This window comes from Eucalyptus grandis, chromosome 4, assembly GCF_016545825.1.
Source record: "Eucalyptus grandis isolate ANBG69807.140 chromosome 4, ASM1654582v1, whole genome shotgun sequence".
Taxonomy (NCBI): domain Eukaryota; kingdom Viridiplantae; phylum Streptophyta; class Magnoliopsida; order Myrtales; family Myrtaceae; genus Eucalyptus; species Eucalyptus grandis.
This window is the reverse complement of record NC_052615.1, coordinates 5,135,092-5,278,199: the sequence shown is the minus strand read 5'-3', so window position 1 is coordinate 5,278,199 and position 143,108 is coordinate 5,135,092. Positions and strand designations below refer to the sequence as shown.

The window sequence follows — 143,108 nt, the reverse complement described above, 5'->3', positions numbered from 1 at the left end:
ACAGCATGTTTCAGTACTAGACCAGGGAACATTGTCTCAAGATCAAGGTCTTCGCGATGCAGTTCGTTCAGCTGACCTTCAAGAAATCTCCAAAGACCAGCCTCTGCAATATTGATGAGACTAAGAGATGCATTAGTGTGCATGTATTTGGTGATAATAAATCCAGCAAGCATCTTCTGATCTGCCTTTACAAGTTCACATATAAAGACAGGGAAGAGGATTCTTTCGAAAACAATTAAGGATGGCCTCTCATCTTCATTTGAATTTGTTTCTTTACGTGCAAGCCTCAACAAACATGCTTCTTGGCACTGACGTGAGAAGTATCCAACCAAATAGCAGATATAAGAGAAAGAATTGTCATATAAGGACCCGGAAATTATCTTAGAGATGACCCCTGAATAGAGCACGAGAATCAGGACATCAAGATCCGTGCCTACTCTGTCTGTCATGCCTCCTTGCTTCAGCTTTTCTTCAACTGCTTTCAGACAATTCAATTGCAAATCTCCATAAGGAAGCAACATCATCACCTTGAAAGCCCATAGAAAGTCCCTTCCCAGCACCATCTCACACAAGCTCCGAGCATTATCTTCATCGACTAATATGCCATTTGGTTTTGACAGAGACAGATCCAAGTATTGTAGAACGTCCCCATAAAGGGACAGGGCTACATGTCTTTGGATTAGCTCAGACCAGCAATCGTGCAAGGGATGGAAAGAGAAAGAACTTCCTTTGCTTTCTGTGTTAAGTGGCTCTACTTCCTGAAAGCTTTCCCAGCCTTCATTCCAATCGTCATTGTCCCAGTCATTTCCTGTATCAGTCACTTCTATGGAATTCTTGTCATCTTTTCCAACCACAAAAAGCCCTTCCCACTCTCCCAAAACAGTGACCAGAGCTTTAAGATGGGAGTCTGTATCAGCTGCTCCACATAATTTTGAGAAGCAAGAAACCGCTGTGCCAATGTCCAAGAGATCGTCTGGAGTTATCTCTAGGCTGGGGCAGACAGGTGCCATTATCTGTGATGATCTAAGGGCAACCAAAGTGCTCGTAAACCTATTTGAAGAATCAGAATAATCAGAAACCCCTCGACTTGGGCTAGTTACTCTCCTTTCACCTGTATCATGCAACTCATCCCATCCCTCCCATGGTAAAACGTTTAACTGTTGCTCCGTAAAGGCACTCCTAATAGGTCTACCAATGATTGACTGCATAAGTTCAAGAGCATAAACTCGAACACGGCCAGGTAACTGCAAATCATTTGAGTAATTAGCCATTCTTTCCCAAACCACATGTCTGACCCTTTTCTGGTTCTCCATATCACCTTCCAGCTTACTCAAAGACGACAACAAATTGCACAAATTCTGATATTTGGGGACTTCACTAGCTAGGCCTTTTAGAATTGGTTCCAATATACTTAAATATAAAGCGGGAAGACCTTGCATTTCTTGCTCAGCTTCCAGACTAGATGAGCACTGCGATACTGCTTCAGAAAATACTTCTGAAATCACTCCAAACCCACAACCCGAAAAAATCATAGCTCGGCAAAAAATTGATGATTCAGCAGCAACACCCCCCATAAAATCAGAGTTGATGCAACCAAGGATAGTACCCCATCCCTGACTTGGGGAAACACTATCCTCAATCACTAGCCTTGTAAAACTTTTAAGACACTTCATGAAACATGTTGGGTTGAACCTAAGAATCTCTCTTGATCTCATGAGGCATAAAACCTCCTCTATATCTTCAGTCAATCTGATAAAGAAGTTCATGAGGAGGATTAGACATTCTTGCGAAGCTGACGTATCCAGTAAACTTCCAGGAGTTACAATATTAGGTACAAGGATGATAAAGAACTGCTTCATTATATCATAAATATCAGAATCTGTCAAGAGCTTTATGTACTTTCTGCACATCTCATATTTGTGCTCAACCTGACCAATAAATCCCTGATATGTTTCAGGTATTTCGACAGTGAAATTAGTTCTCTCATTACCCACCAATGGCTTCAACAAGATGAGGATGTAATGTCTGTAGACGTCCTGCCATGATATAAGTCCCTCAGGTGGGATGCCAGCATACAAAGTGACAAGAGCTCGTACCATGTTAGCTAAGGCTTCCACACTATGTTCATCTATGTTCCGATAGACTTCATCCCGGAAACACTCTAAATTCAACCCACCTAATCTGACAATGTTTTTGAAGTTCAGATCTTTCACAAAAGAAACATTTCTGCATTCTTCCTCAATTACCTTGTAGAACCTTGCCAACCCAGAGGAAGCTATGATTGCTTGATCTGGGTGGATCAGTGGCAATGACTCTTTCTTTTCGTCCAACTGCATGCAGCAGTCTGAGATCAGACTATATAGGTAAGCAAGCCGGTGTTTTTTGTGCCCATCAATAGCAGGATAGGCCATCATTAAAATAGTTTCAACAGTTTTCTGACCATAGCTAACAATTTCTCCCCTAACTCCAGCTATCTCAGCTGTGATGTCTTCATTGGTCCATATGTCAGAAACAAGAACAGAACTAAGGAACCTTAAAAGCACCTGCGGGGGGAAAAAAGAAAAGAAAATCGAGAAACAAATATCAGTCCCTGACAAAAACATGCATCTCATCATCTCTAATAATATGAATGAGCTCTGACTACCTCAGACCGATTCAAGCTATATGTGTTTGCTAATTTCAACAAGTCCTTCAAGATGTGCTTCCTCTCCATTTTCACACTTTCAATCAAGTTAAAAACAACACTTTCAATGTAGTCAGTATCACCAGACAAAAACCGTGCAGTATCAACACCAGGAATAATCTGTTCCAGCACTCTAGAATGATCGGCTACATGCTTTCTTTCTTCCAATTTCAGTTTCCATTCCCTCCAGAATGTTGACTGTACATTTCCAAATTTTTCCATTTCATCTGCAAAGAAGTCAACGATAACATTAGTGTGTGAAACAAGGAAAGAGAACACAGTATTCTACGCATATTTTCTGCATACTGATCTTATGAAGATATAAAGTCAATTACCTGAGCTAACTGGCATGTGCTTCTCCTTGAAAAACCTCAGTAGCAGCTCCCTCCTCCGATTGAAATCCTCACACTCCACTCCAGAGTTGTGCAATAAACCATATTTCATCCCCACATTCATAATGCTACATATTTCTTGGTAATTCCGCCTTCTTCTCAGCTCTTCCTCAATAACTTCTACACCATTAAAGGCATCCACAAGGTTCAAAAGGACTGAGCATCCCAAGATATCTTCCCACTCAGTGGCCTGAGATTCTATGACTGACTTTGCAAGAGAGACGATCAGATCATCTCTGGGAGCAAAACCATTTTTTGTTAGCCATGACAGTATGGTGACCACAGCATATGCTCTAACATTTACATAATTTTCTCCAAATATTAAACCAGAATTCAATTTTTTAGTGGATCCCACTGTCCTACTTAATTGAATCAACCAGGGAAGTTCTGAAGCAGCAAAAGATGATACCCTCTCATTCTCCAGAAGAAGAGAGTCCCACATACTCCCAGTCTCAAGGGGCAAGTCTCTAGCAATGCTAAGAACTATATTTTCAGTAGTACTACGATGACCTACTTGATCATCTGTTGTACTTCCATTAATAGGAACTACGCCAGCAGTCGAACTAGAAGCTTCTTCTGTCTGTTCTACTGAGTCTGAGTTTACCAGGGCACTTTTAACTGAAAAATTAGGACCAGTCCCTGTCAAAGTCATCAAGGTTTGACACTGGCCTTGCATATCTAGGTCTTTCCATGCATGGAGCAGCTCACCAATTGACTCCTCATCACAGTTGCTTAGAGCGAAACCTAACAGCAATTTTCGGGAATTAACATCCATGTTTTCAAGGCCAGGACCTCTAGCTATAGCAGCAGATAGATCCCATACGAGACCATGTCCTTTCTTAACCAAAATAAGGCATAGATCAAATGCCAATTGCAGATCACCAGCAACTGCAGCTTCTCTAGCAATAGCTTCCTCAACAGCTGATATGTCATCCTTAGACCTTAGTCCAAGAAGCTTGGAAACCTCAATTATTTCATCTACATCCAGATAGGCTCCAGGCTGACTTGTTATCACCATTTTAATAATCTCCATCGGATCTTTTATTTGCCTGAATTGCAAAGGTAGAAGAGACACACCAAACCTTGGAAGCTTGATTGTAAGGGCATCGATTATATCATTCTCTGCTTTAACTGCGCTGCTGCCAGGAAACAGATTCAAACATTCCTTGGCCTTCCAGATCTAAGAATATTTTCACAAAATAATAATTTAGATGGGATAGAATATAGACATGTAGCAAAAATTGCCTTAGAACATCTACACGGCATGAGCTCTCCATTTCACTCTTAAATGTTGGGTCCAAAAATAGAAAAGTAATTGAGAATCAATCCTCACTGAGGTATAAGATGTCCTAAAAACTTGCAAACAAGAGGCTCATTTGCATATGTTTGCCCAAGGAACATAAAATAATAGACATGGATGCATATCCATGACTTTGTCTTGTTGCGAAATTCATCACATGCAGATGAAAAGTGGAAACATAATCATATAGAATAAATGAAATGGCAAGTTTTTCTGGAGGTTAGACCATCGCAAGGGCATACAGTGCACAGCAAATTCCTCCGTTGCATGTATGCCAACCTCCCAAATTCATCTTAAGGTACAATGTTTGTTGCTAACCAAGGAAAAAAAAACAGTAGGTTGTTTGAAAAATTGCCTTCATTTTTCTCAAAAGTTAACCAGTAACTGAAAAGTTATAACAAACAAGTCAACCAAAATAGCCTCATTGACTTTTCCATAAATAATTGAACTACGTGCTTACTTCTGAGGAAGCAAGAGTGGATGCAGAGAAAAAATACTCTCTGGCTGCTTGAATGACGAGGTTCTCGGCTTTTTCTGGTGCCAATGCAACTGTACTTGTACCCTTCAAGTAATTTCTAGCAAGAGAGAACTTGCCAGCCTTCAGCAGTCCTTTGCAAAATTCAATCAACATATACTCTGCATCAAGAAAAGTAAATGCCTTCTCACGCAATGATTGCATATCACGCCACATACTTGCCCAATCATTATCTGATTGGCCAGCTTGGCGGCGAACAAATTTGGACAGTATGAGGCGGAATATCTGCTTCACAACTTTCTCATCTGAATGTGCCTCCAGAAAAAAGCTTATCGGCTTTGGAACCTGATGACAATAACTATAACATCAACATATGCTACCGAGGCTTCGACTGTTTTATTTTGTCAGGATTATCCATCATCATGACAAAATTTATGCTTAAAAAGAAAAAGGACACTCATTTAGACTTGCATATAAGATAGAGAAAATGAACAATTTTGGTCATATAGGCCTAAAAGTTTTAGAATGATGCACACATTACTAAGATTTCCTCTTTGATGAGAAAACCACAACATTAACTAACAGTAGGGCTATATTTTCCTCTGACCATGCCTCTCATTGATGGATTACAAGTTATATATATTATCCACATGCAAACTCACTCAAGTGTAAATATGAGTGGAGTGCATATTTGTAACCACCATTGGTGCAATTTTTCTCTAATTAGGGATGAAGAAACACATGGCCCTAAAATTTGTCTATACAGGCAGTAAAAATTGAGATGTTCATCAACAATTTCATAATGAGCTCATTACTCAAGGACGAAAGATGTATATGCTGCATGGAGTAAACCCAAATGTCTAAACACAACTAGAATAAACCCATCATGCAAGTTACCCTCCAAAGAACTTTCCAGATAATCTCAGCACAATAGAATGATCAATAAAAACCTAAGAGCCATAAGGCTAATGCATTGGTAAAGACTGAGGTACACAAACCTGGTAAAATGCCAATATTCTCCCCGCTTCTATGTGGGCTTCTGCCAGCTTGAGTCTTCCCTCAAGATCAGCATTACCTATTTCATTAACCTAAAATCAGTTTATTATGGATATTAGAAGGCCTGCTATGACCTTACTACCCTACATTAGTAAGAGCAAGCAAATCCGGCTACTCAAAATGCACACTCATCAGTACGATATACCAACAGCCTAGTCCGATGTCAAGAACATAGTTATAAGAATGAGTCATTTTACCACCATTTTAATCTGCATTCACTGAATATTAGTCATCGACCCTAAAAGCTTTACAATATGAGAACCATTACTGCATGGAAAAATTTGACAAATATTTTCTTTAGTTCACAGTGGGTCCTTGGGGTGAATAGCTCCGCTCTGCATCAGTCACACATCCCAACAACAGGCAAAGACCAAGATTTTACCATCAGCTAGAAAGTTATGGTACCTTTGCAAGCAATTGGCTACTCAAAATGCGCATTCGTCGATCCAATATACCAACAGCCAGGTCCAATGTCAAGAATCTATAAAAATTTGGCCGCTTTACCCCAATATTAATCCGCACTGAATTTTAGTTGTCAACCCTAAAGCTATACAATATGTAAGTCGACTGAATAAAATTAAAAATAAATAAATAAAATTCTTTACTTCACAGCGGATCCCTGGGCTGAGGCCTCTGCTCACCTAATCAATTGCCCATCCCAACAATATGCAAAGACCATGATTTTACCATCAGCTAGAAGGTTATAGTACCTTTGCAAGCAAATTCAGCTACTCATGCATCATGAGTACTATATACCTACAGCCTGGTCCAATGTCAAGAATATAGCTATAAGAATGAGCCGCTTTACCACCAAATCAATCCACATTCCTAGAATACTAGTCATCCACCCTAAAGCCATACACTATGAAAGTCAACTGAGTAAAATTTGACAGATGCTTTTTTTACTTCATGGTGGGTCCTTAGGGGCAGAGGCCTCCACTCACCTCATCAATCACACATCCCAACAATAGGCATAGACCAAGATTTTACCATCAGCTAGAAGTACCTTTGTTAGCCCTGGCCTAAGGTCCACATTTATCATTTATCTTTCTATATGTCTTCTAGGCTATTCTAGTTGACAGCAAAAGCACTGGCATAAGGCCTAATGAGCCATTCTCATTCATAAAACAAGTGTTTCCCATGGGCTCTGTTAATCTTAAGTTCTAGTGCTGACGCATCCAAGCTTCAAGATCTGGCTTGCGCTTTGAGCACAAAGGAACTAGCTACATCAAATGAGATATTCCAGCCTCTGATTGTTAAACTTGCAGATCCCATCAACCAAGCACAGGATGGATGGTGCATGAATCCATTTCGCCGGGAAGATGGCAAGGATGAGAGGAGGAGGAGGAGGGAAGGGGGGGCGGGGCGTGGTGTGGTGTGGTGGGGGTGTTAGATAATTATGGGATATCCGCTAGCTAAATGCCTGAAGATCCTTGTACAAAAGGGCCAGAGATATTTTACAAATACATGAAGTGATTAGTATAAGTATTCATCAAATTCACATACAGAGAGATAATTTTGTTATCCACCACTACCATGAATAAAAATTCTATCTAATCTTATTCTATGCTTCATATAATTTTTGTCAAAACAAAGGAAAATCAGAATAATGCATGGAATAAAAGGGAGGATTGCAATACTTTCACAAACAACAGTAAATTCCATAAACAATTAGATCAATCCTGCTGGTTTATATATTTTGTTGGTCCATCACAACGAACAATAAAACCCTCCAGAGAAGCTTTGTTTGCTCTGTACATCTTGTCTTATATATCCAACTAAGAAAAATAATAGTTAAGATATATGTAATATGTGAAATATCTCTAATTGGTTTGAGTGAAAAAAAGGCTGGTTAAAAATTTATTCAGAACATCCGATAACACAAAGATATGAAGAACATGAACTCCTAACTTTTCTAAACGAGTCTCAGGGTGAGCTCGCCTCTGCAGTTAAAAAAAAGCTTGCCACTAAATTTAAGTTCAAGTATCTAGCTCATAAAAGCCCGCAATATAATCCCACTAGCCTACTGCAAACCCCAATGAAACCAGTTGAGCAATCATAATAACATCAGCTTATTCTGTGTTTCCACTAACCAATAACAAAATCCAGAAAACATCATCCTAAAAACAGAAAATTGTAAGTACAACAGGTGATGTTACATGCATTATTCAAAATACACAGTTTGATAGATTAATTTACTCAAACAGAACAAAGTTATTATTCTAAAATTGAATTGGCTACATTTAGCTCTACGTAATTTACTCATGTCATTGCAACATCATTGTGACAGCCCAAGGAAGGGGAGGGGTCCTCTCTAGTCCCACATCGCTTAGGGGGGGAGTCCTAGGCTAGTTTATAAGGCTTGGGGTCCCTGAGAGGACCCCTCCCCTTCCTTGGGCTGTCACAATCATAATTCAGTTTAGATCTACCATATCCCTCTAAGTTTTAGATATCATACTCCATGGGAGTCTAAATCTACAGAAGCCCCATTACAACATGTTGTACTGCATCTCAAGCGGTTTCCAAAGCTGTTAGTCACATCCTTCTTGTTCCCCTCAAAAAGGTAACAAGCACAAAGAACCAAAAAGGAGATTATATGCCACCCCCAACCACCCCCATCCCTTCTCTTTTTTCCATTAGCTCATCTACCAGTTAGTAACATTCATTTATTGGGATGTTACGAATACCTTTTACGGGGAGACAAACTCACCTAGCCATTAGAATGATCAACTTTTGTTTCTCACAAATCATCTATATGAAAAGACAAAAACTCACCTTGCAACTGTGGAAGCTTTGACAATATGGTAGCCATGTTACTCCACTGATCGGTACTAGAGCATCGATATATGCATTGCAGAGCGCTATCCACAGCTTCAACCTCATCCTTGAAAAAGCAATTATGTCCAAAATCTCTGCATCCTTCATCAATGACCACCAAGCAAAGATCTAACTTATTTTCCAAAGCTATCTCCCTTAGCCATCTAACCAAAAATGACTCAACCTTATCTTCAGAAAACAAAGCTGCTCCATGTAACCTATTTTGCAAAAAGGGCATCGCTTTGTTGTGTAACCTCTCAATCACAGTTTCCACCTTGACCCCTCTGAGCATCATTTTGAACTTCTCATAATCAGACAAGTCCTCCCATGCAACAAGACTCAGACTAAGATTCAAGTCACCATCATCTGTGTAAATGAGCTGATTCAAGTATGAAATATCCTCATAAAAGTGCTGCAATGCATTGATGCCTATGCTCCGACCAATATCAACTAAGCAGAGGCAGCTGTCAAGCTGCCCACTGAAACTATCAATATCTATAGCCCTCTTCTTATACCAGCTTAAGATTTCATCAGCTGGCAGCCAACCATATGCTAGGCATTGCTTGACAATATGTTCAGTTTTAAACTTGACAGCAGTCTCATCATCCATTGGCAATTTCTGAATGAAATTTACCATCTTCTCACATTCAACCCAATCTTCTTCCCTCAAAACAATATTAGCAGGAGGCCGACTCCCTGGAAGAAGCTGCTTATATGTCTGCACTGGAACAGTTTCAGGAATTGCAGATAGAATTTCCAACATGAAAGGAATTAAAGAATAAGGATGACGCTTGAACAATAGGTTGAGGGCACCGATTTTCCCACTTTCAGCTAGTTTAACAGCTGCATCATTCAGAGGCATGTCACGGAATTTAACATACTCCTGCACAGAAAACCTGCGGAAGACTATGTCATTGGAAGTCAGTAGAAACCATCAGAAAAATGGTCTAAATAGTATTGTGTTATAAAGATGATAACTACATGATAGTAGCCACCAGATACAGGCATCCAAACAAAATTCCAGTCACAAAATAAAGTTTTTAGTGAATGGGGAACTTCTAAGTTTGTATCACAACCACACGAAAGAAGGAGAGCATCCCACATATTGGATAATTCCCACTTAGTGGGATCAGCAAAATGTACCCTATCATGCATGTGCTAGGGTTCATACAGAAGACAGGCCCACATGCATGTGACTGTGGTTTGTAAAGAGCAAATAGGTACAAGATCTCAATTAAAGCTGACACATCTACAATCTAAAGAATTTTTTCTTATTCTAGCAATCAATACAACTGGAATAGAAATAACAGTCCATGAAACAGTGCTGTATGACTCAAAACATTTGAATAGACAACCAAGCAAAAAAAATCCTGGATCTTCCAACATAAACACACAATAACTAGATAATGCCTTCACTGGGGGCTAAAAGGATAAGTAGAAATTCCTGGCTAGGCCTCCATCATCTATCTACAATAACCACACTAGAGTTACTGTTTCCAAATAGATAACTCTGTGTTAGGTAGGCACTGATAAAAGCCAAACACATGAGCCCCTGAAGTGTGAGGGACACATGTCTTCATGTTCACATTTTTTTCTGGTGGGAGAAAATTGAAATTTTTGAACCACTAGAATAAGAAAAATTTGGCACCACAGCATGAAATGCAACATCAAACATACTCATTCAAATTCCTAACTCCAGCTCTTACATACAGAGGAAGTGCCAGCTAAAGCATGCTCAGACAAAAGGACTCCACACTTGCTTCCCAAAATAGCCAAGATCTAAGGAGTGGTAGACATATATATCCATAAGATAGGGCTCCCACTTTTGACAGTAACAATACTCTTGACCATGCAATGCATACTGGCGTCATAACATTTGAAAGCTCAAGTCGCTCTAACAGTCACATTTCCCTTGAATTGTTAATATTGTAGCATAAAATAAACAGAATACTTCATGGGAGAAAAAGGAGGTCATAGGCTACATAATCCCTACTTCTTACATAAAGCAACTTTAGGCTTTTAAAAGAACATGTTACCTGCCCATGTTGATCCCCATAAATGTCTCCAACCTGTCCATGTATTGCAATAACTGAAGTCTGGTCATACGGCGATCCCAAATGGCACGATTTCCATCCTCTGACTTTGAGAAAACATATTGGTCAGTGAGGCGCAGACCGTGCTCGATCAAGGCCTTCGCAGCATCTTCTGTTGAACCAACTTTCTCAACACATTGAGATAGTACAAAGTCTTCATCTGTGATCATAATCAAGAAATTTTGTATTGCATGCTTTCCTTGGTCAGAGTGCAACCACTGTGACTTCATAACCTCATCCCTATCCAACCCATGATGATGTGCAAACTCCATGGCAGCCTCATACTTCTTATTGAAAATTAAGATTCTATACATCTCCTGGATAGATTTCTCTGAAAATGATATCAAGCTCCATTGGAGCCTAGATGGATCGAATTGATCAAAATTACATTCAGTAATCTGTTCTACGATGTATGAGCCATTTTTCTCCCTATTAATAGCTGAATTGTCAGATGGTGTCATCTCTATAAGAAATAAATGTCCTTCAACCTCCTGCACTCTTTGTAAGACTGAGATACTATATGCAGGATCACTATCCTTTACTCTTAAACCATTTTTCACATCAATCATAGTGGTCACTCCACCCCTTTTTGCAAGAGTAAGAACGTGATCAGACCACCAAGTAAAATCCAGTATACCACTGAGGAGTTCCTGTACTTCACTTCTTCCGCCTAGTGAGCTATTCACCAAAGAAAGCCCTTGAGTATCCCGCCTAAAAATGTGCATCTCTCCTGTCACATCCAAAGCAGCAGCTAATGTGCCTCGCGGTGAAATCAACACCTTTGGATATGATTGGTGACATTGGTAACCTTTTGGTAATAAATAGACACCCTTAAACTCAGTAGAGTATAGATGTTCCAGATCCGATGTGGCATTTCTATGCCAGAAAGAGAGCAAATAGCTACCTGCAATTTTAGTGTTTCCGAGTTACTAAAGAGACTTCGCATGATACAATCAGATTGCACTCTAAAGCAAGCTGTCTGGGAGTGACTGGTAATCTGCTCCATGATTCAGAGTTCCACAACTTCATTAAGCAAGGAGAAAGCTATACTTTGAACCCAAACCTTATTTTAAATATTTTTAAGTGCTGATCTATACCTCTATTGAGACCTACCAACCATTCTAGTGAAAAAGTCAAGACAAGAGTCAGGTTTGCAGGGTTTAAGACCACCATCATTGGCATGAAATGCAAAAGCATTTGCAGTTGTCAGAACAGATGGCTGATCCTGATTTATAAATCATGCCTTTCCTTCTTGGATACAGATGTAGAGGAAAAGTTACAGCCTTCTCTTTTGGATTTTAGGTGTGAATAACATGTCCAAAAAAATATCAAGTATGACTAGTAGATATTGAACAAAAATAATGGTCGTAGAAATTATACCAGAGTTACCCTTGGACAGAGACAAGCCCCCAACATCTCTACCCACCACAGCGAGCAAAAAAAGTTTAGGATGGTAGTCGAGACAGATGATATCATGCAATTGCCCCTTTAGTGTTGAACTATTATTTGAGTATTGTGTGGAAGAAACAGAGGCAGTTGAATCTTGACAAATCTCAATATGCTGAAGGGAACCATCACATGTAACAACTGTAAAGCCGCACCTGGAAAAATTATCTGTTAAACCTGTGATGTCAAACTTCAGTAGAGCTGTTGAACAACAAGGAAGTACTTACAAGGAAGATTTCTGCATATCATGATCGTCGGGCGCAATCAAGCTAATTATTGGTAGAGGGACTCTCAGGTTTCTTCTCATAATTCTCCCTATCTCATCACCGTTTGATTTGATAAAGTATAGTGTCTCAGAGTCATCAGCAACTCCAAGAACATCATGATAATCTGACCAGGCTCCAGCAGTAAAGGTACAGAAGCTTCTGTCTGATGCATGGAGCAGAAGTTAGGGAAAAAGGTTTTTCATTCATTACATTGCTAAAGTACTGGTCAAGCTTCAAACCAACTCAATAATCATGTTAAATTGGCTGTATAGTAGGAAGACAGACTGTATAATTTTGCTGATCAGGCGCTTGAGCAACAAAACCACATTAAAATAGCCACGGAAAAGATTTATTAGGAACATAAAGACTGGCCCTATCAAGTAAAATCTAATCAAGCCCAGAAAAAACATCATCTACTGCCAATAGTAAACCAGTTTCATCAAGAAATAACAAATCTTAGAGGATGTCCTGCTTCATAATGTTGAGTTCATAAGATGTGGTTTATTCCCTCTTCTTGATGAGACAGAATTTAGCGGATGTGACATGGAAAATGCTGCATTAACAAGCATTGGTCCTTCTATCTGTGCTCTGTCCACACAACATTCTATAAACCCTTTTCTGATCTTCGTCAATTCACATGACAGAATAACCTGCCCTCCAAATCAAGAACTTTTGACACAAGACAAAGCATGTCTCCTAAACATCATAATCCCCCAACAAATGTTTTTTCAATGGGAGGCATCTTACTGATAAAGATTCCGCAAGGTTCCCGATAATCATCCTTCCTGCGCAGGATGGTTATGCGGTTCCCGACGGCCACCGCCACGTGCTCCCCACTCGGCGAGACGAACAGCGAAATCAGCCTCTTCGGCTTCCTCGGCTCCCTGTACTCGTTCCATCTCTGTTTCAGTCGGCTCACGCCTTCACGGACACGTAAAAACAGGAACACCCATTAAACCCTTTGCAAAATCCCAAACAGAGCCAACCCATTTAACTCGAAAAGCATTGCAATGCATCAAAGAAATCTCGCCACACAACCATCATCGCTCACTCTCACGACAGCTAACGAAAGCGACCGAATCGGGCTTCCGGACGGAAAACGAAGACGTACCCGAGATTAAGGAGAGCAAGCTCCCGCCCGGGGCCTCGGCCACCTGGAAATTCAGAAGCAAACGAGGAAGAAGAAGAAGAGGAAGAAGATCAGGAACCCGGAAAAAGAAAGGCGTAGAATTCGCGAGAAATAGGGGATGCGAGGATCAGCGAATGGGACCTGCTGAGGAGGGTAATTGGAAACGCAAGGCCCCGATGCGTGGCGGCGAATCTCGTAGAGCGCCGGCCCTTCGTCGTCGGCCATGGTCGGCTCGCCTCCTCGTACCTCGAATTTGCAGAACGAAGAGGAAGACGATGATGCCCCCAAGAGAAGCAAGGGGTGCGATCTGATTCCGGGTTGCGACCTCCTCTGGTGGGTTTGAACTGAGCCGGACCGGTCTAGAGATCTTCTTTTTTTCTTTTTCTTTTTAAATAATATGAATTTCTTTTTCTTTTTTCTGGGCTATCCAATGTTATTTCTTTATTGGATTGATACGACTTGTTTATGTGTGACCTCTTATTGCTTATAAAGGGCAACAATGATTGAAGTAAAAAGTAAAGTGAGTATTTTGTGAAAATTCTCTAGCTTTCTAAACTTCTCTTCTTCTCCAATTTGGTAGGATCCTTTAAGAAATGTAGTTCGGATAATTAGAAATATTATCATCTCGATTCTATCTACGTGTCTCTAGCTTTGAATTAAAGGGTAGGGTGATTTTCTGTTAAAAAGCTATCCCTGAAGGGCTTAAATAGGAGGTTGAAGGTATAATTATAGGAAACTAACTCCATACAGGAGGTTGAAGGTATAATTATAGGAAATTATCTCTATCTTCCCCGGTTCTAAGTCTAGGTCCATTTCAATGGTAAACTTATGCAAAATTAATTTTTTGTTATCAAAAATACCAATACACATATAACTAATTTACTTTTTCATCAAATTTTACTATTAAATTTGTTAACGTGGAAGTCCACGTAGAAATCCATAGTGTTAATACAATGAAAAATTATAAACTAATAAAAATTTAGCTCAAATTAATTTTTGGGTCACCAAAAATCTTAAATTGGTATATCCTTGACACATTTACCCTCCTTTAATACTTCTAAGCATGGCCAAGTTGTCATGTGCTGTTGAGTTTATTTTCCATAGTTCTCTGACAATTCCACTATATCATCAATGCTTGAATTGTTTTTTCTTTCTAATTCATTACAAAATATCACCAACATAAATAGAAAAAGATTTGCTATTAAAGTGAAATCAGTGCAACTATTCATGATTGGAAACATCCTAAGGTAAAGAACAACATATATCCTTGCAACCATAATTTGCACAATGAAGAACGACACCCTCCCGCTCGCATGTACTCTGTCTTTCCATTCCCGGTGCGATGCCAGATGAACGCCATGCTTATGCTCGCCATGCTTGTGCTCGCCAAGCTTCTTTGCCTCGCTGATCCGGACGTCACCTTCCTCAACTCCGACTACATCCAGAGCCGCTTGCGCCGGTTTTCCGACATCAAATCCCGTTTCGAGTGATCTGGGTTTCTGGTTCATCGTGATAACAAATGGGTTGTTGGAGGGCCACCTGCACTGTGGTTACAAGGCTCGAGAGTTGTTCCACCTAATGAAGGCAGTGACGAGGCCGATGTTTAGGGAGATGCATGCATGTATAGAAAATATATGATATGGAGATATACGATGTTGGATACTTTGAGCACATTTGGTAACGATTCCGTTCAAAAATTGTTCCAGAGAACAGAAATAGAAAAAACTATTTCTACTCCGGGGAACAATTTTTGAACAGAAGAATGCGTTTGGTAAACTTGTTCCGAAAATAAAAAATGAATAGAAACACGTTTGGTAAATTTGTGTTCTTTTTTGTTTCTTTTAATTTTTAATTTTTTAATTTTTAATTTTATTTTTTTCTCTTACGTTGGCTGGTTGCCGGCCTCGGCCATGGCCGGCAACCGGACGACTAGGGCCGGCGGCCTCGCCGTGGTTGGCCGAGGCTCGGCCTCGCCTTGGCTGGGCGAGCTCGGGCTCATCGGATGCGGGCGAGCCTCACCGAGCCACCCCGCCGAGCCGACAAGCCTCACGGGTGGCTAGGCAAGCTCGAGCTCACCGGATCTAGGCGAGCCCGAGCTTGCCCAGCCAAGGCGAGGCTAAGCCGAGGCCCGGTGACGCTCCGGCGAGGTCGCCAAACCTCGACGGCGTCGCCAGCCCTCGACGGCTGGTCGCCGGCCATGGCCGAGGTCAGCGACCAGCCAAAGAAAAAGAGAGAAGAAAAAGAGAGGAAAGAGAAAATTTGTTCTTAAAAAATTGTTTCAGAAACAATAAACATGTTTTTCTTATTTCTCGTTTCTATTCCAAATGTGTTCCCGAGAATAAAAAAATAGATTTGGAAAAAAAAAAAACGCAAACAAACACGTTTACTTCTTTTTTTGTTCCCTGAAACAAAAAATAGGATTTTTGTTCCCTGGAACAAAAAATAGGATTTTTGTTCATAAACAGAAAAAAAAAATGTTAACAAACAGGGCCTTTAATACCTCTTTATATGTGCAAATATGATTGAGGACGACACGTGGAGTTGGCATATGAGGAGGCTCATTGCAAAATGAATCCAAGACAAGTAGTGGCTATAATACCATGCAGAATATTCTATATAATAACTTAGACTATTTAGTTTAGGGAGACTACATGCATCTATGGCCTCCATGAGTCTCGTGGACAAACAATGTTAGATAGTTTAACACTATAAAGAAGACATCGTATGGAAATTGGTTGCTAAAGTACACGTCCACATTAACACTACACGTATAAAATGAACTATTCCAAGCATATACTCTTTGACTTAGCATAGCACATTAGGGTCTTTGAAATTACTAAAGCATGCAAGCAAATTGGCTTTATCGCATTGAAAAGTAAAGTCACACTAGACGCATTGTATAAAATTTTGGGGCTAGGATGAGCTGCACATGTCGAATAGAGCCAAGTTAGATTTGACAACTAGATAGCATTGTCCAATACCCAAAAGTATCATTTGAGCCCATGGGTTGTTATGTTAAGTCATGTTCCTAAGTCTCACATAAGAGAATTAATGTGATGTGAAGTAATTAATATATATAAGTTGGCTCATAACTAATTATTTTAAGATTTTTTTTTTAAGTGAATTGAACTATATATGTTAACGAGGCTGGACTTGGACTCATCTCTCATGGTAATCTTGCCAAATAAAGATAATCGGTCTTCTACTTTGCTCTCAACAAATGGTATCAAAATCGATGATTGATTAATAGTCCACTATCATGTATATTAGTGTTTTGTGAATATATTTTAAGGAATAAATCTCATGACCTACATTTTCTAGCAGCCTTTATGGTTTGGTCTAGCAAAAGAGGCACAGGGTGAAGGTGGGCTTATGGTGCAGTCTGGAGAAAGAGACTAGGGCTGAATATGACTATTGTTATTATTACGGCCCTCACAAGGAAACAAAATAGAGATTTGAATTGAGACATGTTGATATGGAAGTACACATAAATTAAGGGAGCGTAAATTTCACATTGAGTTCACACATGACGGGGGATTATTGAGATACATATGTGAGTTGTGTTAGAATAGTCTTACGTTAGAGAATTAGTGTGGTACAAAGTAACTAATATATCAAAGTCGATCCAAATTCATTGGTTTAATTTTTTAAGTAAACGTGAGTCTAATTGGATATGTTAACAAATTCAAACTTGAGCTCTCTCTAAGTGATTTCCACAAATGAATATATCAGGCTTCTACTGCTTGCCCCCAAACACATCATGCATGTCAATCGCTAGGCACATGATGAGGTCTAATTAACACCATCACCACCACCTCTGAGCCACTTCTAGGTGCCACACCACCTCAACGAAGGGATTCTATTGCCATCATAGCCCCAAGTATGGCCACGGAGGAGCTCCAAGGGTACCCAGCGTCGAGCTTTGCCTCCTCGATGGCCGCAAAAGAGCCAGCCTAGATTAGAGCCGAAGCGGGGGACAATGCCAAGGGACACAGAGGCAATATGAGAGGCGGTGGTGGCAATTGGAAACGACGGCATCTTTTGCCAGTGATAAGGGATGCAACCACCATTGGACACAATGGCCGACGAGATAAGCGAAGGGAGAAACTAGAGCGGTCTACGAGTGGGTTTAATGGGAATCAACTGAAAGTGAGACCCACTGTAAGACGGACATTCATCACAATCTTGGGGTGGAAAAAATAGAAGAGGAGTTGGATTTTGGAGTGCAGATCCAAATGCGCGTAAAGAAACGCCCGATGAACGATATGAAAAAAACTACACAAAAAAAAAAAAAAAAATGCACATAATTTCTTGGACTTCAAAGTGAATCGCTAGGGTTTCAGATGAACTAAAGAACAAAAGACAAGCTGGTCCGAAGCCAAGCCAAGGCGCTTCAATTACACCTCGTACATATAATATCTACGTACCATTCGACATCTGCTAACAAATCACCCTGGAAACATGCATATATACGAGACTTCATAAAGTAGCGAACAAAGGCCACTTGACTGTTGAGTCGTCAATCACCACCACAGGAGAAGTTTCAGATTCTTTCTTGCGATTTTGGCTGAACCGGCTGACCACAGAAGGCGAACGGCATGTGAGAGTCGACTCTTTGACGGCATGTATTATCCCCGCCTCTGCCATTTTCAGCCATCATCATCTCCGTATGTTGCTGTAAGTGAACCCGACAAAGAAGGAAAAGGAAATGGAATGAGAATGTCATATGGTGTAATGCAGGCGCTGATGTATGTGCCATATGGAAATCTGCATCTTGAATAAAAAGCTAGATTTAGCTTTGTGGATGAGGGACCGGCGTATCTATGCTCTCTTTCCTCCCATGAAATACATATAAAGATATGAGTGCTCAAAGACATTATTTCGAGATTTTCTATGCAACTGCATGTAAATTTCAGTGATTAATTACTCGTTAATATACTCCCTTCCAAAGGTTCCCGCAAATAGAATATCAAGATCTTCAGTCCATGTTAAATTAGTGTCCGGACGCACCTAAATTAAGGTGTGGAATTTCAAGTTTTTGTGATTAATATACATCTGAACCTAATGTGTTCATATCGACAAATAATACAAAAACCATAACTCTAATTTAACGCGTTGATGCCCTCTATCGATCTATCTATCTATTCTATAATTGGAAAAGACATTCCCATTTGAGGGATAATTTTTCTGTCCATTTCGGCCCTTATTAGCAGGATTTCTTAAATCTATTAGATTATTGGGGATAATGAGTAAAATAAGGTTTTTTTTAGAAAGTCATGTATAAGTTTCTCCTATTTTTAAGGAGCTGCTTTACTCTATTTGCAGCCTCGAAATATGTTTTCAGAATATCCTTGGACTTTGGAAGAAATAAGGATAAAGATGCAACAAGAATTATCTACTTCTTAGGCTTTTCTAATTAAAAAAAAAAATTGTCAATTTCATTTTCTCAAAGCTTTGGTTATATATAATTTATTTTGGAAGAGAAGTTCCAAATAAAAAGCAATAATGTCGTAGCCAATTTTATCACTAATATTGGACTAAAATGTAAAAAATAAATAAAAATAGTCACACATAATTGTGCAAGTGTTGGGCTTCTAGTGATAAAACAAGGACCAGTTTTCCGATAGATAAGAAAGTGAATCTTGTTTGATGGTTTGCTCTGTCCAGTTTTCTTATGCATTATCTTCCCTAGCTATGCAGCCTAGCAATTTTCCATAGTATAGTTTTAAACAGAACCTAACACATGCCCTTCTTTGACTGGTAAATTGCATTGATTGCGCAACTTGAACAACTAAAATGTCAATTTCTAGATAAATTAGTAGAATTCAAAAAGTTCCCTAAGATATTTATACAAAGTGCCTCTAGAAAATACTTGCAAAATTTGTAATTTCTATTTTTCAAAATGGGTACGAAACTCTTTATTCTTGAGGATTCCGATCGTATGCGCGATGTTATTAACATTTATATTATCTTTAGCATGAAAGAGATCTTGTACAGCAAATTGTTAAAACATCTCACTTCATTCATATATATATATATATATATATATATATATATATATTGTTTCCTTCACCCACAAACTAGTTTTTGTCTCTTTGTTATGTCTTTTAATCGATCACAGAAGAAAAAGATATTAATTAGAGTTAGCATAGAAAACGTAGAAAAAAAAAGGAATTGGACCACCTACATAAGAATGAGACAAAATTAATCACCAAACTCTAAATAATCTTCTGGGGGACCATGAAATGAGGTTCAGGCCATCTAGCCCAATTGATAACGATCTTACTATCACCAAACTCAGCTCCATCCTAAACCCTAATCTATATATCAAGTTAATTAGAGTTGGTACCGAATGTTATTGCCCATTTACCCTTTTTGTTTCTTTTTTATCTCTCTCTCTCTCTCTCTCTCTCTTCTTGTTAATTACTTATTAATGAATATGCACACGCGTCATCAAGTTGAAGGTCGAAGAAATTACCCCATAGAGATAGAGCTCCTTAGTTACCTCCTCCTTCTGCTTCAGCTGTAAAAGTAAATTCAATAATAACAGAAAAATAAAAAAGAAGTAAGAGAAAATAGTTTCTTTTATCTCCCAAAATGTAAGAGTTAAATAAAACAAAATTTGGGATTTGAAACAAACATTTCTCCTTTGCGTCGTGACAGCCTCGTCCTGCGATACACACAAACGGAAGAGTTAGGAAAAATGTCGGAAATAGCAATATATATATCTTCTTGTGAAATATAATTAAACAATAAGAAAGAAACAGTTTCTTGGAGACTTTGGAGAGGCTTACCTTTTGGTCTCGAACACATGCGAGGCCATTTTCGAGAACATCTTCTAGGACCATCAACTCTTTATAATTCAGTGATGTTACGTCTTCTCCTTTTAGGTGCCTATTTAAAAATTAATATAACTGTATTATTTGCAAATCAGTATTGTTTTACTTACTGAAAAATAAGTAGTAAATCTGAGGGAGAGAGACAAACCCGAGCTGCATCTGCAAGTTATCGTTCGCCTTTTTTATCCTATCAATCTCATTGCTCAAATTCTGAAAAAATTCACATTATTACAAGAAAATTCTAACACTCTTAGAATTGTTTCCAGTAAATTAAATTAAAAAAAAAAAAAAAAACTATGAAGGAGCTACATTTCCTCAAGACACTAAATAAATAATTTAGAGTGCCTCTCATTTGAGATTGATGGCTTGTCATGAAAAGAAGATCGATCAAAATCTAGGGAAACCAACATGACTTTGCCAACAACAATAAAGATCTTCTCAAAGAAACTATAGCTAACGCAATAAATAAATAAGTAAACAGACTTTTGCATGCAACATAAACATATTTGGTGCCAGATCAACAGTACTAGGTTTTCTTTTGTTTTTTTTTCCTTTTCTTGAACTAAAATTATGAAATAATTCGATTTAAAGGAAGAAATAGAAGAGGCCGGTGAAATCCAAATCACAGATTTTCTCTCAAAATACTTTCTTCTTTTTTCCCTTAGCATCCTTCTATTGGAAAAATGTGTCCTTTCCTCTTGGATATTTTGTATTTTGAAAAATAAAATAAAATAAACCATTTTTGCCTGGAAAATTGGTAAATATTAGCTAGGGTTGGCAAACATTAAAATCTAAAACTCACAACAAATTCAAAACCCACCTCATGCTTCGCATCCCAAAGCCTCTTCCCACACTGTGTGTGATACTGGTCCAATATATCAACCAACCTTATAAACCAAGGAAAGGAAAGACATAAACAAATTACAAACAATCAAAGCATCTGTACAGCCCAAGAAAAAAAAAAGGGGGGGAGAGAGAGAGAGAGAGAGAGAGAGAGAGAGAGAGAGGGAGGGAGAGAAGATCCGTACGAAGCTTTGGGGCTGCAGTATTCATGCATCTTCCCGGAGGAGCCGAAGATGACGACGGCGACGTGAGCACCGCAGAGAACAGAGATCTCCTTGGCCTTCTTGATGATCCCATTCCTTCTCTTTGAGTATGTGATTTGCCTGTTGTTCGTGTTCTCTATCCTCCTGATCTCTATCTTCCCTCTTCCCATCTCTCTGATTAATTCTATGGTCAGTATTCTCCTTTCTTGTGTGAAATTCTGTTGGGGCCTTCTCTCTCTCTCTCTCTCTCTCTCTCTCTCTCTCTCTGCGCTCTGATCGTCTGCAAATGAAGCTGAATATGAAGGAGGGAGAGGGGGGGTGGAGAGAGAGGAAGAGAGAGATTAAAAGGGGAGTTTGGTACAGAAGTGGAGAGAGAACTTTTTTTCCATTTAGGGTTGAGGGTAAGTGCCGCTTTCCTGTGACAGAAGAGGAGGTTGAAGGTTTCATGCTAATGCCTATCGTTTCATTAGGTTCTTATCGCACTCGTGCGACCATCGGTCATTATCGCACTTCCTGACATGTCGTGCTTGACGCTATTTAAAACGACGGATTTTCGTGGGTGTGTTCATCACGTTTTAACCGCAGCTGGGTCATTTGTCCTTCACAAGTTTGAACCGATCAAAACCAAACCAAGACTCTTTCTTTTTTGAGTAGATCGAGTCCATCACATGCCAAGTTGATTTTGTGTCAAACCTTCACTGGAAATGGCTGAGAGGGACTTGACCAGGTGGACTTTGGATTCATGCGGATGAGGAGCAATATTCTTATGAGGTAATAATACAAAAGGTTCCAGAGCTTCTAATTTGTTCGGTGTACTTCTTCAATTTTAGCCCAAAGTGTAATGTGATTTTTAAAGTTTTAATTTGTTCAATTGATCTCTAAACTTTTGATACATGTTCAATTTAGTCCATGAATTATAAGAAAGCGTTCAATATTGTCATTCCATTACTACGAGTTTAGAGATAATATTTAACATTTTCATATAGATTAGAGGCTAAATTATATATATATATATCAAAAGTTTAGAAATCACATTAAACAAATTAAAAATTTAGGTACCTCATTGTACATAACCTTACAATTCAGGAATCAGATTTCAGATTAAGTAAATTATAATATCATAAATTGCATTGTATATTGGGCTAAAGTTCAAGAACTATTTATGTTATTTTCCCTATTCTTATTTAACCTTATGTTTATTAGTGTCGTCCAAAAAGTTCTAAATTTATTACACTTTTACCAATTTGGTCATAAATCTTTTAACTTTACCACTTAAGTCATAAACATTTTTTACTTTTTGCCAATTGAGTCCATCCGACTAATTTTGGCCGGAATCTACAAGCGGACAAATTTTATTAATTTCTTAATTTTTTTTTCGAATTAATTTTTTTTGTTTTTAATCTCTCTCTCTCTCTCTCTCTCTCTCTCTCTCTCTCTCTCTCTCTCTCTCTCTCTCTCATTTCTTTCCCTTTTATTTCTCTAGCTAGTTGCCGACATTAGGCAAGGGGAAACCTTGAAAAATATCACGAATTTGTCTAAGAATGGTTTGAACACTCTATTCATTAGGTTCGTAAAAGTTGTTGGTGCATTAGTTAGTCCAAATGGTATGACTAAGAACTCGTAATGTCCATATCGAGTTTGAAAGGCCATCTTAGGGATATCCTCCTCCTTTATTTGTAATTGGTGGTATCTCGCCCTTAAGTCAATCTTGGAGAACACTAACGCTCCCTGCAACTGATCAAATAAATCATCGATTCTTGGCAACGGGTATTTATTCTTAACCGTCACTTAGTTCAGTTGCCTATAATAGATGGAGAAGCGTAATGAACCATCTTTCTTTCTTATGAATAACATTGGTACACCCCATGATGACACACTTGTAACAATCCACATTGGTCTAATGAATCTCTTATCAAGCAACTCTTGTAGCTACACCTTTAGCTTCTTTAACTTAGTTAACGCCATTGGATATGGGGCTTTCGATATGGATTCCATACTAAGAGTCAGTTCAATGACGAACTCAACTTCTCGCTCTGGGATACAGAAGGGGTCGTCTTGCCCTCGTAAAATTCAAAACTCAAGCTATCCAGTGGGTTGAACTAGATTATCTTCTTATAACAATCCACATTGGTTCATTGCCTATGGAGCCAATCCACTCCTAGGATTATGTCAAAATCATATATAACTAATACCATCAAATTTGCAACTAGATTTTGTCATCCTATAATAATTCTACTGTCTTTGCACACCGAGGTAGATAAAGCTACATCTCTTAATGGTGTGGAGACACTAAAGGGTACTTCCAGCGACCTAGGTTCCATCTTAGTCTATTGCACAAACTAGGCATACACTAAGGAATGGGTCACTCCCATATCAAACAAAGCATAAGCATTTGGATTGGATAAGGAGATGATACTTGTAATAACAAGTTTAGAATCTTCTACCTCATCTTGTGTAATCACATACTTCCTTGAGCTAGTGGTCTTTGGCTATTTCCTTATTGCAAAGCTCCACCCATTACTTGTTGCAATTGTGGCTGTTGTGTCCTCTTCTAAGGACATTACCTAATGAAGTGTCATAGTTGTTTACAATCATAACAAGTTTTCGCTGATTAGCATAGTCCATTGCCATGTGATTGACCACATCTATGACATTCATTACTTTGGTATTGCGGCCGTCCTATAGCTCGATTATTCCTCATCCTTCTAGGACCTTCAGCTTTGTTTATCTTATTTGCGCAAATAATCGTCTCTTAACTTGGTGAGGCCTTTTGTCATTATGGAAATTGTGTGGAGCAATTCCAGGTGGTGGTCTAGTTTGACATGCTTATGTTTGTCTCCTTATTATCAAATCCCATTCCATTAATTGCACCTGCTTATACAGTTCATTGTAGCCTTTCAAGTTTAATGGTACCAATTGTCCTTTAATATCCTACCTTAGTCCATTTAAGAACCTCTTAGCCTTGTCTTCCCAATTTTCAACTAACCTAGGGGTAAACCTAAAGAGTTGGACAAACTTTGCCTCATATTGGTCCACCATCATGTTATTCTAATTCAACTGCATGAATTCCATCTTCTTATTGTCCCGAGCACAATTGGAAAAGTGTTTTCCAAAGAAGGCATTAACAAATCCAGTCCAGGTCACCTCCATACCTTTCAAAAATATCATTCTTTTCGTTGCTCTCCACCAATGATTGGCATTTCCCCGAAGCTGGTACTCTACTAGAGATGCCTTTTATGCATCCACGCAATTCAACAATGCAAATATCTTCTCATTTCATCTATCTATAGCTTCGCTTCTATGAGATCTTCCAATCTAGCAAATTTTGATGGCTTCAACTAAAGGAATTGTTCCACCTATCCTTGTATTTTGCGTTCACCACGTGCCTGCCGTCAGGCTTGCCTTTCCAACAGAGCTCCCACTTTAGCAAGTGCTTGTAAAATTCCTTCCATTCAAGGGTTCATCCTTGAGGAAGAAGCACCCGAAGTCATTCCTCCTCCAGTTCCTTTCATTCTTGCAACTTCTAATTTTTGCAAGTCAGTCACTAATCATTAGTTGACCAAACAGCCCTATGTATCTAATAAGTAACAATCATTACTAATGCTCATTAATAACAATTGTCACTAATACCCTATAAGTAACATAAGCTACTGGTTTCATCAAAAATAGCAACAAAAAACATATAGTCAATATCCTAGTGCATTAGTCCTATTTCTCTAATACCATAAAGAACCCAAGCTATGACGCCCTAGTAGCGTCCCTTACTAAATCGCAAGCGGAAGACTATTACTGATGCTAGCAAGGGTTCATGAAAATAGTTGTGACATGCAAGGTAGTTCACCCCTATTAATAAGCATGTATAACATGAATATTATAGGAAATGGAACTCTCTAATGCATGATCATTACATGTATTCCCCTAGTATAATTTTGTAAGCATGCACAACCAATAAGAAGTGGGCATTGGATCTATAACATGCATTTCATTTCCATGCTTACTTCACTCACACGAGAGCTTATATCATCATATGAACACATATGACATATCTACAAGTCATGTTCCAAAATGTGTATGCAATAATATGTATGGGAAAAGGGTCAAAAAGGAGCCTAACTTATCTACCTAGCCAACTAACCCATATCAACACAAAATTAGTTGCCATGTGTTTCGACTACCTTAAACACCAACTGCACCATTGCTGGTTCCATCGTCCTCGAAACGAAGTGGTCCAACTAACTCTCCATCATGGATAATAAACCATGTAAGAAAACACATTAGTATCCAATTAAGGCGTTCATCATCTATCCACATGGTAGCCTCATAACGGATGTAGTTCAGGCCGAAATCAGGGTTAGGCATGTCATGGTATGAGGTTTCAACGTATGCAGTGACCTTATATCACACTAGTAGAGGAACATCCATGCTATTGGTTTGAAAAAAACGCATGATCCATTCATCACTAGGGGAAACACATGATCCGACAATAAACAGCTCACGTGGACAAGAATAGATCAATACATAGCACATTCATTCGCCACAACTTACCATCTTCATACGTGTTCAAGCAAGGCACAATACATAACTCAATTTCATGCACATGGTTCCCATTCAAACATCCAGGCCAAACAACACGCAAACTCACACGCCTGATGTATTTAATTTATCGTGTGTTCACAATATCCACCATTAAGTTGGATTTACACCAAGTCACCAATCAATCTGCTCAAGTCACTTTTGGATCACCAATCGAACTCTCATAGACTCCTCACCATGGGCATCTCACTTCGAAACATCTCGGTATCATAAAGCCGAGGCATCCCTATCACACATCGGGGGCATATCACTTAGAGGCATCTCGATATCACAAAGCTGAGGCATCCTAGTCACACAGAAGGGGCATCTTGGTATCACAAAGCCAAGGCATCCATGATCGCACAGCATGAGCATCTCACTCCATGAGGCATCAGTATCATAAAGCTGATGGAAATTTCTTTTCACACAATTCACACATCCACACCTTGGATTAATCACATCACATCAGCATACTTTTCACTCAAATATCTCTTGATCATGCCAAAAATCAATCCTCATGCAATTGCACAAGTTTCTTAGTGCAAATCCATTCAACACACAAAGCACTCGCGTGGGCATTAAACTTACCTTAGTCAAGCAACACACATCACATCAAAAGAGATGTACCAAAGATCAGTTTATAAATTGCCCGCATGATCATTGAAAGGTCGCAAAAAGAGTCAATTAATTTCCCTTTAGTATTCACAAAATCATACCAAGGCAGAAAATGGACATAATTGCATGATTGGAAATATCATAACCAAAACCATAATAAATCACCTTGAAAAATTATAATTTTTTAGTATGTTATAGAGGAAATTAATAAATGTTTTTTTTTTTTTGTGAAGGACACTAGACCTATTTCTCATTGTACAGAGAGCAATAAGTCATGGACTCGACATATGAACTTGTAAAATTTTCCAAAACCATTACACACTGAAGAAAATGCATTTCGACACTCAAAACTCAGCCAATTTCTACCAAATTTTAGTATGTTATATGTGAGGATATACTCTATGATTTCATGAAGAGAGCATGACCTGAATCTATCCCTAAAGTTATAGAAAAATCAAAGAATACATTGATGTCCCCTTGTTGAACATCTCGGTAGAACATCACCACAGAGAGAAAGCATATTTTCACTACTTATATTATTAGCCATATGCCCTAAAGCAACCATATAATAGTTACATGTCAGGGATAATTTAACAGCAAATAAATATTCATTCATCGTCCAATTTATATGAATAAGTCCAAAAGATCAGTTATGATTGATCCTATTCTTAAGGTGTTTATAATATGTGTGATAGGTTTACAATTGTACTGAATCTTTAAACAGTTCCCGATCGATGGATATTAAGAGGATATTGGAGCTGAATCTTATAACAGTTCCCGGTTGATAGATCATTGAAAGGATATTGATGATCCTATTGAAACTTGTGTGTTCTCATGTTTCACCATTCAATATTGGATACTAAAGGGATAATGAATCACAAATCATTGAATATTGTGATATCTGAGCTAGAACACAGATGCTTTGGTAGCCAAAATGATCAAATTACACGGCCACTAAAGCTAACAAGTTCATTATATTCGTGAAACATTTTACACTGTTTTGGTAGCCATGATATATTATTAGATGTCACTTATGGTTTGTAAAAACAAGAGTTTGATTTGGATAATCAGTTCTCTTGGTTGTGCTAATGTGTTAGTATAAGTCTTATTGCTAGCTCAGTTATGAACCTAGGAATGCCATACACTATAACTAATTAGAATGATATTTGAACGAAAGAGATACTATTTCAAATGTGCTTGTAGTTGAGCCAATCAAATTGATTAGGCTAAAAATAAAAGATCTAACAAGCATTTCGGACTTTACAAAGTCGAAAGCGAGTTTCAGATTTTACGATCGAATCAAAAATATGAAGCGTATTCAGATTCAATGATTGAATTAATAGCCTAAAGCGAGTTCAAAATTAATAGTTACATTAATGATCTAAATTAAGTTCAGAATCAATGGTATCATTAATGATGTGAAGTGAGTTCAAAATTAATAATCAAATTAATGATCTGAAACTGTTTCAAATTTAATGGCTAAATTAAAGATTTGAAACGATTTTAGATTTAAATGACCATATCAATATTTAGATCGATTTCAAACTTAACGGCTACATTAATGATCTAAAATGGTTTCAGATTCACTAATTAATATTCTGAAATGCTTTTAGATGTAACGGTCAAAATTAAATATTTGTAATAGTTACAAAATTAATACCTAGAATAAAGGCTTGTATCAATTATAAATTAATGCCTAGAATGATGCTTTTTAACGGTTATAGAGCTAATGCCTGAAATATAAGAACTTATGTCCGTCAAATGTAACGGCCGAATTAATTATGACATGGTTTTAGAGTTAAGGAGCCGATTTAAATGTGATTTAAAAAAGTCATGAGAGAGCATATCACAAGATGATCAACAATTGACAATTGAGAGTGTTGATAGTGTTACACACGAGAACAATTGCTAGTATAATTGCAGTTGTGAAATATTTCAATTTCTCTCTTCCGTTCAACATTAGATTGGTGGTGTGTCTGAATTTGAGACCTAACACTTGTGGGGCTCAATCTGAAAAATATCAGAACCTACGTTACGAAGAGATTAGACGTTGTGCATATGAAGAACATCAAAACAAGAATTACGAGAAGACATCAAACGTTCATCGTCAAAATTCCAAGAATGTCAGAACCAGTATTATCAGAAGATCAATCGTTTATGGTCAAAATTTCAAGAACGTTAGAACCAGTTTTACCAAAAGATCAAACATTTGTAGTCAGAATTTGAAGAACGTCATAACCACTGCTGTGAGAATATTATACATTCATGCTCAAAATCCGAAGAACGTCATAACTAAATTTTGGAGCATGATACAATGTTAATATGATTAACCCATTTATTTCTGCTATGTGCTTTTATTAAAATGCATGAACAATGCTTTGGAAATACATGTATGAGTATTTTTACTTCTGCTGCGATTAGACTTTGATCTTAATTTACCTGTGCATGTATTATTGTTTATTAAAACAAACACCAATATATACTAATCTAGGAAATTCCATGAAAAATATATGTTGTAGTATAAGGTCTCTAGAGCAACTTTCATGGAGACAATGTGACCTAATTCTCAACATATTAAACAACACAAAAATCCCCAATGGCCACTCTTCCAACTTGGAAGGGGAAGGTGAGAGGTTCAAATCCCCACCTTCTCGGGAGGGATTGGGGTGGGGACGATTTCATTTCAAGAGTGGGTTTCAACTCCCACGCCTTGCAAGGAGACAGGGCAAAAGTCTGAGAGTGAGTGTTAGAGTAAGATTAGGGTAGGACCGACCAAAAAAAAAAAACAACACAAAATCGTCAAGCTAGAGAACTTGGTAAAACTTGATTTTGGAACAATGATGATTAACCATGACATACTTGCAAACTTAGCACTTGCTACATACATAACTCACATGCAAGTCTATTTCAAGCCTCAAAGCAGAGCACCGACCACAAAAAGTCCATCCTAAACGCGAACAAACACAAGAATCCATATGCAAGCCATCAACTTCCATAGATTGACATGCAAGCCTACTTTCACAACACACCTAGCCTTCTACTAAGCAAAACAGCATACCGCAGCTTTCTTGCTAAGTCTCTGCATGTATACTAGCCACAAATTCAACATGCAACTCATGAAAGATGCGTTACAAGCAAAGTTGAACCAAAACATAACTCAAGGAGAGGAGAATCCAATAGATAACATGCGACCAACACCTCGTGATGGGGATTGAGAGGGAGCGACGGTGCTCAGGGATAGTGGTGCATCCGAAGGAGGCACCGGTGAGCAACGAGGGGCACAGCGAATATTGGAGGCCGAGAGGGTGTTGGCGCGAGGGGGGGGAGATTCAAGGGGAAGAGAGAATTTTCTGCAAAATGGCATCCTTTCTTCATTTTGGAGGGAAAGTTTGTTATATAAGCTAATTGTAAGATGCAATCGTAGCCCTTGGATTGATTGATCTTCTTAGCCTAACAAACTTGATTAACCCCCCAATTATCCACATGTTAATTTGAACAATCACAATGCATCTTCAATGAATGGTAATAATTAATTTTCGGGCTAACTTTGAAATTACAGCTTAATCGAGGGTATTTTCCTAAGTTCGCAAATCCGAAGGATAATTGCATAATTTTGAAAGATGAAGGTACGAATGCATTGGCCACCAAGCAAGCCACCTCGTGGTGGCTGCCGACCATCGTGGGCCGAATGGAAAACGGCCAAACCGGCCATTTCCGCCAATGACCGATCAAATCGAAACGCATTCAAACCGTTTGACTAGTTTGATCGGTGATCTCTTTTCTATTCTTTTATGCAATTTAGTCATTGTATAGAATCTTTGCTCAATTAAAGGTCTAAATGGGCAAATTTTCACATTGCTCATCTTGAAATGCAAATTGGTTAAAATGACAAGATATTAATCGGTTCAATTGCCCATATTTGAGATGGCTTATCGCTTTCAAATTGATATCATAACAAGGGTACAACCTTTACATCAAAATTAAATCAATGATTAATGTCAAAATTGGATCTCAATCTATCAAATTAAACCTCATCCTATAATGGGTCAACTTGAATTGCACTAATTGGAGTTCATCAACTTGGATTTCTTAAATTCAATGTAGCTAAATTCATCAAATTAGTGAGTCCCTAAGTGAATTTGCCAAAATTGACCCCATATTTAAATTTAATTCGAGAAAATGAGTAGGACGAAGTGTCACAAATCATGTAGAATTGATTCGAACCCCTGATTAGGACTAAAAAGAGCAATTTGCAATCATACATGTCAAATCTCAAAATTAGCTACACGAATGAATGGGTAACAATATCTAGATCAAATAGCATGAAAGGAACTAAACTAAAATATGAACAAAATAAAAGCAATTTTTATTTTGGTCAATTTTGAACCTAAAACCAAAAAATTTAGAAAATGAGGTTCTTAATCGATTTTCACAAGTTTTCGATACCAAAATCAAATTGAAGCTAAAACAAGTTTGACCAAAATTCAACATTTTGGTTGACTTTTTTTAACACGTTGATTTTATGATCAAATCTTTGAAAATTTTGAAAACTAATGTGGCCAAAGTGATATTAAGGCTAAAAGGAACATTTTTATGTAAAAAGTCAATTTTTGACTCTGGCTTGACTATTTGAATCAGACTATAAATATTTGTATATATGATTTTTAATATTTTTGTACTCTTCTTTGCACATTTCTTTGACTTGTTGGTCTACTTTCCCTTAATGTAGTCAACACATGTGTCATAATCAGTAAAATCTAGAATACTAAATGTTTTATCATTTACAAATTGCTTAATTCTATTGATTGAAATATGTCACAATCTACCGTGCTACAACATAAAGGAATCCTCATGAACATTCATCGCATTATCATGAACGTGGCTTTTAAAATAATTTTTTTCTCTAACATGGCTTTTTAAAAAGACATTGAAGTCCAACATGGAATTTTTTTTTTTTTGTGCACCCTAATAAAATAAACAAAACGATGTAGTTTCTATATTCAGGGAAAACTCCCTCCCTTCCTCTGTCTCTCTCTCTCTCTCTTCATAGCTGAAGGAACGAAGCTCTGTTTTCAATTTGTGAAATGTAGCTCTGTCTTAGCCAGGGATTCGCCTTTGTGACACTTCAATTCTCGTTCACCACTACTCAAGTAATGAAATATATAGCATGGGCGAAGAAGGGACCCTTTCTTTGAGCTTAGAGGAGGAAGAGGAGGCCTTGCGAGCTGGCCGCAAATCCCGTTGTTTTGCTCTGTTTCTCAATCGAGAAACTTGAAGTGCTTCAAGCTCGCTCAGTCCTTACACTTTTCAGGATCCTTGTTCTCTAGCTCGAACACCAATTCAAGGCCAACGCCTCCTTGCTCTATTTTAATGAGCTTAGGTCCAACAGTTGTGGTTGAGGTTTGAGTGAAAATCAATTCCAATTAAGCATCAACTAGTAATCTAAACATACTTTGTTGTGACTATGATATTCTAGATTTGAATTGGTGCTTCAAATTTGGGGGAAAAGTTTTGATTTAGGATTTATATTTGAGACAAAACGTGTAAACATTGTTGTTTTAGGGCACATGTGCTTATCGGACATGTAGGCGAGCCACCTCAAGCAAAGAAACTAATGATATATGGCCACATTGAATTTCTGACAATCCAAATCAAAATTAACACTTAAGTAATCCGAATTTATACTAAAGCGAATGCCATAGGAAACCTTTGACATTTCCAATGTCCTTATGTTGGGATAAATTTTTCATAAATGTACTAATTTAGAGTATTTTGTAGAATTAATCTGAAAATAAAATGTTGCGACCTTTCGCTGCTTGTGACAACGTATTGTTTAAAATTTGTTAATCGTCGCAACAAAAAAATATTCGATTTTTTACAGGCTCTTGCCCTTCGCGAGGACCAAGGTCGCGGACCTTTGTAATTATAGGGAAAAATAAAATCCAAGTCTGCAATATTCTGTTATTGGTTACTACAAGAGATGGTGACGTCTTTTTTCAATGCTTTCAGGAAAGAGAAAATGTCCTGACAACATTTTCGTCTTACTTTTGGCTTGTCAACCTTTGTGAACCATTTATATAAAATCTTAGGACGTTTTGCTCTTCATAACGATGTATTGTCTTAACTATTCGAAAAATCGTCATTTTACGATGCACTATTATAATTTTTTTGTAAAAGGATAATAACACAAACACTTTTTACACTTTAGCCTAATGCACAGTAATGTAATTCCAGAAATTTTAATTTATTTGATAAATTCTATAATGTTTTAAATAATATTTAATTTTTCATATAATCCAAGGATTAAATTGAACATATAGCAAAAGTTCATGAATCACATTGAATGAATAAAAAAGTCATGGACAACATTACACATCGGATTAAAGTTTAAGAACCACACTACATGTTGAGCCAAAATTCATAGATCATCTATATCATTTTCCCCAAATGTAATTGTATAATTCATTTTGGATTAGGTTAATATCACGAAAACAGTACATATGTAATAAATTTATTATAAATTAATTTTTAAATCACTAAAAAATCATAAATTAATATATCAATGACAAATGTATCCTATATTGGTTTCTATTAAATTTTACCGTCAAATTGCTGAGTTAATTGGTGTGCCAATGCGAGGCTTTACCCTCCATTATCAATTTACAGTTTTTTGTGGATTTAATATAATTTAACCAAGACTAACGAATGATAAATTATCATAAATGTATTATTTTAGGTAAATTTATTACGAATATATAAATTTGGGAATTTTTTTGTGTCATTAACCTTTTTGGAAATCCAAAATATTTCCCCATAGACTTGTGGGTGTATGGTCCCGTCTTAGTACCTTTGGAAGTCCCCGTGCATCTTGGGTCGCTCCATCTCCCTCGATCGCACTGCTTCTCCAGTCACAGCCGTCGTCGCCGCTCCGCTCTCTCCGACTCCGGTGGCAGTCAGGTAAACGAATCTCCTCAACTCCCAATTCCGCGAGTTTACATTCCCAGTGGAATTGGATCTCACCCAGCAAATCAAAACCGGGCCTTCTGATCTGGGTCGCCGTTCTTGAGAATTGGGTAATCAAGAATTCTACTGTATTTTCAGGGATTCGACTTCGTGGTTCGATTTTCTCTTGCTAGTTTCCGGATCCAGCTGATTTAGCGTTGTCATCTTTGTATTCGATTCGTGGGCTAATACTTTGATGGATGCACTGGGGGATAAATCTGATCTTGGGATGTTTTGCTTCTTGCTGAATCCGATTCATTGTGGTTTTGTCGAGATCGGAGTTGAACAGCTCCTCGAATAAATTAACGACTGTGAAATATTTCTGGGTTCTTGAAAAGATTCTTCTTTTACTTTGTTCTGGGTTTCTTGGTTTTAAGATTGATTGTGTCGTTTTAGCTGCAAGTTTTCGGGTGATATTGACTGTGTTTGCTGCTTCTTTTCGTACCATAACACTCTCTGCTGATGGGTTGCCGGGCTTTTTTCTGTTTGTTGGTTTGTTTAGTCCAATGGCAGGGTCAGGGAGTTCCATGGTATACTCCTTCCTTCTGTTTACCGTTGTTCTTTCCCTTCAAGAAATGTACAGAGGGAAGTTGGCGTCATCGGAGTTGTTCACGATACTCGGAGGGTTCACTAGTTCTATCCTATTCCTTGTCCTGCTTACGGTGAGTCCTAATATACTATTTCAGCTGTTATTGTAACGTGTTGCTGCTGGGGGAATGTATGGATGGTTGATAAATAACGTGCCTTATATGACTGTGATTGCACCTAGTGCAATCATGAATTTATAGTTTTATATCAAATCTCTCTTTTTGGCACTCATGAAATGATGTTCTTGCAGTTCATTGGCAACTTCCAGGAATCGTGTGGCACGAGAACTGGTTGGGGTGCTGGTGAGTGGACCATGGTTTTTTTTTTCTCATTTGTTGTTTTCACTTATTACTTTCGTCAAGATATCAACTAGAGAATTGGCAGATTAGATATGGAGGAATGCACATGCTGTTGCATTTCATCACCTGGCATCTCTCTTGCGCTGTAAATGAACTTTGAATAGCATGAGTGTCTGAAGTCACTTGGCCAATTAAATTTCTTTGTCTATTGGCTTTTTAAGGCCACTTCTAACATTAATTTTTGGGCATCAGCATCAGGACACTTTACATTGATGAAATGCGTTGACAAACATGACATGGTCGGTGGCCTTTGAAGTTACGTGGTATAGGAGTTTAGAACTTATCATGCTGAACAGTTCTTGCCCATGTATATTTCTATACTTAAGAGGAGGATGTATGTACCTGTTTTACACCCTAGCCACAGATTGTCCACTTGTGCACACTCAGTGATTGTTATACAATTGAATTGTAAATTCTGTATGAAGTAAGTAACGCACCTTTCTTACTGGAAGTAATGCTTCTTGACGTGCTCTGTGTGGGTTCCATGTTGTTTTCTTTGCCTGAACATAAGTTCTGACTATCTCTACAGTTTGTGTGTTTTTCATGTTGTAATTGGCATGTGAGAATGATGCTTTCCTCATTGGTTGTTACTACTCTTAAAGCTCACCTGCTAGAAATTACGCATATTTTCCACATGATGCAGCATTTACATATTTCACATGGAAGTGGAACAATTGTATTCATTCAAGTCTATATTTCCTCTCTACTATTTGCAGTTATATTGGCTGAAGCAGTGGCTCTCATAGCTGCCGGCACTGTTCACCGAGTTTGTATCACAACATGGTAATTTACTGTCATTGTTAAGATTGCACTCCTTTAATCAGAAGCTCTTAGCATAGGTTTTATTCCTTATTCCCCATGCAATGGTGGTTTTGATGGATCACACCTCTAATGGTCTTCTTTACTTTTAGGATTTAAACTCGTTCCTTCATATGCTTGTTAAAGTGCTTCTGGATTACTACCTTTTTGCAAACCATGATTTGGTTACACCTGACCTGCATAATTAGTAAAGGCCTATATAAATATAATCGTGCTAGCTCTAAAACATAAATTTTGGGCTTTTGCTATCTTTGAAAAAAAAAAAAAAATTCTGAGTAATGCTTAGTATTACAGTGTATTTTACTCTTCTAATTGTGATTTTTCAAATAGAAAACTACTGTCTCATGTTTATCATATTCAAATGTAGTGAGTGGCTAAGTAATGGTCTAACCCTTACAAGATCCAAGTTGATTTAGGTTCAACATTTATCTTTCCATACACATTTTACATTTTAATTTTTCAGAAGAAGAATCAGTAAATGACCCCAAAAGAATGCTTCAAAAAGTATACATTGACCTGAGTTTGGAACTGTAACACTTCATTGACAAGTAATCCCCATATGGTTCAATGACCAGAGTATATGCACCTCTGTGCTTACTTGCTTTAAAACTTGGTTAGTTCTCTAGAGAGCCAGTGTAGGTAAAGTATTCCTCATGCTACCATCACCATCGCTATCCATTGTACCATGTAATCTCCGTTCATTGAATTTGCAAAGTTTATGTTCCAGCCGGTTGCTTTGATTTCCTTTAGTGTTTCATGGCCAGCTTGGTGTTATACCATTAGTTGGACAAGGTATTGAGCCAAAAACGCAAGCAAATGTGCGGTCCCCTAACCCACCCAAGGAGCTTCAGGTTTCTTGGCATTCCTGCCAGGAAAAATGCCTTGTTGGAAACTGCAATTATAATTCATTCCAATATCCTTTGTGCTAAGGAAAGAGGAAACCACCGAGAGAATCAGTTGAATATGTATAGAATTATTTCAGCATTTGTGATACTAAGTATGAAAATTTAACTGCATGCAGACTTTCTAGCCCAGAAGAAGGTGCTGACGTGTTGTGCTTTATTGCAGCTTCTTGTTCTCAGGTGCTCTGCTCTATGAAGTCAACAAGATTTCGGGGTCAGTGCTTTTGAAGAGTGAATCGAAGTCAAGGAGGCACTGAGTTGTTCCTCTTTCTAGGTTTTGGCAGAATATTGATGAAAATTCCCTTAAGCATTAAATACTGCAAACATGATAGATGAGAACTAGAATATGACCGTTTGGATTTTCTTTCTTTTCCTTATCTTTTTTATGGCGATGACCCACGGTAGAGGGCACAAATCATGTTTGTACCAGAGTCCTAGATTCTCATTTGAGCTTCTATATGCGTATTTTTATCTTTCATCTGTCTCCTCTTTGGTTATCAAATTTCTGTTACTATAATTGTTTGGTTCTTCCCTTAAATACTTATGGCTACGGAAGAAGTTCATGTTTCCAGTAAGAGATTATTCAAAGCTCTTAAAGAACTTCTGAAGAAAAACCGCAATTCAACTGAGGATTTCGTTGATTAGGCTCCAATAGCTTGATGTATATCAACGCTCTTTTCAGTGGGTAAATTGTAGAGAGTATATGCTTTCAACATAAGATTACCTACGAAAAAACAAAGGATCAGCTCATTAATCTGCAAATGCTTGTATAGAGTTCTACAGAAACTGAATGTACTCAAGTAGAGTGGAGCTAAAGAGACTCCTGTATTGTAATCCTTTCGAGGTTGAGGATTGTTTTCTTTGCAAGGACTAGGCAACTGGACGCAAAGTGTTTGAACTAGGGAGTCGATGGATTGGAGAATAACCGTACAAAGCAGCATTGTGCACACTGATTGGCTTGAGAAGGTGATTTTGGCGGGTGAGCTCTCGGGCGTTTTCATTTCGGTCATCGAAATAGAGTCCAAGAAAAAGGGTTCCTATCCTATCGGTGAATTCTCTGTGTCGATATGGTTTGGCTTTGCCTTACCATTGAACAGGAATTTTAATTCGTTGTTGAATTCTTTTGGAGGATATAGTTTGTATCGATATGAGTTTGCTTTACCTAGGAATGGATCTCGTCCCTGTGGATATGGTAATCTTCTCAACCTTTTCAAAATTTGTAACGTTTAAATGTCACAGGCCCGAGCTTACTTGTAAATTCTTTTCTTTTTTTTGGTAAAGTTACTTGTAAATTCTTCTTCGCTTCTTGGTTGAATTAATAATCTACACATTTTGCTAAGCCAAAGCAACAATCAGCTATTCATTCCCTTCCCCAAATGGATACAGTTTCCAAGCCTAGACGCCGAGTGAGCGCTTTTAAGGACTTTTTCTGCATCATGAACTCGATCGCAAGAACTAGTAATTACAAATATGGTAAGCGTATTAGAAGAATACACAAGAAGAAATCTTTAACTAAGGTTTTTGAAGCAGCAAAATTCAAGTCGTGTCTAATGCCGCCAAAACTAGAAATTGTACTAGTTTAATTAAACCTTGTCATTCAATATCAATATGATGCACAAGATGTTATAATTCAACCAGACTCCTTAGTCTATATTAGGAACTCATCCGCAATTCAATTCCACTATTGAACATTATTCAACTTGGCAAATAATACCTAATGAAGAAATGGGGAAAATTACAAAAAAAATCTCATGCCTATTGCAATTGTACCAATTCGGTCTTAAACTTATTTTGTTGACCAATTCAATCTATCCGGGCAATTTAGTCGGCTGACACTGACATAGAAGCCGACGGACGATTTTTAATATTATTTTATTATTTCAAAAAATTTATTAATTTTTAATCTTTTCTTCTTCTTTTTTTCCTTTTTATTCTCTATTCTTTTTTTCTTTTTTTTTTCTCTCCTCCCTCGTTCCAGCTATCGACTAGAGGGGAGGGTCAATCGCCAAACTAAGGTGGCCGGCCAGACTGGACTAAGGGCAAGCTTGCCCCACCTCCACCAAGCGAGGGCCACCTAGCCACAGGTGAGGCAAGCCCTTGCCTAGATCCAGCAAGGCGAACCCTTGTAGCCAAATTCGACGTGGCTAGGTGGCCCTCGCCCAACAATAAGAAGGGCTTGCCTATCCAGTAGCTATGCAACCCTCGGCCCTCACCCAATAATAACAAGGGCTTGCCTATCCAGTAGCTATGCGACCCTCGCTTGGCAACGGCAAGGCAAGCCCTCACCGGATCAAGGCAAGGGTGAACTTACTGATCCACTAGCGAGACTAGCATCCCTCACCCAACGACAGCGTGGCAAGCTCACCCTCAGTTCGGCCTCAGTTCGGCATGGCTAGCCACCTCAGTCTGACAACTAACCCTCCCCTTTGGCCGGTCACCGAAAGGAGGGAGGAGAAAAAATATAAGAGAGAAAAAAAAAAAAAAGATTAAAAATTATTTAAAAAATTTGAAAAGAATATAACATTAAAAATTTAGCCACCGGTGTCCACGTCAACTCACCACCGGCCGGCCAAATTTGGCAAGATGAATTATATTGATACAATTACAAAAAATTTAGAACTTAATTGGCAAAAAAAATAAGTTCAGACGAATCGGCACAATTTCAATATGTTTAGGACTTTTTTGGTTATTTTCCTGGAGAAATGTCTAGGGTGGACAGGCCTTGACATGGCAATGTCACACCACAGAATCTACAAAATCTGGCTTAGAGAAGGGAAACGGCATGTGATTTGCTAGCACAGTGAGCAAAGCGTGCTAAAACTAAAAGCACAAACCTTCAGCTGAGAATCAAGAATCTCTCTCTCGAATAGCAGAAGTTATGCACAGAAATGCAGGCATCAGCATTCAGTAGCAGGATTTGAGGCAAAAATGAAGTTAACAGAAATTACCATTCTCCGTCGAAAAAATTATGCCATATTACAACATATTTCGACTCATGTCCTTCGAAACAGGAACAAAAGCCAAGCAGAAAAGGCACAAGGTGAGAAAGAAGTGGAATCCTGGACCACAGGGTATATCATCGGATCTGAATAATCTATTTAAACCAAGAAAAAGAGAATGAGAGAACTCCGTTGAGACAATCAGGTTGCCTTCTTCCTTCCCTCTCTTCATTTATAGGAAAGCAAGCTCTGAGCCACCAATTCTCACGGGATGGTAAAGCTACAACGGGCAGGAAGATAAATTTAGTTGAGAATGCACCACAAGGAACCATCACCAAATTTTGGACTATTACAACATGCTTCATCAACGACGATAAGTTTTATAAGCGAAACAGAAAAGATTGTTCAGAAGGAGCACCCACGCACTTGCTTATCTAATGTACAAGAAGGGCCAAGTAGAAAACTCTCAAAAGTAGGGGAGACAGAGAACATAGCATGATAGAAGCATACCAAACAAGATTATACTCTAATGTCTATCAGAAACTCAGCCTGAACATTCTCAGGACTGGCATTTAGTGACCACATCAACAATGGAGCATAGGTGGACTGTAGTGAGAACAAATAAACAGTGAGAAGTAACTTTTTACTGATTTGTCCACCCTACCTTTCGAAACGAGTGAAATTTGCGCATAGTTGGTCTACCTTTTCCAAAGCATATTACTACTAGTGAAGAAACAGAGGGATGACACACCTTGTCAGGTCGTTCCTTCTAAGTGTAGATAGAGACCTATCCAGCCCATTTACTTCTTGATCCCATCCTTTTTATCATGATGGTGATGATGTTTGCTTCTCTTGTTGTCTTTTCTCTTCGTCTTGTGGCTTTTGTGCTTCCTCTTGCCCTTGTGTCCATACTTAGCAACTGCAGTGTTGGCCCTCTCCACTCCCTGTCAATATCACAACATTCAGAACTCAATTTGCATAAGAAATTCAAAAGCAATAGCATGATTCATGAGACATACCAATGCACGCACAACATTCTCATGCTTCAAAAGGGAAAAGGTATAGAGAAAACATAAAAGGCATCTTACAGGGAATAGGCATAAAGATGGTGCTTGTCTAATCTCAAAAGCTTCCCAGAGAACTTTCATGTCAAAAGCATGGATTTGTGAGCCTCCTTTCTTTACATGAGGCGGGGTTAGAGATAGCTGATCCGAGTTTAGCCTTTCTGCTTTCCTAATTTCTCTATCTCCCACCACACTTTTGAGATAATTTGTATCTGAAACTGATATAGGAAGTGGTTTCTTGCAAAAGAATTCATGGTAAGGTTGAAGCCTGAACCTGCTTATAAGATCAACAGCACCACAAAGCTCCTTAGGACCTGCAATTGAAACATATTATTCAAAAAGAAAGAAAACATCCCATAACACCACCTTATAGCAACACCTAAGAAAACAAAAACAATGAAATGTGAAAGACTGTTGAAAAATTAAAATTGAATGCTATAGTACATTAAACAAAGGAGGAAAACAACCGACATCAGGGATATGCCTGGAGACTTTTCTTAAAGGGGGCAAACTCCGTATTAACTTAGAGTAATCAAGTTGATCGATTCCAATGATTTCTATAGATAGGATTCTTAAGCTAGAAAAATTAGATAAAGAGCATACTAAGTAGATTTACTGTGTGAGTAGCAACTGAACATTCTAATTGTGTAACTATCGATTAAGCTTTCCAAGTAAATCAATGATTTCATCATATATATTTCCAAAAACCACCAGCCAGTCCACCCTCCCACCCACCCACATTCCCTAGTCCTCAGCCCCCCACCATTGAGAGAAAAAACCACAGAAAAGTTCCACAATCAAAGCACAATCTACCACAATTTAGAACAACCTAGATAAATTGGTAAGATCCTACTTTTGGAAATAAGACATTAATTTTGTTTGCATATTGCTGATCATACATAACATTCATGAACGTCAAGATATAACCTTTTGCATCCATGTTTATTCCTGTGACTTTGATCTTGCCTGTTTCACATATATAAAGTTTTAAAAGAGAAAAAAGAAGAGATGATGCTGCAGCATGACTCTTGAGGGTAGTACCCATTAATGCACATAAAGAAAAACATGCAGTATCACCAGGCAGTTTCCTTCTCCAGATATAATCCACAGAACAATGAGGAGAAGTGATAGTATTCTTTAATCGGTGAAACATTGTTCTACGATGAAACAGCAAAATTTGAAAATGCTGACCCTCATCAGCTAGTTCAAGATTTACACTATATTTGGAAGCACCCTAGGGGAAGAAAATGGAGAGAAAACACCCACAATTTTAGATTTTTCCCTCTCATTCTAATGAAAAATTTTAATTCTTCAAAGTTTTCCACTCAAATTTTCATTCCTCCCATTTTCCTGCATTCCCCAAACTAGCATTAAGGATTCCTGGAGAATGTTGAGTGAACAGCTCTTGGTTATAATCCTTTCTATCCGAAACTTCTCTGTCTAAGACACAGACTTTCCCAACTACATCAGTTTTCACAAACCAAAATGATGAGACAATAGTGATAAGAATTTTCTCTAAGAAGAAATTTTCATGAATACAAAAATCAAGACTGGAGCATAAAATAGATTCAATCGTCTTCAAACTGACATACTGTAATTACAAAGAGACCGGTTGTATCACAAGTAAAGGAGGTGGACCCCCAAAGGGCCTTTTACTATGACTGGATAAAGGACGCTGAGTACTTTGTGATAACCCTAAAGATAAACCAAATTGACCGTGCTATAAATTGCCAAATTGTTGTACAAAATATAGCTCCCAAATATCTTTCAGTTTTCTGAACAAAAAACCTCTTGGCAACGCATCTTTCGTGTTTGAGGCATACCTTTCATAGAACTACCCCACCTATCTATTCCTGTCCAGAAGGGGCATATATCCTCGAATTGTTATTCCACTGCGTTTAAACTTCACGCAAAATTCTTCAAAACGTGAAGCTCCAGAAAACAGTGAATGTGGAAGAAAAATAAACAAATGATGGAAGCTAGGAGATCTAGCATTTACTGGTAGAGGGAATGTAAACATGAAAGTTGAAGAAATACAAGGCTGTTGCTCATAAAATATGCCCTACATCAAGTGTACTGATAGGATAAGAACAGGGAAAAAGAAAATAAGTAAGCACACTTCAATGTTTCCTTCTTTTTTTTCTTTTTTTTTTTTAATTCCCCATGTTCATATCATCCCTCACAAATCTGGAATTTGATTTTCTTGGCATATTGTAATAGCAATGCCTATGCTATGTAATTTGATGTAAAAACCAAAGGAAAAGAAAACGCCCCAACAGAAAGACGGCATTATGAAATGATTTCTCATAAAGAGGTACTAGTAACCAACATTAGTAAGAACATAAGCTAAGAAAAGTAGCAATCTCCCATTGTAGGAACTAGAAAGTCATATCAGCCCTAGATAAATGTAACTCACCACTTCCAAACCTTCTATCCACCTTGCGATCCATCATTTTATCAATGTAGGGACTACTGACCAGCAGTCTCTGCAATGAGAAAGTCCAAAAGTTCCATTGGAAAGAGAGAAGAAGATAAAGAATTCTTGCCAATGATTATATAGACATTCCAGATACTTAATCTCGAAAACCAAATTTTACCGGAGTCATCATAGAAACTGTCAAATTACTTATCGTCAAGATGGAGCCAAAAAGTTACTTATATAGATCATTACGCCATCTATTGTGCTCACTATTTGTGGATGACAAACATACAATGGCAAACTCGGTCATGATCTCCTTAAATACAATTTGAAGGAAAGCACCAACAACAGTGAAAGGTTCTAAGAGCCCCGATACTATATGCTGAGTAATGCCACTCGTTCCCACAAAATTGGACTGCTAAAACAAGCCGGCCACTCACAGGAAGGTCAATAGGTAGCTTTGGGCAACTTCAATGGCACAGGTGATTTGTGGGCAAGCGTCTCAGAGCACTAAGTCAAAACAGGAAGTATTTTCAGGAAGGAGGCAAATGGTCATTGAGGATTGATGGTAAAATGAACCCATAAAAGTTTCCACGACACAAACAACGGGTAAACGCTAGCATCCAATGGCGATACTTAAACCAAACTTTTCACATTCAATTCTTTGCACTCCCAACAAGTACCCATCATTAACAGGCAGATTCTTTGGGAACCCCTCTCCTCCATTCAGGACTTGGACCAAAAATTATACTTGCTTCGAAGTAATTTACCCAAACACCAAACGGGTGCAAAATTTGATACAGACCCAGCAAATTATACACTCCAGAGATCGAGCAAAACGCGCCACATCAAGCGTCATTCCGAAATCAACTCGATACATCATCAAGAATCACCCAAGAAAGAACCAAAAAAGTGGCGAACTTTGTACCTAACTTGAAGAAGAGAGTGCCGGGTCTCGCTACCACGCCATCAGCAACGGCGCATTGCGCCGAGAAAGGGAGGATTATGTCAGGGTTTTGCAAGGGATTTAGGGTTTTAGACGAGGAACTCCGAAGGGGTGCTGATTCCGATTCTAGGCGAACAAGCAATATAACACTCGCCGCCTGAAGTCGCTATAAAAGCGGTGGTTTACTGCTGTATGAAATTTTTTCACCAAAAATATTTCCTTAAAAATCATCGTTTAAAAAAATAGAGATATAAAAAATGTATTTATTATCTACGATCATATTTATAAAATTATTTATTTTAGTGAAATAAATGAATGTTAAGTAATATAATTTTTAAAAATATTTATTTGAGACGTGGGCTATTTGTTTGCCGAAAAATTCTGAATTAGTATCACTCTAGTAATATCTGATGTTATAAATATAGGAAATGGAGGCATCAATCCCACGTCAAAATCGGTTGAAATGTAGGAACATCTCGATTTAACATGAGTTATTTTTTTAGTGAATAAACCTAACTATTCATGCGATGGTCTTCCTATTTTGGTTTCGAGGTTGAGCCTCCAATTCAATATAGAAGTATGCAAAACGAACTGCCCAAATCAAGATGTCCGGTTTGTAATTCTTAAAAGTAGAATTGGTGTTTGGTTTAATTTCCAATTCCAAAAGGAAACCAGATTAGACCAAACAGACTACATATATTTTTTTATTATTTTCATTTCTTCAAACAAATAGTGGGTTTCATCTATTGTTTTCGAGAAAATAAGAGCTTGTAATTAGACAATAAAATATCTAGACGGAGGCATAGAATTTATCTCTAGCTCTAATTTGTTTCTAATCATACTTTGGATAATAAAATATTCTAATAAAAACATTAAAATAAATAATAACCAGTTTTAAACAGATATTAGTCTCTAGTTCCCAATTATTGCTAATTTAAGATCAAGTGACCTCAAATAAAATGTCGTGACAACTTTAATTTGAATTGCAACTTTTGATTTGAGACTCCACCCCGAGAGAGAGAGAAAGACGATGATATTTATCACGACAACAACTTAACAAGCATCAATACCCACATCTACAAACATTGCTGACACAAACAACACATCGATCCACATTTTGAAAGTTAGGGTGTTTATTTGAATGAGAAAGCTCTTATACAAGCAAAATTCAAATACTAGCGATGTGTGCGTCCCTTACATAGAGAGGAAAAAAAGAACCAGCACTTCAAGGCTTTGAAAAGTAAACATCGTCATCTTCTAGAAAAGAATCGGGAAAAGCAACAAAATTTGAGAAGCGAATGCCATACTCATTGCAAAGGTAAGCTCGGCCAGTCCAATTTTATCGTGCGGCCCCACTGTACACGGAGTCCGACCAGGTCGCAGCTGGATTGACAAAGCCCCTAAAATGAAGGCCCTTCCCTAAAATTGGTTGCTAACACCACCTTTACCTCTATGGAATCTCTTACGTTGGGAAACCCACAATCTATGTTTTCCTTATAATGTTTACCAAATGAAATGCTTCGTTTTCCTTATAAGGTTTCCCAATGTAAGAGATTCCATAGAGGTAAAGGTGGCTATAATATATATGTATATATATATTACATACTCCTCAAGTCTAGTAGTACAGGTCCTTCCATATTAAAAACGAATTAAGTGATGTAAATTGAGTAATGGGATTAAGGTTCCGTTTGTTTCACAAAAAATCACTAATTTGAAAGATATTTGTGTAAAATTGATCGCTTGTACTAACAACAAAAATGAATAAACGCAAATTAGTTTTTGTCATCTCTTGAAATGTTCAGGAACGATTACACACAAGAAACCTAAAATTATATCCTAACGTTTTCTCTCATTTCTCTCTTCTCCTTCCATTGGGAAAATTTTTAATTTTTTTTTTAAACTTATTGCATTTGTATCAATTCAGTCCTAAATATTTTAATTTAGCATATTTAATTCTAAACCTCTCTTATTAAGTCCTAAATATGTCAATTGTGCCTTAAATATTTTGACAATTTGTCAATTTAATCATTCAAGCCAATTTTGGCCCATAAACACCGATGCAACGATCTAGTCAAGTTGATTGTCTCACGTGGTATAATTAGTGCTAATGTGGACAATTTCTTTATATTTTTAAAAACTTTTTTCTGGATTATTTTTTCCTTTTACTTTAATTTTTCCTTCTTTTCCTTTATTTTTAATTAACTCTTGGCTGGCAAAGTCATTTGACTTTTGATGGTCATCTCCGTACCCTCACCGGCCAAGAGTTGGAAAAAAAAAAAGGAAAAGAAAAAAGAACAAATAAAAAATGCAAAAAAAATGCAAAAAAAAAAAGCCCCATATTAGCACCGGTCATAACACATAAAACAATCAACACTCACTAAACCATCACGTCAGCATTTTCTAGTTAAAATTAGTTGAAATGACTAAATTGACAAATCATGAAAAAAAAAATGACTGCATTAGCATTTTGTCAAAATATTTAGGATTAAATTATTGAAAGATTTGAGACTCATTTGACAAATCATCAAAATATTTAAGACTAAAATGATATAATTGAAAAATTAAAAACTGAATTAACATAAATGCAATAAATTTAAGATTTTTTTTTTTTTGGTAATTTCCCCTCTTACACTCCACTAGATCTATTTGTGCCTAGCTGAACGGGAATTGGTACATACAATATCCCAATCACCTCTCGTGGATTTTCTTTAACACTTCAAGCACCATGACCTCTCCAGATTGAGAAGACGAGAAGTACTTATAAGGTCGACCGCCACCTTCAGCCTCAGGTCTACCTATAGCCGGAGGAGTCGAGGCCATGGAGAAGCAGAAGAGAGACGGCGGAGGATATGTGGCCGTGATGGTAGCGCAATGGGCAATGGGGAAGCAATGACCACGACGACTATGCCGACGTTGTAGATGACGATGGAGGGGCGCGGCGGTGGTGTCGCCGGCGATTAAGAGGGGAGAGTGGGGTGGGGAGAGATTGGTTTGGTGGTAAGGTTGGTGTTTATGGTTTTTTGATTGGTACGGATTGTTTTAGGTGGACCTCTCCACCTTCACGATCCTAAGTTAATGATAACTTTATGTTATTAAGTCATAGGGAACATGGAACACTGAGGCTATCCTTGGTGCATAGAATAAAAGTCAGGATATGATAAATCTCATAATATATGTTGTTCAGTTGCCATTATAAAAAAGGATATAATCTGAATTCTCATATAGGTGTGGAATAATGATGAATAAGATTTCTCGTATCTATGATATATAATGAACCATCAGGTGAGGACGACCGTCTCGACAGCCAATCATTGTTACCTCCAACCACTACTAATCGTCATCGTCAGCCAACCGATCACCCTCACCGGTCAATCAATCATGTTCTGTGTTACCTGTTAACATTTACCGGGCATCATATAGGATATCACAAGTCTCATCGTTACTTTATATTTTATCTGACTTTATCCTATTCATCTTAGGCGAGCAAACTTAACTTAAGCGTTTGGAGAAGTTGGGACAAGTTGAGGTTCAAATTTGACGGTTCCTAGACTCAATTCAATTTCCACATCACCACCAACTCTTTTGAGTCTGTTGAGATGTTTAAGTTGGCTACAGAAGTTTCTTAATCTTAAATTGCTTGAATCACACTAATTTAACTGTAACAGCGATGGACCTAAGTGATGGATTTGATACACACCACCAACCCCTCATCGCCCAACTCCAAATCTTGCTCCTCTTGACCCCTCCCTCAATCATTGTACGCTCTCAAACTATATATACACCAACCCGTTGAATGGATCGATTACAAAAAAATAAAATTTATATAACATTGTAGTAAATTTGAAAAATGCCATATTAGAATTCAATTCTTCGAACGCAATTTATGTATAGTCCAAATACTCACCTAAGTTTAGGTCAAATTCTTGGGCCCCACGACATAACTTTGCGTGTGAAAATTCTTTATTCACCCTCCCCCCTTATCTTCCAATGAAATCGATGTACTTAAAAGCCACCCATCCATAAATAAATAAATAAAAATACTTCAAAGGCCGGTCTCGCCAAAGTAGATGCTTTGACAAAATAAATAAATAAAAGTAAGGGCAACAAAAGGGAAAAAAAGGAGGAAAAAAGTGTTAAAAATCGGATATGTCAATCTAAGCCCATCAGGCCTACACCGATGGGCCCATCAACCGTCACGCCCACATCCAATCCCTGCTCCCCTTCAGTTGATCTGACCAATCAGATTCTTCCACGTGTAAATACAACGTCAGCACGGAAGCGTAGAGCATTATGGCATTGCTTCTGTTGCAACAAGCATTTCTGTCACTACAATACTCGTACTTCTACAACGCAAAATACACGTTATTTCAGTAATTTTAGTACAAGAATTTCCCAAGCGTTGGTTGAGTTTCCAGAAAGGTACTCTTTTTTTTTTGTTATAAATAAAATGAGTCATACACATATGTAAATTACAATGCGTGCATTCTCGGGTAAAAATACTCATAGTTTCGGACTTATCTCATATTTTTTTCATCACTAATTAAAGATTTAACTTGTTGAGTTTCTTTTCTGTTTTTGATTTCCTCCCAGATGGAGATAGGGTGTGATGGAAATTCGTACAAGTATCATCTATCAATTTAAATGGTTCCATCGTAACATAACGAACGTTTTATATTTATAATACAATTAATTTAAACTAATGGTCACATTATCCTAGATTCCATTATACAAAAATCTAATTTTGTCATGTACTTTTATGGAATGACAAAGGTATCTCGTACTACAAAATACTATACCTGTACATTACTAGTAGATGTAAATGCATATTCCTCTTATAAAGATTTTGGTTTGCATCATGAGTAATGCGAAGAACTCTCAAACTGACATACTGAATTGGTACTTATATTGAGCAATACTTCATATTGTAAAGTTATTCTATAAGAGAGTCATAGCCAACACTTAAAAGAAGATTTGTTACATCATCTATTGTATCAAATTTCAATATATGTAACATTATTTCCGTACTATTAAATTGTGCATTGTTTCCGCCCACTCTAAAAGTTATCATACTCAAAAAATTGATAGGGCAATCATAGAACCTTAAAATTCCATTATTCGGGTAAAAGAATTGGTTGAAAAATGGTGAAGTTGGGACTAGTCGTTGCACTAATCCTCCGCAAGCATATATGTACGAGAGTTCCACGCCTCTTTTCAAAAGCACTCGGTTCGTACTGAATATGTCAAATTTGAGTCAAAGATAATTTTTTTCTTGAATATATAAATCAAATATAAGTTATATAGGTTCAGAAGGAAGGGTTACAATTACCACTGGTACTTTCTTGTACTCTTTTGAAATACTTATCTGGGGATCGAATTTGCCCTTTTGTCTTCATTCTTTATTCACCCGAATGAAAAGCACAGCTCTCGCCTTGTCTTTTATCACGTACATATATACGGATTCCATCGGTCCGGCGACGTGCACCCGAGCCGATCCCGCCCCCGTCGCTCCGCTCAAAGAGAGTTCTCACAAGCTCTCGCCGATGACCCGCCGGAATGCTTCCGACATTAAATCGCGAGGCGGATGTATAGCCGGTGTATGATCTCGGGGAGCAGGATTTCAAACAATAGGGTCGGGACTACTCCGATGAGACCGTGCACGCCGGACGTCGGCCCGGCCCCCAAGTGTACGCCGGAAGCGTGTCTGCCCCGCCCCGGGTTGCTTCCTTCCTTGGACCGTCGGCAACCCTTCTCTCTCTCTCTCTCTCTCTTCTCTGTGCTTAGCTGTCAGCACAAGCTCAACAGACAAGTCAACACACGTGGCACGCCTCCCATTGGTCCACCCGCGGCCAAAGAAAGACACGGCACACTACACTTCTAGAAAATATACTTCCATTTCCATGGTCTCTCTCCCTACATCTCTCTCTCTCTCTCTCTCTCTCTCTACATCTCTCTTTTTCTCTCCATCTCTCTCGCACCGTCACATGCCTGTACTTGACCAGGAAAACAGAGACCACTACGCCCACTCCACACGCTACGCACGCAATCCTTTGTGTCGGCAGAGCAAACCCCGTTTCATTCAATGCCTTAGCGAGAGCGAGAGAGAGAGAGAGAGTCAGTCGCACAGAAGTCGTCCCCAGCATTTTCTCTCTCGCTTTCCCGAGAAAACTGCCTCGACCCAATTCGGAAAGCAACGACGAGGAGACGACGTGGGAAGGGGGGCAGAAGAGATGATGAAGAGGGGGTCGAACGTGTACGGGAGGGTCAGCGAGAGCTCCTCCGCGGCGGCGGCGGCGGCGGCGACGTCGTCCTCGAGCGCCGCCGCAGGCGGGCACGAAGGGGTTGAGTGGGAGAGGCGGCCGGGAGGCATGCTGGTGCAGAAGCGGGACGAGAACCCGGATCTCCCCGCCGCCCCGAACGTCCGGGTCCGGGTCGCCTACGGCAAGATCCGGTACGAGATCTCCGTGAATTCCCAGGCCACGTTCGGTACGGTCTTGAAAAGATGCGTTTTTTTTTTTTTTTTTTCATTCAAATCGCTCCGTTCTTCGGTTCTCTGTTTTTTTTTTTTTTCGCGATGCTGAATCGACCCGCATTCCTGCCTGCGCGCCGGGGCACAGGGGAGCTGAAGAAGCTGCTGGCGGCGGAGACGGGGCTGCAGGCGGCGGAGCAGCGGCTGGCGTTCCGCGGCAAGGACAGGGACGACGGCGAGTACCTGGACAAGTGCGGGGTCAAGGACCGGTCCAAGCTCAGCCTCGTCCAGGACCCCATCAGCATCGAGCGGCGGCTCGTCGAGACGCGCCGCAACGCCAGGATCCAGACCGTCCACCGCGCCGTCACCGACGTCGCCGCCGAGGTCGACAAGCTCGCCGACCAGGTAAAATTCTTTAACCATCGATGCCGGTCTCTCCACCGGTGATTCTGACTTTTTAGGGGGAAAAAGACCGCCGGAAATTAAATATTTTGGGAAGAAGATTTTTTTTGCCTTTTGTATGTTAATAATTACGCAATACTAATTACTAAGGAACTAAAAAGCCATCGAATAATCAGACAATTTAGATCTTTGTCATGCATGCACTTTTGTAACTGGTTTTACGGTTTTGCCATTGCTCTTTAAGGTCATGCATTACAACAGTAGGTGTCATGGGTAGTTCGATCTTGGTCGATGCCGGTTTTAATCGTTCGCTTTAAGGGTGGTATTGATCCTGTGATTTAGAAAATCTATTCATTTTGCATGTCACGCTTTCAAGCATTTTTTTTAATAGTATTTAAGCGATCGATTGATTTAGAAGTGAAGAGTGAGGCAAATGTTTAATAGGAGGATCGGTGTTTTTTTCAAGAGATCTTTTCCTTAAAAAATTTCACATTTTCATTGCATGGGTAAATTTGCAAAGTTGAAATTGAAATGTGGGCAAAACGTGGATTGTTCAATGTAAGCTTCTATGAGCAGCAAAATTAGTTCACCTTTCTTACCAGAAAGGAAAAAATTAGGGGTCTGGGGGCAACATTGGAAAAAGGAAGTCCTATGGAAACTTTTGACTTGATATGATGGAGCTGTAATGACATCTATCCTCCCTCTTGGGGCCTCCCAAATTGGACAAAATCCATCAATCCAAAGCGATCCTAGTGGTTGGGCAAATTGAGGTAAAATTTGAGACCCACACGGGTCCATTCTAGGAGCTCCGCACCACCATGGGAGAGCCGAAATCGCCGTCAAGGGGCGAGTCGGAACCCTTCACGGGACGAAAGCCTAGACTCAGTACCGCTTGGCCTTACTTGGAAAGGGATGCAGTCATGGACCGACATGTTCAAAATCTATAACGCTCTATATTTCTAATATCCTTCAATACCACGTCGAAGTATTAAAAAAAAAAAAAGTACTTATCAATAATCCGAATAGTCATAGCTCAAAATAAATATTCCATAGCAATTTGCGAGGCTCTTGGGCGATGTAGCTCGGAGTTCCTGCACCGATTGCTCTGTCTTCTTCTTGTTTTTTTAATAAATAAAAGATACATAAATCTCTAGAATTGGGAGATGATGGAAAGGGACAAGGGTGGGTGGAAAACAGTTGCATAGTCATGATCAAGCAATAGCTGGCAAGCTTGTTTTGTTGTGGGGGCCAGTGACAATGGAAGCAACCACATAGGTTGGCTTTTCTGCTCCATCAATATCAATTAAGAACAATTTTGGGTATGCATCGAAAGCATGCGAAACCACTCCATCTCGGTGTTTCAATACTGGGAGCTCCATGTGAGATTCATATAATCCAATAGTTCATATAGAGCGGGCTCACATAAAATGGGTGCATGCAATATTCAGTTTTTGTGAAATCGAAGTCGTATTTTGACCCAAAAAAAGTTTGTTTTTAAAGTGGAGTCATGTGTTGGCAATTGCAATTTCCGAGTGGCATGTAATTGCCCTTGGCCGAGAAGGAAACAAGGCAGTGCATGGTGTATACCTGATCATAAAACGAGCAGCTCGATGTGGGCCACGGCCACACTTGGCAATGTCTGTCGGGTGGGTCGGGATGGTCTGCTTCGAATATCTTCCTTCGACATGGTGGGTAGTGCTTAAGCAATCGACTCCTTTTGAGGACTATTATCTTGTCGTCCAGACCCTGTCCAATCCGGTCACGGATTTTAGACGCGGGGCAATCTGTCCCGGTCCTTTTCGTCTCTCTCTCTCTCTCTCTCTAATCAAGTATAAAATGTGGACCGTGCATAGGGTTCCATATGATCCCTACTATTTCAAATGGTTTCTGCTGTGTGATTTTAAGAAAAATGATGCGATTGTTCGTAATGTGACCAGGTCTCTGCCATGGAGAAATCGATCGCCAAGGGAAATAAGATGCCGGAAGTTCAGATCACGACGCTGATAGAGATGCTGATGAGGCAAGCGGTCAAGCTCGATAGCATCTCCGCCGAGGGTGACGCTGCTCCTCTCAAGAACTTGCAAGTACGCGCCATGACGACCCGTTTAAATCTCCTCTCTTCCTCGTGTTCCTATCTAATTTGATGCTTAGAAGCTGCGTATAGTTTCGAGATCGACCTATATCTTCATGTTGATTATCTGTAGGTGGCTTATCGATATGTTGAATTCACGGTTCACAAAATGTGGATTTAGGATGATGACTCGAGGTGTGTTTCTCGAGTTAACGAGGTTTTTACCTCATGACTCGGTCTCCATCCGAAACAACCGAAAATTGATAACTAGGCTCTAGGAGTTTGCTCAAGATATTAGCAAGTGAAAACGGGAATAAATGTGTCGGGGGTGTCGACCAACATGGACGTCCATCTTCCAAAATGCATGCCTTATGTACTAGCACTAGAATTGGATTGAAGATTACATGATTCTCCATGGTTGTTTTTACAGGGAAAGAGAGTACAGAAATGCGTCGAGACTCTCGACATGCTGAAAGTGTCGAATGCCAGAATAAAGCCCGTGATCGTCACGACAAAGTGGGAGACATTTGATCATCCACCACCGGCGGCGGCGGCGGCAGCGAACGCCACCAACCCGTGGGAATTTTTTGATTGATCTCGACATTCCTCTTTTCTACATTTCTTTCCTTGATTTTTGTTGTGTAAATTGGGTGGAGATAGACATAAGCGAGCTGCATGCTTGTGGTTTGACAAAAGAAAACCTAGAGCTTTCTCTCCACGGTCTTTTGCCAATAAGGGTTGGTTATCATATGGGGCGTTATAAATTTTGTCATATAAGTAGTGATTTGTGAATGCTAAGATGTATGTATGTTGCATATTCAATTAGATCGGTCCATTTTCATGTAATATAGTTTTCGCAATCCATGCATGATTCAATTGCAGAGGCACAAGAAACAAACGAAAAACGCAAAGGGAAAGAAGAATGAGGAGGAGGAGGAGGGTATACACGTATAGCATACATCTGCTCTAACAAACTACTCATAGTGCAATAGCCATGTGGTGACTGTTTAAGAGCGTTAAACCCATAGATGCATTGAATTTAAAAGCGTTAGCACTTTCCTTGAGAGAATTCTATCGTTTCGTCTAGTGAAATTTCTTTAATTTTTTCTGTCGTTTCTTTTCGTGTATGGTGAAGATGACAATGGCGACGCTGGCAAGGATGGAAGAAGAAGTTAGAGGTTTAAAAGAATACCAGGGAGCCTTTTTTTTTTTTTTTTTTTTTTTTTTGGGCAATGCAAGGAGAGGGGTTGCTTCAATACGAACAAAGAGAAAGATGGGTTCAAGGCTCCAAAATTCATGGTATTTTTTATCTTATTTTATTAAAGCAAGTTAGAAACTACCCGGGTCAAGCCAATTTAAACCACTATCTAGTCGGGTCTTGTTTCTTATACCTCATTTTGACCAATTCATAATATAGGAGCGACCCACTTCGATGAATAGAAAAATGGGGTAGCGGACCCATTCTGCTGTGTTCAATAACGAAAGATGCGAGATGTATAACGGAGAAAAGAGTTTAGGCAGATTGTTTATTCAATATTATATTCCCCTCTATATCTGAATTCTTCATTCAAGGATGAAAACAGTGGGAAGAAAAAGAAAAAAAAGATTCAAGGGGACACCAAATTAAATAAAAAGAGAGAAGGTCCCACCGAGACTTGAACTCGGGTTATTGGATTCAGAGTCCAATGTCCTGACCACTAGACCATGGGACCGTGAAGTTGGATGCCTCATTTTTCTAATTTACTTTAAATAATGGGATGCAATGCAAGGACTTTCAACACCACCTTGCTGCTTCGTCAGACCGTCACTTACGAATCCCCTCGGCCCTTAACTGAGAGGGAAACGAGGCGGCGCATGATGTATGCTGATCATAGATCGAGCAGCTCAACACAGGTCCACCGCCACACCTTGCAATGTCTGTGGGTCCATCGGGCATATTGGGATGATCCGTTTTGAGTGTCTTTCTTTAATGTGGTGGGCGGTGCTTAATCAAGTGACTCCCTTTTGAGGATTATTATCTACCCGTCCAGACCAGTTAGATCCAGTTACGGAGTTTAGACGTGGTGCGATCTACTTGGTCCTTTTCATAACTCTCTCTCTCTCTCTCTCTCTCTCTCTAATCGAGTATAAATTTGGACCATGAGGTTCTATATGATTCCTACTATATTTCAGTTGGTTTCTGCCACGTAAATTGAAGAGAATGATGCAGCTGTCCGCAACGTGACAAGATCTCCGCCATAGAGAAGGCAATCCCCATGGAAAATAAGGTCCTAGAATTTCAGATCACGACGCTGATAGAGATGCCGATGAGACAAGCCATCAAGCTCGATGGCATCTCCATCGAGAGTGAGGCTGCTCCTCTCAAGAACTTGCAGAGGTACGCGCCAGGGCGACCCATTTAAATTATACCCACTCTTTCTCACGTCCCGATTTAGTCCATCCTTACAAGCGGCGTATAGTTTCGAGATCGACGTCCTTGTGTTGACCGCCCATACGTGGCTTATTGATATATTTGGTTCACAATTCACATCATATAAATTTGAGATGATGATTCGAGGCGTGTTTGTAGGGTTAACGAGGTTCCTACCTCATGACTCATCGGTTGGTTGTCGATCCGAAACAATTGAAGGGTGTGTTTGTTTCATGAAAAACGTAATGTTTTTAAAAATATTTTCCGGAAACCATTTTCCGGGAAAATAGTTAGTTTTCCTTTGTTTGATGATACGTGATTGAAAATATTTTCTGGTGTTTGGATTGTATTTGAAAAATGATTGAAGGTGTAGAAAATGCTGATGAAGAGGAAGAAGAGGGAGCGAAGCCAAGGAGCTTGGGAGGGGCTAGGGTTGGAGGAGGCAGTGGTGACGAAAGGGAGGGGGTGAAGGAGAAGGAGAAGGAGAGAGGGGAGGAAGAGTTAGGGTTTACGGTTCACAGGCAAAGAAAGAAAAGAGAAAACAAGAAAAGAACAAAGAAAAAAAAAAAGAAGAAAGAAAAGATAAGATAAGATATAATAATAAAAAATTCAAAATTTTTAATTAGAAATTTTTTTTAATAATAAATTTTTATTAAGCAAGGACCTTAAAACATTTTGGAAAATGTTTTCCAGTTCTTTCGAAGGGGAAATCGTTTTTCTGAATTTAAGCTTTGGAATGAAAACATTTTCTGCTGATTAGGAAAGCATTTTCTGTTGACTCATTTTCCTAAATGAACCAAACGTTGGAAAATGAAGAAAACATTTTCCGGAAATTGTTTTTCTCAAAACAAACACACCCGAAAATTGAAAACTAGGCTCTAGGAGTTTGTTCAAGATATTTGCAAAGTGAAAACGGCAATAAATGTGTCACGGGCGTTGTGGAGCGTGGTTTTCATCTAATCTCGTCTCTTTCAACGAACGTCGACATCCATCTTCCGAAATGCATGCCTTACGTATTAGTACTAGAATTGGATTGAAGAGTACATGATTCTCCATGGTTGTTTTTACAGAGAAAGAGAGTGCAGAAATGTGCCGAGATACTTGACATGCTGAAAGTATCGAGGGCCAAAATAAAGCTTGCGATCATAGCGACAAAGCGGCCAACCCGTGGGAATAATTTGATTGATCTTGACAAATATAGCATTCCTCTTCCCTATATTTTTATGTTAGGATGCACATATGAATGAGTTATATTGGCGAAGTTCCATTAGAGAATTAATATAGTGTAAAGCAGTTAATATATCATAATTTGCTCATAACTTATTGACTTAAACTTTTGAGTGAATGTGGATTCCACTGGATATATTAACAGACTCAAATTTGGGTTTACTATTGGCAGTCTCCCTAGGCGAAAGATATTAAACTTCTTTTCTCTCAACAAATGATATCACAGCTGACGATTGTGGCTTCTAGGCAAGTGGACATTGTGGTATAACAACGCGGGCATGTAAGGATGATGAATTAAGGGCGAGCGGGCTTAACACTAAGCTTACACGTGAGAGGGAGATTGTTAGGATGTACAAGTGAGTTGAGTTATGTTGGAGAATTCATAAATTGGGAAATTGATATGATGTAAAACAGTTAATATATCATAATTTTTTTTTGTCAATTCTACTCTACTTCTACCTCATTACCAGACATGGGAGTCAAAACCAATACCTAAAACTAAATCATCCTTATTCCAACCTCCCGAGTCGGTTATATACATCTTAATTGGCCATAACCCATTGACTTAATCTTAATCCATAATATGTTTCACTCAAAGTGAGGTATAATATATTTCAAGTTGGGAAATAGATTAACCTAAATCCTATCTTGACCTAGAAACTTATCTCAACAAGAAAATCAATTAAAATATGCTATTTAATCTAGATATTATCTAAAGATGCATTCTAATGTAATACTAATAATAATAATAATAAGAGTAGCTAAACTATTCTATTATGCAATTCTATCTAAGAAATCAATTCTAAGCTACACGATATGCAATTTTTTTTGTTTTGTTTGTATTTCAGCATAAATAAAGCAATTAAAGCAAGATAATCACCAAATCACTCAAGGTCATATATCATCCAATCAATGCAAATAAAGAAACAATATCCAATCGACATGCAATTTCCCAAATAAAATCAATGAGTTGATCTTAAACTTTAAAGATCAAAACATCAATTTTATATATTCCTGCAGAATCAATAATTTTCATCTAAAGCCTTAGATGGAATCAAAGATTCTATGTGGTTGTGAATTAAGAAATAAATCCTAGTTCGGGGATATGCCTATCACTCAAGTATGAACATCGAATATTAAATAATCAAAATAGGTCATGAAATATTCAATGGAATCGAGTAAGGAATATTACCTAATTGCGACAATAACTTCCCAAATTCAAGTGTAGGACAATGGATCACAAATAGTGACCAAGACAGCGAAGAACAGCAAAGGAGGATAGCGAGCTCAAATAGCAAGGACGTCGAACTTGCGATGGCGAATTGGCACGGCAGCAAGGCGCCACGGCTCACGTTGGCTTGAGACAGCGGTTGAAATTTCGAGCGACTTCGCGGCTAAAGTGATGCTGGCCACGATTTGGGATCAGTAACGACGTTGGATTTGCCTGAGCACCATAATAATAATAATAATAATAAACTAGAAGCTGCTGGACACTGAGAATATTGAGCACGTGTTAGGTAATGGATATGGATAGCAGCGGCTTCGAACAAGACGCCAGGGCTGCAGAAAATTCGCTGGATCTTCTAGTGTGAGGGTCGGGAACGCTTGACTGCAAAAGGTTGACCAAAAGACCACGTGGGTCTAGTAATGCTAATGTTGAACCGAAGTGGAAGAACACTGCTAACTCAAATTGGCAAGTGTGGGATCTTTGCAGGTCAAGCCAATGTGGCTGGTCCGGGCTGTGCGATGAAAGGAACCGCAGCAAGCCATCCTTGTCGAACTGGACAGCAAAAGGAACGGCATCGTGTGTGAGATTTTGTGGAAAGCTTTAATTTGGTCTTTTGCTGAGCACTAAGCATGGGAATTTAATTGAGGAGGCAAATAGGGGCTTGGAAGATTCGAACTCAGGATCTCCTAACTTTCATATCATGTGAGATTTTGTGGGACCACTGCCAACTGTTCTAAAAACTTAAGCTATTAGATGAAAACGTGATTTATTATTTAAATATTCTAACATCGTGAACGATGACGGCACGACTACGATGACAGCGCCATAGAGTGTTCTCGTAAAAAGCATGCTCTCTCTCTCATATGATCGTGTCTCTCAAATTGTGAAGTCCCCCGTTTACTCTGTCTTCTTGTGCTTTTCTAGTGCCCCTTTTGCATCTCAGAACCAGTAAGAAAGGATCGTCCCTTCTCTTTTTCCTGTTTTTTTTTTTCAAACGCAACAAAAATAGGAACCAAAATATCACAAAACGATGCTGACTTCCTGTTCTGTTCATGTCCACCGACAATCAGGGGCACACCACTCAATTCTTTCTTCACGGATTGATCAGAGAATAGGCAATTTCTTGTCCTTGCGATACCAAATATACGATATGCAAAATGTATTGCTCAAGATCAACTATGCTTCCATGCGTGATATTACCTCTTATTATTTTGATAATTCATCTGAAATCTTTCAATTTACTACAAAATATATCATTCAATATATATTATATGAATATATAAAAAAATTCAACGATTATGAAAAGAATAATATGAAATCTTTTCCAAAAATATCAAATCATCATTCTCCATAAGTTAGCTTTTGGTATCGGGGAGTAACAGACTTGGGCCAATTCCCTCTCTCCATGAGCTGAGTCCAACTCGTTAGATTAGACCCATCCATCATCGGTCCACTGTAAATGCAATAATAAAAAATAAAGGCTCTAAAATTATATGCTACGCAATTGAATTTTAATATTTTTGTTTAGGGTTTAAATAGAAATATCTAATTTTCTTTGCAATAAATAAATGATCGGATCGCCAAAATTTAAATGTCAATATAGGTCAAGCCCTCCTATGATTGACGGTGGAAGAAGACAATGAGAAGAGAGAGAGAGAGAGGAGAGAGAAAAAGACTTTTCAGCTCTTCACAGGAATATTGTCAATTAAATTCTAAACATTTTGATATTTTATCAATTGAATCTATCCAACTAATTTTGATAAAAAAAAATCATGGACATGGACACCAGCTGTCCTACGTTGCACAATCTACTAGCACTGACATGAACGATTTTTAATTATTTTAATATTTGTTGAATTTTTTATTTACTTTTTTCTTTATTTTCTTCTCTTTTTCTTTTTCTTTTTCTTTTTCCCTTTGCCAACCACTGCCAAGTGTCACTAATGGCTGCGGAACTCATTGGCCTTAGGCCAGGGCCGCCTCCTTACTTGAGGCCGACGACCTCCAGCAGCCATTGAGGAGGACCAGCATTTGCCGATGGAGGAATAAAAGAAAAAGAAAGAAGAAAAGAGAATATTAAAAGAAGAAGAAGAAGAAGAAGAAAGGAAAAAATAGAAAATAAAAAATTCCAAAAAATATTTTTAAAAATCTGTCCACATTAATGCCGGCCGTGCCATGTAGAATGGTCAACGCCCACGTTAGTGATTTTTGGCAAAATTGTCTGAGTTGATTCCATTGACAAAATGTGAAAAGTTATGACTTAATTGACAAAATTGAAAGATTTATTACTGAATTGGCAAAAATATAATAAACATAGGATTTTTTGGATAATTTTCCCAATAAGGAGAAGGAGGAGGAACAACTCCCAGTGCAAGAGCATGTGGCAACTGTTCAAGAGCGTTAAAGTCGTAGGTGCATTGGATTATAAAGCATTATCATTTTCTGCGTGCGAATTCCATCATTTTGCCCATTGAAATTTCACTTGTTTTCACCGATTCTTTTCGCTTATAGTGATGACAACGGCAACGGTGGAGACCATGGAAGAAGGAGAAGAAGAAAATAGAGGTTGGAAATAAAATGAAGAGAGTTTTTTTTTTTGGATGGGGGTGGGGAACAATACATGAAGAGAGAGGTGACCTCAACAAGAACGAGGACGTGAGTTCAAGCTCCAAAATTCATTGTATTTTTTTTTTTTTTGATTTATACGAGTTAGAAATTGATCAAGGCAAACCATTTAAACCAAAATCTAGTTGGGTTTTGTTTCTTATACCTCATATCGACCTGTTCATAAATTGGAGCGACCCATTTTATACTCAATTCGACAAATATGAACAAAAAAAAATGGATTAATGGATCCATTTCATGGGAAAATGGTTTATGCAACGTATCATGGGAAAATAGTTTATGCAACTCTCCCTCTGCATCTGATTTAAGGATGAAAACATCGGGGGAAAAAAGATTCAAGAGAGCACAAAAAATAAAAAGAGAGAAGGTCCCACCGAGATTTGAACTCGGGTTACTGGATTCAGAGTCCAATGTCCTGACCACTAGACCATGGGACCATGTTTGGCTAGTCATCACAAAATATTTTTTATTAATTTTTCTCTCGAGCGTTTGGTTTCTTTCGGAACCAACTTTTGTGGACGATTATTCGCATTTTCGCCCTTGAGGAATTGCTGATACGTCATCAGATGCTGGGTTCTCGTTCTACATGTTTCTTGTAAAATCATTGTGAGTGTGTCGTGATACATTTAGGACACGTTTGGCAACTTATCAAATAGTGTTTTATTCTATTATTTTATTCTCAGAAATAGATTTGGAACGGAAATTCGTTTGGTAAATTTTTTGTTCGCAAAAACAAATTTGTTCTTGGAAATAGATTAGAAATAGAATCAAGGAGTACAATAAAATTGATTCTTTGTTCTCAGAAATAATTATTTAACCAAGTTAATCCATTTTTTCTCTTTTCTCTTCTTTTTTTCTTCCTTCTCTCTTCCTCTTCCACCGCCATCGCCATTAGCCACTGTCATCACCATCGTCCACCACCACCGATTGCGAACAACCAATTAGGCGAGGTCTGATGAGCTTGCTAGTGGCCAAGTGGGCCTCACCCAAGCCTCTCTTGACCACCGGCGAACCTCACCTAGCTAGGCAAGACTCGACCTTGCCTAGATTTGGTGAGGCTCCTCGCCCAACCAAGGCTCAACCGACAAGGCACAGCCTTGCAGGGAGTTGGCGACACTTTGGCGAGGTCACCAACCCTCATTTGACCAATCGTCGATCAAGTTGCTGATCATCCCCAGATTGGTGACCAGCCATAGCTTGAAGAAGAAGAAGAAGAAGAGGAGAAAGAAAATGTAATAAAATTATTAAAATATTAAAAGAAAATGATTTGGATTTGAAAGTTTGAGAACAAAACCAAATAAATTTTATTCGAGAATATAAATTTTGGATAATTATTAAACGCCTTTAAAATGCTTAGAAATTATTCTTGTGAATAAAATAAAAAGAATAATTTCCGATAAGAAATTGTTCTCAAAATAGAATGATTACCAAATGCATCATTAGATTTAACTCCGGCACACTTATGACGCAATCACAATTAAGTTTAACATGGACAAAGGTAACCGCATGTTGTGTACATCTCACCACCAATGATTTGTTGTTTGCAATGTTACCTTTAAGCCATCATACTATCTAACAGGATCTGAAAATCATTAGGGTATTTAATTGTCTCTGACTTTCTAGCACAAAAAAAAAAAAAAAAAAAAAAAAAAATGAAAAGCGCGGTGGACTACATCATATAGAGATTCGATCATGGATCGATATATATGAACAACGAATTAGAGCTCTATAGATTCATTTAATAAATAAATCCATATCATTTAGGTCTTGAGTCTAATAGAATCATGATACATGAATTCTGAGTCGATAATATAAGTAATTACCAGTTAATCAACTACAACTTAATTCGAGTTTCTTGATGGCAAAAGAAGAATTCACTTCCAAGGAAGCAAACGCAACTACTCAATCCTAAAAGAAAGCATCATTTCATGCCTAATCCAATGAATGAAAAAATGACAGTTGGTTCTTAAGGGCGGGGAAAAGGCACCATAAATATTTATATCCCAAAATTGCCTTCATTTTAATTGCAACCTTGCATATTAAACCACGCCTAGGCCGACAGGATGATCGAGGGTAGATTTGAACTCAACACTAAAGCAAGAATCGAAGCCACACAACCACACAAGCATTCCGCCGTGGGGTCAGTGCTAAAAATCTTCTGGTAGCAACAGAAAAGTGCTTCCCTCTTTTCTGGTGGCAAAGGGTACGAAGATTCCTTTAGCATAGGAAAAAAGGCAACCACATTGTTCTTTTTCAATTTGATCTACAAATTTGTAATTTGTGTAACCAAGTCCTCGAATTTTTTAGAACTTTCCCATCAAATACCTCGGTAGCTAATTCCAGTGAATTGAAGTTGGTGCATTGATTAATGCCAACCAAAAGTACGATGTGGAAGGAATTATTGCCATTGTGACGATTAAGTTGTGCTAACAACCATAGGAATGATACCTTGATCAAATGGAGCAAAGATGAAGATGGCCTCGAGATTCTGCAATAGAAACAATAAAGATTGATCGTGTTAGGTTTACATTGAAGTCCACCGCCTTCAACCTTTTACAAAACAGGAGAAAAAAGGAAGAGATTTGGCCAGTTACGGTGGGGTCCTTCCAAGAGTGTGTTGTCTTTTTGTGATCAATTTGCGTTGTTTGCATTGGTTTCCTCGGATATGATACGTTGATGGTTTGCTGATCTCTTCATGGATTTTGTTCTCCTGAAGTAAAACTAGGGTTCTTTCTGGATTGGGTTTTTTAGATTTTGGCTGATTTATGTGTATCATTTTAGATGATGAAACGACACCAAGCAACAACAACATCATCTTGTTGAAAATAACTCACATTACACTACCGCCACAATATGCAAGATAGCCAACGATAATTGAATTACCATGTCAGAAAAATCAAGCTAGACTTTGTCGAGAGAACTAGATTGCATCTTCCCTTAAAAAATTAGATTAAATCGGTTTTACTACAAGGTTCAAAACTTGATATGTTCTGGTACAATGGGTTTAGGGCTGATTATGCAATTATTCCAAAACCGATATAAGATAAGGGATTATTATATGTGCACTTTTTTTTCTTGAAAAGTTGGCTGATTTGTGTGCATCATTTCAGACGAAGAAACAACGCCATTTAACTAAGCAATGATGCATAGTTTTTGTTTAATAGAGCTCATATTATGCAAGACGACAACAATGATTGGATTATCACGTTAGAAAAATCAAGCAAGACTTCGTCGAGAGAACCTAATTGCATTTTCACTCAAAGATTTATATTACACTGATTTCACTACAAGGTTTATACGTGCGTTTTCTTTTTTCTTGAGAAGTCAGTTTACATACTAATATTCCAACTTCAATTACTCAACAAGACTACAAGATGCATTGTAAACCAATTTCTTAATACGACTTTTGTACTCCAGACGAGTCATTTTTTTTACTTTTTACTTTGTTCACTTCCGAAGGCACGACGAGAACCACATATCTCAGCTATTATTTGCATATCATCCGATGAACTTCCGTTTTATTGTCGTTAAAATATGTTCAAGAAATGCAGTTGCAACTTGCGATTACATTGAAACATCCATTGGTGCGGTTATGGCATCTAGACAGCCTTCTGAGCGTTAACGTCAATGAAATTTGGCACGTAAGAGGATACAAAATCTTTGCACTCACTGAGTGGCCAGCAGCTTCACATGAATTCTGTAGAGATGCAAGTAACACCTGATTCAGCAGAGTGAATCCGTCTGGGAAAGGGAAAAGAGAAACTTGCGCAGAAGATTTGAAACACAGTTCTATTAGCAACCCACTAAAGTTTAAGTATGGTGCTTCTACAGCACGTTTAGATCTACATAAGAAATGGTCTTTTTGACCTGTGTAAGTATTTCTGCTTAATTGTCGTTCTAAAAGGTAAAAACAGGTAAAGAATTGAAATGTACCCAAAAATTGAGTTCCCCAAAATTTAATTATTTCCCAGACGACATATTGGGTTCTTCTTAATAAGACCGAGATCAACCTGCATAAGACAAAAGTGCATGGATTATAGTAGTGGAAGTGCACCAGGTAGATCTCGGAGAAAGGGAAGAACAGAGTGAGATCGTACCTTGTGTCCAAACAGATCCCGGATGTTATCAATCCCATAAAGTATCATCGTGGGTCTGGTCCAAAAACCACAAAACATAGAATCAAGCAACGAATAAGCCAAACAGCCTAAGCCTTCAGTAGCAAAAGAAAATGGAAAAATTGCACCAACTTTGGATATCAATTAAATTTGCATTTATCCTAACAACAAAACAAGCCCAATGTGATAATAGCCCTGCAGCTTCACCATCCAATCAAGCCACAAATAAAAATATGAAAGACACTATTTACCTTTCGAGAGAAAGTCCCCAGGCAATAACACGAACATCCTCAGGGAGTCCCATAGGAAGCAACATTTCAGGTCTGAACATGCCAGAGTTCCCTATCTCCACCCATTTCCCAAGGCCCTCATGGTAACTGGCCAAAATGTAAAACACTTTCCTTAGACAAGTTTAGGGATGGGAAGGGAAGTAATATGTAGAGGAATGTAGAATTGAATGGAAGACCTCTTGGGTTAGATTGATCCCTAATTCACACTAAAAAAGCTATATAAAGCTACTTCACCTGAAAATCTCCATGCTAGGTTCAGTATACGGATTGTAAGCAGGCTTGAAACGGAGCTTTGACATGCCTGGATAAGGAATTGGGCTACGTCAAATATACATATTTACCAAGACTACCTTAAACCTGCCCATCATCATCTGAGGGCTTCCCAAGGTCTTTTTGTTGGCTGATATTATAGAAATACTCTCTACCTATACGAGAGAAAAAATCATGCAGGACTCCAATCAAATCTCCAAGAGTAAGTCCTCGATCACATATGAGACCTGAAACAAGAGTCAAGATTCAGAAAGGTCATCAATACAAGAACCCATGTGATTTCTACCAGAATACCCAAATTTGTTTCTACTCACTTTCACTAGAAAACATTTCTATCTAGAGACAGTATACCTGTAACTTGGACACCACTTGACTCCTAATCCCACAGATCTAACAGATTTTATTTATTGTAGAGACGATTGGAAAACTAGGGACAGAGAACAGACGTAAATCTCAATGAAGTATTTATTCTGCTTATTTGAGAAACACCATAACTGAACATCCCACAAAATCCAGATATATTCTCTTAAGTCTCAATATGCAAGGATAATCAAATAATTACCTTCAATCTGGTGGAACTCTGCGAGATGGGTTCGATCTACCGCTTCATTTCTGAAAACACGATCAATTGAGAAGTACTTCTTTGGTTCAAAGGGTTTCTTCTGCAAGTAATGTCAAGAAATCAAACAATAAATGGTCCATTTGAATTGACTTCCTCTTTTATTTGCGACTCACATTTTAGGTTTAACTAATTCGGAACTCCCAAAACCTTTCAAAAATATCTAAACATTGACGTTTAGTAGTTTTTCATTAATTAAAAACGATTCATTTTTTTTTCATTTTAAATCTTCTGAGACTGAATCTTAGATAGAAATGGTAAGTTGTTCTTTTGCTTCCCACGATGCCCCAATAATGCTTCCAGCTCAAAGCAGAACACACTAGGACAACTTGCATGATTACATCACAAAGTCATTTAGTGTGTAAATCAACTTTTACTTCACTTTTCTAGTTTTTACTTTTTAGCATCTGATATTGTACTTTTATCTAATGTTGAACACCCTGATTCTTAAAAACTATGGAGGGTTATATTCATTTGCAAAATTGCAATCACATGCTTATTTTTATAATCTATTTTTTTGGGTTTTGGAGAGAGAAAGTTGAAACAGGTGGGTATGAGACAGTTCTATAGGAACATGAAGAACTGCAGAAAATATGTTGACAATATTTACCAAGTGTCTAAACCAACATTCATTATGTTCAACAAATTATAGTTGTCTATGAGGTGGTACAACAATGGAGCAAAAATAAAAGGCTCATAAATGGTTCTAGGTCTTGTTGGCAATGATGCATGTTATTCTAAATTAAGTGATCCATTAAAATACTATGCAACAAGACAATAAACAAAATTAAATGCATATTCTAGGATTGGCCAAACAATTGCAGAGTAAGCTTTTTGTCAGGAAACATCAAGCACTACCAAACCTGTGCCAACAAGTAAAGCATCCGCGTGGAAACAGCAGTCGTGTGAGTTCGTAAAAGGTTCTTATTTGCTTCATCTCTCTTCCATTCATATCCATATCTGTGCACCCAAAAAAAAAAAAGTCCATCAGCAACAGAAATGTAACGCAATTCTCACACCAATTGGAGAGATAAGTACAGGAATGCAGTTAAAAATGAACACGAATTGATAAAAACACGAAACAAACAAACATGATACCCTCGAGACTGGTAACCACCCAATTCATGAACTCTCTTCACACGTTCAACATAATCTTCAGGAAGTTCTCTCGTGGTGGAAGGAGCTATATGCATCACAAGCCAAATAATTATGAGAAAAACACCACATAAAGTGGAACTACCAATTATGCAATCAGATAGGACAGACCTTTTAGAAAGAAAGTATCATGTGAATCACGAGCAGGGTGTTGCTGAGGCTGGAACAGAGCATCAAAGTTCCAGAAACTGCACATTAACCAGAAATTGGTAAAACCACATAGACTGGTAATCTACAATAAAGCTGGACAACAGCAATACAAGGCAAAAGCACCTCATGCATGGTAGACAATAGATGACTAAATTCATATTTAGTTACTTAGCCGTACGCTCACATGCATCTGCTTAGCCCTCAATACATCAGATGCGTCATCAGTTACAAAAAGTTGAAGAATGTAAGCATAAAAGCCCCCATTTTCAGCATAAACAGATAGAATTCATGGACAATTTGAGATGAGGTTTCAATTGAGGAAAGATTGTGTACTGCGTGCATAAATATATTCATTCTCATTTCAATCTCAGACTGGACAGCATGCAAAAACCAGGAATTGGAGCATGATGTCATTTGGCAGATTACCAACTAATTTTACCATGATAATCAGTTTCTACCAAATGTCTAGAATATAGTATTACCTTAATAGAGATGTATTATAGATAAGACCAATTGGCGTAAGTTTTGTGATCATAGTAATGAGTGCTTAACATATCACAGAGCACCGACCATGACATGAAGCATGTATATAACTGCAAAGCAGAGAGATGAGAAGCTATACCTGCTTTCCACATAGTTGTTTGTAGGCATTTCCTCGAAACTGCAACCAACGAAAGAGCCACCATAAGCAACTATAGAACCAAGGAACAAAAGGATAAATAAACTGTCATACTTTCACTAGCAAAAGATATTGCCACATCTTACCCCATATAAAGAAAAATATTCTTCAACTGCTGCCTCACCTGAAAATGAGGAAAAAAACATATTCATAAGCAAAGCTAAGAAAAGTGATTGGGAGTAAATTAGTCCAAGTTTCAATTTAACAAATTAAGCTTAAATTGCATATGTTAAATTTGCAAAATCTTTAAATGATGGACATATGAGAAAATATTAGTGGCAATGACATGAACTTGAGGATGATACTGCAAAGAGCTCACTGTCACATGGAAGTTTCACCGTGTTTATGAAAGATTTCAAATGAACGTTGCAAATGGAGCAGCTTTTAGTTGCTACAAGAATCAGAAAAAGCAAGATGATAGGAACCATGAATACATGGACTTTCTTTCTGGATTGTTATACTTGCTTTTAAACTTCCAAAAATCAATTAAACACTTTTGACAGAAATCTAAAAGCTTTGAGAAGTAATCAAGAAGTTCAAGACTTATCCTTCGCAAGTCATGGAACTTGCCTCCAGATAATGTCCTCACTTTTTGATAGGATGCACACTTTGTAAAGTGTGTTCAATTAAAAATTGAAACTTTTCAGACCTCATGGAGTGTTGTCAACAATATGAGACCAAGACCCTTGAGCGATATTCATGGTATCACAGCATAAAAAAAAAATTCAAGATCTAGCTGAACACATTCAGCATATGACAAAATAGATTTTCCATAACTTAATTTTTCAGGGTAAAGCAAATCATAGATTTTTATGCAGATTTCATCTCCCATTTAATTTTCAGGGTAAAGCAAACTTTGGTCCAGACGGTTCCTATGAAAGTAACAGTCTGACTAAATGTGCTCTTTATAATTTTTGCAGGACCGAGTACCTAGCTCTGTATTTCTTTATGCAATTGATGTAGAATTCATCCTTATGATTGGCTAAGGTTTTCCACAAAATATCATGTGACAGATATACTTCCAAAGCTCAATTCAGAAGCAGTACCATGATTAATAAATGATACATGCAACAACCAGTTGAATTGAACATAACATCAAATCTCAGTTCAAGCCCGGCGGAACACAAAGTTTCCTTGACACTAGGCACCTTTAACTTTCTAAGAGACTAAATGTAGCCATGGTGACTCACGGTTCTACTTCTGTCACCAAAAGTGACCAGGGTTCTGAAATAGTTGGTCCTCTGTGCTGATTTGACCACCAAGTAGGGACCTTTCAGCAGCAGTCAAAGCTAAGGATATGATTAATTGATATTCTCCTTAGACCCTATGTCCACTTATCTTGGGTCTGGAACCGGCCAAACACAATATTAATATTCTCAATAAAAACATTTAAAGAATAGAATCCTTGCCTTAAGAAGTGGATGAACATGGCCACCTTCAGAAGGCGGACCCTTGGCGCTGAAGTTATACTCTTTGAACTCTAAATCCCTCCAGTCGCCCCTGCAATAAAAGTGCATGCTTCATCAGTTAACAAGAGTGAACCAGACACAAGCACATCATATTGCATCTAAAACAGTATGAGCTACCAATTTTCAGGGCCTACATCCATCAACCAATCAGCCTTGTGTGATTTCCTCAATTTAAAATAGGAAAAGTTACATGTAAACGAACAAAGACAACCCATAATAGCAGAAACAACCCATCTATTACGAAAATGGAGAGTTGAAAGTTAATAGGTAATATCATTTATAGATTAATACAATGTGAGAACTGCTTGGCTGCAGCAAGAAATTCAAATAAGCAAATAAATTAGCAAAGGAAAATGCAGAAACTAAACACAAGAACTTAAAGGTTATGTCTGGAAGGCCAAAATCAGCTTTCAAATGAATCACCATTAAGGGTCAAATTCCCATTCCTCTGTCGATAAGGAAAGTGAGAAGCGTTTGAAATCCACTCAAAAGCTAAATATATATTTCTTTTTTCTCTAATGATAAATCTGAAGACTTTCATACGACAGCAGACTCCTCTAATTTTCCCGATTTAATGGAACTTCACATCATTAGGGATATGCAGCTGTAAGGTGGGAGACATTGGGTAAACAGAAACTTTCACATGTCAAACGATTTCCCTCATAAGCCAACTAATTTAGCAACGTCAATGCACAACTTTGTCAATGAATTAACTAAAACGTAAAACTAATACCTCTGGAGATTTTCCCGAGTCAAATCTGTAGCAGCCTTCTTCCTTTTAGGGGCATAATTAGGACCTCTCTTCACTGAGTAACCCTTCCATGTCCTTAAAGAAAACAGGTTTTACATGGATGTGAGCATTAAAAGAAGAAACCCAAGAAAGTTCATGATTTCTGGACAAACCAAGTAATTAGTAAACCAAAACTCGAGATGTATTTACTGTGGAGTAATAAGCTTTCTTGCTTTGAGAGCTTTGATGCTGTCTGCATCAATACCCTGAGAAAAAACAGATATTAGGCAAGGAGACCGTTCAAACATTAAATAAGCGGGAAGGAAAAAAGGACAAAATAGTCTGTATAAACTACTAAAATATACATCTGGATCAAACAGAGAAGAACAAGAGAGGGACAAGTCCCCAATTAACTAATGTGTCGATTTTATTGTAGTAAACCACATGCCACACATCCTTAAGCTTGCATCATGCACAAGCACCAGATACTTACAAAAAGCCTACCAAATATCCACACCCTATTATGCATTACTTAAGGTGACTTCGGTAGAACAGAAGGTATTCCATGTGAGAAGTACAGCATTTCCCAATAACTCGTGGTGTGAGAAGCCAATTAAAATTGAGTGATTTAGCATTTAAACACCAAATGGGATGAAATGCATAGCAAGAAAAGTGATTGGTCAATCACACTAGATCTGCTGTGTGACCCAACACAAAAAATACTTCTCCCTCATGGATAAGCCCACAGTCTGAACCTCGATAACCTACAGCATCCATTGCAACTCAAACAATCGCATGTCTACCAACCACAGGAATTTCCGTAGTATCTCCACCAAAAAACTCAGACCATTTGCCACAAATGGTTTAATGACATTTACGAGTCCATACGATACAATGTATGACATGGACCAATCAAACAATGATTTTTCTCGAGCGTTTGGTATTATTCGTATGCGTCTTTTAAAGAAACCCCCTACATTGAAGGTCTTACCCTTATATGTTCATACATCAAAGAGATCTCTCATTACATACTAGATGGTACTTATTACATGGAAAGTAAGTCTTACAATGACAAAAAAATAATAATAATAATAATAAATAATAATGTATGAATGATTACAAAGGAAAAGGGGAAAACATGAAGTGGAAAGAAAGAATTCACGAGCAATTCATTCACCTGCCCATCTTTTATCCGGGTAAGCATATCTTTGACTTTGTCATCCACGTGTTGAACCTAAAGAAGTTTTCCATTTCATTTGTTAAACATAAAAAACAAAGAATACTAAATGGGCACATGCAAAACTTAGAGCCAAGAACAAGTAGGTTTCCTTTTTTTTCCCTTAAAAAAAAAAACTCAAAACCGATAATAAATGAATCTGAAACTAATAGATTAACTAAAATTTAAATGCAGCCACTCAAGCTCTCCACAATCGCATTAAACAGTTGACTTCACTCTTAAGCTTATGAACAGAAGATACAAAACCATAACTATCACACCTTAAGTATCACTCTCAAACATACAAACTGGAGGAATACAGATCAGAGGATCTAATCAATTCCATAAGTATTACACCATGAGTTAACCTAAATAAGCAAGGAAAAAAGCTTTTGAACAAATAGCATAGCTGCTTACCTTTCTAGATATATGTTTGCCCATCTCGACCCATTTATTCTTCCCTGCTTGTGCAGAACCTATTTTGAAAACTGAGGGGTCAAGCCTTTTCTGCATCCACGTAATACCTCGGTGATAATTCATCCATTCTTAGATATTCTTACATAGAACTTGAAAAGGAAAATCTCTTAGAAAACAGCTTGAGATGCTATACACACAACCGCAGGATGAAATCCAAATTTACCCCCTAGAAAGCAAACTTGCTAAGAAAGACTCACTCGCCAGTCACAGCATTCGACAGCATCGCAAACCCAATCAGGTCGGAAATGGTGATGCTAACCTGAAGTTCTTCACGAGAGATACCCTCTGGCGGTACAGCCAAAAACAGCTGCACTTCAGGTGATCCGACGTCCGCATACTTTTTCCCTTCCTCCGTAAGCACCCACGTTTCCCTCTTGATGTCCTGCACGTCCAGCCCACAACGTTAACATCCGTGTAACAAAGACCCGAAAACACAAACATGCGACGAAAATCCGCAACCCGGCGGATGACCCATTCGCCAAGACAAACTGTAGGTTCACGGAGATTATCGGCGGCCACGCTCCAATGTCCCCATATCAACACCAATTCCGCCCACGTCCAACCCCATTATTAAGATGTGGCATCACAGGAAACAACACCCAGTCGACGGAAATGCGCGCACGACAACCGGCAAAAAGCAGCCGGCGGGCGGGAGGGCGCTGGGCAGCGAGAATGTACTGAGGAGAGAGAGGAGAGGAGAGGTGAGGTGTGACCTGAGCGTCGACGTATCTGAAGCCGTGGAGGCTCTTGATGACGTTGACCACCTCGCTGTGGTCGAGCCCATGCGCCGCCGCGAACTCGCCGGAATCGGCGATCTCCTCGCGGGTCTGCAAGAACCCTAGGATCGCTTCTTCGGCCATTTCCGCTTCTGCAGACACCGACAAAACCCCCTCCCTTCTTCTTCCCGGTTGAGTCCTGAGCATTAGGGCAGAGAGGGAAGAAGACGATCCCGTTTGGGCCATAACTGCCGGGCTTGGGCTCGACCCGAATCAATGGTGGATGATTCCGTTGTCTTTTCCGTCTTCTTATGGCATTTTGGAGAAAATATTAGATACCGCTGTGATGCCACCATGTCAAAATCTGAATCCATTTAACTGTGATGCCACCGTGTCAAAATCTAAATCCATTTAACGGGCCACACGTGTCGCCCATGCCCACCTATCAAGAGCTCTCCTAATTTCGATATCAAATGGACCTGTGCCCATCGTATCAGAAGCCCTCATATTTCAATTTCAAACGGATGATATTCCCTCTCTCCACTTCACTCCCCCCTCTCTCTCTCTCTCTTCATACCCTGATCTTTCTCCCCCCCATTCAAACGGTCCTTTCAACTCACAATCGACACTATTCAATGAGCGACACTGGGCGACACTATCTTTATCTTGACTTGCTCTATTCTTTCCCTCTCTCTTTCAACTTGCTCTGTTCTCACCCTCTTAGTCGTCCAAGTAACCATGCCACCATTGCCTCCTCTTCAAAAGATATAGATTTTCTTAGGTTCATTCCAAAAATTGTATAATTTTTGCATTCCATTTGTAATTTTAGGGTTTTATTTTGAAGCATGGATTTAGATGTCATCTTATAGAACCGCCTCGCTAAGTTGCGTGCTCTTGTCTTTTTTTTTTTAATGTAATTTCATGATTTTTATGGAGGACTTGAAGTAAAACTCTAAAGATGCATTTAATCTACTTTATGTTGTTTATGTAATTAGGTAGATTGTTGTTTTGGTCATTACTGAAGTTAAACTTACTAGACTTATCTTTCAAGCTTGCTAGTCAGAACTGTTTTAATGTCATTTTAATCCTAACTCGATACAATTTTGGTGCAAATTTGCACATATAAATTTATCATACGGCTAAATGAGAGGCAAATTTATTTGGAATGAAAAGCGTTTTTTAGGTTAGTTTGATGATAATAGCATTTTCTCATGGGATCTTGATTATGAGATATGGTACTGGAGTATTGTAACTAGACTTATTTCTTGGTAAGCATTACTTTTTTGATTGAAAGATTCCGTAGTCCTACTTGTATTTGCACTTATATTTTCATCTTAACAATCAAATGAGAAATAAAATTGCTATATTTCATATGTATAATGTCTTCATCCAATGTGAATGAGGATATCTGGAATATATTAACTTTTCAAAATAAAATGCATAAGTGTGGTAAGTGTACTACGGTGAGAATATCGAAATCTACAAGAAACAAACACAAGCTCTTCTATAATTATGAGGATAAAACATGTGACTTCTTTTCTTGGTGTTTGTCTACAAGCGATGTGCCTTATTCTATCACAAAGGCTCCATCTGCAATACTTGAAGATAATATGAGAAATGTTAAGAATTTGGTAGAGCATTTGAGAGATGAACTCGAGAACACTAATCAAAAGTTGAATAGCTTGAGGCATAATGTGCATTATTTAAATGTACTGCCACTTTTTGTTTGTCTATTAGTTGTTATTTTATTATGACTACTTGTTCAAAGAAAGTAGATGTTGGAACTTGTAATTTTGCTAGCTTAAGTAAGTCTATTTGCCTTTAAACAGATGTACGCACACTTGCTTTCACAACCGAATTGATTTGGTATACCACAATCATAAGAGAATCTTTGATAGTGTTCTAGCATTTTAGTTGGTCACTAATAACATTCACAATGTTTTTTCGAAGGGGCAAGATGTAATAGTCAACTATTTCCAGCCTTACATGATTTGATGTTTCTGCACTAATTGCAAAAGGATGATGATGAGTAGATACTTGATAGAAAATGTAATTTTTGTCTAGGTTAACAAAGCGATTTAGTTATCTATTGTCAAGGCATTTATAGTTTGATGTTCATTTTTTTTTTTTTTTGGGTGGCCTTGTGATTTTGTTCCCTTTGAAAAATAAAGATGACTACTTGTGGAACTAAATGACTCCTATTGATTGTAACTTTTGAGAAGAATGAGTTTGTCCATTATAACTACATTAATATACTAAATTATTAATTATCTGACTAAGGAATTGAGAAAATCTACTCATAATCCTTAACGACATGATGTATAGTAGATGCCACATTTATATAAAAATTAACCAAATTAATAATATGTAAACACAAATGGAGGATTAAGAGCAACACACCTAATTAATATAAGTGAAAAATTTACCCGATCATATTAGTTAGAATAATATGCCACTCATCTCAACTTCTATTTGCGTTGGGGGTGTTCCTTGTTTAGATTTTTCTTCTTTTTCTCATTTGACTTTTTATGCCTTTCGTGAGTAGTTCCCCTTCCTTTCCTTCGAAGGGGGTCCAATACTGAAACCTCACACAAAAAAGCCTCATTATCCTCATCAGCCATAACCACACTTGATTTGTATGATGATAACTCAGCCTTTGCATTTTCCATGTTCTTTGTCATTATTCTCATAATATTTACATCTTTGGTACCCAAACTTATCAATTCAAAAGTTTGTTGCATTAACATGAAAAATCGATGAAATTTACATGGATTGGAAGATATTTGATGAGATTCATCATTCATAATCCCTTGTTTGGCCCCCTTAATATATCTTTTCAAAATATAGGTAGATTGAATGCTTGTAACCGATATGTTTTCGATCAACATTTTCAAGGCATGATGATACAACTACCCTTTTGATTCAAATAATTTGTATTCACAAAAAATTGAAAAGTTTATAAAGTCAAATTTGATAACATCGTAAGTGTGATTGAAGGAACTTCTTCAAGATATAATCAACGTGGCTAGTTTAAAAACTGCACTCAATTCCCTATTGATAAAATTCGATCTTCGGTGATTATTGACAATTATCAATTCAAGTCAATTATTTAATCTTCAAGATATAGATTATGATTGAATAATTTCCAAATAAAATAAATGTAGGAAATATGGAGGGTGAAGACTTTTAGAGATAAGAAATATTAGCATTTAAGCCATTTTTTGAGCTTCAAATGAAAAATCCAATTGTGTGATAGATTGAAGATTGAATAAAATAAAATTTTATCTCTAAAGTTCTTATTAATAAGGGTGAGTTATCCTTATAAATAGAGGCCCTAAGGGAGCCAGATAGGGGGTGAGGTACAAGAAATTGAGTGAAAGAGAGTTTCGGTCACAGTGTTTAGAGCTAGGTTTGTCCTCTCTCTTTCTTTCTAATATATTGTCAAAAGAGGGAAACACTTTTTGCACAAGAAGACAAAGGGGCACAAAAGGAGGAGAGAGAAACTTTCTTCTTCCTTAGGCATGCGTACCTTTCTCTAGGATTTGTACTACTGCCAAGGGTACTTCACACTCGAATTGTTGCCGCTCACTTGCGTTGCTCAACCTCGCCACCATAGCGACCAAGAGAAGCCTTGATTAGCTGCTGCTCAACGTTGTCGCTCGAGACCATTGCCTGCCATTGCTCACCATCACTCGTCACTATGACCAAGCTTAAACCAATCATTGCTCGTCGCAAACCAGCTACTACTAGTTGTCGCAACCTTGTCGCCACCTGACTCCACCCACTCAACACCGTTGCTCACTACTTGACACCACCAGCTGCCATGAATGACACTCGACAACGCTGTTGAGTTCTTCACTCGATTCAACCACGCGAATGCTTTTTAGTCTCCTAACACCAAAACCGTTGTTGTTAGTTGCTGCTCCACTGTGACCAGAAGAGCAAACCTATCGTTGCCGTTTGTTGTACTACCACAACCGAGAAGCACATTCGTTGACCCAATAGTAATTCTTTCGGTGGCTAGCAATTAGGAATAATGTTCGCCTCCCATTATTGCCGTGCAAACGTCAAAGACTCGATTTACTTTTTCTTTATATTATTGATTTTCATACATATTGGTAATGTTTTTAGGGTTAAAGATGATTGTTAATCTAATTCGTGAGGCAACGGATTATTTTTCAATTATCTTAATTCCTCGTTGGAAATTTTGATGAATATTCTAAATTTAGACGTATTAGTTGATTGTTACATCTTTTTGAAAATATCAAAAATTTGGTGCAATGGCTAAGATGCTTTTTTTTTAAAACTTGATTAGGATTGTGTGTTTAGATTTTATCAAGTTATATTTATGGGATAAATGCACCAAAAGTCTTAAAACTTGTCACAAAAGTGCTATTGAGTACTAAAACTCACAAAAAATGCAATTAAGTCCTAAAACTTGTCAAGAAAGTTCAATCAAATCTCTTTGCTAGTTTCGTCCAATTACACTAAAGGAAAATGTTGAGTTGGTTTATTTTAACATTTTTTCTCTCTTACATGGCAAATAATTAAAGCCCAAATTCCATGTGTGCAAAACGAGAGTGTTTTGGACCATTTACCGATCTAAATCATCATCATTCTCCTCTTGCCCCAAGCCCTCGTTCTCTCTTCATCCTCTTCCCTCTTCTTTTTCCCAAATCCAAGTTTTAAGCCCTAAGTCCCAAGCAAGTTCCTGCGAGCCCAAATCGAAGCTATGAGTTACCTTCTTTGTTGATCGCGAGTTTGTGCAAGCCTAAAATTGATAGTTTGAGATATCTTTGTCGTCGATTGTCCTTGCGAGTCATATCTCCTCGTGGTGTCGTGATGGCAAGTCGAAGGTTCGCATCAAACCTCTTCTTGTTGCATGCAAGTCATCCCGTAGAAGGGAGTCCATGCAAATCGTGAGTCGTGCAAACCATAAATTATCATTTCGTTGTGTTGTGGTGCCAAATCAAAGGTCCGTGTTCAATCTTATGCATCCATGCCATTTTCTAGAATGACTCTACACTATTCCAACTTACGTGCTTCCACTGAACAAGCATAAGCACATTAATATTGCGCTCAAGTCTCTCTTTCTGTTGTTGATCAAGTTTGCATATTATTTTTCCATGACTGGCTTTATTTATGAAAGAAATTGTGTCATATAGCTGGATTTCGCTTGTAAAAGGCCTTGAAAATGTTTCAAGTAGAGTCGACTAGGAAAATAAAAGTGGGAGAGTTGGAGCTTAAGCATGATAATGTGTAGACGAGAAGAGGTGGAGAGAGCAGTATGACTAGAGCAAATCATATTGCTAGAGCAAATTTGTGCAAGTTGTTCATTCTCATTTTGTGGTGTCAAATCCCTTCTCATTACTGCTTCTCTGTTTTTTTGGAAATTGCAGGTAAGAAATTAACGAATATCTTTGTCAAACATTGGCTTAGTAGAGGATTAAAATTGACAAGTCACTAAATACTTCTAGATGGCAATGGTTGTGTGAAAGAACTAGCATTCTTGCAAGAATCTGTCGTGGATATATAATTCGTCATTGTGGCTAGATGGAAATGCAACTTTTTCCTTATAGCGTTTTTTTTCGGGTTGTCCATGATCTAAATCCAAAATATTGTTGCCAAAAAGAGATAGCTACTTAGAATCTATTCTGACGCTTTCTCTATATTTATTTAACAAAATGCACACGGCTAGAGAACATTGTTATGGTGTAAAATGCTTGAATCGGTAGGAAATGTTGGTTACTTTTAGATAAAATTTATTATTTAATTGACCATCATGTTAGGAATTGAAGCATTATTTACTTGATATTAATCTGAAGACTTTGTTTCAATTATACAGGTATAATCTTTAATATTCTTAGAATCTTGATTTGCTTTCTCCAATTTGGGCAATCCCTTTGTTGCATACACAAATGAAAAGATTATTGAGGCATGAGTCTAGGTCTCTATTGTTCCACAAGATTTGTTTTTAATGGTACTATTCAATCAGTCAACTTATGTCTATTCTTCTGATTTAGTGTGGTTAGTTTGTCAGACTCTTCAATTGCTAAATCAAAGAATGGTGACTAGAAGATTGAGGCCAACAACATCTAAATCAAGTGGGGTAATTTCTAAGGAGGTTGAGGCAAAGCTACTTGATATTGTGGTCTTAAATCACCAGTTCTCATAGCAAAGACAAGGAAAAATGCAAGAAGAATGTTCCATGGATGTGCTAAGTTTGATAGTCCAGGTTGTTGTAATTTCTTCATATGGGTTGATCCGAAGATATTAGATCAAGTAAGGGATATGATAGTCGACCTCCTCAAAAGAGCTCAAGCATTATGGGAATCAAGTCAATCGAGGCATGATGAGGTCAAAGTGAAGATCATTGTTAGCTAAAATTAAAACTCAAAAAGCGAAGAATAGATGTTTAAAGGAGGATCTCACACGAGTGAAGAAAGAAAAAATGCTATATCAAATGGTATTTGTTTTGTGCATGTGTTGTATCTTTATGTTGCTTATGTGTAACATGAGACTTGGTGGGAAGCTTTTTAGTCTTCCTTAGTACCATGTTTCTAAGTTTGTAGGTTTAGTTGTGGATTAATGAGATGAATGTGTCTTATTTAGATTAATGGTGCTCCCTATCATGTTTCCATTAAGTTGCTTCATATTTGGAAGAACTTATTCCGCACAACTTTGTAAAGAATCCACTGGGACTTGCATATATGTTCTTACGTAAAAGAACTTATTTTACAAGTTTACATATCAATTGTTTTTCTATAAAACTTGAGGTCTGAAACTAACCTATTTAAAAGAGTACTTTAAATACATAGTAACTTAAAGATACATAAATAATCAATATTTAGCATAATATTTATATTAGTGATCTATCTGTGGTGTATCTAGCCAATAAATACAATCAATAAGTATCAAGTGTATCGTGACTTAAAAAGCCACTAAAATGCATGGGGATTGAGGCATTAAAATAAAGCAACTAAACTGATTTACTTAGATATCAAAATGATCATTCCTCCATCATCTTATTAGGACACCGAATCCATACTTACATCAACATAATTGGGGAATCGATAGAAACAAAAAATTCACCAAAAACAAATTTGCTTAACAAAAAATGCAGAAAATATATTAATCCAAGTTTATGAACTCTGATAGTTTTGTAGGTTTGGCCTTCACTTGATTCAAAAGTTTAAATCTTTTCTTTATATACGGTGCATTTGCCTTTGTAGCAACACTTTTATGAGAAAAAGTTGTTAATGACTGAGATTTGGAACTAGCTTGAGGCTATGATGGCCATTTGCCTTTATAGCAGCATGTTTTTGAGAATAATTTCTTAATGATTAAGGCTATGATGGCACCTTCACCTTTGTAGCAACATGCTTTCAAGGAAAATTTGTTAATGATTGAGGTTGAGAAGTGGCTTGAGATTGTGATGGCACCTTTGTTTTAGTAGCAACATGCTCTGAAGGAAAATTTGTTAATGATTCAGGTTAGGAAGTGGCTTGAGACTGTAATACCGCCTTCACCTCTGTAACAACATGCTCTCGAGAAATTTTTTTTAATAATTGAGGCTATGCGCTGACTTGGGATTATGATGGTGCATTTGTATTTGAGGCTCTTGCAATTACTCATTTGTCTGGTACACTTAATAATCTTGCACCAGGTACCGAGATAGTGACTTGTTATTATAAAATGTTAAAATGCCACTCACATTGAGAATTTGAAGGTTTGCCTACACCAAATCCTACAATTTTCTTCTTCTTTGATTGTGATTGCCCTAGCATCTTTGCCTTTTCAGTTGCATGTCTCTTAAGTTGGACAAAAACATTTGACATAAGAATAAATGACAACACATAAATGCATGGGGATTGAGGTATTACTCACTAGAATTTTTTGAAGTCTATCATGCACTATTACACTTGTTTGAGCAGAATAAACTCATTGTCCTTGATCGATAGTGATTTCAGCAAAAGCATTGGCCCTGCTACAAACCTGAGATGAAGCATTGGCTTGCCCACTACATTCTGCACTTGCCTCCGCAAAAGTAATATCCCAACCTTTAGATCCTCCTTCACTTGTACTTGGCGTCGCTTTAGCTTTGGCCTAATGTTATGTTCATTATCATTAAATGTACCATTGACGTATTCATATATTGCATATCAAGACTTGTTTTATTTTATTCAAATCCAAATGTATTAGCATTGGCACTCAATGTACATATTAGAGGTGTGCAAAAGAACTGGGATCCGCCCGGACTGCCTGGAACCGGACTGGCACCACCCGAAATCGGTGGTTCTTGAGGGAACTGGTCTGGTTCTTGGTTCTAATTTATGGGAACCGGTGGGTACCAGTCCGATTCCCGGTTCCATGGGCGGATCTGCCCATCCGATTATATTATAATAATATATTAATTTTTAATATTAAAATAAATTTCGAAATTACTAATTAGCAAACCTAAATTTTAGGACTCCATCTCCTCTCAAGGTTTGTTTTTAAGAATTTAGTAAAGTGTGTAAGTTGCCTTTTAGCAACTCAACAAATTCAACAAATGGCTCCTTCAAATGATACTTTCGGGATTCACATAAGACATTGTGTTCAAGAATATGTGTAGGACCAGTGGAATTGTTTCTACAGAAATGATTTAGTAAAGCAAATGTTGTAAGAGATTGAGCACTGTTAGCGGATAAAGGAAAAGACGATCTACATATGACAATCATTCAGAATTTTGAACTTAAAGAATATTTTAGATTTCAACTATAATGATTTAAAAAAAGGAAAAAAAAAAAACCTATTTCTCTTCTTTGGTAGTGTTTTCCAATAAATAACGAAAAATTATACCATTAATTAAGTCGGTTCGATTTAAAGAAAAATATTACTTGATATGAAAAGTACTCACGGCGGGATTTGGAAAACGATATTAGGTTAGACCGGTTCCATGGATCCACCCGGGAACCGGACTGGACCTGCGATCCAATTCTCGGATAGATCTATGTAACTAACGGGGTGGTTCTCGGTTCCAATTTTTTGGAATTGGTCATTAGCGGACGGTTTCCAGTTCTAGGCCGGGAACCGCTCACTCAAACCATGCACACCCCTTGTACATATATTGACTTGAGTATTGGCCTGAGAAGCACATGACAAGTATTAATTGACAGCATATTAAGATAATAAACTCAGTATCAACATGAAGAAATACATTTTTCAATAGACATCTCTTGTTGTTATGTCCAATGATATTGCAAGTAGAACAAGTCATTTGTCCACCTTTTTTATGTCCAATTATAGCGTAGAGATGGCGAAAAGAGAGAGATTCAGGTCGGGGCTCGGGCTTGGGCTTGAATCTCGGTCTTGGGCTCGGTCTTGGGCTTGATCTTGGGCTTGGGCTCGATCCATATCTACAAGGTAGTCAACGAGATGAACCGTTGACTTTCGGAGCTAAAAATCATTTCTGAGCCGTGACGAAACCCATCCTCGGGAGGGAAGCGAGATCCGACGGCTTGAAGGGCCCCCACCGGAAAGCGGAAGATGGCGCCACCCCCGGCGGCGGCGACGGCGACCCGGTGGCGCGCGGCGGCGGCGCTCCTCGCGTTCTCCCTCCTCGCCGCCCGATCGGCGGCCATCTACTGCGACGAGGACGACTGCTACGATCTCCTAGGGTCGGCTCCGCTCTCTCTCTCTCCCTCGCTACCTTATCGGAGCACCTTGCTGATTCATCGTTGCTTTGTGTTAATCTGTCTAGGGTTTCGCAGAGCGCGAACTCTTCCGAGATCAAGAGGGCGTACTACAGACTCTCCTTGAAACAGTACGTTCCCTGCCCGTCCGCGCGTTTCTTGGGTTTTGATTTCCTTTTGGGTTTTTTCTTGCGGTACTTCATTTTCTGATCCGATGCTGCCGCCCGTGAATGCCCAGCCATCCCGATAAGAACCCGGATCCGGAGTCGAAGAAGCTGTTCGTGAAGATAGCCAATGCCTACGAGGTAGGTTTGTAGCGCCGCGGGGGCTCTTGCTGCTTTTTAGCTCGATCGCAATGTTGTTATGTTAGCCCAGTGGTTTTTTCCCATCTTGAATGGACAATGCAGCTTGATTTGAATCAATTCATTTGAATTCGCAAGTTGCGAAGTGTGATGTGATTTTGATGCGGCAAAGATTGTGCGAATCATGCTTGAGTGATCTGAGTTTCGAGATTTTGACTGCTCTATGAATTGTATGCCATGAGGCATCGGGCCAAGTAGTGTGGTTTCTATTCCTACTTTGGTGGGTTTTGGTGTGTAGCTTAACTATGATTGTGAAATTGCAGATTTTGAAAGATGAAGCAACTCGCGAGCAATATGATTATGCTATTGCGCATCCAGAGGAGGTACTCTTATCCTTTTTTTGTGCAACTCAAAATGTGTCAAATGGGTTTGTTTCCTTCGATCCTGTCAATTGCTTTCAAATCAGGTGGGCATTTGACTTGCTATCCAGCAGTAGATAATCTCGATGCACATTCTATAGCTGAATACATTGCGTACTGAGTGTTTGACATAGGCAGCACCCTAGATTCTTGTTTGGAAAATAATGTGGCTCAGCGAATTGCTGATTTGATTCATTGGAAGTGCGATGGTAGAAGCGTGGAGCCCTAGGATTACGATGGAGCAAAATGCTTTGATTACTGTGTCATCAATGCGTATTTTGGTTCTCAAAATCATTTATGATCTGTTGCATATCTAGTTGGTGTAACCTATGTATGTTCAAAACTTATGTGTCATGCTGCTATGCGAATTGGGTCTTCTCTCTTCTCCATTCTCTTAGAGTAGGAGGAATATGGCCTGCAAGGCTGCAATGTCTTATCACTTTTACTGAAAGTGAAGGGCACCAACTAAAGTGGGCACCAACTAAAGTCCTCTGTCAATAAGAAGCATATGTTCAATCATTTGTCATTGTGATGAGTGCTTACTATCGTTACACCATTCAGGTATTCTACAATGCAGCAAGATATTATCAGGCATATTATGGTCATAAGACAGTAAGACCTTGCAATCTTTCAATGGCACATTGCTCCTCGTCAAACTTTCTTTCTCTAGCTTTTTCTTTCTTTTTAATCATTTTAACAACTGATGGTTCACTTGTCAGGATCCCCGTGCTGTGCTTGTTGGCCTCCTTCTTATTCTTTCAGGATTTCAATATTTTAACCAGTGTACAAGGTACAACCAGGTACTCTCATATGTTAAGTCCCTGTTGTACTCTGTATCATATTAAATAATGATGCTTGCTGTGAATATTAATGATGTTTTCCTGCTCCCAGTGTCCATATGCACTATAGTTGAGAGTTTACTAAATAGTTTATATTCTCTATTGTACTCTCAAATCGAAACGAGCATGGTTTATGTGAACACTAATTTGGATAGATTTCAAGTTTGTATTTTCTGGTATACTTGATAATCCTTATGCCTGAAATGACAATTATCAATAAATCACATCTTTTTTATGCCGCAGGCTGTAGCCATGGTAAAAAAGACTCCAGCGTACAAAAACAGACTTCGAGCTTTGGAACTGGAACGTAGTGGAGGAGTGACAAATAAGAAAAAGAATCAGAAACAAATGGACAAGTATGCAGTCTCATGCTTCTTAATTGGTTACCTGTTAGTTAACTTTTGCTTGTGGACCAGAATTCAGTGATTTGATGACAATTGCTGACTGAAACAGAGTAAATTGAACATGGGAATCGCTCCTAATTTACATGAACGACAGACTTCAGGACAAAGTAGTTACTTTTTTTTTTTACATTTTTTTTTTTTTGTTTATAATTTACCCTCTGTTTATTTTATTTTTTTAAATTAGCATTATTTTCTCATCAATATTGAGTTTTTGATGCATCAGTTGGTGACTTAGTTGTTTTGCGACAGTATAGCTCTTCAATTAGTGGGATTTATAACTCATAACTTTCTGCAGTACAGCTATAAGCTTTTGATGCAGCAATTATCTGGAAAATGTTAAATTGCTTTTCAGTACCTTTCTTTTGGAGTTAACTGCAGGTTCTTATTATTGAGTCACGGTTCTTCTTTTGTGATTGAGGTAAAGGAGTGTCATGTGTTATTGCAGAAAAGTGGAGGAAGAACTTAGCAAAGAACTTGAATTGGAAATAAAGGGAACTGAGAAACCCTCTTTGTGGGACCTTGTTGGAGTGCGTTTCATTCTCCTACCTTACACATTTGTCAAGGTAAAGACTTCTATTTGATCAGCTGATGATGCATCTAATATGCTGCTATAATTGTTCACAACTTATCCTTCTCATCTTTTGACTCTCAGTTTTTAGCATGTACAATTGAATAGACTAATTTGGTTCTTTTCCTCAGCTATTATTGTGGTATGGATGTTGGTTTTGGAGGTACAAGGTGAAACAGGCTCCATATTCTTGGGAAGATGCTGCTTACCTCACACAGAGAGCACTTAGCGTTCCCATTGATGCCTGGAGCAATATAGGTAAATATTTCATGACCCTTTTTTCTCTTCTTTTGCCAAAAGAAGCCCTTAGAAGGTGCAAGGATGCTTGCTTAAAAAATAAAGGGTGGCAGATCATTAGTTAAATTTTTTACCATAGTTGGACTAAACAATAGATTGGCGATGTTAAATGTATGGTCTAAAATGTCTGGTAAGAATTACTTCATGAATGTTCAGATCGGACATCAGTTGATAGGCTTATTCGGCAAGTTTTTTTCCTTCCCTTTATTGGGGGATGGGGTGGTTTAATGGAACATTATCATAAAGTGAACGCTTTACAGAGTCAATACTGATATTTTGCTGAAATCATAAGAATCTCATACTAAAAATTTCCGTATTGACTCGATGATGGTGCATGCTATCCAGATGAATTGACCAAAGAAGATCTGATCAAAAGACGTCTATGGAACAAGTCGAACTTGGATAGCTACTTCATGGAGATGAGGAAAGAGCACAAGCGCAGAAGATAGTGGGATTTTTTCAGTTCGCTTATGAGAGATGACACAGTTTAAAACAAGATTGACAAATAGAAACCCAGTTAAACCGCAGTTTTACCTTGAAATCGCGGGATCTGCCACGACAGGATTCCGTTTTTCTTATGACAAACTCCGTGAGTTATTACAATCCTTAATGGGTATCATTCTTACAGTCTTTGATGGATATTAGGAACAGAGATAATTTATGGGTGTTGCGGGTTATTTTGCTTGTATATGCCATTTGATGTTCATCTGTAGCTTGAGTTAGCGGTTTGTATGAGAAAGTTCAAGCAGCCTCAGTGTTTCTTGTGCTTGGCGAAGAAGGGATTGAGAATGTTGAATGACGTAATTCGTATGTAATAATGCTAATGCTATATGACGTACTTGTCACGTTTTTTTAATAATTCACCAGATACGTGGCAATGATGACGAATATTGAGAAATAATATACAAATTTACAATTTTTGAAAGGTTCTAATTAGATTTGGATAGGTGTCACACCTGCCTTCAAATTTTTATTTTTTGGTTCGATATGTCCACTCGATTCAAGCTCGTATAATAATCGAATAATTTTAATAAAAAGTTCAACATTTTCAGCCTATGTGTATAAATTAAATCTTTTTTTTTTAATTATCATTTTACTTTTCTTTCCCGATTGAACTAAAATTAAAAATCCATTCACTTTTCTCGGCAAAATTTCTATTGATTCTTTTTATTTAGCGAAACTATTAATTAGTTGTTTCTACATTAGCTTTTATTCATACTAATTGAGGTTCATATGTTTAGTTCTTCAGTATAGGAACAATTACGGTGTCCCTTATATGATATTAAAAAGACTAAGTTGTGTTGCGTGCATAAATTAGCGAACTATGTTTCTAGTATCTGCTTGGATTTTTTCCCTTCTTTTCGCATTTCTTATTAAAATTTAAATTTGATAAACAATCACGTTTAAAACGTTGGAAAACAAAACAAAATAATGGCATATAAATTCATCTTTAAGTTTTTAAAACTTAATTTTTTTTTTAATTTGAAAATTTTGGAAAACGATAATATATAGTTAACGCCATTCTACTCCATACTATCTCATATTATATAGGAAATTGAACATATAGGAAGAGTAACATAAAAGTAACCCAATTTACATTTTGTATACAATTCTCAAAAGAAAGCAAGGGAGTGGACTACAAAATAAAATAATATTATCAGATATGTTTATTTCAAACAATTTAATTTACCCATGTACACACAGTAAGCATGTGTATATATATACAAGCTTACACATAGGAGAAAACCATATGTGCAAGATCGCAAAAAGGAGCGTCAAACAAAGAAATTTCCTGCTCAAAAAATGAAAAGAATCCAGAAATTATATTCGTTGCTCCATAATATATATATAGCATTGTAATATAGGCGAGATTACTTTTTTTTTCTAAATCTCAAAATTCAAAGAGTTTGAGGTCCTCTCATCTCTCTTAACATTTCCTAATTTCTACTCACCTATGTATAGATACAATAATCAAGAAATACGATGCTTGTAATTAATTTATGCTGGTCAAAATGTTGGTATTTTATCTTGTTAGAGCGATATTTATTACCAAAGAATATGTCTATTTATATAAGAATGTGTCCTTTCGAATTATAATATGACCATCCCATTCAATTAATGTGTTTTTATTTTTGAGTGGATAGTCACGTGAGATGCTAAGCAATTTTATTCGTATGATTCATATATATTTTTTTTCAAAATAAGAATAATTACGGTTTCCCTTACTTAACAGTAAAAAGAATTAAGTCGTGGCCTATGTGCATGAATTAGCAAACTATGTTTCGTATAATTTGCTTAGATCTTTTCCCTTCTATTTGCATTTCTTATTAAAGCCGAATTTAATAAGCAATCACATTTGAAATCTTTCAAAACATAAAAATAATGCCAATGTAAATTCATTTTATAAGTTTTTCAAGCTCAACTTTTTAGTTTAAAAATTTTGGATAAAAATTTGATAAATTTATTATGCCATTATTCTCCATATTAATTCAAATCATATAGCAAATGAACATATGGAAAAATGAACATTTTGGAAAAAAAGTAGTAAATTGTTTATGCCATTGTTCACCGTCAAATCATCTAGGATAGGAACAAATTAAAGAAGCAACGTATGAAATATACAGCTTATTATGATGAAAAAAAAATACAATTTGCATATTTGTGTATCTTTTATAAGTTTTTCTTTTTTTTGGTAAAGAATCTTTTATAAGCTTGTGTACTCTACTTTGAAGAGAGCAAGAGAATAGATTATAAAAGAAACTAATGTCGAGTTATTAGTCATGCTTAATTTTATTTGTATGATCATACATACATACATACATACATACATACATACATACATGCATATATATATAAAGAAATTTCCTATGCATCAAATAAATACAATTCATAAATTACTCTCGTTTTTCCAAAATATAAAAAGCACTATAACATTATTTATACACATACATTTCTGTGAATATTTGTTCTCAACTAACGATTGAGAGAGGCATATAATAGGAGTACGTTAAAAAAATACATGTTTGCATGGAAAAAATATTCAACGTGAAAATTTGACTAGTTTAGACAAAAAAAAATCAATATAGGCTTAAAAATTATGATAACTTAAAAAAAAAAAAAATCTAGAAACTAAAAGAGTGTAGAGATGTATTCATCTCTTTTTACCTTTCCTATTTTATCCCTACCTATATATACATATTGTTGGGAATAACGGATCCCCGAAAAGCGAATTCGACACTAAATCGAACCCCTAAATCAATGCGGAAGACGAGCCCGGGAAAACAACACGTATCACCGATAGCACACTATGAATTCGAGCGTACCTTTTAAGCCATAGATTAAACACCAACGCTGATAGAGGAAGAGAAACTTGGTCCTGTTCGATCCGGTGAAGCAAATTCGCCTTCGCGCTTCACTGTTTTCCTTTTGGGAGAGAAAGCGAGAGAGAGAGAGAGAGAGTGAGAAGAAAAAGACGTACGTTCGCTTTCTGTTTTCTTCAACGGGTACGTTCTCTCTCTCTCTCTCCTCCCTTTTATATGTCCTCCTATCCACGGGCTGTAATCCTGTGGGCCGGGCTTTTTTGGGCCCAACTTGAACGGACGGGCCTTAAGCCCATCACTAATAAAACCATCACATATATAATAATTGAGAGACGCCGTACTTGAAATCAACTCACGTCCATTCAATATGTTGGTATTTTGTCTTGCCGGAGTGACATTTATTAGAGTAGTATACGAAAGTTGTGACCTTTCAAATTATAATAGGCAATCAAAATGGAGAAATTGACACAAATAGTTCCAAAATTTTGGCTTGACGTTTGATGTGGTCCTAGAACTTTTAATTCGTTAAATGCGATCCATAAACTTTTAATTTATTTAACATAATCTTTAAACTTTTGGTATAAGTTCAATTTAGTCCACGAATTATATAAAAACATTTAATATTATCCCAAATATTAAATTAATAAAAGAACAATATAAAAAATTTAGGAATCATATTGAATATTAGATAAAATTTCATGGATTACATTAAATAAATTAGAATTTCATGGACCAAAGTTTATAAATAATTTATGCCACCATCCGAACAATGCGTTTTTAGTCCCGTGGGATGCGGAAGACAATTTCTCACGTGCAGGACACGTGACACGCTCAGATATCCGTAGGCGCTACAGCTTTTTCGAGCCCGCCACTCGGAGAGGGAGGCGGGGTCGCGGTTTTTTCCTTTTGGCGGCAGAAAATTCAAAAGGAATTCGTGAATCTTGGCTTCCCCAACACACTGAAATTCACTGAAAATTCCCAGTCCACAATCTCATTCTCATCCGCTCTCGCAGTTTTCACCCGCTAAACCCTCTCCCTCTCCCTCTCGCTCGCTCGCTCGCTCGCAGCTCGTACTTTCCGAGGTGGGTATGGCGGACCCGATCCCGAGTCAGCTGGAAATGATGGGCAGGGAGCTCAAGTGTCCTATCTGGTGAGCCTTCCATACCCAGATGAAAAAGGAGAGAACTTGTCTCCGTTTTTGCCCCACAGCAGCTTCTGATGGTCCTGTTCTGTTCGTTTGATTCAAAATCGATGGGATCTCGAGACGGATTAATTTCTTTATCTTTCTTTTTGGGTTCGTTCGCATTTGTTTGGCGAGCCTGTCGCATTTGAATTTGAGCCGGTGCTGGATGAACCCGTTGAGATGTTAAAAAGAAAAATTGAAGTGCGAACCCTTTACTCATTGCTGTTCGGTGAATATTCGTTTCTGGCGAAACTTCCATACCCACACGAAAAGAAGAGAACTTGTCTCTGTTTCTGCTCGATAGCAGCTTCTAATTGTCCTGTTCTGGCCGTTTGATTCAAAATCGAGTGGATCGATCGACTCGAGAGGGATTCGTTTCTTAATCTCTTTTTTTTTTTTTTTTTTTTTTTGGGTTCGTTCGCATTTGTTTGGTGAGCTTGTCGCATTTGAATTTGAATCGGTGCTGGATGTACTCGTTGATATGTTTAAGAAAAAATGGAGTGTGATGAACCCTTTACTTCTTGCTGTTCGGTGATTGGGTTTGCCCATTGGGAGTGCTGATTGCGGTGCTGTCAATCTCTTGCAGCTTGAGCCTGTTGAATTCTGCAGCTTCGCTCCTATGTAACCACGTGTTCTGCAAGTAAGCTGACTGTGCCTTGTTTTTCATTATTGGTTCCTTGGATGAAATGTAGTGATAGATGTATGTCTGGACACTTGACAACCATCTCTCATTGCTCTTGTCCAGCTCATGCATTATGAAATCAATGAAATCTGGCTCTAATTGTCCGGTTTGTAAGGTGCCCTATCGTCGTAGAGGTATGTTTTAATGTTTTCCCTGAATCATATGACATCAGAATTTTTCCTGTCAGAGCCTTTTTTTTTTCTTCCCCCAGTTTCTAGATACACAATAACTCTGGCGAGAAATTGCAGAAATAAAATGCACATGATGTTGATGCTCTTTTAGGTTGCAGTTTGTGGAGTCGGGGATTAAGTCATTTATATGATAAAATTGGAGCATTTTCTGGCATTTCTTACATTGATGAATGCTTAGAGGTTGGACCCATAATAAGATCTATTCTATATCTCGCACACACGTATTCTGTTAGTAAAGGATTTATTGTTCACACTACATGGCAATGGAATCTCTATACTTTTGGTCCGACAAGTTTTTCTCTTCAGGGTTTTTGATTTATTTGCGCACAGATTACCAATTGTGTGCAAGCCTTTGGGTTAAGTTGCATCTACCTCTTGGTCTGGACTTAACCAATTCATGGGTGTTGTAGCGGGTTCCATGGGCCTCTGGGGAGCTGGGTTCCAATGTAGGTGCCCCTGGATCATAAAAAAAATTAAAATAAAGAAAAATCTTAAAACTCCTAAGTTTGACGAGAGAAGTGACTGTTCTCGACTTATAAATTGTTCAACATATTACAAGGATTTGTGAGAACTAACCCTTCGAATTTTCCAAATCAAAAGAGCTGCACCTTTGGATTCCCTCAGAAGGCTATAATGGCAATGGAGAAAATTGGAGTTTTTGAACTGTTAAAGTATCTGCAGTAAGAGGAATGAGTTATTTAGCCATGCAAAGATTCTTAGATCCCAAATTTTGGTCAATATGTTGCACTTCATAGATAAACAAGCACATTCTGAATTCTAAAACTATGACTTTTTTTTTTTTTTTATGTCTCAAAATCTGGAAATACATGATGCATAGGCTGTCTACCTTCTAGAGTTGCATTTGACGTTCTCTTATGCTAAATTTGTCTGGGTAAACAGAGGTTCGCCCAGCTCCACACATGGACAGCTTGGTAAGCATATACAAGAACATTGAAGTGGCTTCAGGAATAAACATTTTTGTCAGCCAAAATGCGGCACCCGATAAATTATCAGGTGATGTTTCTTTTTGGTGATTCATTCTTTACACAAGTGATTAAACTGTATAATCCTGGACAGCGCAAAAGAGTTTAATGCATGTCTGACATAAATAGCATTTCTTATCAGCTTCTTTTGGAGGCTGCTGTAGAGTAAATTTATGACATCTTATAGATAAAGGTCGCATTCTTTTGTTGATATTTTTTGTATCATGCTTGTTCTCCTGATTTATTATTTTTTCACTCATGTCAAACACAGATGGGGAGAACCAACTAGAGCATTGTGATGTTACGAGTAATGGAGATGTTGAAGTGTCTGGTCATGAAGTATCAGAGGGAAAAAGGACATCCAAAAAGAAAGTACCAAGAAAAACAAAAGAAGAGTCCAACACAATCATATCCAGTCCTAATTGTGTAAAACCTTCCTTTCCGAAAAAGAAGAGGGTCCAGGTGCCGCAATATCCTTCTGCTGAATCTTCGCTATGTCCTCCAAATCCAAAAGCTGGATTATGTGAAACTAAAGACAATGAGAACACTTTGGCTTCAGCGAAGCAGAAACTAGCACTGAATGAAAAGGGAGAGCAGTCATTTTTGCCCTTTTTCTGGTTGAGGGAGGAAGAAGATGCTGAGAAGCTGACTCAATCTTCCGACAATGAACAGCTCACAGGCATATCACCTCCTGATGTTCCTTCTTTCAGTGATATGAAGGACTCAGATGATGAGTCTCCCTTTAAGTTGACTACTGAGGTTAGTTTCCATTAGTCTCTATTAAAGTCCATCTAACTTTTCAAACGTTGTATCTCAGAGTAGCAGGACATTTGGTGAATGTGGTTCTCGATCATAATTAGAACTGTTTGTGTAATCATCTTTTAAGTTGCCGACTGCAAATAAACTTATATCTCAACATCTTGCATGAAGTTCACTAGTTTTTGAAAACTACTAGTAATATCACCTTCTGATTTTACTACAACCTCTATGTTTAACAACTCAAACTCATTCTTGCAGTAGGCGCAGTCTCGATTCCAAGTTAATATCAGTTGAACAATAGATTATTGGACTTAAAACTTTCTCAATTACCTCACCCTTAGACACAAATTTTGCAGGGAAACAATAATGGTAATCCTGAGGCCAGAGAACTCTACGACAGTGAGATGTTTGAATGGACGCAAAGACCTTGCTCCCCTGAACTTTGTTCAAGTCCCATTAAAGTTCAGGTATCGATCGGGCCATGTTTTGTGTGCTAATAAGATTTATGATTTCTTTTTGTGTTTATTTTGTAGATTGTGACATTTTTGGTGCGGTGCAGGTAACTGGTAGTAAGAAAGATTTCAAGGAAGCCTCACAACAAAAAATTGTTATTCAGACAATTAGAAATTTGGATAATCGAATTGATATTGATGATGTGCCATCCCCGGATTTCCCTTCTGCGTCAATGACTGAGAATAATCATATGAGGAAATTTACATCCAAAAAGAGAAGCAGAAATAGGAGTGGAAAGTCCCAGATGAACTCTATGACTGGCAATGCCAAGCACAGTCCTGCAGCTCGTCTTAGTTCAAATGAAACATTTGAAACCTGTCATGAACAGCCATCATGGCATAGTGATGAAAATATTTTGATGGAAAAAAACAAATTGAAAAAGAGTAAGAAATCGGTTTCTGTTATTGGTCAAATTAAGACAACAGATGGAGATGTTTCTGGTGAGATTCCAGGCAAGGGCTGCAGTGTCACTGAAGTAGCTGAAACTCCAGCTTCGAAACAGGACAATGATGATAATACTAGCTCTTTCAAGACTGGAAATAACCACAACCTTGACCTTCCATTCCAGAAAGATCATCTTGCAATGTTGAATGAAAGAAAGCCAATATCTGCAGAAGAGAGAATCAATTTTGAAGGGCCCGCCATCCAAGACCTAACCGACGAAAACTTGGTGCACAACTCATCCCTTTCAACTTTTCCGTTGGTGAATCTCACAGAGTCGTCTACAGTGAGAAATAAGGATGACAACAGCGAGGGAATGAAGTCTGGAAAGTTGCTAACAGATGATCGAGGATTGAGACTAAAGGAGAGTAAGAAATGTAATTCTTTGGTAATCTCAGATGCTGGGGTGGATGATGGGAATCCAGAGGTTGGTGGTAATGCGCAAGTTGAGGAAGCTCAAACAAATCATGACATGAGAGTTGCAAGTGAGCTTCCAATAGCTGAGAAGCTACAAGATTCAGATGAAATGGTTTTGCGAAAATGTGGGACCATTCCCCGGGACGTCCAGTGTGCTTTCTGCCAGTCATCAGAATGCTCAGAGGTCCATTTGCTTTATTTTCATGCAACTTTTATTTTCTGGGCTGATCTGGAATGTAATGCCTTAGACTCGGAAGCTTAAAATGCTACATATGCTATGTACAATGGCAGGCTTCAGGAGAGATGGTCCACTACAGTAATGGGGAGCCTGTTCCTGCAGATTACAATGGAGGATCTAGGATCATACATTCGCACAAGAATTGCACTGAATGGTAAGAACACTTGAAATATGACAAAAATACAACCACCTTCCTGTTTACATTTATATAACGAGCTAAAAAATTTGGTTAATGGATGTCAGAGGAATGTCTTGATGGTGATCATATCATATGTTTCTGCATCCTTCCATCTTTAAATTATATTAAAACAGCGGTTGCAGAAGCTTCAAACTTCAAAATCGTGACTGTCTTGTATCAAAGGCGGCTATTAGTTTTGATGTGGCTGAGCTTAAAGAGGAGGAACTATACATGTGCAGGGCTCCTAACGTCTATTTTGTGGATGGTAAAGCTATTAATCTTGAAGCTGAAGTACTCAGGAGCCGAAGAATAAAATGTTGCTGCTGTGGAATCAAAGGGGCAGCTCTTGGATGCTATGAGAAAAGTTGTCGCAAGAGTTTTCATGTCACTTGTGCCATGAAGATCGCCCAATGTAGATGGGATACTGTAAGTTTCACAGATGCACTCGTAATTTGTATACAACATTTGGTTGGGGACAACTTATATATGTTTTTCTTTTGCTGAAACTCTCATTGAAACAGGTTAATTTTGTTCTATTGTGCCCGCTTCACTTTTCTTCTAGATTACCAATTGAAATTCCCAGACCTCAAGAGATGAAGAGTTCTTCAAAAGAAGAGTATGCTAACATCCTTAACAAGTTTGATTAAATGACCTATTTTTGAGTAACATTATGAGCCTGATGAGATGGCTTACACATAACTTCAACAGGCGATCACAACTTGTTCATGATGGAAATGACGAGAAGCATCAGCATGCCTCAAGCTCGAAGCGGATCTATTGTGGATCTCACGACAAAATAGTTCTGTGCTGTTCAGCTTTAACAAAAGCTGAGAGGGTAATAAATTATTGATGGATTTGAGGCTTTTGATATTTGAATGTATTATTTAGGATTATTGAAAGTCATTGATTCATGAACTTCAGGAAGCGGTTTCTCAATTTGGGAGGGCATCCAGAGCAACAGTGGTGCAAAAATGGAATCCAACTGTGACCCATGTGATTGCATCAACAGATGAAAATGGAGCTTGCAAAAGGACGTTCAAAGTCTTGATGGGTATCCTGGAGGGCAAGTGGATACTGAGTGTTGAATGTCAGTATGGAACTGTAAACATTAAATATAGTATTCAAATCCTAGTATATCTGTGTTTATGTTGCTAAGGCTAGTGTCTTTTGTGTTCATGTGTCCAGGGATAAAAGCTTGCATGGAAGCAATGGAACATATACATGAGGAGAGATATGAAATTAATGCTGACATTCATGGAATGAGGAACGGTCCTCAACTTGGAAGACAAAGAGTCATTAACATGGTGGGCATCTATTTCACTCAACTGCATCATCTGTTTGACTATTTTTAGTTATCTAATATTCTCAGACATTAAAAATTTCTGTTGGCTCTTCCATTGATGAGCCCCTCAACTATATTTGAGTACTTCTGTGATGAAATCTGGCATTCTATAGTAAGAGGACTTGCACGTGTCATTGCAATCTGACTGAAGTAGCTGCCACTGTAGACTGTCATGGCAGCATAACTGCGCTTCAAGCAAATAGCACAGTATCGAAGGGCTTCACACGTTTGTCTTGTAGTGAGCATTTAACTGAAAAGTCATTTGGCTTGAAAGTCCTGTCATCGGATTTGATTATCTAACCTAGTAGTCTAAATGAGTTGAACAATTCAGTTCCCGTGTAAACTTTCACTCTTAATGTGCTCATTTATGCATGCTCATGCTATGCTATGGAATTCAAATATAGCGTCTCTTCATTCATGCATGTGGATTGTGGACTTGCATCTCATTTTGGCTGGTTTCCTCCTATGCAGCAACCAAAACTATTTGATGGGCTTAAGTTCTATTTCATGGGAGATTTTGATCCTTCATACAAAGGGTACCTACAAGATCTTGTAGTTGCTGCCGGCGGCACCGTGCTTCACAGAAAGCCCATTCCTTGCGATGAGCTAGCCCCCTTACCTCCATCCATTGCTTCAACCTTCATAATATACAGCCTTGAGATGCCAGACAAGTGTGGTCTGAGCAGGGATATGATCATCAAGCGCAGGTTGTCTAGTGCAGAGGCCCTCGCTAGATCAACAGGAGCAAAAGTGGCAAGCAACTCATGGCTTTTGGATTCTATTGCAGCATGCAAGTTAGGAGATCTCTGATGAAAATATTCCTTGTTTGTTATTTAAAGAGCTCCGCCATTCCTCATAGTTTTTTCGTTTCATCATAAATGACAAAGCGAATGGATCGGGGCTCTTCTTTAGAACTGATTTTAAAAATGAAAGTTCCATATTTTTCGGTATTGATATGATAGGTGAGCACTATCACCTTTTTTCTTCTCTCTAACTCGTTAAATTTACAATTCCCCTCTTTGGTGTTCTTAACTTCTTATGAACTATTGCTTGCTAAACTTGGTGAATTTGCAGAAATCCTTCTCTTTGGGTATCTTTAACTTCCTATACAGTGCTGCTTTCAGAAGGACATGTAGTCTGGCTGTCTAAGGACTACAAATTCATGTGGATGGCAATTTTTTTTTATTGGTCGCGACATGATTTGCAATAATTTCTATTTGTTGTACTGCCTCAGGTTAGTAATGGTATTTTGGCTTGACAAGAGGATTCCCATGAATCCTTACCCCAAACTGAGAGCTTATGCTAGTTTGATTGCTGGTCTAATTCCCTAGTGTCGGGGTTGGATAATCAGGATACTTGCCCTGGGGACATTCGGTTTGCTTCACATCTTTTCTGGAAAAGAGCTCAACCAATTGACCTAGGGCAAGATTTCCTCAACCACCTTATTTAAACTAGTTATTTGAAATTTTCTTGGAATTATTTTATTTAGTTTCTTTGTTCTTCATTAATAGGTAATTTTCTCTGGTAGGAGTGTTATTAGATCTCGCCTGAAAAATATGGCCCGAGGCAAGAACTTCTTTGTGAGTTTGCTTGATCGATTTGATTATTGAATATTACCTATCTAGTGTTTCTTCTTTCTCATTGGATTTGGTGTCTCTTTTTCCTTACAGCTTTCTCTACATTCTTCCCCTTTCTTGCTATATGTTTTTTTCCTTGCGTTTCTGCCATTCTGAACCTGTCTTGCTTCGCGCTTCTATTTTACTATATTTGGTATCAAAGTGTTGTTTAATATGCAACCCATCGCAACATGACAATCTCAGAAATTTGTAAATTGATTTTACGTGCCACTTTCAATACTCATGAAATTCGATAGGAAGTTCTGATTATTGCGATTATATTAATTATCAAGATAATAGCAGTAACTTCAATTGTCAAAGTTCTTGTGAATAGAATGATAATTATTGAACATTGCAATTCTCCAGAAAATCGATTGTGTCGGGATGTTGAATTTCAAGATCTCTGTTCTAAAGCCCTTAATGCTTGTCACAATGTCCAATACGAATTTAGAAGATTTCGTAATGATTATCGAAGAAAATAAAATTGAGTGGAAACATATGAAAATATACTTAAGGTGACTTGTCATATTATATAAATATTGATTCAATATCCATTGTCTCGTGTATATTATCTAGGGTTATCAAATGGATGGGTTGGGTCAAAAATGATCCAACCCATATTGGTGCCTCGTCATTTTTCTGTGGGCACCACGTCAGCATGTCGCGCGCGGAAATTGGCTGGATTCTGATTAAGGTAGTGACATTTACAAGAACTGCAATTTCGTACATTGAGTTTCTTTATGGGTCCCGTCGGACCACATACCGTTTATGCCAGTTCCTATTTTTTTTGGCTATAGCTGGTTGTCATAACTAATGGCATTTACGGGAAGAAGCTGGTCCCGGCGATCGGGGAAGAAACAAACGCGGTTGGAGCTGTCATTGAGGGTGGCAAGGTGAGGCCGAAGCACGGCTGCGGCCTGGGTCGCGCACTAAGGACGCGAAGCCCAGAAGAGCGAGAAAACAAGGGCTCTTGGTCAGCAGCGGTGGTTCTCGGTGTCGCTAGCCCATGCTTAGACGTTGAGGTTACAGGGAATGAGCAAACGAAGCTTTGGGGTCAGCTCCAAGACTGTTGTAGCTGAGAAAGATGGTTGGTTGGAGCTCCAAAAAACTGGTGAGCTGAAAACAGGGGACCTCGTTTGGGATCGCTGGAGGTGACACTGGCAGCTATTGACGGTCTGGAAGGGATCGGCAGCGGTTGTGATGTTGCACCGAAGGCTTCTTTGGCGGGAGACACCAAAGATGATCACGGTCACGGCTGCGTTCATGCGGAGAAGAAGATTGACAGAAACAAGGGGGAGCATGCGTGTAAATGAAGAAAATAAAAATAAAAAGTCACGTATCGACGAAGATGTATATCGGCCTCCTGTCTTAAGAAATGAACAAAAAAAAAAAGCCACTTCAATATTCCTATTAGTCATATTGAATGAAATCAAGGGAGAGATTTGACCACATCAATCTGACAAGATTTAAAACTTAATTGTAATTTTTGTTATTCTAGAATTCAGTTACACTTTTATCACATGTTTTAGGATTTTTGGCGCGTTTATTTTCAAGTTCTTTTTTGATCGATCATTGTCAATTTTAAAATCCATAAGTGAATTTTTCAGAGTATAGGGATGCTAATGATTGCCATTATGAAAATATATGGTTCTAAAACTGTTGTGATGATCAATCTAAGCCAGAGGTAGTTAGAGATGCTTTAACAAAACTTCATAAGAAAATAGTTAGAGAAATCTTTGAAGATTGAATTATGTCCCAAGAAGAAATTTCATGTTTAAATTTGAAATTACTTCTTATCTCAATTTTGATGATGCTTTGGATCCAAAAATACAAATATAATACTGTAAGAGATGATTGTGAAGATATAATTCTAAAAGAATGTAAATATAGGGTGGTTTATCACTATCAATCGTATATTTTTTCCAGAAAGTTTAGTACTGCCTCCGCTAATTTGTGAAGTTAAGCTAACCAATTTCAATTAACTAACATTAAGAAATATAAACAAAATTCAAAGAAAACATAAAATGAGTTCTGCCATTAAATTTTGATGTTTTTTATCCCAAAAAAGTTATAATTATGATAAAGTATTTCACTTTTAACTTTTGGAATCCTTACTTCATATGTCCACTTATTTAGGAGTGATCGGTTCTTGCTCAAAACTAGGAATAGACCTTGTGACTCCCGATTCCGATATTGGATCCAGAATTGGCCCAATTTATGTTTTTATATAAAAAATCAATTCTTATAGTAAAATATAAAAGTTGTATCATTGCACCACAAAAATTAATATTGGTCAAATGGTTATATTGTTATTTGTTCATCTTGAAAAAGATGGTTCGATTCCTGATGGATGCAAAACTATGTATATTTTCTCGAATAAGTTTCAAAATCGGCTTAGGAAGCTGGCAATTACTACCTTAGAATTGGGAATCAAATTAATCCTAAGCCTGTTCTAGGTTCCCGAGGCAGTGACCTGTCTACTCGGGCAGGCTTCTTTTGATGGAGCCGGTCAAAAGCTGATCTTAAGATTATGTTTTTTTGCATGAAAAATATCATTTACTTTTAAATTGTAAATCTCCAGCAATTAAAAATATATTTCTCTATATTTCTCGACAATACTTATTCTTTTATAACTTTCCCAAAGAATGTTTATACGTACTTATTAATACAGGCCGATAAATTGAGTTTTGATACACATCTTGCATAAAATTCTAGCTGATTTTGGTTATCTTTTATTAATTCATAATTATTTCTTCTAAGTTGGTCTAAGTTGGTCATTAGATTTTGTATCTTTATCAGTAACCAGCCACCAAAATTTTCAAATGAAAGATAAATAGTCTCTTAGTATGAAGTAAGAAATATTGCAAGATGCGTTTTATTGCCAAACTCATGGCAATTAATATTCTTCATATACCTGTATGAAATTCTTTCTTCCCTTCAAGAAAAATATTTATTTTCAACAGTAGAATTCATATTTGCACAAACTTATATTTCTCTTCTAGACAACACGTTAAACACACGTCTGTTCAAATTTTTAACAGATTATAATTTAAATTTGTTGAAAATAGCCTCTTTGTTATGCTACTCTTGATTTCTACTGAAAAATTTGCAGATTGCTTGCGGACATGGGCGATAAATATCAGTGACTATTAATTTAGCCATGAAATCAGTAACTTTCTACAATGAAAAATAACTTTCGACCTATTAAATTTAGTAACTTCACCACGTTAATCATCACTTTTTATATAATGGTGAAGTTTGAGCATAATGGCGACTAGTAATTTCTTGATGAAGTTAGTAATATTTAATTTTGAAAGTTGCTTATCCATGCGATTAATGAAAATGATAAAAGGGACTTTGGATATATCAATAATAAGTTACATCCATACGTGCTTAGTGCTTGTCAAAAAACCCGTGGTTAACAACTTTCCTGAAATACTAAAAAAAGATACAAGTTGCCCCCCTAAAGAAACCTAATACACAGAGCTACATTATTGGAATTAAGTGAGACTGATCCTACTGAAGCATTCTTCGACAATCTTGCTACCCGCACCGACCACCGATACATTCCCTCGGATCGCAGCATACTAGGAGGCTGAATCCGAAAGCTACACATCCTTATTCATCCACCAGAGCAAACATATCTCTAGGAACCGAGAGCAATTCCAGACATCCTAGTACTTTCCTGTCAAGCTGCAGAAACCAAGCTTTTCTTTGAATCAAATTTCCAGTAGCTAACCGATTGCAATTCGTACTAAAACAATAAAGAAGAAGAAGAAGAAGAAGCAAATCAATTTATTTTGGATTCACTTTGATATACTATAGCACCAAAATAGAGTTTTAGTAAACTGACAGTACTCAAAAATGTATTGCAGGCCTTTTGCAAGTTTAACATATGTACAGATACGGATGGTGGAAAATAAACAACTGTCATCTTTAAAGAAATACCTTCAGTTATGTATTACCTGTACGTTTGCGTTTGCATAAACAATACAGAATGTATAGCAACGAGAGAAGATAAAAGTTTTAATAAAATTAATGCTATTAACCTGTTGTTCATTTTTGTCCGTGTAAACCCCTTGGGAAGAGTTTCTCCCTAATCTTTTGCAGCTGATTTGCGGCTCCACTGATGCACATCCGTCTTCCAGGCACTTCATCGGAGCAAGCGACTCCAATATTATATACTGTAACCAAGCACTCTTGAAATACGCCATTGCTTTCGGAGAGCCAATGCCGAGGATTGTTGGGGCTTAAATGATTCTCTCTTTCTTGAAGAAGAATGTGATCTGTAATTTTCAGCACTTGTCCAGGCAAAGCTTTAGCCACAAAACTATGAAGAGTCAAATCGTCTCTAAATATGTCATCAGTGGGACTTAACCCTGTGAACATCTCCAATAAGAGGATGCCGTAACTATAGACATCGCCTTCTCTGGAAACCTCACATCCCATTGCATATTCTGTGACAAATGTAGATCATAGTTCTGGTGAAATTTGGAGTACGGATCATTAAAGTCGAATGTAATGGGCGTAAGAGGTATCTTGTAGCTACCAAACTCACAAAAAGACCCATAAACATTTTTTTACCAAAATAAACTTTCTTAATTTAAAAGAGAGATAACCTGGTGGAGCATAACCAATTGTTCCTCTTATGCCCATTGAGCTCATCTGATTAGCCACGGTATCACTGGATGATCCAAGGAGGAACTTTGCCAATCCGAAGTCACCAACATGAGCAACCATCTCAACATCTAAGAGGACATTGCTTGGCTTTAGATCACAATGAACGATGGGGATGTGGCACTGGTGATGAAGATAATCCAATGCAGAAGCAACACCAATAGCAACATTTATCCTTTGAAAGGAATTCAATTTTTGGATAGGTTCATTCCCGTGAGATGGTGTTGGGTTTGGGTGTAGCCACCTTTCTAGGCTTCCCCTTTCCATGTACTCATAAACTAAGGCCTTAAAATCATTTTGCTGATAATCAATACCTGAGCAAACTGTCACTATCTTTAGAAGATTTCGATGTCTGATGTTCTTTAATGTCTCGCACTCCGCCATGAAGCTCTTTAGAGCATCTCGATGCAATAAATGAAGCACCTTCACAGCAACAGTTGTACCATTCTCCTCAAGTGTTCCCTTGTAAATAGAACCAAAGCTTCCAACACCGATCAAATTCATTGAACTAAAACCATCGGTTGATTCTAGGAGTGTTTGATAAGATATGTGTGGCCACGAATCCTCTATGGAAGTTGAAATTGGTTCTTTTACTGTCTTCTTCAACCAGCAAAGATACAAGAAAACTAGAGTAAGAGCTATTCCAAGAATGCCAAAAATAACACAAACCGACAATACCAATATATGGATTTTTCTTCTCTTGGAGCTCATGGAGATGCACTTGGGGAGGTGGAATGCTGGCAATCCCCCACAAAGTGCATCGTTGCCAATTATCGAAGTCATGGTAGCATTCTTAAATACTCCTTCATGTGGTAGCATGCCTTCAAAGTTATTATAAGACAAATTCAAAAGTTTTAAGGAACGAAATAACACTAAGAAGTCTGGAATTTGACCTGACAAATTGTTGCGTGAAAGATCTAGTTCTTCAATGCCTCGTAACGATTTGATCGATTGAGGAATGGACCCGTGGAAGAAGTTACCCCCCATTCTTAGCATTGTCAATCCAGTGCAATCCCCTAAACTATTTGGGATTTCACCTACCAACATATTGTTAAAGATGTCCAACTCAGTTAGAGTCCTCAAGTTCCCTACTTCTGTGGGTAGAACCCCACTTAGATGGTTCTGAGACAAGTCCAGATAGATTGTTATCGATGAGAGACCTATGAGTTGTGGGGGTATGGTACTGCTAAGATTGTTAATAGAAAGATCAAGCCACTGGAGAGATTGACACTTCGATAGATGCGAAGGAATTTGCCCATGAAAGTTGTTCGAACCAAGACTTAATCCGATCAACTTGGTTAGATTTCCTAAAGAAGTGGGGATTGTCCCTCTCAGCTTGTTACTGCCTAATTGCAATACCACTAGATTTTGTAAATTCCCGAAATTTGAAGGGACCTCACCTGAAAACTGGTTGAGAAACATACTTAGTACATTCAAGTTGACTAGATTTCCAATCTCTCTAGGAATCTCACCAAACATTAGGTTCTCGCTCACACCGAATGACCATAGAGTGCTCGAGAAATTACCTATGCATTTGGGTAATGCCCCGCCGAGCCTGTTCTTATCAATTGCGAAGTACTCTAATCCGGTGGAGTTTGTCAATGAGCATACAAAGCTCAAGTCTTCAGAATTTCCACTTCCTAGCTGGTTATCAAAGATGGCAAAACGCCAAAGCTCAGGCATATTTCCGAAAGAAGGCACTTTCCCTGAAAGCTTGTTCATTGCGGATTGAAAAAACTCTAGGTTTGTCCAATTGGACACTGAGGGAGGAATCGGTCCCTCAAATTGGTTCCTGCCAATGCTAAAATATTGAATATTTGGGAGTGTCAAGCCTATGTCTGCAGGAAGACTCCCCTGCATCTGGTTATCTGTAACGTCAAACCAAAATATATAAGAGAGATTGAGTAATGAGGATGGAATTGTGCCGGACAATCTATTTCCTTGGACACCTATAGCTAATAAATTTGCCAGGCTACCTAGAACATTGGGAATGCTCCCGTCCAAGTTATTTCCCGTGAGTTCAAGAACCTGCAGTGAAGACAAGTTTCCAAAGGAGGAAGGCACATTCCCAGAGAGTGCATTTTCATAAAAAGACAAATATTGTAGCTTGGACAATGAACCGAGTTCTGTGGGAATTACTCCAGTTAGTTGGTTGTATGCAATGGTGAGGGTTACAAGTTTTGAGCAACCTGACACGTTTCTGGGAATTTCTTCGGACAGTGAATTGTTGTCTATCTGTAGCAAGAGTAGGCGGCGCAATCGCCCGACTTGTGGAGGGATTTCTCCAATGAGACTATTATTTGAGAGATAAAATTTTCTCAAGAAGCTTAGGTTTCCGATATGAGGAGAGATGGACCCTGAGAGTCCTAGCGAGTACAAGTCTAGGACTGCGACCCTCTGGTGTCTCAGGTTGCATATAACACCGTACCAGTGGCAAAATCCAACGGTGTTGTTCCATGAGTCAAGCACCCTATAAGGGTCTTTGACTGTGGCCTTAAACATGAGGAGTGCGAGTTTGTCGGTTTCATTCGTGGAGGAGGAGATGAGGACAAGGTACAATGCAAGCACAAGGGAGAGAGGGAAACGGCATGGCTGTAACTGCGCAAAACTGAAGTGCGCAAGCTCCATAGCTCAACCAGAAGTGGGTAGATATGAAAGGAGGGACCGTAAGAGGAAACGAGAGATGTGGCAAGTGTTGATGCAAACCGCGAAGAGATTTATAAGGAGGGGAGGAGTCTGATGGAGAGAATTTTCAATGGCCTTTCTAGTTTTCCTTTTTCCATGTCGCAGACAAAGCCAAAACAACGACGAATGAGTAGCTGTCAACCGTCAAACCCCTGACCTTGGCTCCAACACTAAACGCATTGGACAAGTTGCACTACTTTTTCCTCCAAACTATCACAAGTAAATGATATTGACTCTTTAGCCAGTGTTCCTAACCATCCATTGGTTTTTGCTTAGTCCCCCGTGATGATAATACATAAAAATCATAGTGAAAATTCTATATGGCTTATCCTTTAAATTCAGCCCGCTTCAAATTAGGATGACTAATCCAACCAATCTATTAGGGAGGGGGGGCAAAAGTCTTGCTTATATTTTCTTTTGAATTGAAACCATTTTATCGGTTGGATCAATCACAATAGTCGGATGGAAAACCGGGCCGATGGGGGGAAAAAGTCTTGCTTATATTTACTTTTGGGTTGAGCTCGTTTTACGGGTTAGTAGTTAGGTGAAAAATTGGGGAAGCTCAATGGTTGGGATGTTGACTTCAAGTCAATCGCTTTTTTGACCTTCGTCCATCGTTAATACTCTGAATTATGTACATGAGAAAGTGGCCATTTGATGTGGGAGCTAGGATGTCACCGTGCCACAGCCACAATGGCTTCTCCTCCCACGCTCCTATTACATATTTCATTTTCCTTTCCTTTGGACTTATTTTTTGAATTTTGGAACACACATTCTAATTTATATTCTTATTTTCCGAATTTTGGAACACACATTCTAATTTATATTTTTATTTTCCGAATTTTGGAACACATTCTAATTTATATTCTTTTTAAACTTTTCTCTATTTGCCACATGGAATGCCACATAGGACGCCATTGTAGTGCTTCACAATAATTTTTTCACGGCCACATCGGCATTTTCATTTAAGTAAAAGAAGAGAGAGTAAAAAGAAAGAGTATATGACTCAAGAGCCCAATTGCCCCAAAAACAGATTCGGGGACCTGATTGCACAAATTTGAAATGTTTTGGGATTACCTCGCATTTTTTCCTCACAAAATAATGAAAATAGCAAGTCTCGAAAAGGGTAGTGCAGAAGAATTTGCACTTGCCCTCGCTAGAGAAATCCGATACACAAAAGTTAACTGATTGGAATTAAGTGAGACTGATTATACTAAAGCATACAAGGATAGTACCTACTACGCACATTAAGCGTTGATACGTATCCTTGAACCGCCGCATTCTAGAAGGCCGAACCTAAAAGCTATATCACCTTATTCACCCACCAAAGCGATAATGTTGCCTCTATCTGACTAAACATAGCTCTAGGAAGAGAGCAATTTGTGACATCCAATTATTTTGTGCTTCAACTAAGCTAACAGAGAGCCATTGTTCCTAGTCAAATTACAGAACTCAAGCTTTCGTTGGATATTTTATTTTTTCGTGATAACCCTTTTAATTTTATTCATCAAAATATTTTATTTTTTTGTGATAACCCTTTTAATATATTTTTTGATATTTGATTGTTGTTTGTTAAAAGGGTTATCACTAAAAATCCTAAGTTGTCCCATCTGTGACAAATCTACCCCAAGCTAAGTTTTTTCTAACAAAAAACCCTAAACTAGTTCACTTGTGACAAATTTGTTAAATTTTACCTTTAAATTGTTGAGTTGGAGAACATGTGACAGTTAACAAGTGTACCAATTTAGATTTTGCCATTTGTTTGTCACAGATGTATCAATTTAGGATTTTTTAAGGTTAAAAAGTTGATTTGTGGTAAATTTGTCACATATGTACTAGTTTGGGCTTTTTGATGATTAAGAGTGCGTTTCGTAACGCTTCTGCTCTCGGGAATAATTTTTGTTTAGAAACATTTTTTTCTATTTCCGTTCTCGGGAACAATTTTTGAGCATTTTAAGGCGTTTGGTAACTGCAAAAAAAATTCTATTTCAGAGCAGAAATGCGTTTGATACGACCCCAAATATTTTTGTGACTCAAAATTTCTTTTAATTTATTAATAATTTTATTACATTTTTCTTTTTTCTTTTTCTTCTCCTTTCTTTAGCCGGTCATTAGCCTTGGCCATTGCTGGCCGGCAACTGGCCAAATGAGGGCCGGCGAGGTCGTCGGCCTCAAGGATGCCTTGCCAGCCACCGGCAAGGTCCCCTCAGGCCTCGCCTTGGCTGGGGGCAAGGTCGGCGTCGTCGTGGCTAGGTGAGGCCCTCCCCAGTGATGCCGGCCTTGTGGTGGCTGAGTGAGATCGACCTCTCTGGTGGCTAGGCAAGGCTCAGTCTCGTCAGATCTGGATGAGGTTGAGCCCCGCCCAACCACAACGAGGCTCAGGGGACCTCAACGGTGGCCGGTGAGGTTGCCGAGCCTTATATGGCCCGTCGTTGGCCATCACCCTAGCCAACGACCAGCTAAAGGGAAGAAGAGAGGAAGAAAGTAAAAGAAAAGAGAGAATGCTTATTTATTGAGTTGTGTTCGAGAACAAGAAGCACCTTTCTTTTTTTTTTTGGTTCCAAATCTGTTCTCAGCAAAATAAAAAATTGCCAAACACATTTTTGTTCCATTTTTGTTCTTGGGGGGGGGGGACAGAAACACTTATTCTCAGGAGTATTACCAACCATACCTTAACAAATTAATTTGGGGTAAATTAATCACGAATATATCAATTGGTGGTTTTTGGTGGTATTAACCCTTGTTAAAATTAAGATGTGGTTCTTATAATTTAAATCAGTACTAGTATTTCTAGCCAAATGATATTAATAAGTGTGCCCTTCCTCCATTTTACATTCAAAATTTCATGGCCTTCAAATTAATTATGCTACTGGATTTTTTTTTCAAGTTAATCTATAAACGAAATTAAGATATTCTATTTTGAATTCGTACTATGTGGAAATTAGAAACGTATCTTATCAACTTGCTTTATCACTTGTCCTAGCAGGAGTACTCAACGCTTTCCATGTATTTATGTTGCGAAAGTATACTCCTACTCCTAGTCCTAATAATGTCGTTCATTACGGGACCCTACAAAATTCAAGAAAACATGACTTAAAAGTTGCAAGACCAAGCATTGCGGCATCCCACCATTCCTTATGTGAAGGGCAATAACAAAATTATAGTGAAAGACAGGTGGCATGAGAGCTAGAGAAAGAAGAAGAATGGAGTGAAGCTATACTTATATTTTGGAGAATACTACTATTTAATAAGGTAAATGGTAGATAGGGAAATTGGATTTCTACCCTTAGGTCAAAGGGATAATTACGGTTGTAATTAGAAGGACTTATATACACACAGGCATCATTTCCCCCTCATTTGCATTATCCCACAAATCCAACACAATAAGAGTAATAGAGCATTCTCTCCCAAAACACTTCTCTCTTTTGAGTTTCTCTCTACGATCCTAGGTGAGCCAAGTGTTGGAAGTTTGTTTGTAAAACAAACTAAGTGTGTGCATCCTTGTCCCACATAGGAAAAGTGGAAGGAGGTGGGCCAATTAATAAGTGTGAGCGTTCTCTAATGTGTTTAAAGAAAAAAAGATTGGGTGTAGGAGCCCCACAATACCTGCGTGCGGGTACGCAAATGATTGCGTGATTTTGGCATAATTATTAGGCGCACTTTGCATGCTTGCGCACTTGCACCTTAATTAACACTAACCCCTTCATTTTATTTTATTTCGTATTGTTATCTTATTAACCTTTATTATTTCAAAGTTTATTTATTTATTTATTAAGTATTTTTAGAAATTATGAAATTTCGAAGTAAAATAATATGTTATTTATTATTATTTTTATTATTTCGAATTTTTATGTGTCTTTTCAAGACAATTTTTGGAAATTACACTTGTTCAGTTTGCCATAATTCCCGAAAGGTTGCATTTGTTCATTTTGCAACTCCTTCCGAGCGAAGAAATACCTTTGTTCAATTTGCAACATTTCGCAAAGAGTTGCCCATGATTCTTTGAGATCGATATATATCGGTTTTTTTTGGATGAATGAGCATGAGATCAATTATGAGTCTTCTTTCCAAAACTACAACCATCTTTTCAATCGTTTCTGTCACGACCCCAACTCCATCTCTAGGGTCACGAGCGACAGGGGTTATTTTTGTGACGTCCTAGGCACATCGTCGTCCCATTTTTTTATCTTTTCATTAAGCACATGTGGAAGTGTTACAAACAACACCCAGACAACAATAAGCAACAAGGAAAACAACCACTTGCAAATATACAATAACATCAGTTACATTTACAAGTCCCATTGTCATGAGCCATTATATTTACAACCACTACATTTTCTACGTTTCAAAGATCGGGTAAACCTTAGCTCCTCTAGCAAGACTGCAACTCCAGCACTAATGGGAGACCTCAATGCCTATAATTCTGAAAAATGATGAGGTGAGTCGTGGACTCAATTAGTAAAACCCCTAATTCTCTACTAGGAAGACATCTCATCATCAAAATCCAATAGGTACAACACTCACAATGCAATGTCGATGGCAGATTAATAGCAAACTTATTGCTATGCTTGACTACATGCAGATGTCCATCACCACATACTTCAATGCATGCTTACCTTTAGCATATCAATGAACATATCAACATATCATTCTTATGCATATATCGGCACTCATGCAAATTCATTTACCGTCGTTTTATCTCAACCAGGCCCTCCCGGTTCAATCGAGGCATCCAGCTTCAAGCTAGGCATCCTAGCTCAACTAGGGCATCTCTGCTCAACCATGGCATCCTGGCGCTAGCTCACCAAGGCATCCGGGCTCAACCTAGGCATCCTGACTCAATCAAGGCATTTCGGGGCTAGCTTACCCAATGCATCTGGGCTCAACCCAAGGATCCTGGCTCAACTAAGGCATCCCGTTCAATTAACGAGGCATCGCCGCCAATGCTATGTGGCGATGGACGCTTTTTCCTCTTTAGGTGCATCATATAAGTACATCACACAAGCCGGTTCTTCATCTTTCATCTTAGCCAATGCATACAAAGCCCGATGGTGTGAACGCATTCAATCACGCGAACATGAGCACACCATACAAAAAAACATTACAACAAACATGCAGTTTACACGGGTGAGCACACTACTAAACTCAACGACGTAGGCTATCGTCCTAGCTAAGAGTGGGAGATTTTATTTACATTCGATAAACCTCGATAAACTATAGGTGATTTTATCAATAGAGAGTTGTTCAACGAGGCGGTGAGTGAGGGTGCGTTTGGTTCAGCATTTTGAAAGCCCATTGGAAAAATGCAAAACAGTTTAGCTTAAAGGATTTTAGGCAAATGCAAAGGCCATTTGGTAAACTATGCTTTGAGAAGCAACTTTGAGACAAATATTGTTTGGTAGAAAACACATTTGAAAAGCTCTTTGGGTAATTAATATTTGTTTTTTTTTAAATTTTATTTGTTTAAAATTGAAAAAAATGTATCCAACTTTTTAAATATAAAATTTGACAATAATACTAAAAAATCGAATACATATATATAATTTTTAAAAAAAAAAAAAAGACCAAATCCTTCCATGAAATATTTTAATTTTAATTTGTTTAAAATTGAAAAAATAATGTATGCAACTTTTTAAATATAAATTTGAAAATAATGCTAAAAAATCAAATACATATATATATATATATATATTTTAAAAAAAAGACTAAACCCTTTATCAGAATTTTTAAATTTTTAATTGTTTAAAATTGAAAAAAATAATATATGCAAATTTTTAAATATAAATTTTAACAATAATACTAAAAATTTGAATACATATATATATTTAAAAAAATAGACCAAACCCTTCATCAGAATTTGTTAATTTTTATTTGCGTAAAATTGAAAAAAATGATGTATGCAAATTTTTAAATATAAATTTTCACAATAATGTTAAAAAAATCAAATTCATAGATATATTTATTTTAAAAAAGACCAAATCCTTCGTCGAAATTTATAAATTTTTATTTGTTTAAAATTGAAAAAAATAATGTAAGCAAATTTTTAAAATATAAATTTGAAAATAATGCTAAAAAATCAAATACATATAAATATATTAATTTTTTTCTTAAAAAAAAAAGAGACCAAACCCTCCATCAGAATTTATAATATTTAATTGTTTAAAGTTAAAAAAATAATGTATGCAACTTTATAAATATAAATTTTGACAATAGTACTAAAAAAATCAAATACATATATATTTTTAAAAAGACCAAATCCTTCGTCGAAATTTTTGAATTTTTTTTTTAAATTTGAAAAATAATGTATGCGAATTTTTAAATATAAAATTGAAAATAATACTAAGAAATCAAATATATATATATAATTTAAAAAAACACAAACCCTTTGTTGGAATTTTTTAATTTTTATTTGTTGAAAATTGAAAAAAAATAATGTAAGCAAGTTTTTAAATATAAATTTTGACAATAGTGCTAAAAAAACGAAAATATATAAATATTTTTTAAATACCAAAATATATTTAATTTTTTTTAGCATTTATATATATTTGATTGTTGTAGCATTATTTTGGCATTTAAAAAAAATAATAATGAGGACAAAATCAGAATTTTGAAGAATGAGTGAGGATAGTTTTGGAAGAAAAAAATAAGTTTGAGCATTTGGCCAAATGCTCAAAACTCAAAGTTAGTCCTTACTAGCATTGGGCTTTCAGCCTTCTCAATGCTGGCTTTCACTTGAAAGCTACATCAAAATGGTTGCCAAACGGTCCAGAATTTCTTCAAAGGGCTTTAGAGGCTAAAAGCCCATTGGGAATACTGAACCAAACGCACCCTGAGAAAGGTTGAGGAGAGAGAGAGGGCGACGGTGAGAAGGCATGAGAGAAGAGAGTGTAAGTGAGGGAGACAGATGAGATGGTGTGTGTGGTATTGGAGGGAATGCCTTTATTTTTAGGTAAATCTCTCATCATTACCCTTCCAAATAGACCAATATGTTTTCTTTGGATGGCAAGCCTAGGTTGGTAAGGTGGCAAGGCTAAGGAGAAAGATGTGGCTAGCCTAATCCCTAGGGCCACATTTGTTCCTTCTCTTACTGGGCCATTTGGGATTTGAGTCATCTTTGTAATGATGACTATATTAATTATGGGACATCTAAGCCTTATGACTCAACCTAGCATTAATGCACTATGGTCCAAGAGCATTTAATGCATCTTTATCCCAATCCAAGAAAACTCTAGATGGCTTGCTTCTCAAGTTGGGCGTGTGGCCCCCTTCCCTTCCAAGTTTGGCGTGTAACCTTCCATTCTAAGTCGAAAAATAGTTTCGAACAACTTTCAAAATCAGTGTCATTACCTTATCAAACGGGCTTGAAAAATTATAAAATTTTCATATTTTGTCAAGAAAATCTTAAGAAACATTTTTCATGAGAAAACTTAGCCAAATTCATGCTGTGGAAATAGCAAAAATTCACTGAACATAACCCAAGAATTCGTCCGTCGAGCAGATTCAACGGTTAGAGAGAGAGAGAGAGAGAGAGAGAGAGAGAGAGAGAGAGAGAGAGAGAGAGAGAGAGAGAGAGAGAGAGAGAGACTCATTTCGAAATCTAAATATTCACAAAACTCTTTGAAATTTTAATATGTTGTAAATATGGATGTCATTTAAAAATTTTGTGAATAAAGAATGTCCAAACTCAAAAAGGAAGATTTTATAAGAATTTAAGAAAGCAACTTGGTTACCGTTTTCACTATACTAGGCAGGTTCTGTATGGTAATTGATTGGGCCTTCGTCTCAATCATTTCACCTCAAAAAAATATGAAATTTAAGTATGTTATATAATTAGATGTTTTGAACAACTTTCATGAAGGAAGTTTCTCCAAATTTGAAGCACAAAGAGCTCTATAAAATTGAAAAGCAGGAAAGGTCCAGTAATTTCGAAAAAGTGGGAAGTCAAAACCTATAAAACTCAAAGTGGCAAGTCTATGGAGGAAATGTGGCGCCCCTAATGGTCTTCCAAGACCATCCTTCATTAATTACTTGGCCGATGATTCATCAAGCATTTAAAGTTGGAAATAACTTGTCTTCGAAGTCTCAAAGTAGAGGAAATGATGACCCTAATCTAATATAGACACATGGACATGTGATTCACCCCATTCATTAATGGCTTGTCATGATAACTATACACCTAAGCTTATGAGTCATCTTCTTTTATTAATTACTTAAGACACCTAAGCCTCCATACTCATTACTCCATTTAATGCATTTGACTCTTGTTCTTCAAGAAGATTGGCCTATCTAGCTTAGTCTTCTAATTGGGACCCAAAAAAAGGTCAAAATCGAGGATGTTATACTTTCCTAGAGATATTATGGAGAAATACTAAAATTACTATCTAGTAATCTCATTTGAGATTTTGTTGTATCTTGCAGGATATTTGCCGGTGATCATTAGCAACATTCTGGGGCAAATAAATCCTTAAAGAAAGTGATGTCACGCCTTAAAGTTCAACTTGATTGTTCTAAAGACTCGACTTCATTGTTTTACCTAATTCGAAACCATATTTGTTTCAACAATTTTAAGGATTTATTTCATTCAACAATGAAGTCCAAGCCAATCAAAGTCATGAATCAAGACATAGTCAAACTTGATCGGTTTAATGGGAGCAACTTTGTGTAAAAGCTAGTACGAGCACCTAGAGGGGGGTGAATAGGTGTAAAAACAATTTTCCGAGATAAGTGTGCAACACTAATCAACAATAGATGATGAAAAGGAAGTTAGACTCTTGCAGACTAAATGAATTACGATCAAAGTAAAAGAGTGTAGAGAAGAGAATAAGAACACAGAGTTTATAGTGGTTCGGCTTGATCCAAGCCTACGTCCACTCTTCCGCACTAACAGCCCACTGGTTGGATTTCACTATGAATCAAAATAGTTGTTACAGTAAAACTCTTCCTTGATTCCACAGTGTAGAGACTCTGCTATACTTCCTTAAGGTCTCACAATGATACAGACTCTCTTTTGAGTACAAGATTTCGCCCAACAATTTAATTGACTAAGAACAAAGAGCTTCAGACTTTGGAATTATTCTATCGTGCACACACTCGAACAACTGGAACGTCTTCCTTATATACTCCTTCATGCCATCACACCCGTTGGCACTTACCAAAGGAATTCTTCCAATCTACCCGTTGGACATAATCAATTAGGAAGATTTCGAGCTATTTAAGGAATATGACGATAGCCCACCAATCCTGCTCGCCCATACAATCAGGATCTAGGTTTCCATAAATAGAACCTTCCAAGTATACTTCGCCAATCAACAGATCCAAAATCCTTGAATCAATCTCAATTTGAATAATGGATTCCGACATGCTGTATCCAGCCAAGAGAACTTCTCCAGTCGATAGAATCAAATCCTTAACGAAACATTCAGTTCTGGATAAGTCTTCTTCGACGGTCTAGAAACTGTCAATGATGATAGACTTTGGGTCTTGAGTCTGGCAGTCCGGAGGTCTTCAGACTTTGATGAAAGAGTCTGCAAATCTTCAGACTAGACTGATGGAAACGTTTTGTCAACTTTAAAACACTTAAGGAAGTTTTCTCCAACACTTTGCTCACTGGAGGAACAAGATGATGTTCCTACTCACTGCCCTAAAAATCCTATATACTGGATCCTAACTTGGCGCCTATAGAAGATTCGAAGCCTACTATCGAGGGAGGATAGCCAAGTGCGGAAGCCGTTGAAAGCATTAACAGAAAGAAGAAGAAACGTGCGGAGGACCAATTGCTTTACTGTGGACACATTCCGAATACATTGTCAGATCATTTGTATGACTTATTCACTGAAATGAAGTCGGCCAGAGAAATTTGGAATCCATTGGAATTCAAGTACAAAGCGGAGGAGCAAGGTACTAATAAGTATCTAATCGCAATGTATTTTGATTTCAAGTTTATTGATACCAAACCCTTGTTGGAACAAGTCTATGAGTTGCAAGTGCTAGTGAATAAAATTCGCGCCTTCAAGATTGATATTCTAGAAGCTTTTCCAAGTTGTAGTAGTTATTGCAAAATTGCCTCAAAGTTGAGAAGATTATGGAAAAAGGTTGATGCACAAGTCAGAGGACATCATCTTAAAGCAAATACAGAAACATCTTTGCATTGAGGAAGAGTCACATTTACGTGATAATTATGTTTTGTATGATTCTAAGGTGAATGCTATGAAAGAGAAATGAAAAATCGGTTAGAACTTCAAAGTAAAGAGTAGGCATAAATTTAAGAGGACACAAAAGAAGAAAAAGGGTTGTTGTTTTGTTTGTTGCAAACAGGGACACTATGCCAAGGATTGCATTCATCGCAAGAGCATATCAAAGGACAAGAACATCCCAACGGAGAAGGCAGATGCCAATTTGGTTAAAGAAAATTATGTGGCCATGATTTCAAGTATGTTTTTCAACATGAAATTTTTTGAAATTAATGATGTGATGACTATGGTTTCTGAAATCAACTCTACTACTGTCCAATCCGATTGGTGGTTAGATTTTGGAGCAATAGTCCATGTGTGCAAGGAAAAATATATGTTCAAGCAATTTGAAGAAATAGTTGACTCAAATGTTCAAGAGATCCTGATGGTGAATAATGCTCTTGCAAAGGTTGCTGGAAAGGGCATTGTGGAGATAGACTTCACTTTTGGAAAGAAGATTACTCTTCTTAATAAATAACCGAAATTAGGAAAAACTTAGTTTCTATTGACTTACTTTGTAAGAGGGGGTTTCGGGTTTTGTTTGAATTTGACAAGGTTATTCTGTCAAAGAATGGGCTGTTTGTAGGAAAGGGTTATGTCAACAATGGCATGTATCAACTGAGTATCAATAATAATATTGCTAGTTCTGCTTATATTATTGAGTCATCATTTTTATGGCATAGTAAGTTGGCACATATAAATATTCGTTTTTTGAAGAATATGAAGAAGTTAGACTTGATAAATTTCAATGGCGATTTTGATAGATGTGAAATATGTGCTAAGTCTAAATTTACTAAGAAACCATTTCCTAGTATTAAGAGAAATTTGAATTCATTGGATTTGGTTCGTAGTGATATATGTGAATTCAATGGCATGCTAACATGTGGTGGTATAAGGCATTTTATTACTTTTGTGGATGATTGTAGTATGTTTTTATATGTTAATCTCATGAGGTCGAAGGATGAAGCATTTACCATATTTAAGAAATATAAGGCTGAAGTAGAAAATCAATTAGAAAGGAAAATCAAAGTTCTATGTTCAGATAGAGGTGGAGAATATTTCTTGAATGAATTCTTTTCATTTTGTGAAGAACATGTTATTATTCATCAAGTTTCGACACCATATACTTTATAACAAAATGGTTTGGTTGAAAGGAAAAATCAATCTCTTAGGGAAATGATTAATTATATGCTTTCAAATTTAAAGCTACCAATTAATCTTTAGGGAGAAGTCTTGCTTACTGTATGTTATATCTATAACAGAATACCTTCTAAAAAAAATGACATAAACCCCTATGAAGTATCGAAAGGTAAAAAATCAAATTTGTCATACTTTAAAGTGTGGGGATGTTTGGTATACTACCGAGTACCAAACCCCAAGAGAACAAAACTTGGACCTAGACCTATCCAAAGTATTTTTGTTGGATATGTTGAAAACAATAAAGCTTATAGGCTTCTTGATTTAGAGTTAGTTTACTGCTAAAAAGGCTATTCCTAAAAGGCTTGAACAAAAAGTTCGCCTATTGTAGGAAGGCATACTTATAGGAAACTGACCCTGTCTTCCTTGATTCGAAGGCATATTAGAGCCATGACTTCATTTATAATGTGATATGTTCCATGCGCTCAGTAGGTGAATCCAATGCTGAGAAGATCCTTTCCACGCCATGACTGACCCTGAGATATTAGAAGCCCAAGTTACTTTCATTTCCTCCTTATCTTCTTCATCTCTTTCAAACTTTCGTGTGTCAAATGCTTCTAAGATTGACTATCTTTATGAAGTCTCTCTTAGCGATGAAGCCAAGATCTCTGAAACTGAACTCCCTCTTATGAATCCCTATTATGCTTTTGCTAAACTTGCCTCATCATTTTCTCTCATCTGTTCTATTCGGCAACTTATTCGATAAACTCCAAAAGAAGTAAAAGAGTACGTATAGTCCTTCATGTTTGATCTGTTGAGAAAACTCCTAGTAGTTTTTGAAGTTGACAAAATTTTTCTATTTCTATTCTTATTCTCATTCTGAGGAATACTAGACTTCTGTGGAATTCTTTTAGAAGTCTGCCCACTTTGATGAAGACCCAAACTGAACTTAAGTGAAGAACGAAGAAATAATCAAACTCAGGATCATTGTTTTTCCTTCAAGGGTTTAGTACGAACAAGATATATCTAGTTTTCTGGTTGGAAATCTCACTTATCTTTTTGGACATTATTGATGAAATCAATTATGAATCGGTAAAATCAATTTGGAAGACAAGTTTATTTGGAAAGAATCTACTTATGGAAACTAAGATTCTAATTGTATGGGCGACCATGATCATCGGACTTTCATCTCAATCTTCAAACGGCTCAAGATCTCTTTGATTGATTTTGTCCAATGGGTTGATTGGAAGAATTCTTTTGAATAGTGCCAACGGTCATAAAGGCATGGAGGAGTATTTAAGGAGGTTTCTCGGGTCATTTGAAAGTATGTGTGAAAGCTAGAATTCCAAAGTCTGAAGCTTCTCAAATCACTTGTTCTTCATCAAGAGTGCTCATATGTGTATTCGAAAGAGAGAGAAACATTAAGGAGTGACTTAGTAAGAGAAAAAGAAACTCTTTACCGAGTAGTTAGTGTTATATTGCTATAATTCTCTTTCGATTCATAGTGAAATCTAGCTAGAAGGCTGTCAACGTGGGAGAGTGGACGTAGACTTAATCTAAGCCGAACCACTATAAATCTTGTGTTTATTCTCTCTTCCCTGAACTCCTTCAATTTATTTGCTATGATATTTTTTTGAGTTTCGCTATATTTTAAAACATCCTATTTGAGTCTGAATCTTTATTTGAAGTCTATTGTCTAACATACTCACTTTAAAAGAAAAATATTTTTACTGCATCTTTAGACAACTCTATTTTTACACCTATTCACCCCCATCTAGATGTTTATACTAGCTCTTTCATGATCAATTCCAGCCACTGAGAAGGAGTATTTTGTTACTCTTCAATTTCTGCCAGAATTTCCCAAACAGTGGACTTAGCAAGGATACTCCCATGTCTATTATGGAGCTGTTCGTCTTGCTCTCACTTTCTATGGCCACAAAGGCCTGCTAGTTGTAGCCAGAATGGCCCAATTGTATACTCAGTTTCTAGAATACCAGTATGCTTGTATTTGTATAGTCCAAACCACTTTAAATACTGGAACAGTCTTTGTAACCTTATATCCAAATTTTAACGTTGCTCTCTTAGACCCCCAGCTACTCTCGTTCTTAAAAGTCCAGATCCAGCTCACTGAAGCGCCCTAGATGTTGACTCTATTACAGCAACACTACAGTACTAGATGGTTTATCGAGTGCAGAACCATGCTCTTAATCTAAATTTCTAGAATGGAAATGAAGATGCTCTATTCATTTCCATGTAGAATGATCAAGCATCATGTATTCATGTTCCCAGATAGATTCCAAAGGAGAGGTTGGCCAAGCTTCTTCTAGAGACTTGGATTACCAATTATGAAAAACTACATCAGAACAACAAGTCTCTCTAGTTCTCGAACTCTGAATTTGTAAGAAAGAAAGATGGTACAGTTGCCATCAAATTTGGCAAGGAAAATGAAGAAAATCCTTCCATCTTCCAAATCATATTCATGATTGAACCATGTGTTCCGGAGTCAATCTTCGAGCTAGATCCTAAAAGGCTTGTTCAATACTTTCAGAGTAATGGAAACCTCGTTCATTACTACAAGGATCGATATGGTCTTTTTTTTTGGGACCCTTTTTGTCAGTGTTCTTACTATACAAATTCTCCTGATGAAGTAGACCCAAATGCAAGGGCAAGGTGAAAATCTGAAAAACTAAAGGATACTATATACCAAAAGCACCCGAATAGAGACCCCTCCGTTGAGACTCTTGGTGAGTGTGATAAGTTTCAATTCATGGTTTCTTATGCTCCATATCCACCATCAGAATTCACCTCGTCACCTCCTAGCTCATCAGCCTTCCACCAACCTCACCCTCTCCTCACAAAAAACTAGCTATTTCCCCATTCTACAAGCCAATCTTAAAGTGGGCAAAAAAACACCCATACCCACTTGAGGCTCTGGAAGAAGCATCATCTAGCTCTTCCATTGCTATGTTTCGGGAGGCAGGTTTTCCTCCTCTTGCTCGAGAAAGTTCAAGACTTTCGTTCCCTGCTCTAGAAGAACTCATTAATCTGCAAGAGAGATATTGTCATGTTCCAAAGATACCTGCCCTCACCAATGTAGACGAACATGGAAGATAAAAAAGAACTTCTATTGCTGAAGCCGTCCTGAACTGGCAATTAGAGACTCTCCTAACACACAATAATGCTTTCAAGTCAATTGATTCCAAACTTGTAGATGTGCTAAGAGATTTTAAGAGATATGATGAGACCACCAAGAAAATGCTTTCGAACTTCCAGAAAAGGCTTCACGCCTTGGAATTCATACAATATTTGGCATACCATCATCTCGAAAGCCCAAAGGCGGAAATGGAGAAGCTCAAGAGGCAAATCCAGCTTCTTGAAGAAGGAAAATTCAAGCATGCCAATCCATTTCCAGCTGTATTTAGAACTGAGTATTCACTTCCACCACCACCCCAAAATACATCTATCTTTGCCGCTCTCACAAAAACCCCCACTAGACGGGACAAGACTGATGTGGTGGAAATGCGAAGCCGCCTCAAAGAACTGGATTGAATAAGGAAAAAAAAGGAAAGAGAAGATGCTTGAAGAATCTTCGATCTCTATAAGGGAAAAACCAAATCAAATGATGCTATCCAATCCGTTAGAATCATTCCTGAGAGATTTGGGCAATCATGAAGAACAACCTAATCCTGCTACCTTGAAAGACCAAATCCGATTTCCATCAAAACCGGTTTTCTCGATTAATTCTGATACAAAATCAGATTTGGTATCACTTTCACCCTCTTTGTCTTTTTCAATTCCCACCATTGAAACCTTTCCTACTGTACCAACAACTTTATCAATATTTATGGTCGATCCCCCGGATCAAGAAATGGAGTCCAACCCTTCTGAACGAGAGGTTGTTCAACCAAGCAATCCATCCGAGAATCTAACTCCATTTTCTAAATAGTTTTTTACTGTTGATGATGTCCCCTACTCTAAATAGTCAGAATGATCCGAAGAATTCCATACTTGGCTAAATGCCCAAGCCCTCACTAACCAAGACAAATATGATGTCCCTTTTGGGTTTCTTGCAAGGTTTACAGGTAGCCTCAAACATTGATGGCAATCGGTGATAGAACAAGGCTAAGTCCAATTTTTGCTTTCACCTGACTTTGGCCAAGCCATTTCCCTCCTCCATTTTTTCATTGGTAAACCTTCTAACTTTCATGAGCTCAAGAGAATAGAGTTTTTTGAAAGAAAATGTTACTTTCTCCAACCTCGATAAGCACTATCGAGAAATGCTTAAGCTCTTCTACGGTATTGGAGCTAATCCAAACGTAAAATAAGTTTTTCTAACCTCCATCCCCAAAGAATTGTCTTAGCAAGTTGAGATGTTTTTTCTCAATAGACAAAGGAGAATTATGGATATCCCTTTAGGAGAGATACAACAAGATATTCATTTGTGCCTGATGATTTGTGCTTAAGACTCCAAATGGTAAAACCTACCTTATAGACAACAGAGAACTTGATGGAGCTTGTTCTCGCCAAAAGTTGAAGATTAAATGTTCCCAAAGAGACTATGTGAAAAGCTCTTTTATGGTTCTTGCGAAAAGTCTTCCAGAAAAAAGAAGCACTTTAAGAAGTTCTAGGTAAGAAAATTCAGGCATAGATCTAAGCACTCTTAGAGGAAGAAGAAATGGCAATTCCTACGCAAAAGGAAAGATCGCTCAAGCCGCAAGAAATCAACTTGATGCTTCATTTGCAACCAAAAGGGTCATTTCGCCAAAAATTGCCCCCATGCAAGAAAAGGTCAGAATCATTTGATCCATCACATAGAGATTGAAACTGGTGTTTCACTCGGAAATGATGACATTGAATCATTGTTTTCTATTGATGAAGAACCATATGAACAAACTCTTTGTGTCATTCCTTATTATCAGACTCCTAGTGAAATTGATTTTGACTCAGATTCTGAAGATCTTTTTTACATATCTCTCACTTCCTTAGAATAGGACCCTAGTATATTTTCAAGTCAAATCCATTGTCCTTATTTTCCTGTAAAAATCTTCACCTCGAAGTTTGCCAAACCCATCACGGTCATTGCTCTCATAGACATTGGTGCAAGTTCTTCAATCTTAGACATTAAAGTTCTTCCTGAAGAATATTGAACTTCCTACGTTTGATACTTCAATTTTGCCTTAGGAGACACTTTTTCTACAAATGTAAGAACTAAGGCAGTAACTGTCTAGTTTTTCCCTTAATGCTCCATAACCACTAAAATCTTTGGATCCAATCTCCCCACAAAAATTTAATCATTGGTTGGAACATCATAACTCAAATTTCGCAACTCCGTATTATTCTTGGAAAAGACTTTAAGTATAAAGACCAATTCTCTGAATTCGTCAATATTTAAAGACTTTTTTTTCCATCCAGATGAGTCTATTAGATCTGATCATGCAAAAACTGTTGGAATCCAGTTTGGAATCACATTCTTCATTCTCTCAAAAGTGTTATAATCCTTTGTGGAAAAATCCAGAATTCTTTGTTTGCCTCCCTTTAAAAAAAAAAAAAAAAAAACGAAGATATAAATCCGATCAAGGTGAGTCATATGGGAATGAAGCCAGAACATCTTGCTTCTACTCAAAAGGAATGCTCAAAACTACTCCAACAAGGTCTTATTGAAATTTCAGATTCTCAATAGGCCTGCGAAGCTTTTTATGTCAACAAGCGAGCTGAGCAAAATAGAGGAAAAATGCAGCTGGTAATAAACTATCAGCCTCTCAATCTTTTTCTCCAATATGACAAATTCCCTCTACCTTCAAGAAATTCCCTTTTTGGTGGATTATCCAAAGTCTACATCTATTCAAATTTGATCTTAAAGCTAGATTTTGGCAATTGGGCATCCATCCCGAAGAGAGACCCAAGATAGGATTTTGTATTCTGAACTAGCCTTTTCAATGGAAAGTCATTTCTTTTGGCCTGAAGGTCACTCCATCATTATTTCAAAAGGGCATGGGTCAAATTTTCCAACCAATTTTGTCAAGTGTAGCAGTATACATTGATGATATCTTACTCTATAGCCCATATGAGAAATCCCACTGTCAACTCCTTGGACAGTTTGCAGACATTGTAAAGGAGTATGGGATTATGCTTTTCCAAATAAAGATGAATATTGCCCAAACAAAGATTAAATTTCTTGGTATGCACCTTAACAAAGGTAAGTACTATCCAGAGCTACACATTGCTCAGGAATTGCTAAAGTTTCTAGAAGAGAACTTCATGACAAAGCAAGTTCAACAATTTTTTTGGGATAATTAATTATCTTAGAGACTTTGTTCCTAACATTGTAAAATTGTTGATTCCACTACAATCAATGCTGAAATAGAATCCTCCACCTTCGGAAAAATCCTAGACTAAAGCAGTTGTCGAACTTAAAGAGACTAAGTAAACTCTTCCCTTGTTACAAATTCCATTGATGGGAAAGAGAATTCTTCAGACTGATGCTAGAAATAAATATTGGACAGCCATTCTATTCGAAAAAATTGATGGTAAGCGACACTGGTGTGCTTACAAAAGTGGAAAATTTTCTCAGGCTGAAATGCATTATCATTCCACTTTCAAAGAAATCTTGGCGGTAAAAAATGGAATTAAAAAGTTCGAGTTTCATTTAATAGGCCACCACTTTCTGGCAGAGCTAAACATGACATCTTTTCCCCAGATGACTGAGTTCAAATAGAAGCAGATTCCGCATTCGCAACTACTATGTTGGGCCGAATGGTTTCTGAAATATTCATTCGAGACCAAACACATTGCTGGAAAAAAAGAATGTACTTGCTAACTTCCTGTCCAGATCAAAGGCACTCGCAGAGATCAACATATACATTATGAGGCATGCTTTTCACACCACAACGAAAAGTATAAGATCGAGATAATATAAGACTGGCCAAGCTAGCAATACCCCTAGGAGATTGTCAAACAAATCCAAAATAATAGTCTTATTGAAAATCTAGAAAACCTCATGTGGTAATGCCACACATATCTATTCAGACTCCATGGAGGCTCTATCCTTTATCCTACTAGATTAAATTCCAGTTATCCATTCATACACCCTCTAATTTGGAAGGAAGATGACTTCCCTGATAAAATCCGATGGTTATTATGGTGCTTAACCAATAAGTACTTAATAGCTCTTGAAATTTCAACCAGAAGGTTCGTTGCCAACCTAACCAAGATATTCCGGCTCGGCTGAAACATTGAAAAGGAAAGTGACAGGAACCTCTTGGCTTTCCTCAATTGGTTTTATCCTCCCACTCACTAGAAGCACCTTCTATAGCAAGAGCTGAGAACTGTTCGACCAGACCCGAAGATCCACACTGTTGTGTTTCTTCGTCGACCATGGGCTTTTGTACGAAACAATGGCACCATTGCCAATGCACCATAATGTATAGGAACCACATCCTACAAGCCTCAACCACACCTTAAAGAAGCTCGTATTTACAAATCCTTTCCCGGTTATGTTGGTTGCTATGAGTACCAGTATCGAGAACTCCAGAGAGTCTTATGCCAGAAAAACAAGACCATATTTGAAGACGTATGGAATTACAATGTACTCATTGCATGAGATCATTATAGCCTTGCACCTGAAGCCAAAGAAGCACTCAAAGATTTCGAGCAAGCAAGGACACCTCCATCACATGAGCAAGAAATGACAGACACAGATGATCTTGTACAGTCATCTCAAGACCCCTATGGCCAATGGGGGGCTCTCTCTCTAAAGACCCTTATGATCAAGGACCTTTGTCCTTATCCCTCGGACAAGACAAATCTTACTATGTTCAACCATCAAACTGGTCTCAGCCAAACTTGTCTGCCAAAACTCTAGGATCCTCCAGAACTCATGAAGAAGCATCCTTATCAAGCGATGTGAATACGTGGAATGCACAAGTCACTTGAAGCTCTTCTGATATAAGACTTGTAGAACTTGAACAGAAATACGAAGAACATCTTCTTGCAAAGGCGCATAGATCTAATGACTTAGATTACGACTACAATGCCCGTGACGAAATAGATTATTGACTCCCATGAGTCAGAAGACAATGCCCGTGACAAAAGATAGGCTTGTAGCTCGGTCACTGTAGCAGGTCATTGTAGCAAGTTATTGTAGCAGTAGGTTAAAAAAATCACTATTCACTATCACCGTTCATATCACTTAGAATAATTTCTGCCCGGATTTTTCCAAGCCTCTATCTGTTTTGGGACCCATGAGCTTGGTCCTTATTTGTTTGTGATCTTTTAATGCCTATAAAAGGCAAGAAAGATGTAATGTGTTGGGTAGAGTATCCTAAAGTAAAGTGAGCGTTTGTGAAAACTCTCAATGTCTTTCTAAACTCTTCTTCTTTTCCAGCCTGGTAGGATTCTCTGGGAAATGCAGCTTGGATAGTTAGAAATGTTATCATCTTGACACCACTAAGTGTCTTTATGCTCTAAATCAAAATTCTGAGTAGTTTACTGCTAAAAGGCTGTCCCTGAAGGACTTAAACAAGAAGTTCGTTTATTGTGGGAAGGCATACCTGTAGGAAACTGACTCCGTCTTCCTTGATTCGAAACATAGGCCCATTCAATGAGAATCAAGAGATGTTGAATTCTTTGAGAATAAATATTCTATGGGTTTTGAAATTATTGAAAATAATTCAAAACCTATAGAAACTCAAGTAGATTCTAAAAAAGAATAAATGAATGGTTCTAAAGACATGATTGAATCGAGGAGAAGCACTAGAGCTAGGAAATTAAAAGACTTAGGTCCTGATTTTATTACTAATGTTTTCCTTGTTGAAGGAGACAGAGATAATAAAGTGGTAAATAAATACAATTTAGTATTAAATTTAGAAGACAATCCTAAAAGCTTTGATGGTACTATGTCTTTTAGATATGCTTTTTTTTTTTGGAAAGGAGCCGTAAATGATGAAATTGATTCAATTATATCCAATAATACTTGGGTATTAGTAGATGAACTAAAAGGATCCAAGCCTATTGGGTGCGAATGGGTTTTTATGAGAAAATATCACTCTGATGGTTCTATCTAAGCTTTTAAGGCTAGACTAGTGGCCAAGGGGTATAGACAAAAGGAAATAATAGATTATTTTGATATGTATGCTCCTGTTGCATGTATAACTTCTATTCAAATTCTTTTTGCTCTAGCTTCCATTTATGATCTTTGTGTTCATCAAATGGATGTAAATATTGCTTTCTTGAGTGAAGACTTAGATGAGGAAATTTACATGGAACAACTAGATGGTTTTGTTTTTCCTGGAAATGAAAGGAAAGTATGCAAATTGATTAAGTTTCTTTATGGGCTTAAGCAAGCTCCTAAGCAATGACATGAAAACTTTGATTCAGTCATATTGTCTAATGGTTTCATTCATAATAGTACTGATAAGTGTATATACTCTAAATTCACTAAAGACTATGGTGTCTTAGTGTGCTTATATGTTGATGATATGCTTATCTTTGAAACTAACATGACTGGAATTATTGAGATTAAGAAGTATCGAACTTCCATGTTTAAAATGAAGGATTTGGGTGAAGTAGATACTATCCTAGGTATTAAAGTAAAGAAATATAGAGAGGATTATTCTTTAAGCCAATGTAATTATGTTGAAAAATTATTAAATAAATTTCAACATCTTGGTTTCAAGAAATAAGTACATATGATTCCAGTATTAAATTAAATGATAATATTGGTAGAGCGGTAACACAACTTGAATATGTGAGTATTATAGGGTCTTTAATATATGTGATGCATTGTACTAGACCTGATATTATTTATTATGTATGCAAGTTGAGCAGGTATACTAGTAATCCAAGTGTAGAACATTGGAGGGCTATTACAAGGATTTTTGGTTATCTTAAGAGAATTAAAAATTCAGGATTGTTATATAATAATTATCCGGCTGTATTAGAAGGATACACCAATGCTAGTTGGATTACAAGAATGGGAGATGAGCATTCCACTTATGAATGGATTTTCACACTAGGTGGAGGTGTTGTATCTTGGGCGAGTAAGAAATAGACATGTATAAGTCATTCAACGATGGAATCGGAATTCGTTACTTTAGCGGCAATTGGGAAATAGGCCAAATGGATTAGGAATTTGTTATTAAATATAAAAATATAGCCTAGTCCCATGCCTCCTATTTCTATCCATTGTGATAGTCGAGCCACTTTGGTAAGAGCTTATAGTAGCGCCTCTAATGGTAAGTCTAGATATATTAGTTAAAGACATGAATATATGAGACAATTGATTAAAGATGGTACCATGATAATTGTCTATGTAAGGTCAAGTAATAATCTAACCGATCCCTTAACAAAAGCTTTACCAAGAGATATGGTAATAATGACCTCACAAGAAATGAGGCTAAAACTCTTTGAATGAAATCACCAGTAATGGTAACTCGACATTTTCTAGAACATTACTAGTTACAAGGTTTAAAGGGTAAAAATAAGTTACTAAATGTGATTGTTTGATACTGACGTAGCCCTGATTAGAGAAGTCAATATTGTCCGTTACATTTTGTAGGTTGAATTAAATTTTTAATGAAGTATACTACAAATTTGTAATGTGTTAATAGTAGTAGAAACGCATAGTAGATACTTCACCAATATGAGCTAAGAAGTGGTGCTGCTTCTTATGAAAGTTAGGGTTGTTTTCTAAAGAGCTCATGAAACATGATCAAGTACAAGGCCATAATAGTGCATAGTAATATAGAATTTATTGCTGAAACAAGATGTAACTATATGTGCGGTATATCCGATTCTATTATTTAAAACTGGGGGGAGGGGGCAATGGTCTTATCGTTTTATGGGTTGGATCGATCACAATAGTCGAGCGAAAAAATTGGGGGGCAACCAAGTGGAAAACATTGGGGGGGAGTCTTGCTTATATTTACTTTTGGGTTGAGCCTATTTTACAAGTTGGATCAATCACAGTAGTCGGGTGGAAAACTGGCGGAAGCTCGATGGTTGGGATGTTGACTTCAAGTCAATCGCTTTTTTGACTTGAGTGCATCGTAATACTCTAAATTATCCACATGAAATAGTGACCATTTGATGCGGGAGCTAGGATGTCACCCCACTTCCACCATAGTGGCTTCTCTTCCAACACTCCCATTACGTATTTCATTTTCCTTTCCTCTGGATTTCTTATTTCCCGAATTTTGGAACACACTCATTCTAATTTATATTCTTTTTAAACTTTTCTCTATTTGCCACGTGGAATGCCACATAAGACACCATTGTAGTGCTTCACAATAATTTCTTCATGGCCACATCGACATTTTCATTTAAGGAAAAAAAGAGAGAGTATCTTACTCGAGAGGCCAATTGCCCGAAAAATAGATTTAGGGACCTGGTTGCACAGATTCAAAATGTTCTGGGATTACCTCACTTTTTTTCCTCATGAATTAATGAAAATAGCAAGTCCCATAAAGAGTAGCGCAGAAGAATTTGCGCCTGCACCCGCCAGAGAAATTTGATACACATAGGTTACCTGATTTGAATTAAGTGAGACTAATTATATTGAGGCATATAAGGATGGTACTCCTACGCACATTGAGCATTGATACATATCCTCATATTGCCGCATTATATAAGGCCGAACTTGAAAGCTTTATCACCTTGTTCACCCACCAAAGTGACAGTGTTGCCTCTATCTGATTGAACATAGCTCTAGGAAGAGAGCAATTTGTGACATCCATTTCTTTTGTGCTTCGACTAAGCTGATGGAGAGCCATTGTTCCTAGTCATATTACAGAACCCAAGCTTTCTTTGAATTAGATTTCCAATAGCTCATTGATTGCAATTTGTCTTAATGAGCATCATACAAGTCAAAAGAAAAAAAAAAGAGAAGCAAGGGAATTTTATTTGGATTTAAGTAAACTAATAGTAGTCAAGAACATGTGCGCATCGCTGGCTTATGCTAGTTTAAAATACGTACGGATACGGATGGTAAATGATAATCAACTATCATCTTTAAGCAAAAGATCTCCAATCATATATTTTCCTTATAAATTTGTATTTGGGTAAATAAGAATAAATATATAACAACGAGAGAAGAGAAAACTTAATAAATTTTATCATACAACGTGTGGAAACCCAATGCAAAGAGTTTCTCCCCGATTTTTTTATAGCTGATTTACCTGCAGAGAGAGAGAGAGAGAGAGAGAGAGAGAGAGAGAGAGAGAGAGAGAGAGAGAGAGAGAGAGAGAGTAATTTGGTCAAAAGATGTACTTTAACTAAAATTGGTGTGGAAATAACCTCACTTTGTTGTTATTCTGTAAAATAAGGTATATGATTTTAATTATTTCATTAAAATATTTTATTTTAATGAAATAATTAAAATAAAATATACCTCAGCACCGACGCCACCGTGCGTTTCCGCCCCACCGATCACAGCATCTTCATCTGCGGCCACGTCCCCTAGCTGCTGTCGTCCGTCAGAGACGAGTTAACAACGCAAGGAAGGAGACCACCGCTTCCCTTCTTCCTATCGCATGCAATTTTCCAACTCAGTCGACACATCCCCACCCAGCTGTCACAAGACAGGCTGATAAGTCAACGATAAATGCACGGAGAGGGAGAGAAGACCAGAGCCAGGCGCTGAAGGACAGAACCATAAAAGCAATTGACTTGAAGTCAAGATCAATTTATGATAATCATACTTTTCTGAAGATGAGTATGTATTATTGACTGATGCAGGTGAACCAGAGTGCTATGCAGAAGTAATATAAGATGAGTACAAAAGCAATTGGTTCGATGCTATGCGAGATGAGATGCAGTCACTTTATGATAATCATACTTTTGAGTTGGTGAAGTTACCTAAAGGTAAAAGTGCTTTGAAGAACAAGTGGGTATATAGGTTGAAGCAAGATGAACATACTTTACAACCACGGTACAAAGTTAGATTGGTTGTTAAGGGATTCGGTCAGAGAAAGGGTATTGATTTTGATGATATATTTTCTCCGGCAGTGAAAATGTCTTCTATCCGTATGGTACTAGGCTTGGCAGCTAGCCTAGATTTGGAAATTGAGCAAATGGATGTTAAAACAGCCTTCCTACATGGTGACTTGGAGGAAGAGATATACATGGAACAACCTGAGGGTTTCAAAGTGAAAGGGAAAGAGGATTATGTGTGCAAATTGAAGAAAAGTCTCTATGGCCTAAAACAAGCACTGAGACAGTGGTATAAGAAATTTGCGTCAATTATGACAGAACAGGGCTATAAGAAAACTTCCTCGGATAACTGTATGTTTGTCCAAAATTTTTCTGATGATGACTTTATTATTCTCTTGCTTTATGTTGATGATATGCTGATTGTTGGCAGGAATGCTTCAAGAATTGAGTTATTGAAGAAACAGTTGAGCAAGTCTTTTGCCAAGAAAGACTTGGGCTCGGCGAAGCAGATTCTTGGCATTAGAATTACCCGAGACAGAGATGCTAAGAAGTTATTTTTGTCGCAAGAGAAATATATCGAGAAGATTCTTCAGAAATTTTACATGGACAAGGCTAAAGTGGTTAGTACTCTTCTTACTACCCACTTTAAGTTAAATATGAAGCAAAGTTCTACAACTGATAAAGAAAAGAAAGATATGGAAAGTGTTCCATATGCTTCAGCTGTAGGAAGCTTAATGTATGCGATGGTATGTACACGCCCAGACTTGGCGCACGCAGTTGGTGTTGTTAGTCGCTATTTGTCAAATCTAGGCAGAGAACACTTGAATGCAGTGAAGTGGATTATGAGGTATCTTCGGGGAACTTCAAATTTGAAACTCAGTTTCGGGACCGGGAAAATTGAGTTAGTTGGATACACAGATTCCGACTTGGCATGAGATATTGATACTTGTAAATCTACTTCTGGTTATTTGATTTCTTTTGCGGGTGGAGCTGTGTCATGGAAGTCAAGATTGCAGAAGTGTGTTGCACTTTCTACAACCGAAGCTAAATTTATTGCAACGACTGAAGCTAGTAAAGAGATGCTATAGATGAAGAAGTTCTTAGAAGAACTTGGGTTCAAGCAAAAGAGGTATGTGCTATTTTGTGATAATCAAATCGCAATTCATCTTTTCATTTTAGATCGAAACATATTAATGTTAGATATCATTGGATAAGAGATGTTCTAGATGAAAAGTTGTTGGAACTTGAGAAAATTCATACGGATCATAATGGCTCTGATATGATGACGAAGACTCTACCAAGAGAGAAGCTTGAACATTGTCGATTGATAGCAGGGATGGTGAATCCCTCCACATTGTCGTGAGGGGGAGATTTGTTAGCTGGGTTCACTCATATGTGGAGGAGACCCAATGAGTTGCAAGCCCAAAAAGGGTTTGAGCCCATATGATAAGTTATATGAGGAAATAGGGTTTCTCACTATCTATATAAAGAGGTAGCCGCAGAAAAGGAAACAGTAACAAGAGAAAAAGAGAAAGTAGAAAATTTGGGGTTTGGGGCAATATCTGATTTACATCAAGCTGGCGTCGGAGGTCGATTCGTGGTCCAATTGAGCTGAAATTTTGTCAGCATGTTCGTGTCACGATTTTTTCGAATCTGAACGGTTTGATTTTCGTTTGAAGCTCCCTACATTAGGTTTTTCATGGATTGATCAAAACCTGCGTTTTTGGTCAGATTTATCATTGATCTCTTGTGAAGTTTATGTGTATTACCAAGAATTATGTTCTTGAGGTGTTTGTTGCTATGTACCTCTAGTATTTGCTAGAGAAGAACAATTTTGTTGATAGTGAAGATTTTCGGGTGGACTTCGGTCCCGTGATTTTTTTTATCTCCTCACATCGAGGAGGTTTTTCCACGTAAAAAATCGTCTTGTGTTCGCATGCTTGGTATTTATTTTACTCTACTATATTGATTCCTATTAGGTTTACACAAGAGGGGAGATTATTTTATTCCATTGCGTTGATTCGATATTATTTGAATTGTTACCGTTCTCCCATCATGAAGGACTCAGATGATGAATTGCCCTTAAGTTGATTACTGAGGTTAGTTTCCATCACTATTAAAATCCATCTAACTTATCAAATGTTTTATCTCATAGTAGCAGGACATTTGGTGAATGTGGTTCTTGATCATAATTAGAACCGTATGTGTAATCATCTTTTGAGTTGCTGACTGCAAAAAAACTTATATCTCAACATCTTGCATGAACTTCACTAGTTTTGGCAAACTACTAGTAATATCACCTTCTGATTTTACTATGACCTCTATGTTTAACAACTCAAAACTCATTCTTGTAGTAGGCGCAGTTGCCTTGATTCCAGAGTTATTATCAGTTGAACAATAGATTATTAGACTTAAGACTTTCCCAATTACCTCACCCTTAAACACAAATTTTGCAGGGAAACAATAATGGTAATCCTGTGGCCAGAGAATTTTACTGACAGTGAGATGTTTGAATGGACGCAAAGACTTTGGTTCCCTGAACTGTGTTCAAGTCCCATTAAAGTTCAGATATCAATCAGGCCATGTTTTGTGTGCTAATCAGATTCATGATTTCTTTTTGTGCTTATTTTGTAGATTTTGACATTTTCGATGCGGCGCAGGTAACTGGTAGTAAGAAAGATTTCAAGGAAGCCTCGCAACCAAAAATTGTTATACAAACAATTAGAAATTTGGATAATCGAATTGATACTGATGATGTGCAATCCCCAGATTTCCCTTCTATGTCAATGACTGAGAATAATCATGTGAGGAAAGTTGCATCCAAAAAGAGAAGCAGACATAGGTGTTATAGATGAAGTCAAATATTTGTTTTTAGGGGCTTTTTTTTTTTTTTTTGGTCTTTTCTATTAGATTTTCTTTTAGGTTAAAAGTGGTATCTTTATATTAGCGATGAAAAAGACCCTAGCCGTCAAGACGCTGAAAAAGGAAATAGATAAGCAAGAAAAAGAGAGAAGAAAAAAGTGAGTTTTTTCTTGATGAGGGTTCTCAATCTCTTTGTGCCCTGATCTTGAGAGAAGATCATCGTTGTATTCCAACTTTTTCCGAAGTCTAGTGGATTCGCAGAGTGCCTCTGCGCGGAGACGTAGCTCAGGTTTGGGTGAACTTCGATAACAAATTTTCTAGCGTGTTCATCTGATTCTGCTCTTTTATTACTATATTTTGTCTTGTGAATTGTTTGCGAGCGTTATTTTTCTGGAATCGACGTGCGATTTCGTAACAACTGGTATCAGAGCCTGGGTTGGTTAATTGAGAACATCGAGGGTTTTCGGTGTCGTTTGATTGAAAGCAAACATGATGGTAGAAGATAAAATCAGAATCGATTAGTTCAATGGAGAGGATTTCGGATGGTGGAAACTACAAATAGAGGATTATGTTTATCAAAAAGATCTCTATGCACCACTTGAGGGTTGGAAACCCGAGATGGCGGAAGTGGATCCGACAGCAGAAGCCGGATGGAAAATTCTTGATTGAAAGGCATTAGGTGCGATTCGTCTAGGGTTGACGAAAAAGACAGGGTACCACATCGCGAAAGCAAAAACTGCAAAAGAAGCCATGGATATTCTAACGAATATTTTTGAGAAGCCGTCCACATCAAATCAGGTATTTTTGCTTAAGAAACTAGTTAATATGAAGTTATCTGATAGAAGTTATGTGGTAGAGCATATTAATAGTTTCACGCAGGTCACGGGTCAATTGGAATCCGCAGGCATAAATTTAGACATGAAGCTTCAAGCTTTATTATTTTTATGTTCTCTTCCAGAAAGCTACAATACTGCAATGTAGGGAATTTCGAGCACCATGAAGGATGATTTAACTCTTGATGATGCTGTGAGTAGTATCATGGATGAGGAGATGCGAAGGAAAGTCTCAGGTGGAGATAATTTTTCTGCATCTACATCTTCAACGGCACTCGCAATGGGGAACCGTGGAAGAAGTAAAAGTAGAGGAAATTTCAGCGGGCGTGGCAGATCACAATCAAGGGGTAAGAGACAGGTTGCAAAAGATGAGTGTTGGTTTTGTCACAAAACTGGACACCGGAGGTTTCAGTGTGAAGCCTACAAAAAGAAGCAACAAGATGAGAATCAAGGTGCTAATGTAGTTAGCGATGAGTCTTTGCTAGATAACTTGTGTTTATCTGCAGGGTTTGACTTGACAACAGATAAATTGTTTATTGATTCTGGCGCTTCTTTTCATTGCACCTCGCAAAGAGACATATTTGATGATTATGCCAGTGGAGATTTTGGACAAGTGGTTGTGGGAAACGGCCACATGTGTCCAATTATTGGGAAATGAACCGTGACTGTGAACATCTCAGGTGGAGGACGTCTAGTTTTGCGTGAAACTAGGCATATTCCGGAATTAAAGAAAAATCTAATTTCAACCAATAAACTTGACCAAGAAGGTTTGGTAATAACCTTTGGCTGCGGAGAGTGGAAGATAACCTCGGGGTAAGAGTAGTAGCAAAGGGAAAGCGTACGGGTACACTTTACCTTCTCCAAGGAGACAATATCAGTGATATGTAGGGGTGAGCGGTTCCCGGTTCCTTACAGGTTCCGCTTGGAACCTGGAACCTACCATCGGGTACAGGTTCCTCATTTTTTGGAACCGGGAACCTACCCGTCAGAACCGAGAACCTGGAACCTACCCTGTCACAGGTTCCGGGGTCGGTTCCAGGTTCCAACAGGTTCTTTTTCTAAAAATTTTTAGTTAAAAAAAATGAAAATGAATGCAGCAATAATACACAAACTTGTCATTCATCGAAGATAATATAACATAAACAGCAAACAGCATTTTAGAAGTAATAAACAAACTATTTTTACACTCATAAACAAACTGTTTTTACACAAAAAGAGCTCAATCACCTCGGTGTCAGCTTCTTGCTGCACATTTTTATCCTAGTATGCTTCATGAGTGGACTCATTTCCTTCATAAACTGTTAAATCAGGATTAGAAGGAAGAGCCGGCTGAAGAATGTAAGCACTACACCCTCGAACATTTCGAAGATCTTGCTTGATGAGATCCTCTCGCTGAACCTTCGAAGAGAAATTAAACAACCAAAAGAAGCCACTTGACAAAGTATCAATTTGGTAACGTAAGATGCACATGATTCAGAATTAAGTAGAAGCACTCTCCCATATAAATATATTAGACAACACAAGCTCACCTTATGATACGCTGATCCTCTCTCGTCGGACACCCAATAGTTCGGGACAGCGAAGTTAAATAGCGCCCATAGTAGTACAAGAGAGTATTGATGGCATCCTGGAAGGTATGGCTCTTAGCTGATCAAACTGTGCATTGACAGAATGAAGCTTCTCACTTAAGATCAATACCTACGTAGTACAAGAGAGTAATTAACAGCAAATTAATCCACCAGAAAATGCATGTCCCATGCCACGAAAAACCACAAAGTGTAAACCTGAGTATCCTAATCAAATCTGATAAGATAACGGGAAGCCAGAAGTCCTCTCTCTCTCTCTCTCTCTCATGTGTGCACGCGTGCCCAGAAAGAACCTGAAAAAGCAAATCCCTCTCACCAGGCACAGGAAATTCATACCAAAACAGAGAAAGGTAAATCTCCAGCAACCTTATAGCATTAGACATGTTACAACATGAAAGAACGAACTCCTTTATGCGCAAAATGATTCATCAAAATCAGCACCATACATGCGGATCTCAATTTTGTTCTAGTGCAATGCAAAAGTCCCTCCAATTGCTTCTTTAAAACAAGAAAATAAAAATGGTGAAATATATCTGTGCTAGGAGAAAATTCTTCTTAACTGCAATATCTTATTTAAACAGCAGTCTCCAAGGCCCATACAGAGGCTTAATCATGAAACATCTCAAATAACTCATAAAGCATTACAACAAACTTACGTCCTTTCTATGGAATCTAAAGTCCTAAAGCATTACTTCTGTTTTTCTACCAAAAAAAAAAAAGTCCTAAAGCATCTCCAAATTCACCAAATTAATGTTATATGTTTCAATCTAAATAAAGAGTAATGAACAATTAGTTTCCTTAAAAATCATAATAAGATGAACACACTTTTTAACAATCATTTTCAAAGAAACAAGCAGAGCCAACAAAAAAACAAGCAAAATTTTCATGTTGTGCTTATAGATAGCCGCCAATGTGATCAATATCAAACAGCATGAAGAAACTACACTATCCCAAAGAAGCAGTCGAATCCTCATTCAAAAGTCCCCCCAAATATCAGCACAAAAGATTCTCTCCACAGCCCAACATTAGCCACAATAGAGAGAAGGTGCCCAACAATTCGTCAACAGTTGTGCAACACTTCCCATAAGTCAACCACAGCTCTCACTAAGCAGCACGAACAATATCAATCTCCACGCAACATAACCAATCTAGAGCCTAAAGCGGATTCCACATAAATCCCAATTCCCAAGGAGAAGCCGGAAGAACATAAAACTCACCCATCTTGCGAACATTAACCTTTCGCTTATTGGGCCGAGGCCGAGCAGCGCATCATTCGCCTCGCGAGCCGCTCTCTTCGCCAAGTTGGTCCGATGCCTCTTCCCTCTCGCGTGTGCGCCAAGTAGTTCCCCTCGTTGTTGTGCAGGCGTCAAGCAAAGCTTACACTCGTAATTGCAACCACCGAAACAAGCCGGTGTCGCCGTCGGCCCCGTAAAAACATCAAATTGACGTGAAAGCCCGCCTGGGGGATTGATTACGAGGGGGAAAGGAAGGGGGAAATCTGAACCTGCCGAGGTAGTTGTGCATGAAGTAGGGGTCCTTGGCGAGATCGATGGTCTCGAGGGCGCGGCGGCGGAGGTGCTCGCGGCGGTCAATGGCTTCGTTCTAGGTGGAGGCGGCGCCCCCGCTCCCGGGCTTCGAACCTCACTCCCGATCCATTCTCTCGCCGTTGTTGCGACATCGCGGGCTTTGGGGCACGGCTTCGGGCCCGACTTCGAGTCACGGCGAAGGCAGAGCAGTGGCGTCGCGGGCTGCAGCGAGGTGCGGCGAAGGCAGCAAGGGCCGAGCAAGAGTGACGTCGGGGCATGGCGAAGGCACGGTAGAGCAGTGGCGTCGCGGGCTGCAGGCGAGGCGCGGCGAAGGCAGCAGCGGGCGGAGCAGGAGCGACGTCGGTGCGGGCTGCAGGCGAGGCGCGGCGGGGATGCTATTTGGTGGCGTCGAGCAGAGGGCGAAGAGAGAACAGACTCGTGGGTGAAGCAGCAACCAGAAAGAGGAAGAAGAAGAAGAAGAATGGGGGGTTTCGGCCGAGAGAGGGGGTAAGAGGAGAGAGAGAAGAAAAGAAAAAGTAGGGGTAGGGGGCAGGAAGTGACGTGTGAAAAGGAAAAAGAAGAGAAAAGAAAGAGAGAGAAAAAAAGAAAGGAGAAGGAGGGAAAATCGAGAGGGAAATCACGCGGGGAAGGGGGAAGGGAGATTTAGGGTTTTTTTTTTTTTTGAATTTGACCGGTTCGGTTCCGGTTCGGTTCCGGTTCTTGTTCCAGAACCGGAACCAGAACCGAGAACCGCCGATTCCTAGGAAAAAGGAACCGGGAACCGGAACCGGTCACTTGTAACCGGGAACCGAACCGGACCCTCCTCCGGTTCGGTTCCGGTTCCCTGTTCTACCCGGAACCACGCTCACCCCTAGTGATATGGTTGCAACTACAATGGCTACAGGTAATTTATCTACTCTTTGGCATTATCGTTTGGGACATCTTGGTGAAAAAGGTGTAAAGCAGTTACACTCGAGAAAATTACTCCCAGGTTTGCAAAAAGTTGAGTTAGATTTTTGTGAGAGTTGCATTTATGGAAAACAGAAGGTTGTTAGTTTTCAATTGAATGGGCGACAAAATAAAGGCCAGAAGCTAAAGTTAGTTCATACTGATGTATGGGGACCTGCTCTGGAACTCTCTTATGGTGGTAAGAGATATTTTGTCACCTTCATTGATGATGCAACAAGGAAGACTTGGGTCTATGCTCTTAAAGAAAAATCAGAAGTATTTGGGATGTTCAGAATGTGGAAGACCATGGTAGAAAAAGAAACAGGTTATCAGATTAAAGCTCTAAAGTCTGATAATGGTGGTGAATACACAAGTAAAGAATTTGCAGAATATTTGAGTTGAGAAGGCATACATGGGCTAAAGACTGTTCCTAGAACTCCTCAAGAGAATGGTGTAGCTGAAAGAATGGACATGACTATTCTAGAATGTGCAAGATGCATGAGACTACACGCGGGTCTCCCGCTCACTTATGGGCTGCCACAGTTGATGCACCTGTTTATCTTATCAACAGAAGTCCATCTAGTGTGTTGAATGGAGAAATACCACAGGAGCGGTGGTCAGGTAAAAAGATTAATTATTCACATCTAAGGTGTTTGGTTATATTGCATATGCTTTGATTGACAAGGAGGATAGGAAAAAGCTTGATGCTAAGTCCCAGAAGTGCGTCTTTATCGGATACGGTGGCGATGAGTGTGGCTATAGGCTTTGGGATTATGAGAATAACAAAGTCATCCGTAGTCGCAATGTGGTATTCCATGAAGAAAAGATGTACAAGGATCGTCAGACAGAGACAGAGTATGAGAAGGTAGTACAACCAGAATATGTTGAATTAGACACGATGCCCGTGAAGATGTTTCCAGTAGATCAAAGTGCACCTGAAAGAGAGGTTCAAGATGAGCCTATTATTAGTGAAGAGGTAGTTCAAGAAGAACGCAGTGATTTGGAGCAAACGAATGACCCTGAAGTACCTGTCTTGAGGAGATCTACACGTGTGAGAAAGCCAAAGGTAATTTTTGATCCATCAGCTAATACTGTTCTGAGCCATGTCTTATATATAGATTCGGGAGAACCGGAGACTTACGATGAGGCGAAGGCAGACACCTCTCACTTGCGGTGGGGAGTGTGCTCAAAGACGAGATGAGCTCGTTACTTCGTAACAAAACTTGGGAGTTGACCAAGTTGCCCACAGTTAAAAAAACTTTATTAAACAAATGGGTGTATAGGGTTAAGAATGAAGCAGATGGTAGTATTAGATACAAGGCGAGACTTGTAGTCAAGGGCTTTTCTCAAAAAGAAGGGATCGACTACTCCGAGATATTTTCACCGTAGTGAAAATGACATCAATTAGAGTTCTGCTAAGTATAGTTGCGGTGGAGGATCTTCATCTTGAGTAGCTTAGACGTAAAAACAACGTTTTTACATGGTGACTTAGATGAAGAATTATACATGGCACAACCTAAGGGTTTTGAAGTCAAAGGTAAGGAGCACATGGTATGTCGCTTGAAGAAAAGCTTGTATGGCTTGAAACAAGCTCCGCGGCAATGGTACCTAAAATTTGATGGTTTCATGCAAGAAAAAGGATTTGCACATTGTGAGTCTGATCACTGTGTTTATTTTCGCAAATATGATGATGGTGACATTGTGTATCTATCTTTATATGTGGATGACATGCTGGTGGCTAGTTCCAATATGAAGAGAATCGTAGAAGTGAAAAAGATGTTATCATTACAGTTTGCTATGAAAGACTTGGGAGAGGCCATGAATATTTTAGGCATGAAAATCATCAGGGACAGGAAAAATAAGAAATTATGGTTGTCGCAGGAAGACTATGTGAACAAGGTGTTAAAGAGATTTAACATGGACAAGGCAAAACCGGTTTCAACTCCTCTAGCAAATCACTTCAAACTTTCTAAGGATATGTGTCCAAGCACTCAGGCTTTGAAAGATGAGATGGCGGTAGTTCCATATGCATCAGCAGTGGGGAGTTTGATGTATGCCACGGTGAGCACGAGACCGACATTGCACATGCAAAGGGGGAGTTGTGAGTCGATATATGCAAAACCTAGGTAGAGAGCATTGGAATGCAGTTAAATGGATATTGAGATATCTAGCAGGTACTTCTAATTACTCACTTTGTTATGGTGGTACATCTCTAGAGTTGCAGGGTTATGTAGATGCAGATCATTCGGGTGATCGAGATAGTGGTAAGAGTACCACTGGATATGTCTTTACAGTTGCAGGTACAACAGTGAGTTGGGTATCTCAACTACAAAAGGTAGTGGCTTTATCGATGACAGAGGCAGATTATGTAGCGATTACAGAAGCCTCCAAGGAAATCATGTGGTTACAAGATTATATGGAGGAGTTACATTGAAAACAGCTAGTCAGTATACTTTGGAGTGATAGTCAAAGTGCAGTGCACTTAGCAAAGAATGCAGCTCATCACTCAAGGACTAGACATATCAAGAAGCGTTATCACTTTATCAGGTCAGCATTGAAAGATAGTGAGTTAAAGCTACAGAAGATTGATGGTTCGAAGCTGACATGATGACCAAGGTAGTAGACAGAGAGAAGCATATTTTCTGTACTACTACCATTGGTATTACTTCATGTTGATTGATGAGGAGTATTGCAGAGGCACAAGGTTTTTCAACTACTATTTTTTGAAGAAGATGGATACAAAGTTGCTTGGTGCTTGGGTATATTTGTCTTCAAGTGGGAGATTGTTATAGATGAAGTCAAATATTTGTTTTTAGGGGCTTTTTTGTCTTTTCTATTAGATTTCCTTTTAGGTTAAAAGTGGTATCTTTATATTAGCGATGAAAAAGACCTTAGCCGTCAAGACGCTGAAAAAGGAAATAGAGAAGCAAGAAAAAGAGAGAAGAAAAAAGTGAGTTTTTTCTTGATGAGGGTTCTCAATCTCTTTGTGCCCTGATCTTGAGAGAAGATCATCGTTGTATTCCAAAATTTTCCAAAGTCTAGTGGATTCGCAGAGTGCCTCTGCGCAGAGACGTAGCTCAGGTTTGGGTGAACTTCGATAACAAATTTTCTAGCGTGTTCATCTGATTCTGCTCTTTTATTACTATATTCTGTCTGGTGAATTGTTTGCGAGCATTATTTTTTTGGAATCGACGTGCGATTTCGTAACAATAGGAGTGTAAAGGCCCAGATGAACCCTATGACAGGCAATACCAAGCACAGTCCTGCAGCCCGTCTTAGTTCAAATGAAACATTTGAAACCTCTCATGAGCAGCCATTATGGCATAGTGATGAAAATATGTTGACTGATTGAAAAAGAGTAAGAAATCAGGTTCTGTTATTGGTCAAATTAAGACAACAGATGGAGATGGTTCTGCTGAGACTCGAGGCAAGGGCTGCAGTGTCACTGAAGTAGCTGAGACTCCAGCTTCGAAACAGGATAATGATGACGATACTAGCTTCTTCAAGACTGGAAATAACCACAGCCTTGACCTTCCATTCCAGAAAGATCATCTTACAATGTTGAATGAAAGAAAGCCGATATCTGCAGAAGAGAGAATCAATTGTGAAGGGCCTGTCATCCAAGATCTAACCAGCGAAAACTTGGTGCACAACTCATCCCTTTCAACTTCTACATTGGTGAATCTCAAAGAGTCGTCTACGGTGAGAAATAAGGATGACAACAACGAGATGAAGTCTGGAAAGTTTCTAACAGAGGATCGAGAATCGAGACTAAAGGAAAGTGAGAAATGTAATTCTTTGGTAATCTCAGATGCTGGGGTGGATGATGGGAATCCAGAGGTTGGTGATAATGCCCAGGTTGAGGAAGCTCAGACAAATCATGACGTGAGAGCTGCAGCTGAGTTTCCAATAGCTGAGAAACTTCAAGATTCAGATGAAATGGTTTTGCGAAAATGTGGGACCATTCCCCGGGACGTCCAGTGTGCTTTCTGCTAGTCATCAGAATGCTCAGAGGTCCATTTGCTTTATTTTCATGCAACTTTTATTTTGTGGGTTGATCTGGAATGGAATGCCTTAAGACTCGGAAGCTCAAAATGCTACATATGCAATGTACAATGGCAGGCTTCAGGAGAGATGGTCCACTACAGTAATCGGAGCCTGTTCCTGCAGATTACAATGGAGGATCTAGGATCATACATTTTACACAAGAATTGCACTGAATGGTAAGAAACACTTGAAATATGACAAAAATGCAATCGCCTTCCAGTTTACATTTATATAATGAGCCAAAAAATCTGGTTAATGGATGTCAAAAGGAATGTCTTGATGGTGATCATATCATATGTTTCTGCATCCTTTCATCTTTAAATTATATTAAAACAGCGGTTGCACAAGCCTCAAACTTCAAAATTGTGACCGTCTTGTATCAAAGATGGCTATTAGTTTTGATGTGGCTGAGCTTAAAGAGGAGGAACTATACATGTTGTACTTTAGCTAGTACGTCCATGATGGGGTGCGATTGGACCGCACCATTTGGACTTGATATGCTACGATGAAGGGGTGTGATGGGGTCATATAAAAGACCCCTGAAGACAACCATTGGAGGGGTTGGACAAACGTACGTTCAGAAAATTTTTCTTTTCTCTCCCCTTTCCATCAAGGCGTTCCATTTTCTTCTTTATGAGAATGATTTGCATTTACGCCGTGGAAATCGGGTGCTTTCCTCGTGATTGCATCCAGACCAACGTGAGTTAATTTTGTTCGTGATTCATCCGCAATTCAACGTTCGTTCCGGGGTTAATTGCTATTTGCGCATCGGAATCGGGTAAGTCGTCTTCTGCCGACTTGAATTCCAACATTGGTATTAGCTATGTAGCACTGACACGCGATACGACACGAGTGTCCGACACGACACGACACGACACGACACAACACGTCGACACGTCATTTCTAAAAAATAGAGAATTCCGACACGTTGCGACACGTTGTATATTAAATTAATATTTTTATTTTTAATTAATTTGATTCAAATTCATAAATAAATAATTAATTAAAAAAGAGCCTATAATAAATTTACACTAATAATATTAACAAATCAATTCATTTGAAATTCGAAAGATATATTCATAATTAATGCAAAACATTTTTTTAATTTTAACAAAAGTTATCGATAAAACTAATAATTAATAAGAAATTAGAATCAATTTATTTAAATAAATCCATGATTTTCTACAATAACCAAAATTTATCATTATTCAAAATTTAATATTTTTATTTTTCGAAATCATTTTTTAATTTCATTTATTTAATTTTCCGGTTAAAAAAAAATCCCCAAAATCCACCCCTTCTTTCGTTCGTCCTTTTCCCTCCACCCTAAGTTTATTTTACTTTACCCCCCCCACTTGACAGTGACAGGTGAGCTGTCACTTCCCCCTCTCACGCCATCAGACCTCTTTTCTTATTTTTTTTGGGATTTCTTTATGAAAAACCCTAGTGAGCCGCCGAGCCCTCCTTTTCCTATACTCCTTGCCGCTCGCCGCATGACCCCCTTCCCTCCTCTCCTCTTCCTCTCGTCGCCGATCCATCGCAACAGTGGCAGCCCTCACCGCTCTCTCTGGCTGTCTCTCGCCGTTGTGGTGGTCTATTCGTGGCTTCGTCTTGCCGGCGGGAGTTTGCCTTCTCTCTCCTTTCTCTCTATTCGGCTCTTTCTCTAGCCGTCTCTTGCCGTCGCGGTGGTTTGTTCGTGGCTTCGTCTCGCCGGTGCTCGCGGCCTCTGCTCCCTCGCCCTCCCTCGCCTGCACCCTCCATTAGTCTTCCGGACACGCGTCGACACGCGTGTTGATAAAAGTTGACCGCATGTCGGAAAATCCGACACGCGTTGACCGTGTGTTCGACTGTGTCCGAGCGTGTCGATGTGTCCGACATGCTCCGACACGTGTCGGACGCTTCATAGGGTATTAGAGCCCGGTCATGATTTTTGCCTTATTTTTCATTGAGTTTTCTCATTTACCATTTGATATTGAGATCAAGAGATTGTATTCTACACTGTTTTTGATGTTTAATGGTTGGAATTGCCATCTGAAAACTCGAAATCGAACCAAAGTGAAGAACGGTTTCGGGGTCGCGTACACCTGTACGGTTTTGGCCATTTTTCGAAATAATTTTTTGGCAAAAATCAATTTTTGAATATACAGGGTGAAAGAGCTCGTTGAGACGAGTCCGACGATGGGTCGAGCGCCGCCGGAGGACGCCGGACGCGCTTACACGCGCGGCTAGAAGCCACTGCGCATGGGGACCACGCGCCTGACGCGCTGGACACGCCAGCGAACCGGCACGTGACATCACGCGCTGGCGTCGGTGTGAGCGTCACTCGCACATCGGCGAAGCGACGCGTGCTGACGTCATCAAACAGTCGGTAACCGCTTGGATGACGTCATCGATGACGTCAGCATTGGCGGAAGTTGGCCGGCCGGTGACCCGAGGTTGACCCAACCCGACCCGACCGTTGATCGGTCAATGGGTCGGACCGGTCAACCGGTCCGGCGGTCAAACCGGTCGGACCGGTCACTGGTCGAACCGGTTGGACCGGCCAGGAGCCGTTTGGCTCGCTGGCGCGTGTGTCACGCGCCGTGCACTCTGGCGGCATGTGTGGGTGCGTGCGAATTCCGATTGGAGCGTGGTCGGTTGCATTTGATTCGTATTAGTGTCCTCTACACTGTGGTATAATTATTTTATACTTTTGAATTTTATAAATGTATGAAAATGCGTAGGAAACCCTATGTACACGTATTTTTTTTTGGGTTTAATGCATAGTTTATTCATTTGTAGCTTGTATTTTCTTGTGGTTTATGAAATACAGTAGCTAGCTTGTATGCAAATGATGTCATATATGCTGTGTAGAGCTTGGTTGGTTGATATCATGTATATAGTTTAATATACTTGCAATTTTTTAGTTGCTAGAAAATTCGAACAATGGTAGGAAATCCATTACATGTTGAATTGCGATTTTGATTATGGTTGAAGCATGATTGTTATTTGCACGTTGGTTCATATCATGCTATGTTTTTTGTGTTAAGGAAAAATGTAGAAATTACATAAGGTCATGTAATTATTTTTCCTAGTTAGAGTTCGTAGGTTGGTAGAATTTGAAAGAGTTCTCACCTAGAACTTAAAATTTGCACAAATTAAACTAATTAATGATAATAGAACAATTGTACATAGAAGTTGATTGGGAACATAGTGAACTTTTG

General features: G+C 38.1%; 9 protein-coding genes and 2 non-coding genes across 15 annotated transcripts in view; 4 read left to right on the top strand and 7 right to left on the bottom strand.

Moving 5' to 3' along the window:
* LOC104442524 (MAG2-interacting protein 2) overlaps positions 1-13,981 on the bottom strand; it is a 14,280-nt gene extending 299 nt beyond the window's left edge. Inside the window, exons 1-12 of one of the 3 annotated variants that reach the window (XM_039311488.1) lie at positions 13,799-13,981; positions 13,640-13,682; positions 13,276-13,449; positions 12,490-12,691; positions 12,197-12,417; positions 10,760-11,720; positions 8,682-9,619; positions 5,849-5,925; positions 4,836-5,195; positions 3,019-4,255; positions 2,645-2,910; positions 1-2,543 (exon numbers count right to left, since the gene is read on the bottom strand). The exon at positions 1-2,543 is cut by the window's left edge and continues 299 nt beyond it. In XM_039311488.1, the coding sequence (XP_039167422.1) occupies positions 1-2,543; positions 2,645-2,910; positions 3,019-4,255; positions 4,836-5,195; positions 5,849-5,925; positions 8,682-9,619; positions 10,760-11,720; positions 12,197-12,417; positions 12,490-12,691; positions 13,276-13,449; positions 13,640-13,682; positions 13,799-13,882 (7,106 nt within the window). In that variant the 5' untranslated portion in view covers positions 13,883-13,981. Of the gene's footprint in view, positions 2,544-2,644; positions 2,911-3,018; positions 4,256-4,835; positions 5,196-5,848; positions 5,926-8,681; positions 9,620-10,759; positions 11,721-12,196; positions 12,418-12,489; positions 12,692-13,275; positions 13,450-13,639; positions 13,683-13,798 lie in introns of those variants that run through there. The other 2 variants (XM_039311489.1, XM_039311490.1) reach the window with 2 other exon arrangements.
* Positions 13,982-17,945: 3,964 nt separating this feature from the next.
* LOC104442523 (agamous-like MADS-box protein MADS9) lies at positions 17,946-21,860 on the bottom strand. Its single transcript, XM_039311289.1, has 7 exons — positions 21,525-21,860; positions 21,317-21,383; positions 20,645-20,706; positions 20,452-20,551; positions 20,298-20,327; positions 20,136-20,180; positions 17,946-18,332 (listed from the first exon to the last, which is right to left on the bottom strand). Exons 1-7 carry the CDS (start codon positions 21,710-21,712, stop codon positions 18,201-18,203), a joined length of 624 nt encoding a protein of 207 aa, XP_039167223.1. The 5' UTR covers positions 21,713-21,860; the 3' UTR covers positions 17,946-18,200.
* An 11,670-nt stretch (positions 21,861-33,530) lies between these two features.
* Positions 33,531-36,884, top strand: LOC104440750 (protein KRTCAP2 homolog). 2 transcript variants are annotated; one of them, XM_010053710.2, is made up of 5 exons: positions 33,531-33,686; positions 34,234-34,393; positions 34,570-34,621; positions 35,395-35,461; positions 36,566-36,884. In XM_010053710.2, the coding sequence occupies exons 2-5, from the start codon at positions 34,238-34,240 to the stop codon at positions 36,654-36,656; spliced, it is 366 nt and encodes a 121-aa protein (XP_010052012.1). In that variant the 5' UTR covers positions 33,531-33,686; positions 34,234-34,237; the 3' UTR covers positions 36,657-36,884. The 2 variants fall into 2 exon arrangements, with proteins under 2 accessions (XP_010052012.1, XP_010052013.1); XM_010053711.2 differs by having other exon boundaries at positions 33,562-33,802.
* A 2,444-nt stretch (positions 36,885-39,328) lies between these two features.
* On the bottom strand, positions 39,329-43,927 carry LOC104440749 (mediator of RNA polymerase II transcription subunit 19a). Its single transcript, XM_010053709.3, has 5 exons — positions 43,750-43,927; positions 42,819-42,888; positions 40,427-40,716; positions 40,090-40,282; positions 39,329-39,618 (listed from the first exon to the last, which is right to left on the bottom strand). Exons 2-4 carry the CDS (start codon positions 42,853-42,855, stop codon positions 40,139-40,141), a joined length of 471 nt encoding a protein of 156 aa, XP_010052011.1. The 5' UTR covers positions 42,856-42,888; positions 43,750-43,927; the 3' UTR covers positions 39,329-39,618; positions 40,090-40,138.
* A 5,734-nt stretch (positions 43,928-49,661) lies between these two features.
* Positions 49,662-53,552, top strand: LOC104440748 (BAG family molecular chaperone regulator 3). The gene is made up of 4 exons (XM_010053708.3): positions 49,662-50,250; positions 50,382-50,638; positions 52,573-52,719; positions 53,137-53,552. The coding sequence occupies exons 1-4, from the start codon at positions 49,665-49,667 to the stop codon at positions 53,299-53,301; spliced, it is 1,155 nt and encodes a 384-aa protein (XP_010052010.2). The 5' UTR covers positions 49,662-49,664; the 3' UTR covers positions 53,302-53,552.
* A 794-nt stretch (positions 53,553-54,346) lies between these two features.
* Positions 54,347-54,418, bottom strand: TRNAQ-CUG. Its single transcript has one exon. It is a non-coding gene; the product is annotated as a tRNA-Gln (tRNA).
* A 6,143-nt stretch (positions 54,419-60,561) lies between these two features.
* TRNAQ-CUG lies at positions 60,562-60,633 on the bottom strand. The gene has a single exon. It is a non-coding gene; the product is annotated as a tRNA-Gln (tRNA).
* A 3,061-nt stretch (positions 60,634-63,694) lies between these two features.
* LOC104440747 (phenylalanine--tRNA ligase alpha subunit, cytoplasmic) lies at positions 63,695-72,295 on the bottom strand. 2 transcript variants are annotated; one of them, XM_010053707.3, is made up of 19 exons: positions 72,080-72,295; positions 71,626-71,748; positions 71,307-71,396; positions 70,851-70,907; positions 69,884-69,939; positions 69,677-69,769; positions 68,884-68,974; positions 67,561-67,598; positions 67,418-67,456; positions 66,757-66,833; positions 66,589-66,673; positions 66,354-66,450; positions 65,434-65,533; positions 65,027-65,098; positions 64,836-64,902; positions 64,563-64,688; positions 64,294-64,348; positions 64,130-64,206; positions 63,695-63,893 (listed from the first exon to the last, which is right to left on the bottom strand). In XM_010053707.3, exons 1-18 carry the CDS (start codon positions 72,287-72,289, stop codon positions 64,153-64,155), a joined length of 1,530 nt encoding a protein of 509 aa, XP_010052009.3. In that variant the 5' UTR covers positions 72,290-72,295; the 3' UTR covers positions 63,695-63,893; positions 64,130-64,152. The 2 variants fall into 2 exon arrangements, with proteins under 2 accessions (XP_010052009.3, XP_010052008.3); XM_010053706.3 differs by lacking the exon at positions 63,695-63,893 and having other exon boundaries at positions 63,970-64,206.
* A 9,248-nt stretch (positions 72,296-81,543) lies between these two features.
* Positions 81,544-85,423, top strand: LOC104440746 (chaperone protein dnaJ 50). The gene is made up of 10 exons (XM_010053703.3): positions 81,544-81,741; positions 81,825-81,887; positions 81,995-82,061; positions 82,382-82,441; positions 83,039-83,089; positions 83,197-83,277; positions 83,560-83,672; positions 84,166-84,283; positions 84,420-84,546; positions 84,931-85,423. Exons 1-10 carry the CDS (start codon positions 81,611-81,613, stop codon positions 85,032-85,034), a joined length of 915 nt encoding a protein of 304 aa, XP_010052005.2. The 5' UTR covers positions 81,544-81,610; the 3' UTR covers positions 85,035-85,423.
* A 3,410-nt stretch (positions 85,424-88,833) lies between these two features.
* Positions 88,834-95,788, top strand: LOC104440745 (protein BREAST CANCER SUSCEPTIBILITY 1 homolog). Its single transcript, XM_010053702.3, has 14 exons — positions 88,834-89,055; positions 89,675-89,728; positions 89,834-89,904; positions 90,862-90,975; positions 91,216-91,703; positions 92,060-92,170; positions 92,263-93,258; positions 93,366-93,466; positions 93,730-93,916; positions 94,012-94,106; positions 94,199-94,325; positions 94,412-94,577; positions 94,676-94,794; positions 95,304-95,788. The coding sequence occupies exons 1-14, from the start codon at positions 88,994-88,996 to the stop codon at positions 95,640-95,642; spliced, it is 3,030 nt and encodes a 1,009-aa protein (XP_010052004.2). The 5' UTR covers positions 88,834-88,993; the 3' UTR covers positions 95,643-95,788.
* A 4,716-nt stretch (positions 95,789-100,504) lies between these two features.
* LOC104442522 (probable LRR receptor-like serine/threonine-protein kinase At3g47570) lies at positions 100,505-103,753 on the bottom strand. The gene is made up of 2 exons (XM_039310649.1): positions 101,068-103,753; positions 100,505-100,905 (listed from the first exon to the last, which is right to left on the bottom strand). The coding sequence occupies exons 1-2, from the start codon at positions 103,751-103,753 to the stop codon at positions 100,505-100,507; spliced, it is 3,087 nt and encodes a 1,028-aa protein (XP_039166583.1).
* Between the last annotated feature and the right edge of the window lie 39,355 nt (positions 103,754-143,108).

What these genes read in the sequence shown, in the direction of transcription:
- LOC104440747 (XM_010053707.3), bottom strand. Translation starts at nt 72,289, where the DNA reads ATGCTCAGGACTCAACCGGGAAGAAGAAGGGAGGGGGTTTTGTCGGTG. An exon ending in TCTCTCGTGAAGAACTTCAG is followed by an intron (nt 71,397 to 71,625) that starts GTTAGCATCACC and finishes ACGTGGATGCAG; the next exon opens with AAAAGGCTTGACCCCTCAGT. An exon ending in AGAAAGCTTATTACTCCACA is followed by an intron (nt 69,770 to 69,883) that starts GTAAATACATCT and finishes GTTTTCTTTAAG; the next exon opens with GACATGGAAGGGTTACTCAG.
- LOC104442522 (XM_039310649.1), bottom strand. Translation starts at nt 103,753, where the DNA reads ATGGAGCTTGCGCACTTCAGTTTTGCGCAGTTACAGCCATGCCGTTTC. An exon ending in AATTGGTTATGCTCCACCAG is followed by an intron (nt 100,906 to 101,067) that starts GTTATCTCTCTT and finishes CATTTGTCACAG; the next exon opens with AATATGCAATGGGATGTGAG.
- LOC104440749 (XM_010053709.3), bottom strand. Translation starts at nt 42,855, where the DNA reads ATGATGGATCGCAAGGTGGATAGAAGGTTTGGAAGTG. An exon ending in GGATAGAAGGTTTGGAAGTG is followed by an intron (nt 40,717 to 42,818) that starts GTGAGTTACATT and finishes TTTCAATTGCAG; the next exon opens with GTCCTAAGGAGCTTTGTGGT. An exon ending in CATCTTTATGCCTATTCCCT is followed by an intron (nt 40,283 to 40,426) that starts GTAAGATGCCTT and finishes TGATATTGACAG; the next exon opens with GGAGTGGAGAGGGCCAACAC.
- LOC104440750 (XM_010053710.2), top strand. Translation starts at nt 34,238, where the DNA reads ATGGCAGGGTCAGGGAGTTCCATGGTATACTCCTTCCTTCTGTTTACC. An exon ending in TATTCCTTGTCCTGCTTACG is followed by an intron (nt 34,394 to 34,569) that starts GTGAGTCCTAAT and finishes ATGTTCTTGCAG; the next exon opens with TTCATTGGCAACTTCCAGGA. An exon ending in GAGAACTGGTTGGGGTGCTG is followed by an intron (nt 34,622 to 35,394) that starts GTGAGTGGACCA and finishes TACTATTTGCAG; the next exon opens with TTATATTGGCTGAAGCAGTG.
- LOC104442523 (XM_039311289.1), bottom strand. Translation starts at nt 21,712, where the DNA reads ATGGGAAGAGGGAAGATAGAGATCAGGAGGATAGAGAACACGAACAAC. An exon ending in TACTGCAGCCCCAAAGCTTC is followed by an intron (nt 21,384 to 21,524) that starts GTACGGATCTTC and finishes TTGGTTTATAAG; the next exon opens with GTTGGTTGATATATTGGACC. An exon ending in AACTTGCAGATGCAGCTCGG is followed by an intron (nt 20,552 to 20,644) that starts GTTTGTCTCTCT and finishes ATTTTTAAATAG; the next exon opens with GCACCTAAAAGGAGAAGACG.
- LOC104440746 (XM_010053703.3), top strand. Translation starts at nt 81,611, where the DNA reads ATGGCGCCACCCCCGGCGGCGGCGACGGCGACCCGGTGGCGCGCGGCG. An exon ending in GACTGCTACGATCTCCTAGG is followed by an intron (nt 81,742 to 81,824) that starts GTCGGCTCCGCT and finishes TAATCTGTCTAG; the next exon opens with GGTTTCGCAGAGCGCGAACT. An exon ending in TGATGCCTGGAGCAATATAG is followed by an intron (nt 84,547 to 84,930) that starts GTAAATATTTCA and finishes CATGCTATCCAG; the next exon opens with ATGAATTGACCAAAGAAGAT.
- LOC104440748 (XM_010053708.3), top strand. Translation starts at nt 49,665, where the DNA reads ATGGTCTCTCTCCCTACATCTCTCTCTCTCTCTCTCTCTCTCTCTACA. An exon ending in GAATTCCCAGGCCACGTTCG is followed by an intron (nt 50,251 to 50,381) that starts GTACGGTCTTGA and finishes GCCGGGGCACAG; the next exon opens with GGGAGCTGAAGAAGCTGCTG. An exon ending in CTCCTCTCAAGAACTTGCAA is followed by an intron (nt 52,720 to 53,136) that starts GTACGCGCCATG and finishes TTGTTTTTACAG; the next exon opens with GGAAAGAGAGTACAGAAATG.
- LOC104440745 (XM_010053702.3), top strand. Translation starts at nt 88,994, where the DNA reads ATGGCGGACCCGATCCCGAGTCAGCTGGAAATGATGGGCAGGGAGCTC. An exon ending in GGTGCCCTATCGTCGTAGAG is followed by an intron (nt 89,905 to 90,861) that starts GTATGTTTTAAT and finishes CTGGGTAAACAG; the next exon opens with AGGTTCGCCCAGCTCCACAC. An exon ending in CCCAATGTAGATGGGATACT is followed by an intron (nt 93,917 to 94,011) that starts GTAAGTTTCACA and finishes TCATTGAAACAG; the next exon opens with GTTAATTTTGTTCTATTGTG.